General features: G+C 43.8%; 1 protein-coding gene across 1 annotated transcript; it reads left to right on the top strand.

Annotated features, from left to right (window-relative positions):
• The first annotated feature begins 31,997 nt into the window (after positions 1 to 31,997).
• ARRDC4 (arrestin domain containing 4) lies at positions 31,998 to 126,512 on the top strand. Its single transcript, XM_056571846.1, has 8 exons — positions 31,998 to 32,918; positions 59,336 to 59,399; positions 77,692 to 77,839; positions 89,510 to 89,612; positions 103,037 to 103,293; positions 103,782 to 103,944; positions 124,741 to 124,895; positions 125,338 to 126,512. Exons 1-8 carry the CDS (start codon positions 32,687 to 32,689, stop codon positions 125,401 to 125,403), a joined length of 1,188 nt encoding a protein of 395 aa, XP_056427821.1. The 5' UTR covers positions 31,998 to 32,686; the 3' UTR covers positions 125,404 to 126,512.
• Positions 126,513 to 144,179: the final 17,667 nt, after the last annotated feature.

The raw sequence follows: 144,179 nt of genomic DNA, 5'->3' as shown, positions 1-144,179 counted from the left end.
CTAGAGATCACCTGGGATGAAGTACGATATCAGGTAGACACATTTTTAAATATACAGTAGTGTGCCTTGTTGCAAGTAAAAAGGCCACAATATGCGCACAAGGTCAACAGCCCCTTCAATCAGCTAATTGGGCGAGGGGGTTGTGTGAGTCAGACCTCCCCCAATCTGATTTTCATGGCCTAACCTAAGAAAAAAAAAGTCTTTCACCAAGTATAAGCCAATGTTTTCCAACCAGTGTGCCTACAGCTGTGGCAAAACTACAACTCCTGGCATGCTGGGAGTTGTAGTTTCGCTACAGCTGGAGGCACACTGGTTGGGAAACAATGCTCTTATATTACATTTTTATTTAGTGTAAATGTTTCAGTACGTATCTCATACTTATGACTCCTTAATAGAGGACATAGCTTTAATTTTGAGATAGTGCAACAAAATCCAGCAGTGGGTGAAGTTAAACTACAAAATCTTCACCCAGGAGTAGGTAAAAACCAGAAGAGGCAAATTGCATGCGTTTTTTTGGGCAAACATGCCCTCCATAGCGTACTGTCAGATGGGTTCAGCACATCAAAGTGCATGGCCTGATGTCCTGTAATTTATTGAGCCTACATCGGGACATGTATGTCTCTACTAGTGACTACATGTTCTACAGACTGAGGCATGTCTTTTGACATCATTCTCCATAGTTATAAATAAGACTAGACTGAGTTCCCTGCACTAATGAAATATGTCAGGGGGACAGCTCACATTTTAAAAGCAGAAACTGCAGCGATGCTAATCTATTTGTTGATCCCATTACATTCCTGTATAGTAGAGTTTACACTGATGTAGAGAGTAAGGGTACATTCACACCACAATTTTGGGATGAGGCATCCAGATCAGGCTGCTGTCATATCCCCCCAGACCCTCATTGTACACCATTCATTTCAATGAACCGGACGGAATCAAAAACAGACTCCAGTCAGCTCCTTTTGTAAACATATCAGTTTTTGTTGTCGGCCTGAAAACAGTGGTCTGTTGTGGTAACAATTCGGCAACAAAAACTGATACGGTTCAAAAAAGAGCCAACTGAAATCACTATCTGATATGGTGCCATATCCCAAAATTGTGGTGTGAACGCACCTTAACAATAATGCCTGCTCACACTTGTGACTGCCACCCACTAATCTGGTATGGCATATTCTAATGTTTTATTGATAAGCAAGTGATATGTTCCCTTTATAGACATGGATTCTCTAGATATAGGGTATTGAGATAGAGGATAACACACTCTATAGAGGAAAAGGCCCTCTATAGTAGTGTACCTCACAACTGGGGTATAAAAGTAGCCGGACAATTCGTTCTTGTGGCACACATAGCAAAAATTACAGCAATTCCTTGATTAGACTCCTGTAATTTGTCTTATATCGGAACTACTTCTTGTTCAACAACAAGTTCTACAATAAGCTCAGTAAAATATGTGAAGAGAAAAAACACAGAAGTGGCGCCTTGATGGTGCCTTTACCTTTCTAGTTATAGGAGGTAAGGGGGGGGGGGGGGGGGGGATTTAGCGGGGAAGGATAGGGAGATTTTCTGCTCACCTTTCAGAGTTGTGCTGCATAACAGGCACAACTCTGCGATGCGTATAGGCTGGTATGCGGCAAGGTTCCGGGGCCGCTGACTGCTGGATCTGCTGGCTGATGTTCTTGCTTGTCTCCGGTGCTGCGGGGTGTCACCTGGTGCCGGTGATGTGGAGCGCTGCTTTTGTGGAGTAGACACCGTCCTCCGGTGTACCCCAGATGTTCAGATGTGATCCGCTTGGCAGAGTTAGACCTGAAGAAGAAAGGGATACCCTTTTGAAACGCGTTGTCCAATCCTGTTTGCTTTATGCTTTATATTTATTTTTTATTTTTTTCTATTTTTTACTTTTTATGTTCTTTATTTCTGTAAACCCAACCGTCAATAAATCCCCCCTTCTTATCCAAGAAGTTTACAGCAACCTTATTTTTTGCAACGGAGAAGCGCTTTCACACGCCGAGGTTTTTTCTGGGATAAATCCCCGTGTGGGATCTCCCGCAACCTGCTCCTGTACAATAAGCTCAGTGTCACAGCTATGGGGAGCTTATGTGCCCCCACGTATGCCAACTTTCTCCTGGGATGGTGGGAGGATAACATCGGCTTACATCCCAGATTTTAGGAATGTTTTTATCTTATGGAATGGGTCAGTTTGTAAGTTCCTTCAATGTAAACGATATTGGGCTCAAGTTTACCTATGAATACAATAAGAAATGTTTGCCGTTCCTGGATGTTCTAATCTAAAAGTATGGGAGGGGAACACACACTTTCCCACAATCTCCCTTGCTTATATATACTCAGTAGAGACCAACGGCAAATACTTATGGGACAGGGCGGGAGATTGCTGTTTTAATGAACATGCTAAACCAAATCAGTGGATACCCTAAGGCCGCATTCACGCAATGAAAATTCTGCATGTGTTTCCTGCGTGGAATTCCACATAAATTTACTGTCCATTAACATTAATGGGATTCCGTAATGTCCTTCACACAGCAGAATTTCTGCATGCGGAATTCTGCTGTTGAAGTTAATGGGGCTTGATTTCTGCAGAATTTGTGCGGAATTAGCGTAGAATGCACGCACAATGCATGCAGATTCTGTTTTTAGTGTTCTATTAAATAAAGTCTATGTGGCATCATAGGGAATTCATACACACGAATTCCGCACTATTTCCGCACCAATTCCGCAAATGATTAAAAAAGAATTGCGGAATTTTGCACAGAACCAATGTGGATGCAGAATTCACACGGATATGCGGAATTTCCATTCTGTCAACGCGGCCTAAGGCTATGTTCACATGCCAGTATTTCTGCACAGAATTCACTTCACTGGGATTCAGTTGCCCCACTCAAACAGCAGAATTTCTGCTACAGTTTCATTTCATATAGCAATTGAACTGGCTATAAATTATTGCAAAATTTTTATGCAGAATTCCAATCAGAATTCTGTGCAGAAATTCTGATGTGTGAACATAGCCTAAGACTGTTGTAACCAAGGAAAGAAGGGCAAAAGTAGGCACATGGGGGATTAGAAAGAGTATATATGCACATATCTCTCAAACAGTATATTTTCAGAAATGCTTGTACATTGGAAATATTTTATTTCACAAAATGCATCAGTTTAGACCTATTTATCTTTCCACGCAGGAAACACATTTGGAATTTTCATCGCGTGAACACGGCCTTAGAGTATCCACTGATTTGGTTTAGCATGTTCTTTAAAACAGCAATCTTCTGCCCTGTCCCATGAGTATTTGCCGTTGTTTTTTTCTTCCTCTTCTCCTAATAGCCATAACATTTTCAATATTCCAACTAGATACACATATGAGGGCTTTTGCATCACCAATTTTAAATTGTACCACCAAATCTATGGTGACAAAAAAAAATTTAAAAGTTTGTGGCCACAGGGCATTTTTGGTAAAAATAACACATTAGCTTATTTTATACAATTACAATGATACATAAGTTAGCCTGCCTTCACATAATGTTTTGTAGTTACGACAAAAAATATGTAATTCTGGACTTTTATATTTTTCTTTATGTTTACACCATTGACTGTGCGGTTTAACACCTTAAAGAAATCTTATCCCCCCCAGAAATCTTATCCCCTATCCAAAGGATAGGGGATAAGATGTCTGATTGCAGGGGTCCCACTGCTGGGGACCCCTGCAATTTCTACTGCAGCACCCACATGTCACCAGCTGCTTGGAGCGAAGATCGCTCTATGTCTGATGACTCATGATACAGGGGCCAGAGTATCATGGCGTCATGATCCCGCCCCCCGTGTGATGTCATGCCCCGCCCCCTTAATGCAACCCTATGGGAGGGGGCATGACGGCCGCCACGCCCCCTCCCATAGACTAGCATTGAGGGGGCAGGGTGTGATGTCACAAGGGGGTGGGGCCAGAACATCACGATACTCTGGCACCTTTATCATGAGTCATCAGACATGGAGCGATGAGTCGTGCAGCTGGTGGCAGGTGGGTGCTGCAGTAGAGATTGCAGGGGTCCCCAGCGGCAGGACCCCTGCAATCAGACATCTTATCCCTATGCTTTGGATAGGGAATAAGATGTCTTTAAGGACTCCTTTATGCGCTACCAATTTTACTTTGTAATGACATCAGCCATTTTACCAAAAAAAATCTACGGCAAAACCTCAAAAAATTATTTGTGGGACAACATTTAAAAAAAAAACATTTTAATTTTGGGGTCTTCCTTCTCCACTTTTTGGTAAAAATGAAACCTTATATTTATTCTGTAGGTCCATACAATTATATTGATACCCAACTTAAATAGGTTTGATTTTCTTTTTCTTCAGTTAAAAAATTATTACTTTTTGCATGAAAATTTGTATGTTTAAAAATGTCCTCTTCTGTCCCCTATAACTTTTTTGTTTTTCTGCCTATGAGGCGATATGGGGGGATCATTTTTGTTTTGTTGGGACTTTTTGATCTATATTAATAAATTTTTTTAGGATATACAAAGTGACCAAAAATATGCAATTGTGTATGCCATTGACCGTGTAGTTTAATTAACATTATATTTTTTGTTTATTACATTACATTTACACATGCAGCAATACCACATATGTTTATGTTTATTTTTGCTTACATTTTTTTTTTTATGGATAAAGGTGACTCAAACTTTTTTTCGAGAAAGGTTTAAATCACATTAACTTTTTTTCAGTATTTTTTTTTTACATTTATAGCCCCCATAGGGGACTATAACATGCAATCTTCTGATTGCATACACTGTTCAATGCGATGCCATGGCATAGCTTGGATCAGTGTTACCGGCGCTCTGCTGCTCCAGCCTGGATCTCAAGCATGGAGCAATAGAGCGACAATCCGACCCAGAGGAGGAAGGTAGGGACCCTCCTCACATCCTCTCAGCTGGTTTTACCGCAGTGGTCCCGATCAGCTCCGCTGAGCTGCCAGAAGGCTTTTTTTTTTCATTTTAGACGCTGCAAAGTTTGATAGCTGTGTCTAAAGGGTTAATACCAGACATCACCGTGATAGGTTATGTCCGATATTAACCACGGGTACCGGCCGTTGACCGCCACTGGGACCGACACGCTTTGATGTGGGGTCAGCTCGTGACGATTAAATTTAATCTTGCGTTTGCTAACACTGAACAATGCTATGCCATTAGTGGAGGCACAGACTAGCTCAAGCACCGATAGGATGGGACAGAGGCAGGTAGCAAGCTATTTTCTCCATTTAGTTGCCGTAATTAATCTAATACAACTAGATTATAGAGCAGGTGAACCAGAGTAAAATGATTACTTAAAACAGGTCCAGATTTTTTTTGTAATTGCCCCCATTGATAGTATGCAAATTAACTTTTGTGTGCACTGGAGGCAGAAGGCCAGCTTGCCCAGATTCTTTGCCTCCGTCCTGTTTGCTGAGCTATGCCCCATCTGCATTTTCATAATTATTTACTCTCACCTGAAAAAGGATGAATAACATAAAAGATTTCAGCCACAACTGCATAAAAATTCAGGATACAAAGAAACCCACAAGTAACCTTCGGAGAAATATTGTTTTTTCTGGAAAAAGACTTTGTGGTTACTTCATGAAGCACAATACACTGATACATGAACAAAATGGAGCTGCATGGTCGAATTGCAAGAAAGAATCCTTTACCATGCCAATGCCACAGAAAGCCCATTTACAATATACCCGACAACACCTTGACATGCCAGCTTCTGGCACACTAACTTGGAATAACAAAACCAAAATAGAGCTTTATGGTCTGGACCATAAGTGATATGTTTGAAGAGAGGTCAACAAGGCCTATAGGGAGAAGAATACTATTTCTTTGTGAAGCATGGTGGTGGCTCACTGATGTTGGGGGGGGGGGGGGGGTGAGTCCTAAAGGCACAGGGAATGTTGTGAAAAATGATGGGAAGATAAATGCAGCATGTTGTCAGGAAATATTGGTAAACAATATGTATCCTTCTTCACAAAAGCTGCACATAGGACACACTTGAACTTTCCAAGGTAACAATGTCCCTAAGCACAAGGCCAAGTTGAAGGTGGAAAAGGTGAAGGTTCTAGAATGGCCATCACAGTCTCTTGACCATAATATCATTTAGGCACTGGGGAGATCTCCCATGTTATGTTCATGCAGGAGGATCATGACCTGGAGGCCTTCTGCCAAGACAAGTGAGCAGTTATATCACATGCAAGAATTAATGGCCTCATAGACAACTATTACAAAAGACTGCACAATGTCAGTGATTGTAAAGGGGGAAATATATAGTATTAAAGTGGTATTTCAGATTTTTTTTTTTCATTTGTCTATGCAACAGGTGCTGTAAAGTTACTGTAGTTCATATTATAGTGTCTGTACCTGTGTATGACAGTGGTCTCGCAATTCTTCTGTGATTTTTGCCTCAATATTTATTTTTAACAGCATACAAAATTACTCAGGTCTCGGGTTTTCCCAGGTTGCAGTGCGTCGAGACGTGACATCACTAGTCAGGTGATCAGAGTGGGTGAGAAACAGATCATTTTGCAACAGCTGGAAGCACCCTGGTTAGAAAACACTGGTTTTGTAAGGAATGCAACTCATTTGTGCTTCATTGGGTGGTGTGGGGGTTGTGTGGGAGGGAGGAAAGTGACCTCACACTTACAAACTATGGAACTATGGTCTGTGTAGTTTGAGAATGAAATCCAACAGGAAATACCCAATTCACGAAAAGATAGCCACAGCATTATGGTAATCTCACAATATAGCCATTTAACCCAAAGACCAGCACAGATCCTTCCTAAGCATGTTTATTACTGTCTGGCAGGTACGTACTAAAATCACCTTATGGATAACTCCTTTACAAACTAAGTGGCTGCAGATTTTTGAATAGGGATTATTCAATGTTGTCATGTTGCATTTAATGATTCTGCCATTTTATTATAACCTTCATTAGAATATTAAATAAGAAAAGACATGTGTTTCTGCCTGCTTTCTAATGTTTTCTTTAAAAATGACACATATATATATATATATATATATATATATATATATATATACATATATATATATTTGACCTACACATATATATAAATATATATATATATATATATATATATATGCAGGAGAACACAACAGCACACTGCTAGCACAAAAACTAGCACAAAACACTGCTAGCACAAAAACATGAAATGCTATATTGCTACAATGAAAAATTGAGGTGCTTCGCTCACCATTTGGCAAAATAGTTTGGACCATCCCACCACGATAAGGTGACCTCATTGGAATGGACCCTACACTATGAATGTGCCTCAATGCAGTCAGTTATCAGGCTTGTAAGGTCTGAAACATTCAGCACCATATAAGATGGGTGGGGTGCAGGAACAAACATGGCGGTAGCTACACCCCCTTATGTATAACACAAAAAAGGATAAGTTGGCCAGCACATTCTGATACCAATACATATATATATATATATATATATATAGAGAGAGAGAGAGAGAGAGAGAGAGAGAGAGAGAGAGGGAGCGAGAGAGAGAGAGAGAGAGAGAGATAGAGAGAAAAGTAGAGCAGCACCTCAATAAAAATTTAGAAAAATAATAGGGGTGCGCGTCGGTCACTGGGACCCTGGTCCTGGGTCCAAATTCACAGCATAGAACAAAAGGGATGACCGCGGTACTCCCTAAGGTGAAAAGAAAAAGTGTCTTTATTCCATGAACAAAACTTGTTGCGACGTCTCGGTGTCCTCACAACACCATTCTCAAGCAAGTTGAGAATGGTGTTGTGAGGACACCGAAACGTCGCACCAAGTTTTGTTCATGGAATAAAGACACTTTTTCTTTTCACCTTATGGAGTGCTGCGGTCATCCCTTTTGTTCTACATATACATATATATATATATATATATATATATATATATATATATATTTAATGCCAATTCTCTTAGGGTCCGACTTTTGAACAAAACTCAATATATCCTGTATGTATATAGGTTAACAATTGTAAAACACGTCGCCATGTAATAAGTTAAGTAAAATAAGGGCATTTCCTATTAAAAAATGCTACAAACTTTTGACCTACTTTAGAGTTTCTCTTTGTCCCACAGTAACATTGAGTTATTGAAATGTTTTGAAAAGTGTTCTATGAATACAGTGCATGCACCTTGATCATGAGGCCAGGTGCTGTAGTCTGTCTTTCATCCTGTGAGCCTTCTGATTTTGTTCTTTGCTATAAACTTGTTCCCTATTGTTGGTATTTTCTATAGAATCATTCTATGCAGCCTGAGAAAGTCATTTAGAACAATATAACAGAGCCTAGACTGAACAATGCCTGAGCACACTGGGTTTTTTGCAAGCCATTTGGTGGCAGCACAGAGCAAGGACAGCTAACAATGTGTGAACGGTCTGTTGTGCTGAGCAGTTGCTACATTCTGGTAGGCATCACATAAAGGACAACATAGGAAAGTAGGTTGGTCTGACTTCTCTGACAGTAGCACAATAACTTGATAGAACAGAGTGATACCGGCTGTCACTAAAAAGAGAGCATAGTGTCCTCATGCTGAGAAGTCAACCTTTACTCCATATACATCGAAGAAGAATTCTATTCAGATCAATGTCTACAGACGATGATTGTTGTACTGTATCTCTTTAGAAACACCTCACAAAATGACTTGGTATCACATGAAATGACTAAATCCAGACTGTTCATCTCACATCTTCTGTACGTCTTCGAGCAAGGTGTCTTTCATTCTGCTTTTATTTTCTGTATTTCTTTGATCAAGTTAACAGATACTATAGGGTTATGTAAATAAAGGCTACAGAGAATAAACAGAACAATGACTTCCACAACTAAAAATGCATATGCCAATATATCTGCAAGTAATAAAAATATTCTAGAAGGTTTTTTTTTCTCACAATCACTAGATGTAAAAAGGTACTTAGTTACTACTCATAATGGTTTAGCTTTCGGTTAGCGTAGGTTGAGAAATCTGAATCCCCAGCCACTGCCATTAGATTGGGATTTCATTTAAAATAAAATAAAAATAAAATAAAACAAAAGGCCTGTTTTGGCTGCCAGTTATGAATTTTACGAAAGCACATCTTAGTGGCATTCCTTGTCCTGTCAGTCAATCTTGTAGCCGCCCGCAGGATTATGCCGGCAGCCATGAAAGACCAAATGTCTCTTACTTATGAGTGATATAGAACGGAGAAGGAAGAGAAGAGGTCATGTTGCGGACTGTGAAGGAGCAAGGAGGAGTGTGGGTTTATTGTTTTTTTTTTTTTTAATCTTGAAGGGGGGCTGCTATTTACAGAGGGCTACTAACTACAGTGGGCTACTTTTTACAGGGGGGCTGCAACTTATAGAGGGCTGTAACCTACTAGGACTGATACCTACAGGGGGTGCTACCTTTAGAGGGCTACTACTACAGTGTCATCTTTATGCATGAACTACTACCTAGGGCATCATTATGCATGAAAATATGTAAACACATATGGAAACTTTTAAATACATGAAGGGGATCAACACGGTAAAGGAGGATACTATATTTAAAAGATGAACAACTACCACAAGAGGACATCATTTTATATTAGAGTTTTATGCAATAATATCGGGAAGTATTACTTTACTGAGAAAGTAGTGGATGCGTGGAATAGCCTTCCTGCAGAAGTGGTAGCTGCAAATACAGTGAAAGGGTTCTAGCAGGCAAGGGATATGTATATCCTACAAGGACTGATACCCATAAACCCATCAGCACCCCGCAATACCCATCAACCCATCAGCACCCCGCAATTATATTGTGGGGAGGCGAGGGGGGGGCAATAAGACTACTAGATGCCAGGGATTATAAGCATTTAATGTTTAAATGCAGAGGGGAGGAGGAGCATGTTAGCAGACGCACACACGCACGCCGCTCACCTTCCACCTGACCACACTGTGAGAGGGATCGCTGATAGCCGGGATGCAGCACTGAGGCGTCGATGATACCCACGCACGCAGGCGAGCACGCCACCCACCTTCCTCCTGACTATACTGAGAGGAGGATTGCCAGCAGAGGAGATGCAGCACTGAGGTGCCAATGATTCCGGAGGGAGAAAGAGCCGTGGGCAGGAGACCAAGCTGCGGGCAGAGGATAGGGATGGCAAAGTGAGAGGAGGAAGAGAATTGCACTCAGTCACTGCAGATCAAGGACTATGGAAGAGTGCAGTTGAGAGAGCCACCAGTGTGGAGACATTGAAGATAAGATCGGAGCTACTGAATAGACTGGCAGAACTGCTGAATTGTAGTGTATAGACCTAGGGGACTGGCTGCAGTGTCATTGTATATCAGAGAAGATCTTTTTTGCTGTCGTTCCCTAGAAGTCCTGTTGGACACTTTGTTCTTTGTCCTGGATCTTCCTAGAATTTTGGGGTCCTCTCACCCTTCACTCGGCCCCTGACTTTATCTTCCCTTGTTATAGCAGTCCCAAGAGAGGAAGGGGATAACTTGTGTGTGGGGGAGGTGTGGACCATCCTCAGTTGTAGCTCATAGAAGTGCTGTGACTTTTAAGTATCTTGACCTTAAAATCGTTGGGGGTCACTAATATCAGGAACTTCTCCCTCAAAGCTCTTTGTGAAACCTTAAGGGCCGGTTTTAGGCTTAGCGTGGCCCTGGGCAAAATAAAAAATGGGGCTCCAAAAGTCGTAATAGTGCATTAACCAGATTTGCACACTTTTGGTTACTTCAAATACCATGAAAAAATATCTAAAAGCAATTGAAAAGTCCCATCAAAACAAAAACGGTACCCATAAAAACTACAAATCACAGCGCAAAAAATGTTATAGAGTTATAGGGATCAGAAAATTAAGAATAGTACAATTTTATATTTTTGTAAAGTTCCCCCACATTAGTTTGCAGTTCCCCCACATTAGGTTGGCAGTATAGTTTCCGCACATTAGGTTGGCAGTATAGTTTCCCCACATTAGGTTGGCAGTATAGTTTCCCCACATTAGGTGCAGTATAGTTTCCCCACATTAGGTGCAGTATAGTTCCCCTACATTAGCTGCAGTATAGTTCCCCTACATCAGGTGCAGTATAGTTCCCCCACATTAGGTTCAATATAGTTCTCAAAACATTAGGTGCAGTATAGTTCCCCCCACATTAGGTTGGCAATATAGTTTCCCCACATTAGGTTGGCAGTATAGTTTCCCCACATTAGGTTGGCAGTATAGTTTCCCCACATTAGGTGCAGTATAGTTTCCTCACATTAGGTGCAGTATAGTTCCCCTACATTAGGTGCAGTATAGTTCCCCTACATTAGGTGCAGTATAGTTCCCCACATTAGGTGCAGTATAGTTCCCCACATTAGGTGCATTATAGTTCCCCCAATTAGGTGCAGTATAGTTCCCCCACATTAGGTGCAGTATAGTTCCCCCACATTAGGTACAGTATAGTTCCCCACATTAGGTGCAGTATAGTTCCCCACATTAGGTGCAGTATAGTTCCCCACATTAGGTGCAGTATAGTTCCTCCCATCAGGTGCAGTATAGTTCTCTACATTAGGTGCAGTGTAGTTCCCCACATTAGGTGCAGTACAGTTCCCCCACATTAGGAGCAGTAAAATCCCCCACAAATTAGGTTGGCAGTATAATTTCCCCGCATTAGGTTGTAGTTCCCCCCACATTAGGTGCAGTATAGTTCCTCCACATTAGGTGCAGCATAGTTCCCCCCACATTAGGTTGGCAGTATAGTTTCCCCACTTTAGGTTGGCAGTATAGTTTCCCTACATCAGGTGCAGTATAGTTCCCCCACATTAGGTTCAGTATAGTTCCCAAAACATTAGGTGCAGTATAGTTCCCCCCACATTAGATTGGCAGTATAGTTTCCCCATATTAGGTTGGCAGTATAGTTTCCCCACATTAGGTGCAGTATAGTTCCCCTACATTAGGTGCAGTATAGTTCCCCTACATTAGGTGCAGTATAGTTCCCCACATTAGGTGTAGTATAGTACCCCACATTAGGTGCATTATAGTTCCCCCAATTAGGTGCAGTATAGTTCCACCACATTAGGTGCAGTATAGTTCCCCCACATTAGGTACAGTGCTGTAATGATAGCGGGGTGCTGCAGCCGAGATCCCGGGGGTCCCCAGCAGCGGGACCCCAGCGATCTGACATCTTATCCCCAGGGCCGTTTGAAGGCCCCCCCCTTGATGTTCACGCACGTCACGCTCTAGGGCCGGCGTCAGGACGTAGTATCGCCGGCCCTTGAATGCTGGGAGCGCGACGCGAGGGAACGTCGATACGAGGCCCGCACATTAGGTGCAGCACAGTTCCCCCCACGTTAGGTGCGGCACAGTTCCCCCCACGTTAGGTGCGGCACAGTTCCCCCCACGTTAGGTGCAGCACAGTTCCCCCCACATTAGGTGCAGCAGAGTTCTCCCCACATTAGGCTAGCAGTGTTCCCCCACATTAGGTGCAGTATAGTTCCCCCACATTAGGTGCTGTATAGTTCCCCACATTAGGTGCAGTGTAGTTCCCCACATTAGGTGCAGTATAGTTCCCCCACATTAGGTGCAGTATAGTTCCCCCCCCCCCATTAGGTGCAGTATAATTCCCCACATTAGGTGCAGTACAGTTCCCCCAACATTAGGTGCAGTATAGTTCCCCCCACATTAGGTTGGCAGTATAGTTTCCCCACATTAGGTTGTAGTTCCCCCCACATTAGGTGCAGTATAGTTCCCCCCACATTAGGTGCAGTATAGTTCCCCCACATTAGGTGCAGTATACAGTGGGGATCAAAAGGTTGGGCACCCCAGGTAAAAATTTGTATTAATGTGCATAAAGAAGCCAAGGAAAGATGGAAAAATCAAATTACAGATTAGACATTCTTATAATATGTCAACAAAAGTTAGATTTTATTTCCATCATTTACACTTTCAAAATAACAGAAAACAAAAAAATGGTGTCTGCAAAGGTTTGGGCACCCTGAAGAATTTATGGCATGCACTGCCACCTTTGCAAAGCTGAGACCTGCCAGTGTCATGGATTGTTCTCAATCATCATCTTGGAAGACCAGATGATGTCAATCTCAAAGGTTTTAAATGCCCTGACTCATCTGACCTTGCCCCAACAATCAGCACCATGGGTTCTTCTAAGCAGTTGTCTAGAAATTTGAAACTGAAAATAGTTGACGCTCACAAAGCTGGAGAAGGCTATAAGAAGATAGCAAAACATTTTCAGATGTCAATGTCCTCTGTTCGGAATGTAATTAAGAAATGGCAGTCATCAGGAACAGTGGAAGTTAAAGCAAGATCTGGAAGACCAAGAAAAATATCAGACAGAACAGCTCGCAGGATTGTGAGAAAAACAATTCAAAACCCAAGTTTGACTGCACAATCCCTCCAGAAAGATCTGGCAGACACTGGAGTTGTGGTACACTGTTCCACTATAAAGAGATACTTGTACAAACATGGTCTTCACGGAAGAATCATCAGAAGAAAACCTCTTCTACGTCCTCACCACAAAAATCAGCGTTTGAACTTTGCAAATGAACATATAGACAAGCCTGATGCATTTTGGAAACAAGTTATGTGGACTGACTGATGAGGTTAAAATGTAACTTTTTGGCCAGAATGAGCAAAAGTACGTTTGGAGAAGAAGGGGAACAGAAGTTAATGAAAAGAACCTCTGTCCAACTGTTAAGCATGGGGGTGGATCAATCATGCTTTGGGGTTATATTGCAGCCAGTGGCACAGTGAACATCTTACGAGTAGAAGGAAAAATTGATTCAATAAAATGTCTAGAAAATAATATAAGATAGGTCAGGTATCTAAAACCCAGATAAGCAGTGCTCCCAGTCTATATCAATATGGCAAATGATGGGGAGTGACATAAAATATAACTTTTACTAGTTAATCACTAAAAGACATATATTATTATGTGAGTGAATACATGGGCAATTGATAGGCCCATCCACGCTTGTCTCCTGCGCAAACCCGCTGTGGCGGGGAGCCGTGCAGTTGTGCCGGCTACTGTGCACACAGTAGCCGGCACAACTGCACAGCTCCCCGCCACAGCGGGTTTGCGCAGGAGACGAGCGTGGACGCAGCAACTCAAACAGGTCTTCAGACTGGACAATATGAGGCATTCCCTGCTCACTGTTTTATTGTGTACTGTATTTACTTATGCCAGGCACAACCCAAGTCGCTACTGTATCAGCGATGGGACATTATTTTGATTTCTTTTTGCTCTAATAACTGAGTATTGATCTCTATATGCTAAACCAAATCTGTTGAGTCACTGTCTCCTCTTATGCCCCTGAGGAAGACATTTGACTGTTGTCAGAAACGCGTCGGGCTACATTTTGGAGACGTGCAGACTGAGATAGTGACTATATATACTAGCATTTAGATATTGCAATTATTGACTTTAACAGGAGTCCATTTATTGCGTCTTTTTGGAGGGCCTATCAATTGCCCATGTATTCAATAAAATGTCAGCAAATTTTGGATGCTAACTTGATGCCATCTGTGAAAAAGCTGAAGTTAAAGAGAGGATGGCTTCTACAAATGGATAATGATCCTAAACACACCTCGAAATCCATGGGAATTACATCAAGAGGTGTAAACTGAATCTCCTGACCTCAACATAATTGAAAATCTATGGATAGACCTTAAAAGAGCAGTGCGTGACAGACAGACCAGAAATTCTAAAGAACTGGAAGACTTTTGTAAGGAAGAATGGGAAAAGATACCTCAAACCAGAATTGAAAGACTCTTGGCTGGTTACAAAAAGTGTTTAGAAGCTGTGATACTTGCCAAAGGGGGCAGTACAAGATATTAACTCTACAGGGTGCCCAAACTTTTGCAGACACCATTTTTTTGTTTTCTGTTATTTTGAAAGTGAAAATGATGGAAATAAATTCTAACTTTTGTTGACATATTATAAGAATGTCTAATCTGTAATTTGATGCCTTTTGGAGATTTTTCCATTTTTCCTTGGCTTCTTTATGCGCATTAACACAAATTTTTACCTGGGGTGCCCAAACTTTTGATCCCCAATGTATGTAAACTATCAAAAAATAAACAATATATATGTCCCAAATGCGGAGAGGTAGAAGCAGATTTTGTGCATATGTACTATAAATGCCCACAGGTTAAAAATGTTTGGCAACAGGGGATAAACGAAATTGAGAAAAGGTTGAAAATCAAATTGATGCAAAACCTCAAAATAAGGTTGTTAGGTATGTTGGCTAACAGACGGGAGCGAGCGCAGCTGAAGACGAGGGGGGCACCCCGGTCACTGATCAGCATGGTGTCACCCCATCAGGTTGGTGTCGCCCGGTTTGGTCTGCACCCCAGCCTCTACACCACTGGATTGGGGAGGGGGGGGCACCCGGGGCGGACTGTCCCCCCCTTGGTACGCCACTGAGATTGGTGGATGTATTAAAATAGTTTCTTTTTTTTTTTTTTCTTCTCCAGTACCATTGAGGAAAAGTGATGGGTGAGAGGGAAGGGGAGTGGAATTTGTAATGCTTGTGGCTCTTCCGGTGCATTCCTTTAGTTTTTTAGAGGGATGAAGGGGGGAGGGAGTGTGGTTGGGTGTAGGGGAAGGGAGAAAAAAAATGAAGAATTTTTTTCTCTTCTTCTCCCTGTTCTTGCGGCCCTGAGGGGCGGGGAACGTGGAGCAGGAGGGGGAGACATCCCATTCAGCAATATTAAAGAGGAGAAAGTGAAAGGGAAAGACATTTTTTTTTTTTTTGGTTGTATTGTGTTGGATACATATACTCTGATACAAAAAGATAAAGTGCTCATTGAATAGCCCGGAAATCCTCGCAACCTCAGCAGTCTTGGAGGGGTTAAAAACCATCCTGGGGTGTAGTCTGTCAAACTTTAAATAAGTGCAGTCTGAGACCGGCAAGTCGGGGAAGAAAAGGAGAGGGAAATGGAGCACAAACTATGAATGTAAAAATAATTAAATATATATATATATATATATTTTTTTTCCTTCTTTCTTTCTTTATCTCTCTCCCACTTGTTGTTTCAGGATAGCCACCTCCTGCTCTAATTGTGTCCCGTCCTTTATGGTCCTTATTGAGGGAGGGTGAAAGTAGGAAATATTGTATAAATATAATAGGGGAAAGAGGACTGTTGGACATGAGATGATGGGGGGGGGTGGCAGGGGAGGGGCTGCAAGCCTCAGGTAAGTAAAAAGTTATTTTTATACGTAAAAGGGGAAGGGGTTGGGGGGGAGTTCAAATATTGATCCTATGAAGGAATTTTATGATGTGAAATATGGTTTGGTTTTTCTTTTTTTTTTTTTTTTTCCTTCTTGAATTTTCTTCTTTTGTATTTTTTGTTGAAGATGAAATAAAGAAATATATCTATATATATAAAACTCAAAGTATGTGTGTGTGTGTGTATGTATGTTCCACAAAAACTTCCAAACGGCTAAAGATATTAACATGAAACTTGGCACACTTGTTATTTATATGTCAACAACAAACATAAGATAGGTGATTTAACCCTTACTCACCCCCATTTGCAAGGGGCGGGGTTTATGTTTAACCCCTTCCCGACCTATGACATACCTGTACGTCATGGGTGGCAAGGTGTTCCCGACCCATAACATACAGGTACGTCATGAACATTTTTGCCGCTACTCGCGGCATCCCGCAGCGCCTGGTAAGATGGTGGCTATCACTGATGGCCAGCCATCTTACCATGCGACCACGGGGGGTTTCATCCCCCCCCCCCCCCCCAGCGATCGCTGCTATCAGCTGGTCAAATCAGACTAGCTGATAGCAGCGTTTCGCTATCAGAATACTTAGCAGCGCGGTGTGTGAGTCCCGATCACGGGGATCGGGACACACACCGCTCTGCTAAGTGTCCCTGACCCGTCCCCCGGCGTCACTTACCCGTCCGAGCGGTTTCCCGAGCGGTCCCGGAGCGAGCGGCGTCCTCCAGGCGGTCCCGGAGTTTGCAACAGCTGGATGTTTGCCCCCTCCCCCCAATGTGAATGTACAGGGTACACTCACATGGGCGGAGGTTTACAGTGAGTGCAGCAAGTTTGAGATGGCGCTAATTTTGCGCTGCAGCTCAAACTTCCAGCGGCAAACTTGCTGTGAACCTCTGCCCATGTGACTGTACCCTAAAAACACTACATTACACTAACACTAACCTAAAATAAAAAGTAAAAAACACTACATATACACATACCCCTACACAGCCCCCCTCCCCAAAAAAATGAAAAACGTCTGGTACGCTACTGTTTCCAAAACGGAGCCTCCAGCTGTTGCTAAATAATAACTCCCAGTATTGCCGGACAGCCATTGACTGTCCAGGCATGCTGGGAGTTTTGCAACAGCTGGAGGCACCCTGTTTGGGAATCATTGACATAGAATACCCCTATGTCCACCCCTATGCAAATCCCTAATTCAGGCCTCAAATGCGCATGGCGCTCTCTCACTTTGGAGCCCTGTCGTATTTCAGGGCAACAGTTTTGGGACACATATGGGGTATCGCCGTACTCGGGAGAAATTGCCTTACAAATTTTGGGGGGCTTTTTCTTCTTTAACCCCTTATGAAAAGTTGAAGTTGGGGTCTACACCAGCATGTTAGTGTAAAAAAAAATTTTTTTACACTGACATGCTGGTGTTGCCCTATACGTTTCATTTTCACAAGAGGTAAAAGGGAAAAAAGACCCTCTAAATTTGTAATGCAATTTCTCCCGAGTACTGAGATACCCCATATGTGGGCGCAAAGTGCTCTGGGGGCGCACAACAAGGCCCAGAAGGGAGAGTGCACCATGTACATTTGAGGCGATTTGCACAGGGGTGGCTGATTGTTACAGCAGTTCTGACAAATGCAAAACAATAAATATCCATATGTGACCCCATTTTGGAAACTACACCCCTCACGGAATGTAATAAGGGGTGCAGTGAGCATTTACACCCCACTGGTGTATGACAGATTTTTGGAACAGTGGTCTGTGAAAATGAAAAATAAAATTTTTCATTTGCACAGTCCACTGTTTCAAATATCTGTCAAACGCCAGTGGGGTGTAAATGCTCACTGCACCCCTTATTAAATTCCATGAGGGGTATAGTTTCCAAAATGGGGTCACATGTGGGGGGGGGTCCACTGTTCTGGCACCATAGGGGCTTCCTAAATGGGACATGCCCCCCAAAAACCCTTTCAGAAAAACTCACTCTCCAAAATCCCATTGTCGCTCCTTCCCTTCTGAGCCCTCTACTGCGCCCGCCGAACACTTTACATAGGCATATGAGGTATTTCCTTACTCGAGAGAAATTGGGTTACAAATTTTAGGGTGATTTCTCTCCTTTTACCCCTTGTAAAAATTCAAAAATTGGGTCTACAAGAAAATGCGAGTGTAAAAAATGAAGATTTAGAATTTTCTCCTTCACTTTGCTGCTATTCCTGTGAAACACCTAAAGGGTTAAAACACTTACTGAATGTCATTTTGAATACTTTTGGGGGTGCAGTTTTTATAATGGGGTCATTTATGGGGTATTTCTAATATGAAGACCCTTAAAATCCACTTCCAACCTGAACTGGGCCCTGAAAAATTACGATTTTGAAAATCTTGAGAAAAATTGGAAAATTGCTGCGGAACTTTGAAGCCCTCTGGTGTCTTTCAAAAGTAAAAACTTGTCAATTTTTTATGCAAACAAAAAGTAGACATATTGTATATGTGAATCAATATGTAATTTATTTGGAATATCCATTTTCCTTTCAAGCAGAGACTTTCAAAGTTAGAAAAATGCTAAATTTTCAAAATTTTCATGAATTTTTTAGATTTTTTACCAAGAAAGGATGCAAATATCAGTGAAATTTTACCAATAACATAAAGTAGAATATGTCACGAAAAAACTATCTCGGAATCAGAATGATAATTAAAAGCATCCCAGAGTTATTAGTGCTTAAAGTGACAGTGGTCAGATTTTCAAAAAATGCCCAGGTCATGAAGGTGAAAATGGGCTGGGTCATGAAGGGGTTAAAGTCCCATACAAGTCAATGGGAAATATATGTTACTGCATAACTTCCAGACGGCTGGAGATATTTCGATAATACTTGGTCACATGTTACTTATATGTCCACTTAAAATATAGGATAGTTAATTTAACTCTTAACTACCCCCATTTGTGAGTGTCAATACCTGTTACGCATATTACGGATCAGGATAGGAGGTCGGGATAGGTGGTCAAGATAGGAGGACCGGGATAGGAGGTCTAGATAGGTGGACGGCATAGGAGGATGGGATAGGAGGTCGGAATAGGAGGTTGAGATAGGAGGTCGAGAAAGGAGGACGGGATAGGAGGACGGGATAGGAGGTCGGGATAAGAGGTCGGGATAGGAGGTTGGGATATGAGGACGGGATAGGAGGACGGGATAGGAAGTTGAGATAGGAGGTTGAGGTAGGAGGTTGAGATAGGAGGTCGGGAAAGGAGGACGGGATAGGAGGTCGGGAAAGGAGGTCGGGATAGGAGGACGGGATAGGAGGACGGGATAGGAGGTCGGGATATGAGGACAGGATAGGAGGACGGGATAGGAGGACGGGATAGGAGGTCGGGATAGGAGGTCGGGATAGGAGGTCAGTATAGGAGGTCAGGATAGGAGGATGGGATAGGAGGTCGGGATAGGAGGTCGAGATAGGAGGAGGGGATAGGAGGACGGGATAGGAGGTCGGGATAGGAGGAATGGATAGGAGGACTGGATAGGAGGTCGGGGTATGAGGACGGGATATGGGGTTGGGATATGAGGACGGGATATGAGGTTGAGATATGAGGACGGGATATGGGGACGAGATATGGGGTTGGGATATGACAACAATATATGAGGACGGGATATGAAGTCAAAAGCTTCCTCCTTTGTTGATTTTCATCCCCAACAAGGATGAGGAAGGAAAAACCGGGCAACGCCGGGTATTCAGTAGTGTTGCTCGCGAATATTCGCAATTCGAATATTATTCACGAATATCGCATATTCGCGAATTCGCGAATTTCGCGAATATAGCGCTGTATATTCGTAATTACGAATATTCGTTTTTTTTTTTTTTTTTTTTTCTTCACAGTACACATCACAGTGATCACCCCTCTCTGTTTCCAGCTTGTGTGGTGTAAAGAAGGCTGTAATACTACTGTGTGAGACTGGCGTGCGGAAATTCGCATATGCGAAAATTAGCATATGCTAATTTTCGCATATGCGGAAATACGCATATGTTAATTTTCGCATACGCGTATTTTCGCACACGCGAAAATAAAACGAGAATATAACGAATATGCGAATATTCGCGAATATATGACGAATATTCGTCCATATATTCGCGAATATTCGCGAATTCGAATATGGCCTATGCCGCTCAACACTAGTATTCAGCTAGTAATATATATATATATATATATATATATATATATATATATATATATATATAAAATAAAATAAATGCAGTGATCAGTATTGATCATGACATTTAACCATCTGAATGATGGACACCAGAGCAATCTCATCGTTATAACATGGACCCGATTCACACCACATTGCATTTACTTAACCGATGACGTACAGGTATGTCAAGGGTCAGGAAGGGGCTAAATCATGACTTAGCCCATTTGCCCAGACCTCTGAAGACGCTCACCTGAGCGAAACATGTCAGGGGGACTAGGTGTGTTAATATTTTAAATTAAGGTGTCACCAGAGTACATTAAGCAGGCTGGTAGACTGCAGCTACCAATTTGCTAAGACAACAGAAGAGGCCGATAGGGTTGAGAAATACAGTGTATAGTTATAAGCACAATTTAGATATACACTTTTCAGCCCTGTGGCACACATCAATATTTATACTTTGGCGATATAGGTATTTTAAAGCACTTTTGTGCAAAACATTTTTTTTTTATAAATATCTAAAGTTAGGTTGAAGGTGGGGTAAACAAGAGGTTAGAGTGATCCCATTTTACTGGAATCTTGAGTAATTCGGAGTTGTTAACTCACCTGTGACCCCACCGATCTACGTTTTGTATTTTGTAAAACAGACCTACCTATAGGGTATCTACAAGGGACAACAATCTACTAAATATAGGGAGCACTTATCTACAGGGGGACCTTTCTACTAGGGGAACCTACGTAATAGGGGACCCTGCATGAAGGGACCTGTCTACCCACTCTACTGTGTGGGATACCATGTAGGGCATTATTACTGTTTGGGGCACTATAGGTGCTGGAAAACAGTGGAAGATTCTGCAGAGACGAGTCATGGCTGGAATGGAAGAAATCATCATGGTGATCTGGGCTGGATGGGAAAGAAAAAGGTGAACAACTCTAATTACAGAAGACATTACCTATGAGTCACCTCATGTAACTGCACAGTAATCACTTACATGATCTGCAGTACCTGTGTAGAGCTGATATTTACTACTATATGGTCACTGTAAGAAAGTAGGGAATATTTCCTTCTTTAACTGTATTTCATTGGTCTCTAACTTAACTCTAAGCCACTTTTGTGTAATCTTGGCTGTGTGCTTAGAGTCATTGGGGGAGGTTTATCAAAACCTGTCTAGAGGAAGAGTGGTGCAGTTGCCCAATAATATTGCTTCTGTCATTTTTCACAAGCCTCGTTAAAAGTGAAAGTAGCAATCTGATTGTTTTTTATGGGCAACTGCCCCATTCTCCCTGTATGCAGGTTTTGATAAATCTCCCCCATTGTCTTGAAAGGGGAATCTTCAGCCCATTGTGAGGACCAGATCCCTCTGGTGGCCCATTACCTCTGACCACCCCACCCCTTCTGATGTTATCGTGGGGAGCTAATGGGTTGCCAGGAAAGCCTAAGGTCTCGGCTAGGCCTCGGTTTTTGCCATGGTTCAGCTAGTGATACAGTCTTTCTATGGCTGTAGAGATAGAACGCTGGTCACATAGATCACATGCATGACATTGATCTATATAAACAAATAATATGTAAGAAAAGGAGCCGTTCCGGAGGTCACACAGAAAAAAAAGTCCAAAATAAATTCTGTGCAAAAGTGATGCTGTATAAAAAATGACAGCTCACCAGGCAATAGGTACAGCCCACACAGCTTCATAGGTAAAAAATTTTTAAAAGTTATAGTAGCCAGAACATGGTAATGCACAGGTTTTTATTCTTTTTCAAGTTTTGTTGTCTCTTTTTTTTAAATCATGAAATAAAACAAAACTATCTAAATTGAGTATAATTGAAATCATCCTAGCCTGTAGAATAAGACTAGCTTGTCTGTTTTACCTTATGGTGAACACTGAAAAATTTACTGCCCCACAAAAATGTGCAATCAAATTTATTTATAAATATTTTTTTTGCTTCATAATACTTTACAGTGGTCCCGAAAAGGTACATTATGAATTGGTTCCAGGATTCCAGGATGACCTTTGTATCTTGAAACCATTATATGTTGAAACCATAAGGGACTATTCACAAGGCAGAATTTCCACTTATCCACCCCAATCCTGCTTCTGCTTGTGAGGATTTTGTGCTGAATTTGTGCGGAATTGGTGCGGTATCCAAGCAGAAATTCTACAGGATGGTGAATGGGAGTGTGGACTTCCATAGAAGTGTATTGGGCTTTCATTTGAGGAGGAATTCCTCAAGCGGTATTTTGCTTGAGGAAATTCTGCCATGTAAATAGACCCTAAGGCTAGGTTCACACTTCGAAATCTCTGGGCAAAATTTCTGCCAGAGATCGAACCGGCGGCACTAGGACCGCGTGGACTACATTGCCATCCCCATAGATGGCAATGCATTTCTGAGCAGATCTCCCAAATGATCCACCCAGAAATGCACGCAGGGTACGCGTGCCGGGGCTGCGAGAACAGGAAGAACAAGGAGGTGAGTGACGGGCTGGGATTCAAGACTTTATGTCTGAGTTTAACAGGCACAGAAAATATCACAGGAGGAACATTATGCCTTGGAGTCCAATCCTGCGACATCGGAGGATCTGGAAAGAGTGTTGGCTCTGAAGCTTTTATTAGCAGGCCTAAGAGGAGGCACAAGACAATTATCTTGGCAATAATGTCCCCGACAAGTGATTTCACCAGATTTCCAGTCAAGTTATAGAGAATGACGTTGAAGCCTTGGAAGACCAAGAAGAAGCTCCGAAGACAATGTGATACACATAAAACTAAATGTTTTCCTTATGCAAATCTCCTACTTGCATAACTCACTAACGGGTTTAGTGAGGAATTGCACCGTACAGTTCAGATTTTGTCCTTTAACAGAAGAAATGAAGAAGGGCTTGACAAGATGCGTGTCACGATTCGGCTGGCAGGAGGTGGATCCTCTGTGCCAGAGAGGGATTGGCGTGGACCGTGCTGGTGGACCGGTTCTAAGTTGCTACTGGTATTCACCAGAGCCCGCCGCAAAGCGGGATGGTCTTGCAGCGGCGGTAGCAACCAGGTCGTATCCACTAGCAACGGCTCAACCTCTCTGACTGCTGAAGATAGGCGCGGTACAAGGGAGTAGACAAGAGCAAGGTCGGACGTAGCAGAAGGTCGGGGCAGGCAGCAAGGATCGTAGTCAGGGGCAACGGCAGGAGGTCTGGAACACAGGCTAGGAACACACAAGGAAACGCTTTCACTGGCACAATGGCAACAAGATCCGGCGAGGGAGTGCAGGGGAAGTGAGGTATAAATAGGGAGTGCACAGGTGAACACACTAATTAAGCCAACTGGGCCAATCAGCGGCGCAGTGGCCCTTTAAATCGCAGAGACCCGGCGCGCGCGCGCCCTAAGGAGCGGGGCCGCGCGCGCCGGGACAGGACCGACGGAGAGCGAGTCAGGTACGGGAGCCGGGGTGCGCATCGCGAGCGGGCGCCACCCGCATCTCGAATCGCATCCCGGCTGGGAGAGGTATCGCAGCGCACCCGGTCAGCAGGTCTGACCGGGGCGCTGCAATTGCGAGGATGTTGCGAGCGCTCCGGGGAGGAGCGGGGACCCGGAGCGCTCGGCGTAACAATGCGTCACTGGAAGACAGTGTTTATGGACCTGGGAGGCATCAATGAAGTTGCCAATGGAACCGGAGTCCAAAAAAGCAGAAGCGATGAAAGAAGTCTTGGCAGAGGTAAATACTTGAACCGGGGTGGTCAAGCGAGGAGAGGTAATATTCATTTGTAGGGATGCCACTCCTACTTGTCCAAGATGAGAGCATTCTCCCTGACACGGAGGATGTATAGAACAGTCTTTGAGAAAGTGCTCCGGACTGGCACAAATTCTAATTGCGTCGACAGGATTTTTCCTGCTGCGTTAAGTGAAAACGGTCCACCTCCATAGCCTCTTCGGCAGGAGGCAAAGAAGACAGTAGAGGTGGATGTTGGAACACGGGTGCCAGGCGAGGTAATCGCTGTGTTCAGGCAGGCAAAACGCACATTAATTTGAGTGGCTAAATGGATAAGTTTGCTCAGGTTAGTCGGAGAATCTCATGCAGCGAGAGCATCCTTGATTCTAGAGGAAAGTCCTTTTTTAAAGGTAGCACACAAGGCCTCCTCGTTCCAAGCAAGTTCAGAGGCAAGAGTGCGGAACTGGACCGCGTAGTGGCCAACGGTGGAGTTCCCTTGGCAGAGGTTCAGAAGAGCCGTCTCGGCAGAGGAGGCTTACGCGGGTTCTTCATATGCATTGCGGAACTCTGCAAGGAAGGCGACAAGTTCAAAGAGATCGGATCTCTACCATTCCAGAGAGGAGTAACCCAGGCTAGAGCTTTTCCAGACAGTAGACTGACCACAAACGCCACTTTAGCATGCTCTGTCGGGAACAGATCTGCCATGAGTTCTAGATGGATAGAACACTGTCACAAAGTTTCTACACAGCTTGGGATCTCCGTCATACTTAGAAGGCAAGAACAAACGAAGCTTGGTCTCAGGAGAAGCTGCAGACACAGGAGGAGGTTCAGGAACAGGTGGCTGCTGCTGTTGCTGTTGTTGCTGCTGAGCGGCAAGAAGCTGTTGCACCATGGCTGAGAGTTGAATCAGTTGTTGCGTCTGATGGGCTAACTGCTGCTACTATTCAGCCACGATGGTGGAAAGATTCGAGACATTGTGCCAAGGCACCACAGTGGGATCCATGGCCGGATCTTACTGTTAGGGTCACGGCAGGTGGTGGATCATCTGTTCAATTCAAGACTTTACATCTGAGTTTAACAGGCACAGAAGATATCACAGGAGGAACATTATGCCTTTGCGTGGTGTCCAATCCTGCGACAAGATACTGGCCCTTTACATGAAAGAGCTCTGGCGCTCGTGTGCCTCCTAGGGCAAGTGTGCGAAAACAGGAAGACCAGAGAGGTAAGTGACGGGCTGGGATTCGCATGCTGGCACGACCCACGATGAGAATCCCAGCCCTCCCGGCAGCAGGGACATGAAAAGAGAGAGCTCACTGCCAGCGTGTCTGGTCGGAGCACAGATGTTACAGCAAAAAAATTAATTTGGGGGTCAAAGTGGCGTTAAAAATGTCAAGTAAAAGTAGGCTGCATGATCCTATGTTAAATGTCAAGTTAAAGTTTGCTATAGCTAGGAAACTGAGATCCATGAAGCACTTAAACAGCTCTGCTATATTTGGGTGCAGGCTCATTTTCTGCTTGCTGATTGTTGACGTGTTTGACATTGCCACCTGTTTATGTAGGATGTTTTTCTACAGTGAAGACATGTCACTAACACCAGTCACCGACCACTTAATATAAGAATAACCGATAATACATATACACATTCATAGCAGCAATGGCATCCTCATGAGGTAAACATATACTTCTGAGTGGCGAGTAAAAAAAAAAACTGTATGTAGAATGAATATGATCTGCAATCAGTCTATCATTGTGTGGTTTATACTTCCTGAGATGATTTCATTGATTTTGTGCCACACTTTGGGGGGGGGGGGGTAAAAACTGAACATAGGGGTCATAAGATATGAAGAGCAAGATGTAGGGGAGAAGAGGGGGATATAGGGATAGGGATAAAAGTAAAAAAAAAAAGTGAAAGATTAAAAAGAATAGGGCAGACTAATGAAAAAGGACTAATGTCATAAGGTGTATAAAGGATTGTCCGTAGTGTTGAGCGGCATAGGCCATATTCGAATTCGCGATATTTCACAAATATATGGACGAATATTCGTCATATATTAGTAAAATTCGCATATTCGTAATATTCGCATTTTATTTTCGCATATGCAAGAATTTGCGTATGCGAAAACTTATCATATGCGAAAATTAGCATATGCAAAAATAAGCATATGAGAAAATTCGAGCACCAGTTTCACACAGTAGTATTAGAGCCGTCTTTACACCACACAAGCTGGAAGCAGCTGTGTACTGTGATGTGTACTGTGAAAAAAAATATTCGTAATTACGAATATATAGTGCTATATTCACGAATATTCGCAAATTCGCGAATATGCGATATTCGCGAATAAAATTTGCATTGCGAATATTCGCGAGCAACACTAATTGTCTGTCTACTATCCAATAAATACTGTAGCAGTTCATAATACAAAAGCAAAAATAACCTCTGGCCTTTAGGTATGCATTAGTTCTTAGATAGTCCTGAATGATATTGTCCATGTCATAAACTTCTGACTCATGTTAAACAATGTTATTAATCAGGTGTAGGAGGGTAACCAATGGATGCTTCCACTGGTTTAGTCTGGCTTGGGAACCAAGCAGCAGTTCTCACTCTGGCAATCTATGCTTGGTGTCACTGCTACATTAATTCACAATAGCTATCCCCTGGGTCTGTGCCTGGGCCGCAACAGCTGATCTGCCTTCTTCCTGTGCACGGATCATCACACAGCGCTCAGCCTGTTACAGGCTGCATCGATGTCTGGCTGCCAGCGATAGGCTGAGCACCGTGTGAAGAAGGAAGAAGACCGGACCGGAGGACCGATCAGCTGTAGCGGGGCTCCGGGGGAATGCAGGAAGGTATGTGAAAGTTTGCTTTCATCTTTTTTTCAGCCCGGGCACAACAGCATTGGAATAGTCTCCACTAGACTACTCCTTTAAAGGGATTCTGTCACTAGTTTCATGCTGCCCAAACCACAGGCAGCATAAAACACAGGCAGGCACCCTTATCGCAGTGAAGATATTTTAGCACACGGCAATACCACATATGTTTATGTTTATTTTTGTTTATATTATTTTAAAGGGTTAAATGTGGACCTCAAACTGATTGGTGATACATCATATTAGCCATGGTCCATGCTGCTGATAGCGGGGACCCATACAGGAGCCATTTGGGCCACTCAGCTATCACAGTGCTGAGGAATGACACTCTGAGTCATTGGGGCAGTCGATTGTTTATGATTCTCAGATCTGACCCTACTCGCATATAGGGAGAGATCTGTTAGTCAGGGCTAGGGGACCCCAACCCCCCCCATTGACTTTAATTTCCATTTCGGGCTGAAGTTGCAACTATAATGTTGGATAACTCCTGGTGACCTCCTACTGTTGATCCCTGATAAGGTTACCTTGAAATAACAAAACATGTTGGGTTTTTCAAGAACATACACATTTTTTGACTGGCTTTTTTAAACATAAACGTTTTGGTACTCGCCCAGGTTATGATGCACTTTTATATACTGTTTATTTTGGGGCTCTGGGATTGCATGAATTACTTTATGAATCATTGTCGTCTACATCACACTTTCTTAAATGTATGAAACTGCAGTGTTTCAGAGTCAGTCATATACCGGCGTGATAAGGTTGTCTGTCAAAGTTTCATGCTGCCAATGTAGCATCAGTTCAGGTAGCATGAAACTATTGACAGGTTCCGTTTAATAGCCATTTAGTAGTCCATTTTAATGGACGAATGCAATGCTAGATTTCTGCAGACGTGGCTACTGCAGGAAATTGAGCAGCCAACAGCAGTTAAAGGGGTACTCCGGTGGAAAACAATTTATTTTAAATTAACTGGTGCCAGAAAGTTAAACAGATTTGTAAATTACTTTTATTAAAAAAATCTTAATCCTTCCAGTACTTATCAGCTGTTGTTTACTACAGAGAAAGTTATTTTCTTTTTGAATTTTCTATTAACCCCTTAACGACGCAGGACGTATATTTACGTCCTGCGCCGACTCCCGCGATAAGAAGCGGGATTGCGCCGCGATCCTGCATCCTATCGCGTCGGTCCCGGCGCTCATCAACGGCCGGGACCCGCGGCTAATACCACACATCGCCGATCGCGGCGATGTGCGGTATTAACCTAAAGTGAAACTGAAAGTGACCCGGCTGCTCAGTCGGGCTGTTCGGGACCGCCGCGGTGAAATCACGGCGTCCCGAACAGCTGACCGGACACCGGGAGGGCCCTTACCTGCCTCCTCGGTGTCCGATCGACGAATGAATGCTCCGTGCCTGAGATCCAGGCAGGAGCAGTCAAGCGCCGATAATGCTGATGACAGGCGTGTTAATACACGCCAGTGATCAGCATAGGAGATCAGTGTGTGCAGTGCAAAAAAATTAAAAAAAAAAGTGTTAATAAAGGTCATTTAACCCCTTCCCTAATAAAAGTTTGAATCACCCCCCTTTTCCCATAAAAAAAATAAAACAGTGTAAAAAAATTAATAAATAAACATATGTGGTATCGCCGCGTGCGTAAATGTCCGAACTATAAAAATATATCATTAATTAAACCACACGGTCAATGGCGTACGCGCAAAAAAATTCCAAAGTCCAAAAAAGCGTATTTTGGTCACTTTTTATACCATTAAAAAAATGAATAAAAAGTGATCAAAAAAATCTGATCAAAACAAAAATCATACCGATAAAAACTTAAGATCACGATGCAAAAAATGAGCCCTCATACCGCCCTGTATGTGGAAAAATAAAAAAGTTATAGGGGTCAGAAGATGACATTTTTAAACGTATAAATTTTCCTGCATGTAGTTATGATTTTTTCCAGAAGTGCGACAAAATCAAACCTGTATAAGTAAGGTATCAATTCAACCGTATGGACCTACCGAATAATGATAAGGTGTAATTTTTACCGAAATATGCACTGCGTAGAAACGGAAGCACCCAAAATCTACAAAATGGCGTTTTTTTCGATTTTGTCGCACAATGATTTTTTTTTCCGTTTCGCCGTGCATTTTTGGGTAAAATGACTAATGTCACTACAAATTAGAATTGGCGACGCAAAAAATAAGCCATAATATGAATTTTTAGGTGGAAAATTGAAAGGGTTATGATTTTTAAAGGGTAAGGAGGAAAAAACGAAAGTGCAAAAACGGAAAAACCCTGAGTCCTTCAGGGGTTTAAAATCTTAAGCCTTCCATTACTTATCAGCTTCTGTATACTAAAGAGAAAGTTCCTTTCTTTTTGAATTTATTTTCTGTCTGACCACAGTGCTCTCTGCTGACACCTCTGTCCATGTCAGGAACTGTCCAGAGCAGGAGAGGTTTGCTATGGTCCGCACTGGACAGTTCCTGACATGGGCAGGGGTGTCAGCATAGAGCGCTGTGGACAGACAGAAAAGAAATTAAAAAAGAAAGGAACTTTCTCTGTAGTATACAGCAGCAGCTGATAAGTACTGGAAGGATTAAGATTTTTAATAGAAGTAATTTACAAATCGGTATAACTTTCCGGCACCAGTTTGTTTAAAATAAATTGTTTTCCACCAGAGTACCCCTTTAAGGCAGGGTTCAGCGTTATATGCTTCTGTGCATCAGCATCCCATCCAATGTTGTGTTAGGCTCATTTAACACAGCATATACTGTGTATGTATACGCTAGGCATCCCGTCAGGCCCATTCGCTTAAAGGCCTTCCCATATTATTTTCAAATGTAGTCAGGCCATTAAAGTAAATGGGTCTGCTGCAGTGGACTCTGGTATATGTCAGCATCTCTTTTTTGATGGGATGCTGACGTATACCTAGGGTAGAAGTAAACGCTGTGTAAAAACCAGCTTTACATAGCAAAATCCGCTCTTTGCTGAAGTAGTCTTAGAAGCCAGACTCATAGCGATCATCTGGTAGCTGCATCAACTCTGATACTAAAGTATTTGCCTATAATGTAGCTGAAAAGATGCATTCAGACCCCATAAGACTATAAATAGTTGTACCAGAGACTTCTTTGTACCTTACAGACAGAACAGACATCTCCTATTGTATTGCAAAATCTGACCCAACAAAGAGAAAAATTAGACATCGGATCCACCATTTCCCTGAACAATATACTGTATGTACATGATTTTAATTGTTATTGTATTCATTATTTTCATACATTTATTCAGGATGAACTAAAGTAATATTAAACAGACGCAAAGGTTTGTTTTCCCTGGGCCAACAACTTCATATATACAGTATTTTTGTAGTCAGAATGGACATCATTAAACTGTATACATGGACATTGTCAACTGTACAAGTCATCGGAAAAAAAACAATGCAAATGTTTGTTAGTTTCTTCATTGGACTTGAATAACAAATTATGGTAGTTTCTATAGACAAGTTTATTATTATCTTTACTAGTATAATTTTTTTCAAGTAAAAAGTAATTATAAAAAAAAAGAAAAGAATCCAGGAAACCATGGTGTTTTCTTATTTGATAACTGTATGTCTATTATATAGAGGTACACAATCCACTTTGCGCTTACTGTTTTATACTGCACACTTTTTAAGCTGAAAGGCTAGAAGTGGCATTGACCTCTGGTACCACAACTACAGCAGCACATCTCCTGCACTATTCATCATATTCCATGCTGTATTGCTTTCTTTAAAGGGTACTCCGCTGGAAAACAATTATTATTTTATTTCTTTTTTTATTTATTATTTTTTTTAAATCAACTGTTCCACAGGAAGTTGTCTTTCTTTATGGAGTTCTTTTCAGTCTGACCACAATGCTCTCTGCTGACACCTCTGTCCGTATCAGGAACTGACCAGAGCAAGAAAGGTTTGCTCTGGGGATTTGATTGTACTCTGCACAGTTCCTGACATGGACAGAGGTGTCAGCAGAGAGCATTGTGGTCAGGCTGAAAAGATCTCTAGATAGAAATGCAACTTCCTGTGGTGCATACAGCAGCTGATAAATACTGTAAGGATCAAGATTTTTAAATAGAAGTAATTAACAAATCTGTTTAACTTTCTGGCACCAGCTGAAAAAAAAATGTTTTCCACCGGAGTACCCCTTTAACAAATTGTATACGGCCTAAACATGCGTTACTAGTTGGCGCCATTCAGTAAATTGAAATGTTTCTGTTGCTGTTCTCCACCACAGTATACCGATTCCCATGACAGAAGCATTAAATTCAGTATGTCACTACTAGCCATAAAGAGGTTGTGCGCTGCCCTTCAGTTCGGAGCTCCGCTCACAGCGTCCGGAAGTTAATTACTCCAAACGCTGTGTGCGGGCTTCCGTGTTCGCAGCCACCGGGCGTGACGTCACGCCCGGCCCCTTCGTGACGTCTCGCCCGCCTCCTCATGACGTCACGCCCGCCCTCTCTACCAAAGTCTATGGGAAGGGGGCGTGACAGCGGTCGCGCCCCCTTCCCATAGACTTTCGTTGAGGGGGCAGGCGTGACGTCATGAGGGGCCGGGCGAGACGTCATGAAAGGGCCGGGCGTGACCCCACCGGAGAACCCTTTTAAAATGTAAGGCAGTGGTCTCAAACTGTGGCCCTCCAGATGTTGCAAAACTTCAACTCTCAGCATGCCCTGACAGCCAACGGCTGTCCCGGCATGCTGGAAGTTGAAGTTTTGCAACATCTGGAGGGCCACAGTTTGAGACCACTGATATAAGGACACCTATATCATTTCATTCTGATACTAATATGTGTTCTCAGCCTTTCTTTTCGTGTCACCTATGCTCTTCCAATACCTGCGACACTGGCAAGAAACTTGTACTAGAAACTTTTCTGTACGCTCTGCAGTCAGCCACTCGGCTCCAGTGTCTCATGTTCAGCAGTGCTATGTGAGACTGTGAAGGAGCCTGTGGTTGGAGAACATATCCAGGCTATCAATTGGCTGTGAGTAGGGAGTGAGGCAGGGCTGCTTATAACAGGGAAGTGTTTAGACTGTCAGCTCTCGCTGCTCCCTCAACTCCAGCCAAGGACTCCAAACAACAGTGAATTGACAGAAGGCTGATAAGTGGGCACTATTGAAGAGCATTGATCTCCAGCGCACACACTCGGGGTGGGGGATCTTGTCCTTCTTTTCCAAGCAGCAGCTGGTCTCCGCATACCAGGAAGTGTCCCAGATTTCCCTTGTTTTGAGCATGTATCTGCATCACATGACCCGATGACTGTATAACCCAGTGACAAGATAGTATTCAGCTTTGTGCTTCCACTGGTGGTCACAAGTTTTCCCTTTATAATCTAAATACGACCCATTGTGTGCCCTTCTTGTTTCGATGACAGACAGCGGTGACTTATTTCAAGCAGCTGGCCAAGTCTTTTGGAAGCCACAAGATCGTCTTGTCCCCTATTTAGCAAGTATCACATTTTTGCAACTAAGGCATATCTGCGCCAAACCCAACGCAGACCTATCTGAGGTCTTTTTGCCACCTTAAACCTTCCCTTTATATCTTTATCTAAAACCTATTATAAATATTTTTGCTTGTGTTTTTTTTTTTTTTAAGCAAACTTTTGCAAGCAGCACAGTATCTGTTTACTCGAATGGCATGCAAGACCTCATTCTGAGCATGGGTCGTGTTGTAGCTTAGGTGTACCGTTTTTTCGGGGTAAAAAATGGTTGGGGGAGTTCTTATGAGCATTGTACTGGAAAACGAAAGGATAAATGGCTACGCCGCAGGGGAATCCGTAACTGGACAGGTGGTTTTGCAGCTGCTGGAAGATGTTCAAGTGTTAGGGCTTCACCTTCATGCAGGTGGCGGAGCATTCGTATCCTTGACGGTGAAGAGAGAAGAAGAATGGTTTGAATGTCTCAACGAGGAGATGGCCTTAATGGCAACATCCACAGGTGAGAACCCCCAATTGTATTAGTTGACATTGGAATATACTGGCTCAAGACTTTCTAGGATTAGAAAAACAGAGCTGATTTCTTCCAAGAACAACAACATTTCTGTCCTCAGGTTGTGTGTGGTATTTCAGTTCAGTTCCATTGAAGTGAATGGAAGAAAGTTGTAATATCGAACACAACCTGAGGACAGGTGTGGTGCTGTTTTTGAAAGAAATTTGCAATGCTTTTCTGTTCCTGGATAACCCACTAACCCCTTAAGGACCAAGCCCATTTTCACCTTATGGACCAGAGTGTGTTTTGCAAATCTGATCACTGTCAATTTAAGCATTAATAACTCTGGAATGCTTTTACTTTTCATTCTGATTCCGAGATTGTTTTTTCGTGACATATTCTACATTAACATAGTGGTAAATTTTGGACATTACTTAAAATTTGAAAAATGTTGCTTTTTTTTTAACTTTGAAACTCTCTGCTTATAAGCAAATTAGACATATCAAATACATTATATATTGATTCACATATACAATATGTCTACTTTATGTTTGCATCATAATGTTGACATGTCTTTACTTTTGAAAGACATCAGAGGACTTCAAAGTTCAGCAGCAATTTTCAAATTTTTCACAATATTTTCAAAATCAGAATTTTTCAGGGACCAGTTCAGTTTTGAAGTGGATTTGAAGGTCCTTAATATTAAAAATACCCCATAAATGAACCAATTATAAAAACGCCCCCCCCCCCCACAAGTATTCAAAATGACATTCAGAAAGTGTGTTAACTCTTGATTCAAAATCTTCATTGTTTACACTCGCATGTTCTTGTAGACGCAGTTTTTGACATTTTGCAAGGGGTAAAAGGAGAAAAAGCCGCCAAAATTTGTAACCCAATTTCTCTCGAGTAAGGAAATACCTCATATGTAGATGTCAAGTGCTCTGCGTGTGCACTAGAGGGCTCAGAAGGGAAGAAGCGACAATGGGATGTTGGAGAGTGAGTTTTTCTGAAATGGTTTTTGGGGGGCATGTCACAATTTAGGAAGCCCCTATGGTGCTAAAACAGCAAAAAAAAACATGGCATACTATTTTGGAAAGTACACCCCTCAAGGAACGTAACAATGGGTCCAGTGAGCCTTAACACCCCACAGGTGTTTGACGACTTTTCGTTAAAATCGGATGTGTGAAGGAAATTTTTTTTTCACTAAAATGCTGGTTTTCGCCCAAATTTTAAATTTTTACAAGGGATAATAGGAGAAAATGCCCCCCAAAATGTGTAACCCATCTCTTCTGAGTATGGAAATACCCCATGTGGGGATGTCAAGTGCTCTGCTGGCGCATTACAATGCTCAGAAGAGAGGGAGTCACATTTGGCTTTTGGAAAGCAAATTTAGCTGAAATGGTTTTTGGGGGGCATGTTGCATTTAGGAAGCCCCAATGGTGCAAGAACAGCAAAAAAAAAAAAACACATTGCATACTATTTTGCAAACTACACCCCTCAAGGAACGTAACAAGGGGTGCAGTGAGCCTTAACACCCCACAGGTGTTTGACAAATTTCCGCAAAATTTGGACGTGAAAATGAAAAATTAGATTTTTTTTTCATTAAAATGCTGGTGTTACCCCAAATTTTATATTTTCACAAGGGGTAATAGGAGAAAAAGTCTCCTAAAATTTGTAACCCCATTTCTTGTGAGTATTGAAATACCCCATAAGTGGATGTAAAGTGCTCTGTGTGAGAACTACAATGCTCAGAAGAGAAGGAGTGCTATTGAACTTTTGGAGAGAGAATTTGGTTGGAATGAAAGTCGAGAGCCATGTGTGTTTACAAAGCCCCTGTGGTTCCAGAACAGTGGACCCCTCCCATATGTGACCCCATTTTGGAAACTACACCCCTCACAGAATTTATTAAGGGGTGCAGTGAGTATTTACACCCCACTGGCGTTTGAAAGATCTTTAGAACACTGGGCTGTGCAAATGAAAAATAAAATTTTTCATTTTCACGAACAACTGCTCCAAAAATTTGTCAGACACCTGTGGGGTGTAAATGCTCACTTTACCCCTTATTACATTACGTGAGGGGTGTAGTTTCCTAAATGGGGTCACATGTGTGGGGGTGGTCCACTGTTCTGGCACCATGGGGGCTTTGTAAACACATGGCCTTCAATTTTGGACACATTCTCTCTTTAAGGGGGTACTCTGCCCCTAGACATTTTATCCACTATCCAAAGGATAGGGGATAAGATGTCAGTTCGTGGGGGTCCTGCCGCTGGGGAAACCCGGGATCTCGGCTGCAGCACCCACCGGTTTGGCTTCCGGCAGCGCTGGAGGGTCTCATCCTAATGTCTCACAACCACGGTGACGGGAGATCGTGACGTCACAACCCCACCCCCATTTGACTTCATGCCCCGCCCCCTCAATGCAAGTCTTTGGGAGGGGGCGTGACGGCTCTCACGTCACCATGGTCGGGAGCTGAAGCCTCCAGCGTTTCCGGAAGCCGCAACAGGTGGGTGCAGCAGTCGAGATCCCGGGGGTCCCCAGCGGTGGGACCCCTGCAATTTGACATCTTATCCTCTATCCTTTGGATAGGGGATAAGATGTCTAGGGGCGGAGTACCCCTTTAACCCCTTAGGAACAAGCCCATTTTGGCCTTAAGGACCAGAGCGTTTTTTGCACATCTGACCACTGTCACTTTAAACATTAATAGCTCTAGAATGCTTTTAGTTATCATTCTGATTCTGAGATTGTTTTTGCGTGACATATTCTACTTTAACATAGTGGTAAATTTTTGTGGTAACTTGCATCCTTTCTTGGTGAAAAATCCCCAAATTTGATGAAATTTGAAAATTTTGCCTTTTTCTAACGTTGAAGCTTTCTGCTTGTAAGGAAAATGTATATTCCAAAAATGTATATTCATTGCATCATAAAATTGATGAGTTTTTACTTTTGGAAGACACCAGCGGGCTTCAAAGTTCAGCAGCAATTTTCCAATTTTTCACAAAATTTTCAAACTCGATATTTTTCAGGGACCAGTTCAGTTTGAAGTGGATTTGAATGGTCTTCATATTAGAAATACCCCATAAATGACCCCATTATAAAAGCTACAGCCCCCAAAGTATTCAAAATGACATTCAGTCAGTGTTTTAACCCTTTAGGTGTTTTGCAGGAATAGCAGCAAAGTGGAGGAGAAAATTCAAAATCTTCATTTTTTACAATCGCATGTTCTTGTAGACCCAATTTTTTAATTTTTGGAAGTGGTAAAATTAGAAAATTTTTACTTGAATTTGTAGCCCAATTTCTCTCGAGTAAGTACATACCTCATATGTCCATGTAAAGTGTTCGGCGGGCTCAGAGATTTTGGAGAGAACATTTTTCTGAAATGGTTTTTGGGGGGCATGTCACCTTTAGGAAACCCCTAGGGTGTCAAAACAGCAAAAAAAAAACACATGGCATACCATTTTGGAAACTAGACCCCTCGGGGAATGTAATATGGGATAAAGTGAGCCTTAATACCCCACAGGAGTTTCATGACTTTTGCAAATGTAAAAAAAAAAAATTATCTAAAATGCTTGTTTTCCCAAAAATTTTACATTTTTAAAAAGGGTAATAGCAGAAAATACCCCCCAAAATTTGAAGCCCAATTTCTTCCGATTCAGAAAACACGCCATATGCGGGTGAAAAGTGCTCTGCTGGCGCACTACAAGTCTCAGAAAAGGAGTAGTCACATTTGGCTTTTTGGAAGCAAATTTTGCTCTGGGGACATGCCGCATTTAGGAAGCCCCTATGGTGCCAGGACAGCAAAAAAAAAAAAAACCATGGCATACTATTTTGGAAACTAGACCCCCTCGGGGAACGTAACAAGGGGTTAAGTGAACCTTTAATGCTTGTTTTCCCTAAAATTTTACATTTTTAAAAAGGGTAAAAGCAGAAAATAGCCCCCAAAATTTGTAACACAATTTCTCCCAAGTACGGCGATACCCCATATGGGACCCTAAACTGTTGCCTTGAAATATGACAAGGCTCCAAAGTGAGAGCGGCATGCATATTTGAGGCCTAAATTAGGGACTTGCATAGGGGTGGACATAGGACAATTCTACGCCAGTGATTCCCAAACAGGGTGCCTCCAGCTGTTGTAAAACTCCCAGCATGCCTGGACAGTCAGTGGCTATCTGGCAATACTGGGAGTAGTTGTTTTTCAACAGCTGGAGGCTCTGTTTTGGAAACAGTGGCGTACCAGACGTTTTTCATTTTTATTGGGGAGGGGAGGGGGGCTGTGTAGGGGTATGTGTATATGTAGTGTTTTTTACTTTTTATTTTGTTTTGTGATAGTGTAGTGTTTTTAGGGTACAGTCACATGGGCGGGGGTTCACAGTAGCTTCTCGCTGGCAGTTTGAGCTGCGGCATAAAATTTGCTGCAGCTCAAACTTGTAGCCGGATACTTACTGTAAACCTCCGCCCATGTGAGTGTACCCTGTACGTTCACATTGGGGAGGGGGGAACATCCAGCTGTTGCAAAACTACAACTCCCAGCATGCGCTGACAGACTGTACATGCTGAGAGTTTTAGTTTTGCAACAGCTGTAGGCACACTGGTTATGTATCACTGAGTTTGTGACCTAACTCAGTGTTTCACAACCAGTGTGCCTCCAGCTGTTGCAAAACTACAGCTCCCAGCATGTACAGTGCATGCTGGGAGTTGTAGTTTGCAACAGCTGGAGGCACACTGGTCGTGAAACATTGAGTTAGGTAAAAAAAAAACTGAGTTTCACAACCAGTGTGCCTTCAGCTGTTTCAAAACTACAACTCTCAGCAGTCACCGACAGCCAACGGGCATGCATGGGAGATGTAGTTATGCAAACAGCAGATGCACCACTACAACTCCCAGCGTGTACTTTAGCTGTTTGTGCAAGCTGGGGGTTGTAGTTATACAACAGCTGAAGGTACACCAGTGCCACCTCACCCCTGATGGCTATGGCTCTTCGGGGCCGTTAGAGACGGCCCCGAACAGCCTGTAATTCCGGGTCACCGGGTCACTAGAGACCCGATTGACCCGGAATCGCTGCAGATCGCTCGGCTGAATTGTCCAGCAATCTGCGGCCATCACCGACATGGGGGGACAGAATGATCCCCCCTGGGCGATATGCCGCGATGCCTGCTGAACGATTTCAGCAGGCATCCGGCTTCGGTCCACAACCGGCTAGCGGTGGGGACCGGATTTCCCACAGGCGTATGGATACGTCCTCAGTCCTTACGCCCTGTGTCCTGAAGAGGTTAAGAGCCCAATGGTGCTCCTTCTCTTCTGAGCATTGCAGTGCTCCAGCAGAGCACTTTAAATCCACATAGCACTTTACATCCACATATGGGGTATGTTCTTACTCAGAAGAAATGGGGCTACACATTTTGGGGGGATTTTTCCTGTTCTCCCTTGTGAAAATGAAAAATGTAGGGTAACACCAGCATTTTACTGAAAAAAATGTTTTGTTTTTTTCATTTTCACATCCAACTTTAACAAAAATTTGTCAAAAATCTGTGGAGTGTTAAGGCTCACTATACCCCTTGTCACATTCCGTGAGGGGTGTAGTTTCCAAAATGGGGTCACATGTTGGTATTTATTGTCTTGCGTTTATGTCAGAACCGCTGTAAAATCTGTCACCTCTATGCAAATCACCAATTTAGACCTCAAATGTACATAGTGCGCTCTCACTTCTGAGCCTTGTTGTGCGCCCGCAGATCACTTTACACACATGGGGTATTTCCATACTCAGGAGAAATTGCGTTACAAATTTTGGGGGTCATTTTTTCCTGTTACCGCTTGTGAACATAAAAAGTATGGGGCAACACCAGCATGTTAGTGTAAAAAAAACTATTCTTATACACTAACATGCTGGTGTAGAACCCAACTTTACCTGTTCTTAAGGGGTAAAAGGAGAAAAATCCCCCCAAAATTTGTAACGCAATTTCTCCTGAGTATGGAAATACCCCATATGTGGCTCTAAACTGTTGCCTTGAAATACGACAGGGCTCCAAAGCGAGAGAGCGGCATGCACATTTAAGGCCTAAATTGGGGATTTGCATTGCCACAAAAATACCCTACGGCAGTGTTTCCCAAACAGGGTGTTTCCAGCTGTTGAAAAACTTCCAGCATACCTTGACAGTCAGGGGTTGCCCGGCAATATTGGGAGTTGTTGCTTTTCAACAGCTGGAGGCTCCGTTTTGGAAACAGTGCCATGCAAGAGGTTTTATTTTATTTTAATTGGGGGGACTGTATATGTAGTGTTTGTTTTTAGGGTACATTCACAAGGGCGGGGGTTTACAGTAAGTTTCTCGCTGGGAGTTTGAACTGCGGCGGAAAATTTGCCACATCTCAAACTTGCAGCAGAAAACTTGCTGTAAACCCGCCCGTGCGAATGTACCCTGTACATTCACATGGGGGGGGGCAAACCTCCAGCTGCACTGACAGACCAAACTCCCAGCATGCACTGACAGACCATACATTCTGGGAGTTGTAGTTATGCAACAGCTGGAGGCACATTGGTTGCAAAACAATGAGTGTTTGTTACTTAACTCAGTGTTTCACAACCAGTATGCCTCCAGCTGCTGCAAAACTAGAACTATCAGCATGTACAGCCTCTCTGTGCATGCTGCGAGTTGTATTTTTGCAACAGCTGGAGGCACACTGGTTGCAAAACACTGAGTTAGGACACAATCTCTGTTTCACAACCAATGTGTCTCCAGCTGTTGCAAAACTGCAACACTTAGCATGCATTAACAATCAAAGGACATGTTGAGCGTTTTAGTTTTGCAACAGCTGGAGGCACACTGCTACAACTCCCAGTATGCCCTTTAGTAGTCTGTGCATGCTGGGAGTTGTAGTTATGCAACAGCTGGATGCATCGCTGCCATGATCGCCGCCCCGATTGGTCACCCCGATGGATCGTGATTGGTCGGTCGTTCCGACCGATCAATCACGTGATCGTGAGGTGGCACCTCACTCCTGCTGGGTAAGGGTGAATGGAGTTGTCCGCGTGGCAGAAACCGAAATTCCCATGGGCGTACAGGTACGCCCTGTGTCCTTAACCCCTTGGGGACGGAGCCCATTATGACCCTAAGGACGGGAGCATTTTTTGCAAATCTGACCACTGTCACTTTAAGCATTAATAACTCTGGGATCCTTTTACTTATAAATTTGATTCCGAGACAGTTTTTTCGTGACACATTCTACTTTATGGTAGTAGTAAATTTTAATCAATACTTGCATCATTTCTTGGTGAAAAAATAAAAAATTTGATGAAAAAATAAAAAATTTGCATTTTTCTAACTTTGAAGCTCTCTGCTTGTAAAGAAAATAGACATTCAAAATAAATTATATATTGATTCTCATATACAATATGTCTACTTTATATTTGCATCATAAAGTTGACATGTTTTTACTTTTGGAAGACATCAGAGGGCTTCAAAGTTCAGTAGCAATTTTTCACAAAATTTTCAAAATCGGAATTTTTCAGGGACCAGTTCAGTTTTGAAGTGGATTTGAAGAGCCTTAATATTAGAAAAACCCCACAAATGACTGAATTATAAAAACTGCACCCCTCAAAGTATCCAAAATGACATTCAGTAAGTGTGTTTATCCTTTAGGTGTTTCACAGGAATAGCAGCAAAGTGAAGGAGAAAATTCAAAATCTTCATTTTTTACACTTGCATGTTCTTGTAGACCTCAGTTTTTGAATTTTTACAAGTGGTAATAGGAAAAAAAGCCCCCCAAAATTTGTAACGCAATTTCTCTTGAGTAAGGAAATACCTCATATGTGTATGTCAAGTGTTCGGCGGGTGCAGTAGAGGGCTCAGAAGGGAAGGAGCGACAATGGGATTTTGGAAAGTGAATTTTGCTGAAATGGTTTTTGGGGGGCATGTCACATTTAGAAAGCCCCTATGGTGCCAGAACAGCAGAAAACCCCACATGGCATACCATTTTGGAAACTACACCCCTCAAGGCACGTAAAAAGGGGTCCAGTTAGCCTTGACACCCCACAGGTGTTTGACGACTTTTCGTTAAAATCAGATGTGTAAATGAAAAAAAAATTTCACTAAAGTGCAGTTTTTTCCCCACATTTACTATTTTTACAAAGGCTAATGGGAGAAAATACACTCCATAATTTGTAACCCCATCTCTTCTGAGTATGGAAATACCCCATGTTAGGACGTAAAATGCTCTGCGGGCGAACTACAATGCTCAGAAGAGAAGAAGCGCCATTGAGCTTTTGGAAAGAGAATTCGTTTGTAATGGTAGTCAGGGGCCATGTGCGTTTACATAGCCCCCCGTGGTGCCAGAACAGTGGACCCCCCACATGACCCCATTTTGGAAACTACACCCCTCACATAATTGAATAAGGGGTGCAGTGAGTATTTACACCCCACTGACGTTTGACAGATCTTTGGAACAGTGGGTTGTGCAAATGAAAAATTAAATTTTTCATTTTCACGGACCACTGTTCCAAAAATCTGTCAGACACCTGTGGGGTGTAAATGCTCACTGCACCCCTTAATACATTACATGAGGGGTGTAGTTTCCAAAATGGGGTCACGTGTGGGGGGGTCCATTGTTCTGACACTATGGGGGCCTTGTAAACACACATGGCCTTCAATTCCGGACAAATTTTCTCTTCAAAATCCCAATGGTGCTCCTTCTCTTCTGAGCATTGTAGTGCACCCATAGAGCACTTTACATCCACATATGGGATATGTTCTTACTCATAAGAAATGGGGTTACAAATTTAGGGGGGGGCTTTTTTTATTTTCCCTTGTGAAAATGAAAAATTTAGGGTGACACCAGCATTTTAGTGAAAATTTTTTTTTTTTCATTTTCCCATCCAACTTTAATGAAAAATTTTCAAACACCTGTTCAGGCTCACTATGCCCCTTGTTACGTTCCGTGAGGGGTGTCGTTTCCAAAATGGGGTCACATGTGGGTATTTATTTTTTTGCGTTTATGTCAGAACCGCTGTAAAATCAGCCACCCCTGTGCAAATCACCAATTTAGGCCTCAAATGTACATGGCGCACTCTCACTCCTGAGACTTGTTGTGCATCCGCAGAACATTTTACGCCCACATATGGGGTATTTCCGTACTCAGGAGAAATTGCGTTACAAATTTCTGGTTTTAGTTTTTTTTTTTTCTTTTGCCTCTCGTGAAAATAAAAAGTAAAGGACAACACCAGCATGTTAGTGTAAAAAAAAAATTTTTTTTACACTAACAGGCTGGTGTAGACCCCAACTTTTCTTTTTCATAAGGGGTAAAAGGGGAAAAAAAGCCCGCAAAATTAGTAGTGCAATTTCTCCCGAGTACGGAAAAACCCCATATGTGGCCCTAAACTGTTTCCTTGAAATACGACAGGGCTCCGAAGTGAGAGAGCTCCATGCGCATTTGAGGACTAAATTAGGGATTGCACAGGGGTGGACATAGGGGTATTCTATGCCAGTGATTCCCAAACAGGGTGCCTCCAGCTGTTGCTAAACTCCCAGCATGCCTGGACAGTCAGTGGCTGTCCGGAAATGCTGTGAGATGTTGTTTTGCAACAGCTGGAGGCTCTGTTTTGGAAACACTGCCGTACAATACATTTTTTTTTTTTTTTTATTGGGGGGACAGTGTAAGGGGGTGTAAATGTAGTGTTTTACCCTTTATTATGTGTTAGTGTAGTGTTTTTAGGGTACATTCACACTGGCAGAGGTGATCGTCGCTGATCGTCGCCAGCTGCCGTCGCCGATGGGGAAGTGGATCTTCGGCGCCGGTCCCTGTCGGTTTCCCCGTCCTGCCCCGCCTATTGTGGGTGGGCAGAACGGGGAAACCGAAAGTAAACCCCTCCGCCCCCGATCTGCTATTGGTGGTCGCGTCTAGACCACCAATAGAAGAGATAGGAGGGCTGGCACCTCTGCCACCTCACTCCTATTGCTTCTGTTGCTGTTTGCTGTTTGGGCATGCTGGGAGTTGTAGTTTTGCAACATCTGGAGGGCTACAGTTTATAGACCCCTGCACAGTGATCTCCAAACTGTGACCCTCCAGATGTTGAAAACTACAAATCCCAGCTCGGACCGTGCGGACACTGCAGTCTCCTATAGACTGCTATGTGTTCCGCTAGGATTTCCGCCTGAAGAAAGAGCAACCCCTTTCTTCAGGCGGAAATTTTCTAGCGGATTTTTCATCTGGATTTTCCGCTTCACAAATTCTGAAGTGTGAATTTGTGAACGGAAAACCATTCACCACACTATACATTATAGTAAGCGGAATTTCTGCCGGTAATTTCAAAGCGAAAATTCCGGCGGAAATTCCGTAGTATGAACCTAGCCTTAGAGACCACTGTATAATGGACTCAAACTGTAGCCCTCCCGCTTTTTCAAAACTACATATTCCAGCACGCCCAAACAGCTGTCTGGGCATGCTGGGAGTTGTAGTTTTGCAACATCTGGAGGGCTACAGGTTAGAGACCACTGTATAATGGTCTCAGACTGTAGCCCTCCAGATGTTGCCAGGCAACTTACCGCTTCCGTAGGATCCAGGAAGCCGCCCTCTTCTGCCGCACGTCATCGCCACCTGCCGATCACCGTCGCCCGCACCCTCCGGATCAGTAAGTGGATCTTCGGCGCCGGTCCCCGCCGGATTCCCCATCCTGCCCCGCCTATTGTGGGTGGGCAGGACGGGGAAAATGAAAGTTAACACCCCCGCCCCGATCTGCTATTGGTGGTCACGTCTAGACCACCAATAGCAGGGATAGGAGGGGTGGCTCCCCTGCCACCTCACTCCTATCCCTTCAGGGGGTGTCTTAGACAACCGCGATCCCCCTTATATTCCGGGACACCATAGACCCGTATGACTCGGAATCAGCGCACATTGCAAGTGTGAATTCACTTGCGATTTGCGTCGATCGCCGACATGGGGGGGTCTAATGACCCTCCTGGGAATTTGCACGGGGTGCCTGCTGATTGAAATTCCCACAGGCGTATGGATACGCCCTTCGTCCCCAACAGGTTAAAGGGGTACTCCCGGGAAAATTTTTTTTTTTTTTATTAATCAACTGCTGCCAGAAAGTTAAACAGATTTGTAAATGACTTCTATTAAAAATCTTAAGCCTTCCAATACATTTTATGGGCTGTATACTACAGAGGAAATGCTTTTCTTTTTTGATTTCTCTGATTTCACGACCATAGTGCTCTCTGCTGACCTCTGCTGTCCATTTTAGGAACTGTCCAGAGCAGCATATGTTTGCTATGGGGATCTTCTCCTGCTCTGGACAGTTCCAAAAATGGACAGCAGAGGTAAACAGTGAGCACTGTGGTCATGACATCAGAGAAATCCCCCCCCCCCCCCCCCCCCCAAAAAAAAAAAGCATTTCTTTTGTAGTATATAGCTCCCAAAACCGGAAGGAATATGATTTTTTTAATAGAAGTAATTTACAAATCTGCTTTAACTTTCTGGCACCAGTTGATTTTTAAAAGTTTTCCACGGGAGTACCCCTTTAAGTACCAGAACGTCACGGCATACCTGTACACCCTATGTCCTTAAGGGGCTAAAGGAGGGGTGATATTCTGTAAGCTTTCCATTCATGTCTGGTACATATTTGATTTGTAAACTGTGTTTGTATATATAGATAAGGCTGTTCACATTATAATTTCACAATTGATGTTTATGTTTGAATACATCAGATATGTATAGAAACCTTTTTATTCAATGCAGCTATAGACTTTTATTACTAAAATATAGTGCATACTTCTGAGTTTGTATTTGCCTTCTTTATGTCTGTATAATTTTTTTTGGGATGGTAAACACACTCCGTACATCCAATGTGTACATGCCCCCGTGTGATGTCATGTACCGCCCCCTCAATGCAAGTCAATGGGAGGGGGCGCGACGGCCGTCATGCCCCCTCCCATAGACTTGCATTGAGGTGACGGGACATGATGTCACATGGGGGCAGAGTCGTGACGTAACGATACTCCAGCCCTGTGGTCGTCATGTTTCACACTCGGAGCCTCTAGCGCTGCAGAGAGCTCACAAAGGTGGGTACAGAGTGACAAATTGGATAGGGGAAAAGATGTATGATCGCGGGGGTCCTGCCGTTGGGGGGCCCCCCGTCATCATACATCTTTTCCCCTATCCTTTGGATAGGGGATAAGATGTACTAGGGCCGTAGTACCCCTTTAACCCCTTAACGACGCAGGACGTAAATGTACGTCCTGGTGATGTGGTACTTAACGCACCAGGATGTACATTTACGTCTTGAGCATAACCGCGGGCATCGGAGCGATGCCGGCATCATGCATGCCAGGTCCCGGCTGTGGATCGCAGCCAGGGACCCGCCGGTAATGGCGGACACCCACGATCCCGCTGATGTCCGCCATTAACCCCTCAGATGCTGTGAGTGATTAATACAGATCACGGCATGTGCAGCATCGCGGTCACTTAACAGGATGATCGGATCGCCCGCAGCGCTGCCGTGGCGATCCGATCATCCTGCACAGCAGACGGAGGTCCCCTCACCTGCCTCCGCTGCCTTCCGGGAGTCTTCTGCTCTGATCTGCCTTCCCGCAGACCAGAGCAGAAGATGACCGATAACCCTGATCAGTGCTGTGTCCTATACATAGCACTGAACAGCATTAGCAATCGAATGGTTGCTATAAATAGTCGCCTATGGGGACTATAAGAGTGTAAAAATAAAAGTAAAAAAATAAAGTAAAACAAATGTGAAAAACCCCCTCCCCCAATAAAAACGTAAATTGTCCCATTTTCCCTATTTTACCCCCAAAAAGTGTAAAAAAAAAAAAAGATTTTATGTACATATTTGGTATCGCCGCATGCGTAAATATCCGAACTATTAAAATAAAATGTAAATGATCCCGTACGGTGAACGGCGTGAACGTAAAAAAAAAAATTCCAAAATAGGTGCTTTTTTTTTTATAACATTTTATTCCCAAAAAAATTTATAAAAAATGTAATAAAAGTTTTGTATAAGCAACTATGGTATTAATAAAAAGTACAGATCACGGCGCAAAAAATGAGCCCTCAATACACCGCTTATACGGAAAAATTAAAAAGTTATAGGTCTTCAATAGAGGGATTTTAAACGTACTAATTTGGTTAAAAAGTTTGCGATTTTTTTTTAAGCGCAACAGTAATAGAAAAGTGTATAATCATGGGTATCTTTTTAATCCTATTGACCCAGAGAATAAAAAACACATGTCATTTTTACCATAAATTGTACGGCGTGAAAACAAAACCTTCCAAAATTAGCAAAATTGCGGTCTTCTTTTTAATTTCCCCACACAAATAGTATTTTTTTGATTGCACCATACATTTTATGGTAAAGTGAGTGATGTCATTACAACTGACAACTGGTCGCGCAAAAAACAAGCCCTTATACTAGTTTGTGGATGAAAATATAAAAGAGTTATGATTTTTTGAAGGGGAGGAGAAAAAAACAAAAAAGTAAAAATAAAATTGTCTTAGTCTTTAAGGTCCAAATGGGCTGAGTCCTTAATGGGTTAATAGGATTCCTCTGCACAGTGCACACTGCAGAATGTCCACAGATCATTCTTTTTGAAGAATCTGCCTGAAATACCTTGCCGTCCATGGGGACGGTGATGTACGTGTGGTCCTACCTATGACTGATTCTGTCGCACTGGCCGCACTCAGAATCTCAGGCCGGAAAAAGTTTTTTTATCTGCTCATTTTTTTTTATAGAGCATTTCACATTGTTTTCTATATTATGGTGGTTGGTGGATAGTTTTTTGCAGTGGATAGCAAGTTATCATTTGTGCCTTTTCATAAGTTGAGCACTAATTTTGAACACTGCAGCACTAATTTTGAACACTGCAGCATTATTTTGCAATAACTTACACCATCACTCAGAAATGTGTCAGATGATCGACTACTTCGAGGTACTGTGTGAGGTTTTCCGCCGTGCGCACGTATGTTAAATTGTAAATATATTTACTAAGGTTTCCACAGAAAACGTGGTGGATTTGAGCTGAGGAAAACCAGACAGATCAGAGCAGTTGGGGGGGAAAAAAAAGCAAAATGTAGGAAAAAGTGCAAAATGTAGGGAAATGTTATAAATACTTGTAGGGAATTAAAACCCACAAAGAAAACTACACTCCACTCTTAGTAAATCAGGCCCATTGTGTTCCTATTGTGTTTATCAGAAGAAGGAAAAAAAAACCTTATGAGGCTGATGCCTATTGACCCATATTGGGGGGGGAAAAATTCCTTCCCGACAATCATAATAAATCCCTGGGTCAACGTTCTGTCCCTATACATCCATTCTCCATAAGCTGTAATGTTATTACTCTCCAGAAACACAACCAGACCTCTTTCTAATTCTTATTGAGTTCACTATGACCACTTCCCCTGCCAAAGAGTTCCACAGTCTCACTGCTTTTACAGTAAAGAACGCCTCTCTTTGCTGGTGTAGAAACCTTCTTTCTTTTAGACTTAGAGGATGCCCTCTTGTTATAGATATAGATGGACATTTATCAACGGGTTTAGTCAGGTTTTCTTTACTATATTTGTCGCAACTGCGACTACGTGTGTTTTCGTGAAGAACAAGAAAAGCAAGAAAATTCAAACTTGCTTACGTAGTAAATTTTTCAAAATGGATTTGCTTTAGTCGGGTATTTATCAACTGCGACAGTCGCAACTGCGCAAAAAAAGTCTCAACAAGGTTAAAAATTTACTAAATTTACTCCAGCTCAAACATGGAGCAGAAAAAGCTACTAACAAAGTAAAAAAAGGAAAAATTGCTTACGTGAAAGAAAATTATCAACAGGCTGAAACCAGTTGATAAATAAGTCACACATAAGCAAAAAAAAAAAAGTAAGGAAAAAGTTACTAAAAAAAAGAATACATAAGCAAACATTGATAAATGTCCCTCATAGTCCTGGGTGCAAATAGATCATAGGAGAGATCTCTGTATTGTCTCCTAATATATTTATACATAGTTATTAGGTCACCCCTAAGCTTTTCTAAACTAAACTATCATTCCACGTATTACTCTGGTTGCCCTTCTCTGAACCCTCTCTAGCTCCACTATATATTTTTTGGAAACTGGTGCCCAGTACTGTACACAGTATTCTATGTATTTTCTGACTAGTGATTGTTTTATATCCTATCTCTATTTACTATGAACTAAAAAAAATAAATAACTAAAAGCAGGGCGACCATCCTCTAAGTGGGGTGATCCTATAAATTTTGCCAGGTGATTTACTAAGAGACATGGGTGATCATGAACTTGGTAACTGACAATATGCCCCATAGGACATATGGTAAGATTGTTGAACCACCATTTATGTAATTTCCTTATTGGGAAATCAACCCTTCTAAAAAAAAAAAAAAAAAAAATAATTAGTATGGCCCAATCTCACAGAAAATCTACAATTGCACAAATAGCTGAAAAGGTATGTCAGAACACACAAAGTTTGTCACAGTACATATCTATGCTAACCCTGAAAGTGCCTACAATGGGCACATGAGCATCAGAACTGAACCATTCTTCCTTCTGATGAATCGCATTTTCTTTTAGAATATTAGATAGCTTGGTGTGTGTAACTTACCTGGGAAACAGGTGGCACTAGGATGCGTTCTAGTAAGAAGTCAAGTCAGTGTGATGCTCTCCTCAGCTTGTGGCATTCATGAGTTTGTTACTTTGACACATATCACCTACCGAGACATTTTTGCACACTAAGTACACCTCTTCATAGCAACATTTTTCCCTAATAGAAGGGGTGTCTTTGAACTATTTGTCTTTATTCTTCAAACCGTTCCTGAACTATATTTGCACATTATTTTGCTAAAATTGTTGACTCTTTCAACAAATTCCCCAGATATGTGGGATGTGCTGGAAAAGCAAGTCCAGCCCATGGAGATCGTCTCTCACAACTTACAGGATTTAAAGGGGTACTCCACTGGCCAGCATTCAGAAATAAATGTTCCAAAAGCTGTTTTCGTGACAGTCACGCCCCCTCCCATAGACTTACATTGAAGGGCATGGCCATGATATCACAAGGGGCATGGCCAACCTCCGCAGCACGAAAACAGCATTCGGAACTGGCCAGTGGAGTACCCCTTTAAAAGGTCCACTGCTAAAGTCCTTGTTCCAAACATCACAGGACACCTTTAGAGAACTTGCAGAGACCTCAATGGTTCCTGTTTTGGCAGGAAAAAGGGTACTTGCACAGTATTAGGCAGTTGTTTTTAATGTTACGACCAGTGGCTGTATAAAAGCTTTTGGCAGTAGCCATAGAATTAGATCTTAAACAAAACTTTCTTATCGCAGATTTTCTGTTTTATATTTACAACATTGTAGTTCTAGTCTTCAGAGGTTGTTAAATTAGCAAATAATCAACAAAAGCTGATCTTAGATAAGCAATGAAAAACAGAAAAGGTGCTATTAATAACTTTATTTGTTTATTGTTCAGTACATAGAGTAGATGAGGACAATAAGTTAGAAAATACAAAGCTTTGAAGGGGTTGCCCAGTGAAACAAAACTTATTCCCTATCCACTGGAGATCATGAGGGAAGGGTAGGGGGGCCCACAGGATAGGGGATAAGTTGTGTTTCACTGGACAACCCCTTTAAAGCTATGTTCTCTCCATCAAATTTACTGCATAGTGATTTTGGCGACTTGATTACTTCCCAAAATCATAGGGTTCAGAAGCCTATGTTTGCAATATCAAACAATATTGTGGAGAGCAAAAGTATTGTAGTATACATCCTGTTCCAAATTATTATGCAAATTCTATTTGTGTCACAAAGATTAAATATTTAGTTTTTTAGTTTAACTCATGGATGGCCTTGTGTCTCAGGGCTCTTTTGATCACTGAAAACTATTTTGGATACCTGTGATAATTAGATTGCCAGGTGAGCTCAAGTTAAGGAAAAACTACTAAGAGTTGGTGTTCCACATTCTTAAGCAGAACACATTTTCAAGCAATATGTGGAAGAAAAATGGTCTGTCTGCTGCCGAAAAGAGTGCCTTGGACGAGGTATGAAAAAAAACATTGGATATTTCACAAAAACGTAAGCGTGATCATCGCACTATTAGGAGATTTGTGGCTGATTCAGAGCACAGACAGGTTTGTGCAGATAAAGTCACACTGAGGAAGATTTAAGCCAGATCCAGGCATTGGATCAAGAGAGCAGCTGCTAAAATACCATTACATAGCAGCAAACAGATATTTGAAGCTGCTGGTGCCTCTGGAGTCCCACGGACATTAAGGAGTAGAGTCCTCCAGAGTCTTACACTGTCACGATCCCGGCTGGTAGGAGGTGGATCCTCTGTGCCAGAGAGGGATTGGCGAGGGCCGTGCTAGTGGACCGGTTCTAAGTCACTACAGGTTTTCACCAGAGCCCGCCGCAAAGCGGGATGGTCTTGCTGCGGCGGTAGTGACCAGGTCGTATCCACTAGCAACGGCTCAACCTCTCTGACTGCTGAAGATAGGCGCGGTACAAGGGAGTAGACAGAAGCAAGGTCGGACGTAGCAGAAGGTCGGGGCAGGCAGCAAGGATCGTAGTCAGGGGCAACGGCAGGAGGTCTGGAACACGGGCTAGGAACAAACAAGGCAATGCTTTCACTAGGCACAAGGGCAACAAGATCCGGCAAGGGAGTGCAGGGGAAGTGAGGTATAAGTAGGGAGTGCACAAGTGGAACTAATCAAGGTAATTGGGAAGATTGGACCAGGCACCATCATTGGTGCACTGGCCCTTTAAATCGCAGAGACCCGGCGCGCGCGCGCCCTAGGGAGCGGGGCCGCGCGCGCCGGGACAGGACCGACGGAGAGCGAGTCAGGTACGGGGTGCGCATCGCGAGCGGGCGCCACCCGCATAGCGAATCGCATCCCGGCTGGAGGCGGTACCGCAGCGCACCCGGTCAGTGGATCTGACCGGGGCGCTGCAGCAACGAGGATGAGGCGAGCGCTCCGGGGAGGAACGGGGACCCGGAGCGCTCGGCGTAACAGTACCCCCCCCCTTGGGTCTCCCCCTCTTCTTGGGGCCAAAGAACCTGAGGACAAAAAACTCAATTTTTCCGTGATGAGGTCCGAGGCACATTAGGAGGGGTTCCGTGCGGTAACGCACGGCACAGTCCAATCTTTCATTGTTAACACAATTGATGTAGAGGGGTCTGGCGAGACTGGTCACAGGGACGTTGAATCTGTTGATAAGAGAGGCCAAAAAAAAATTTCCTGCAGATCCGGAATCCAAGAAGGCCATAGTAGAGAAGGAGAAGGTAGAGGCAGATATCCGCACAGGCACAGTAAGGCGTGGAGAAGCAGAGTTGACATCAAGAACTGTGTCACCTTTGTGCGAAGTCAGCGTACGTCTTTCCAGGCGGGGAGGACGGATAGGACAATCCTTCAGGAAGTGTTCGGTACCGGCATAGTACAGGAAAAGATTCTCCATGCGGCGTCGTGTCCTCTCTTGAGGTGTCAAGCGAGACCGGTCAACTTGCATAGCCTCCACGGCGGGAGGCACAGGAACGGTTTGCAGAGGACCAGAGGAGAGAGGAGCCGGGGAGAAAAAACGCCTCGTGCGAACAAAGTCCATATCCAGGCGGAGCTCCAGACGCCATCCGGAAAAACGCATGTCAATGCGAGTGGCAAGATGAATGAGTTCATGTAGGTTAGCAGGAGTTTCTCGTGCGGCCAGAACATCTTTAATGTTGCTGGATAGGCCTTTTTTAAAGGTCGCGCAGAGAGCCTCACTATTCCAGGACAACTCGGAAGCAAGAGCACGGAACTGAATGGCGTACTCGCCAACGGAAGAAACACCCTGGGCCAGGTTCAGCAGGGCAGTCTCGGCAGAAGAAGCTCGGGCAGGCTCCTCGAAGACACCACGGACCTCAGCGAAGAAGGACTGGACTGTGGCTGTGGCAGGATCATTGCGGTCCCAGAGTGGTGTGGCCCCAGACAAGGCCTTTCCAGAAAGGAGACCACGGCAGAGTCTAGAGTCCTCATCAAATTTGTCCGGCAGGGACAAGCAGGGGTTAGGAGCGGCCGGTTGCTGCGGAGGAGTTGCAGGAGCCGGCGGAGGAGATGGTTGTTGCAGCTGCTGTGTCGGTGACTGAAGTTGCTGTATCTGCGGCAGCAGCTGCTGTATCTGTGACTGAAGTTGCAGTGTCACGGTGGTCAAGTATGCCAGCTGGTGATTTCGTTGGGCAATCTGTCGGGCTTGCTGGGCGACCAGTCGGGCTTGCTGGGCGACCAGTGTGGGGAGGTCGGCGACAACTGGCAGAGGAACTTCAGCGGAATCCATGGCCGGATCTACTGTCACGATCCCGGCTGGTAGGAGGTGGATCCTCTGTGCCAGAGAGGGATTGGCGAGGACCGTGCTAGTGGACCGGTTCTAAGTCACTACAGGTTTTCACCAGAGCCCGCCGCAAAGCGGGATGGTCTTGCTGCGGCGGTAGTGACCAGGTCGTATCCACTAGCAACGGCTCAACCTCTCTGACTGCTGAAGATAGGCGCGGTACAAGGGAGTAGACAGAAGCAAGGTCGGACGTAGCAGAAGGTCGGGGCAGGCAGCAAGGATCGTAGTCAGGGGCAACGGCAGGAGGTCTGGAACACGGGCTAGGAACAAACAAGGGAATGCTTTCACTAGGCACAAGGGCAACAAAATCCGGCAAGGGAGTGCAGGGGAAGTGAGGTATAAGTAGGGAGTGCACAAGTGGAACTAATCAAGGTAATTGGGAAGATTGGACCAGGCACCATCATTGGTGCACTGGCCCTTTAAATCGCAGAGACTCGGCGTGCGCGCGCCCTAGGGAGCGGGGCCGCGCGCGCCGGGACAGGACCGACGGAGAGCGAGTCAGGTACGGGGGCCGGGGTGCGCATCGCGAGCGGGCGCCACCCGCATAGCGAATCGCATCCCGGCTGGAGGCGGTACCGCAGCGCACCCGGTCAGTGGATCTGACCGGGGCGCTGCAGCAACGAGGATGAGGCGAGCGCTCCGGGGAGGAACGGGGACCCGGAGCGCTCGGCGTAACATACACCTGTGCATAAACCTTCTATTCGGCCACCACTTACCAATGCTCACAAGCAAAAACTGCTGCATTGGGCAGAAAATACATGAAGACTAATTTTCAAGCAGTCCTGTTCCCTGATGAGTTCCGAGCAACCCTGGAGAGTCCAGATGGATGGAGTAGTGGATGGTTGGTGGACGGCCACCCTGTTCCAACAAGGCTGCAACGTCAGCAAAGCGGTGGTGGAGTCATGTTTTGGGCTGGAATCATGGGAAGAGAGCTGGTCGGCCCCTTTAGGGTCCCCGAAGGTGTAAAGATGACCTCTGCAAAGTATATTGATTTTCTGACTGAACACTTTCTTCCCTGGTACAGTTGGAAGAACTATGCTTTCCGTAATAAAATCATTTTAATGCATGACAATGCACCATTTTATGCAGCAAAGAATACCTCTGCATCAATGGCTGCTATGAGGTTGAAAGGAGAGAGAGTCATGATGTGGCCTCCATCCTCCCCTGACCTCAATCCTATTGAGAACCTTTGGAGCTTCCTCAAGCAAAAGATCTGAGCGTGGGAGGCAGTTTACATCCAAACAGCAGCTCTGGGAGGCTATTCTGACATCTTGCAAACAAATTCAAGAACTCACAAGTTCAATGGATGCAAGACTTGTGAAGCTGCTATCAAATAAGGGGTCCTATGTTAAAATGTAATGTGACCTGTTAAAATGTTGTTAAAAGTTTGATTGAAATAGCTTTTGATTTCAGTAAATATGATGCAAAAACAACAAATGACAATTTTCAGTTCTTTACAACCTATAAAGTGTTTTGAAATTTACTGTGCGTAATAATTTGGAACAGTGCATTGTAAGTTTTTTTATGTTTAAAAAAAATACTGTTACCATTAGGAGGTTTGTTCAATAAAATATGAATTGTACTCTTAATAGTTGATAACATGAGAATTATGCTGACTTATTTACATCAATTATTTAGGTAAATTAATTATTTGGAACAGGGTGTAAATGTTGATTACCTAGATAATAGTGACCACTGAAAAAGAGGATCATACTCATACCTCTGTTGGGGAAAGATAAGATACCACCCCCTTTGCTCCATAAATTGATCATTCCATGCATAGATTTTGCAGGAAAACAAGTTGTTTTGAATGCGCTTCTTCTGTTGATCTCACAGAATTATCAGCTGCTTGGACTGGTTTTACACATGTTTGAATTATGTAGAGACACAACCTTTCATGTTATGTGTGACACAGTAACAACAACTGAGTTCCAGGCTCCTAGCATAGTGAGCTGCCTACTGGAACAACATGTGCTTCTGCTAATAATAGCCCAAGTATAAGCAGGGAACCAGCATCCCATTACTTTATTGAAAGTACAGCGATAATGTCATACCTACATGTTCTACTACTGTAAAACGCCATATGAATGACCACATAATATTTGTATTAGAATTTTCACAATAAAATAACATTAGTGCCCTCTGTGCATCATAGACTGGTGACTCTTAAAATGGCATTCCAGGCTTAGACATCTTATCCTGCCGCTGGGACCCCCACACGATTTCTGTGCCATGTGCTTCCCCTGAGACGGAGACATGACGTAAAGCCACGCCCCCTCTATTCATGTCTATGGGAGGGGGTGTGACTGCCGTCACCTCTCAATCTCTGGAGCAGCGCACGGCTGTCACGGTGCCGGCTGGCAGGTAGTGGACCCTCTGTGCCAGAGAGGGATTGGCGTGGACCGTGCTAGTGGACCGGTTCTAAGCCACTACTGGTTTTCACCAGAGCCCGCCGCAAAGCGGGATGGTCTTGCTGCGGCGGTAGTGACCAGGTCGTATCCACTAGCAACGGCTCACCTCTCTGGCTGCTGAAGATAGGCGAGGTACAAGGGAGTAGGCAGAAGCAAAGTCGGACGTAGCAGAAGGTCGGGGGCAGGCGGCAAGGTTCGTAGTCAGGGGAGATAACAGAAGGTCTGGTACACAGGGTATAAACACACAAAAACGCTTTCACTAGGCTCAAGGCAACAAGATCCGGCAAGGGAGTGCAAGGGAGGAGACTAGATATAAGCAGGGAACAGGTGGGAACCAATAAGCTAATTGGGCCAGGCACCAATCATTGGTGCACTGGCCCTTTAAGTCTCAGGGAGCTGGCGCGCGCGCGCCCTAGAGAGCGGAGCCGCGCGCGCCAGCACATGACCGCAGGAGACGGGAACGGGTAAGTGACCTGGGATGCGATTCGCGAGCGGGCGCGTCCCGCTGTGCGAATCGCATCCCCAACGGCCATGAGAGAGCAGCGCTCCCGGTCAGCGGGACTGACCGGGGAGCTGCAGGGAAAGAGACGCCGTGAGCGCTCCGGGGAGGAGCGGGGACCCGGAGCGCTAGGCGTAACAGTACCCCCCCCCTTAGGTCTCCCCTTCTCTTTATCGGGTAACTGCCTCCCCTGGGATGAGGACACCGGGAAAGGATGGAGGGATTCCTCAACGGCAGGCAGAACCGCAGGAGTAGGAATGGGGAGAGAGGGCAGAGGGCGGGACCTGGCACGGGGCAGTGTGACACCAGGACGAGGGCCATGAGGGGACACAGAAGCTTGCCTGATGGAACTGGGAGGGGGGGAGGGGCATTTCCTGTGGCAGGCAGAGTCCTTAATGACCTTAGGGGGACCAGATACAGGAGGAACCACAGAGTTACGGCAAGGGTTACTGGGAACCGGTTTTAGACAGTTCTTGGAACAAGAGGACCCCCAACTCTTGATCTCCCCAGTGGACCAATCCAGGGTTGGGGAATGAAGTTGAAGCCAGGGAAGTCCAAGGAGAATTTCCGAGGTGCAATTGGGGAGGACCAAAAGTTCAATCCTCTCGTGATGAGATCCGATGCTCATAAGAAGGGGCTCCGTGCGGAAACGTATGGTACAGTCCAACCTGGCTCCGTTGACCGCGGAGATGCGGAGTGGCTTGACAAGACGGGTCACCGGAATATGGAATTTATTCACAAAGGACTCCCGAATAAAATTCCCAGAAGCTCCAGAGTCCAGGCAGGCCACGGCTGAGAGGGGAGAGCTGGCTGAAGTGGAAATCCGAACAGGTACCGTGAGACGTGGAGAAGCCGACTTGGCATCAAGAGACGCCACACCCACGAGAGCTGAGTGCGAGCGTGCGTTTCCCAGACGTGGAGGACGGATTGGGCAATCCACCAGAAAATGTTCAGTACTGGCACAGTACAAACAAAGATTCTCTTCCTTACGGCGATTCCTCTCTTCCAGGGTCAGGCGAGACCGATCCACTTGCATGGCCTCCTCGGCGGGAGGCCTAGGCGCAGATTGCAGTGGAGACTGTGGGAGAGGTGGCCAGAGATCTAAGTCTTTTTCCTGGCGGAGCTCTTGATGCCTCTCAGAAAAACGCATGTCAATGCGAGTGGCTAGATGAATGAGTTCATGCAGGCTAGCAGGAGTCTCTCGTGCGGCCAGAACATCTTTAATGTTGCTGGATAGGCCTTTTTTAAAGGTCGCGCAGAGAGCCTCATTATTCCAGGAAAGTTCAGAAGCAAGAGTACGGAATTGGATGGCGTACTCGCCAACAGAGGAATTACCCTGGACCAGGTTCAGCAGGGCAGTCTCAGCAGAAGAGGCTCGGGCAGGTTCCTCAAAGACACTTCGAATTTCCGAGAAGAAGGAGTGTACAGAGGCAGTGACGGGGTCATCGCGGTCCCAGAGCGGTGTGGCCCATGACAGGGCTTTTCCAGACAGAAGGCTGACTACGAAAGCCACCTTAGACCTTTCAGTAGGAAACTGATCCGACATCATCTCTAAGTGCAAGGAACATTGCGAAAGAAAGCCACGGCAAAACTTAGAGTCCCCATTAAATTTGTCCGGCAAGGACAGGCGGAGGCTAGGAGCGGCCACTCGCCGCGGAAGGGGTGCTGGAGCTGGCGGAGGAGATGATTGTTGCTGCTGTAGCTGCGACTGTACTTGCTGTAGTTGTGACTGGAGTTGCTGTGTCATGGTAGTCAAGTACGACAGCTGGTGATCTTGTTGCGCTATCTGTTGCGACTGCTGGGCGATCTGACGAGCTTGCTGGGCGACCAGCGTAGGGAGGTCAGCGACCCCTGGCAGAGGAACTTCAGCGGGATCCATGGCCGGATCTACTGTCACGGTGCCGGCTGGCAGGTAGTGGACCCTCTGTGCCAGAGAGGGATTGGCGTGGACCGTGCTAGTGGACCGGTTCTAAGCCACTACTGGTTTTCACCAGAGCCCGCCGCAAAGCGGGATGGTCTTGCTGCGGCGGTAGTGACCAGGTCGTATCCACTAGCAACGGCTCACCTCTCTGGCTGCTGAAGATAGGCGAGGTACAAGGGAGTAGGCAGAAGCAAAGTCGGACGTAGCAGAAGGTCGGGGGCAGGCGGCAAGGTTCGTAGTCAGGGGAGATAACAGAAGGTCTGGTACACAGGGTATAAACACACAAAAACGCTTTCACTAGGCTCAAGGCAACAAGATCCGGCAAGGGAGTGCAAGGGAGGAGACTAGATATAAGCAGGGAACAGGTGGGAACCAATAAGCTAATTGGGCCAGGCACCAATCATTGGTGCACTGGCCCTTTAAGTCACAGGGAGCTGGCGCGCGCGCGCCCTAGAGAGCGGAGCCGCGCGCGCCAGCACATGACCGCAGGAGACGGGAACGGGTAAGTGACCTGGGATGCGATTCGCGAGCGGGCGCGTCCCGCTGTGCGAATCGCATCCCCAACGGCCATGAGAGAGCAGCGCTCCCGGTCAGCGGGACTGACCGGGGAGCTGCAGGGAAAGAGACGCCGTGAGAGCTCCGGGGAGGAGCGGGGACCCGGAGCGCTAGGCGTAACAACGGCACAGTATTCTGGGAACTGCAGAGAGATCACTGGGGTCCCAGTGGCGGGACCTCTGCAATCAGACATCTTTTCCCCATCCTATGGATAGGGGATAAGATGTCTAAGACCAGAATACCATTTTTAAGGTGGTGATGGGAAATGTTTTATTTATCTTATGTTCATGTGACCTTTTTCCTCAATTGTTTTGTTATTGACCTGTATATACCCTAATTGTACGATTTGGCCCCAGGATAGCCAGGTGTACCTTCTATTACTGTCGTATGTATTCCACTATTGGCATTGTATTCTGTACACATGGCAATTTCTGGCCTACAGAGAGCTTCAATAGGGGCATAGAACACTTCCCCTTGCTGTAACACGCATAGGGTGTGTGCTGGGTTAGTAAAATAATACTGTCAGGGTACGTTCACACGTGCAGATCCCCAGCGTATTTTATGCTGCAGATCCACTGCTGACGTACCGCTGTATGGTGCTTTTACAAGTGCCTGCTCGGAGCTGCAAAACGCAGCTTCGAGCAGACATACTGCGATGTGCGAGTCGCAGTGTGCATGCCCAGTATACTCGCACATCACAGTAGCTCTCGGCCTAGCTCATAGAGCAGGGGGAGCGGCCGCGATGTGTGCGAGTACACCGAGCATCCACTGGGACCCCCGCAATCTCCTGAACGGGGCCCTGGCAGTCTGTCGGAAGCAGCTGTCGACAGGAGCCGCTGCCGACAAGCCCCCTTCATGTATCTCTATGGGATACATGGAGTGGGCGTATCGGGGGTCTGCATGCTCCCTTCCAGCAGACTGTCGGAGCCCCGTTCAGGAGATTGCAAGCTGTCCCAGTGGTCGGACCCCCAGTGATCTATAACTTATCCCCTACTGCTTGTCCTCAGTGCACAGAGCCCTGCTTGCTTGTCCTTGGTGCACAGAGCCCTGCTTGCTTTTCCTCGGTGCACAGAGCCCTGCTTGCTTGTCCTCGGTGCACAGAGCCCTGCTTGCTTGTCCTCGGTGCACAGAGCCCTGCTTGTCCCCCACACTTGCTGTTTTTGATCTCCTCACAGAGACACACAGGCAATAGCTGTAGGGACAAAAATAAACACATTTTTTAACCAATGTATATTACAAATATTCATATATTGGTATTATCTACTCTACATAAAAAGTTTTCGTTAACAATAGGTACACAATAAAGTAATTGTCCAACTCAGGCCATTTGGTGGTCAGGAAAGCCAAAAGCAGCCAAAGCAAGATATTTACACAATTTTGTAATTCCACCCAGCGGGAATTTCACAAATTGCATAACTTCCCTGCTTCTGCTGCTTTTGGCTTTCTTGAACACTACCGTTGGTCACAGACAGGCCGGAGGTGGCAGGGTTAACTGTGGTTACAGGTTTGGAGTGCCATTTGGATTCACATTTAGGGAGACATGACTTACTTGCTGCAAAAATATTATTTTCAGGAGTTCCACTAGTGTTTCCGGACTCAAAAACGAATTCTGTATTTAATTTTATTTTATTTTCATTTGATATATGATAAAATAAAATAAAAAAAATGTTAATCCTCCTCCATTGTTTCTTGTAGGAGAAACCCAATTGTTTACAGCTGGGAGCCACAATCTTCCCTTTCATTTTCGGCTTCCTGATGGGTAAGTGTAACATCGGGTTCTATGTTGTGTCCACTTTGTTTTGATGTCATTTTACCTTTTTGAAATACTGGATGCAATAAACCTCTCCATGCTGCAGTCATAATGTATTTTTTGTATATTTATTTTCCATCTGTATATGCTGCTCATGGTGTTCACTGGGGAAACACTAGATCACCCCATAAGTCATCATGGGCTCACCTGGCTTCTGTGAGCAGGAATAACAAATCTGCAGAAGACAAACACATCAGATTTTCTGCAGCTTATGCTTGCCCGTTTTTCAGGAATTTAAATAAAAATTGGGCAAAAAACAGCTGACGATGCAAGAAAGTAAAAACATTGTTGGAATCAGGACACCCAAGTGAAGTTCAAAAAAAGTACTTATTTTAATATCTGATTACAACAGTGTTCCTGAAATATAGGGGTTGTACTATTTTGTTGACATCTGCATTTTTCACTAAATTGTCAGATGGGCGGCAACTTTATTGCAAAATAGAGTGGGAATGCTAGGTTCAGGGGGTGTTATTAGGAGCTTTATAATTCCCAACATGATTCACATCCCCTCACCCTCAGAGTCACAAATTCTGAGCCAAGCAGTCACGCTCACATCTATATATATATATATATATATAAAACTCAACGTACGTGTGTATGTATGTGTGTATGTATGTGTGTATGTTCCAGCATCACGTCCAAACGGCTAAAGATATTAACATGAAACTTGGCACACATGTTACTTATATGTCAACAACAAACATAGGATAGGTGATTTAACCCTTACTCACCCCCATTTGCCAGGGGCGGGGTTTATGTTTAAAGTCTTATACAAGTCAATGGGAAATATATATTACTGCATAACTTCCAAACGGCTGGAGATATTTCGATAATACTTGATCACATGTTACTGATATGTCCACTTAAAATATATGATAGTTAATTTAACCCTTAACTACCCCCATTTGTGAGGGTTGGTGGTTTTGTTTAAAGTCCCATGCAAATCAATGGGAAATGTATGTTCCCACATAACTTCCGTATGGCTGGAGATATTTCAATACCTGGTCACATATTAAAGGTCGGAATATGAGGACGGGATGAGAGGTCAAGATAGGAGGTTGGGATAGGAGGACGAGTTAGGAGGTTGGGATATGAGGACGGGATAGGAGGTCGGGATATGAGGACCGGGAAAGGAGGACCGGGATAGGAGGACGGGATAGGAGGTCGAGATAGGAGGACTGGATAGGAGGTCGAGATAGGAGGACTGGATAGGAGGTCGAGATAGGAGGACTGGATAGGAGGTCGAGATAGGAGGACTGGATAGGAGGTCGAGATAGGAGGAAGGGAAAGGAGGACGGATAGAAGGACGGGAAAGGAGGTCGAGATAGGAGGTCGAGATAGGAGATCGGGATATGAAGTCAAAAGCTTCCTCCTTTGTTTATTTTCCGACCCAACAAGGATTAGGAAGGAAAAACCGGGCAACGCCAGGTACTCAGCTAGTTTTACAATAAAGTTTCTGCCACCTGACAATTCTCGGGAACCAGGGAATACAGCAATAAAATAAAAACACATTTGGAATAAGGGCGACCACTACTACAAAACTCAGTTTTTGGACTGACAACAGGTCCCCTTCAAGCGCAAACTCTAACTCCCCTTGTCACCAGATTCCAAGCTGCAAGTGGCAACTATAGTGATCCCTCAACTTACAATGGCCTCAACATACAATAGTTTCAACATACAATGGTCTTTTTTGGACCATCGTAAGTTGAAACCAAACTCAACATACAATGCTACGGACAGTCCAGATCTGAGAAACGTGTCAATAGCTGGAAGAACCGACCAATCAAAATGGACATCCACTGGTAAAACCCCTGTATTACTGAAGCGTATGCACTGACTGGTGTCTGCTAGCGCCCCCTACAGTACAGGGAGGTATTACATGTTCTGTACTCTTTACCTGTACCAGGGTTAGCTGCTCCTTTGGACACCAGGTGAGGGCAGCTCCATTACTTTTTTAGGACACTGTGTTCTGTACAGGACCCTGAAGAAGCCAGGGGCGGATCCAGAGTGGAGTCTCGGGAGGGGCACTATTAGAGTATTTTGTGTTGGCAGACAGAAAATAAGATGTTGCTTACGGAACTTACAATATTATTAAATGTATTATACAGTCCTAACCTTGTTTAAGACTCTTAGGCCATGTTCACATGTCAGAATAATTATCAAATATACCAATTGCCACAGAATGGGAAAGTGCTAAAGAAGTTTTTACCATTTAAAACTACAGCTTCCAGTATGACCTAAGTAGTGGTAAGGGGATGCTGGGAGTTGTTGTTTCACCCATCATTACTGCAGAACTTCTTCAGTGACTACAGCTCTGATGGGACACACACAGGAGGATACAGAATGACATCAGTGACTACAGGTGACGTCTTCTCTATAGTCTTTCCTTATCTAATTCAGATGTACATACCACCGGGACTTGTTTCAGCTAAATGTTCTCCCTGCAGAACTTGATGCCCAGACGTCCCCTCACTATGTCAGCGGATTCTGATCCTCTATATGAAAACAATAATTATTATAATACTGCCAAACACTGTATTCTTCGAATATAATACTGGCACATACCTTCTGAATATCATTCTGACACACTGTACCTCCTGAATATACAACACACTGCACCCTCTGAATTTAATACCGCCACACACCGTACCCTCTGAATATAATACTATCACACACCGTACCCTCTGAATATAATACTACCACACACTGCACCATCTAAATATAATACTACCACACACTGTGCCCTCTAAATTTAATACTAACAAACACTGCACTCTCTGAATATAATACTACCACACACTGCACTCTCTGAATATAATACTACCACACTGTGCCCTCTAAATTTAATACTACCACACACTGCACTCTCTGAATAGAATACTACCACACACTGTACCCTCTGTATATAATACTACCAAACACTGCACTCTCTGAATATAATACTACCACACACTGCACTCTCTGAATATACTACCACACACTGTGCCCTCTAAATTTAATACTACCACACACTGCACTGTCTGAATAGAATACTACCACACACTGTACCCTCTGTATATAATACTACCACACACTGCACTCTCTGAATATAATACTACCACACACTTTACCCTCTAAATTTAATACTACCACACACTGCACTCTCTGAATATAACTTGCTGTGCAGTGCACCCTCTGAATAAAATACCCAAATGTATTGTGGCCCATAAAAAAATGTACCACCCCAGAAATTCCTCATAATCTACAATATACTTCTGAAATGCAAAAGACTCTGTGCCTTCACATATAGTAATAATGCCCCATCTTGTGCCCCTACATATAATAATTATGACCCGTCCTGTTCCCCCCACATAATAATGCCCTGTGCCCCTAACATATATTGCCCCCTGTGCTGTGCCCTTCACATATAATTCCCCGTTCTTTGCCCCTCACATATAATGCCCCCATCATGCATCCCTCACATATAATGCCCCCTGTGCTGTGCCCCTCACATATAATATACAAACACAAAGATTGCAGCGACACATCATATCAAAAAAAGGGGAAAAAAAATGTAAGTTTTTTTTTTTAACTCAGAATTTTTATCAGAATTTTTTTATGGCTCTCAGCGCACTTTTTGATCAAAACGTGTCCCCCTCACATATAATGCCCCCCGTGCTGTGCCCCTCACATATAATGTCCCCTGTGCTGTTCCCTTCACATATAATGCCCCCTGTGCCGTGCCCCTCACATATAATGCCTCCCCATGCTGTGCCCCTCACATATAATGCTCCTGTCATATACCCCACACATATAATGCCCCCTGTGCTGTGCCCTTCACATATAATGCCCCCGTTCTTTGCCCCTCACATATAATGCCCCCATCATGCACCCCTCCCATATAATGCCCCGTGATGTGCCCTTCACATATAATGCCCCGTTCTTTGCCCCTCACATATAATGCCCTCATCATGCACCCCTCACATATAATTCCCCCTGTCCTGTCCAGTCAGGGGGCATTATATGTGAGGGGCACAGCACAGGGGGCATTATATGTTTGGGGAACATGACAGAAGCATTATATGTGAGGGGCACAGGACAGGGGGCATTATATGTGAGGGGCGCATGATGGCGCATTATATATGAGGGGCGCATGATGGGGCATTATTTGTGAGGGGCATAGCACAGGGGGCATTATATGTGTGGGGCACAGCACAGGGGACATTATATGTGATGGGCACAGAACAAGGGGCATTATATGTATGGGGCACAGCACAGGCATTATATGTGAGGGGAACAGCACAGGGGACATTATGTGTGGGGCACAGCACAGGGGGCATTATATGTGTGGGGCACAGCACAGGGGGCATTATGTGTGGGGCACAGCACAGGGGGCATTATATGATATAATGCCCCCTGTGCTGTGCCCCACACATATAATGCCCCCTGTGCTGTGCCCCACACATATAATGCCCCCTGTGCTGTGCCCCTCACATATAATGCCCCCTGTGCTGTGCCCACACATATAAATTATATGTGTGGGGGGCACAGCACAGGGGGCATTATATGTGTGGGGCACAGCACAGGGGGTATTATATGTGTGGGGCACAGCACAGGGGGCAATATATCATATAATGCCCCCTGTGCTGTGCCCCACACATATAATACCCCCTGTGCTGTGCCCCACACATATAATGCCCCCTGTGCTGTGCCCCCCACACATATAATTTATATGTGTGTGCACAGCGCAGGGGGCATTATATGTGAGGGGCACAGGGGGTTTGCCCTGCAGCACCTCACATTAAAAATTCCCCTTTCTCTCCCCCCCCCCCACAGTTTTTAAATCCCCCTCCCCCTCCGATACAGTGCCCTTAACAGTGGCACATAGTCCAAATCCCAAATCCCCTGGGCCCTGAGCATACTCTTCTTACTTACTGTATGCTGGCCGCGGGGACGGGATTTCCGGGCGCCGGCGCGATGATGTGACGTCATCGCGCCGGCCTGCAGAGGATCGCGTCCCCGCAGCTCACACGCTGTGTACTCACAGCGTGTGAGACTGCCTAGGTTAGTGAATGGTGGAGCGGAAGCTTACAGCTTCGGCTCCACCATTCTAGGGGGCGGGGGACAGCAATCTCGGGGGGGGGGGGGGGGGGGGGGGGGGCAATTGCCCCGTTGCCCCCCCCCCCCCTGGATCCGCAACTGGAAGAAGCTCCTGTCCTCTACATAGACCAGTGTTTTTCAAGCAGGGTGGCCCCAGCTGTTGCAAAACTACAACTCCCAGCATGCCCGGACAGCCTTTGGCTGTCCGGGCATGCTGGGAGTTGTAGTTTTGCAACAGCTGGAGGCTCCCTGCTTGGGAAACACTGACATAGACAGTGATTTACAGCTCCCAGCAGATCTTTCCTACTTTTATATGGAAGGATTTGCTTTATCTATATTAGTTATCTACTTATTTTTCTTTAATTCTCACTTTTTCCTATTTTTGGATGACATTTAGGTGCCTTTAGAACCAATTACCAGGTTTCCATAGAGTTAATAGTAACTATTAAGAGGATTGTTTTAGTCCATCACTTTTTATATGAATTAGTTTAGTTACTTAATAAATATATAATTTTTTTTACTCTTATTCATAATTTTATTTTGTAAACAATACAATAAATTTATTTTAATAGGAGACCTACCAGAAAAAAAATTGAAAAAAGACTGTAAAAGTGTGGAAACTTTTTTATTTTCAATCTCATGTATGTTCTATGTAGTCATGTGATCATTTGAAGTTAAAGGGGTACTCCACTGGAAATTTTTAATAAAAAAAAATGTTTTAATTAACTGGTGCCAGAAAGTTAAACAGATTTGTAAATTACATATATATATATAAATCTTAATCCTTCCAGTACTTATCAGCCGCTGTTATGATCCACAGGAAGTTATTTTATTTTTGGATTTCCTTTCTATCTGATCTCTGCTGACACCTCTGCCCATTTTAGGAACTGTTCAGAACAAGATAAGTGTTCAATGGGGATTTGCTCCTACTCTGGATAGTTCCTAAAATGGACAGAAGTGTCAGCAGAGAGCAATGTGGTCAGACAGAAAGGAAATCCAAAAATAAAATAACTTCCTGTGGATCATAACAGCAGCTGATAAGTACTGGAAGGATTAAGATATATATATATATATATATATATATATATATATATATATATATATATATAGAAGTAATTTACACACCTGTTTAACTTTCTGGCAACATAGAGACACATCCATCCACAGCAATTTTAACTACCAAGGTGCCACCTTGAATTTCGGGGCCCTAATGTGCTTCAGGAGACTCTTAAAACATACGCCATGAAACACGAAGAGAAGAAAACATCGTGAAAAAACATTTTATAACTGTCTGGCTTTAAGCACTACTACAACAGTGGTATTGAGTAAACAGGATGAAGTCAATTTTAGTTTGACTAGGCAAAATTCTTGCCAAAAATTTAAAGAAAGCACAATGGAAGGAGACATTATAAGCACAGTTTAAGACTATCTAGGTTATGCAAATTTCTCCACTAGGCAATCCTAACTAAAAAAAATAATATTTTTGTGGTACTTGCATTTATGTCTACTAACATTTGTGTCTACTAACAAGGAAGGCATAAGGATATGTAGTAAAGTTCACAACATAAGTCGGGCACATGTAAGCATTTTGGTTACTTCTTGGCCCAAGGCCAGGCACAGTTCTTAAACGTTGCAGGAACTTAAACTAAACGTGTTGCAGTCCTGGGGCATTGATGCCAAATGTCCTACACAGGCTGGTATAGGGTATGTATTAGTCCTGGAGTATTGATGTTGAATGTCCTACACAGGCTGGTATAGGGTATGTATTAGTCCTGGAGCATTGATGTTGAATGTCCTACACAGGCTGGTAGAGAGTAATAACAACAGGAACTGACAATATAGGCTTTGTCTCCAAAAGGGTAGTAAACAAAACAAATGAAGCAAATAAGGCACATGAAGGGGTAAGTCTGTCTCACTTTCTTTCACCATAGCAGGTTTCTTTAATAAGTAGAATACTTGCCATCCCAGTTTTGGCGGTCACCACCACTCCTTGGCTGGGACAGGAATCTTGCAGCTCTTCCTGTAGAACACTCTGGTGGGTTAATTGTGCTGGTTCTGGACACTTCAGACAAACTGGAGTAGAAACAGTTGGACTTATAGTAACCACCATCTGTATAGAGGCAGCTGGCACTGTTGAGGCAAGAGGTTCTGCAGCAGCTGCTTCCTCAGCTTTATTTTCTTCTTCTGAGGGGAAATAAACAAATGGTAACTGTGTTGCATTTTTGGGTCTGGTTATCACAGCTGCCTAGTCTCCTCTGGAACTCTGCACTGGGGTATACTCAACAATTTCCCCACTTTCAAGATTGTGTAAGGGCAGGGTAAGTCATCTCTTTTCACAGCCCTCCTTTTTACAAGAATAGTGCCACCGTGGTGACAGTCCATCCCTCGAGTGACACTTGTAGGATGACCAGTAGTAAACTGATGTAGGCCTCAGGACACATGACTCAGCACACCTGAGCTGGGCTATTGCTCAGGAGCACACTCTAGGTGAACTAGCTTGAACTAGACACTAGAGTGAACTAGCTCCTCCCCTATACCTCACTATACAGAGGGGTCTCATTGGCTCACATGGTCACATGGGGTTTGCTGCTTTTAAAGGCACAGTACAGTGACCCCCCGACCTACAATTGCCCCGACATACGATAATTTCAACATGCGATGGCCTCTCAGAGGCCATCGCATGTTGAAGGCAGCATCAACATACGATGCTTTTGTATGTCGGGGCCATCGCATAAAGGCTATCTGGCAGCGCTGACTGCTTCAGCTGCCGCCAGATAGCCGTTTACGGTGCCCTGTGTGCTCCGGTGATGGTCCTGTGTGCTCTGGTGATGGTGTCCTCAGGGCTCCGGCGCGTCCTCTTCATGATCCCCTCCATCGCCGGCGCTCTCCATCGTCGTCATCACGTCGCGCGCACGCCGGCCCATCATCCAATAGGAGTGGCGTGTGTGCGTAGTGACGTGATGACGGAGAGCGGAAAGCGAGGATCCTGTGGAAGCAGAGATGTCCGGAGCGTCAGGGACACCACAGGGATGCGGCGACAACGATGGAGGGCAATATACAGGCAGCGGTGACGGGTCCGGAGCGGTGGGGACAGGTGAATACAGCTTCCTATACTTTACATTGCACGGATCCCTCAACATACTGAAGGACCACTGTAATACATTAAACATGCACACATGGAATCACAACCAAATTCACTTTAAGAAAAATATAATATTTTATATTATATTATGCCCTTAAGGACCAAGCCCATTTTGACCTTAAGGACCAGGCCAATTTTATTTTTGCGTTTTTCATTTTTTCCTCCATAACACTTTTATATTTCCATCTACAGACCCATATAAGGTACGGCGAACCCCCCAAAAAAATTTTTAGGAAGGAAATTTTAATGAAAACCACCATTTTGCACATTTTGGAGGATTTCGTTTTCTGACTGTACAATTTACGGTAAAAAATACATGTTTTCTTTATTCTGTGGGTCAATACGATTAAAATGATACCCATGGCTAGATATTTGTATATTTTTGTACCGCTTAAAAAAAAATCTAAATCTTTTTGTACAAAATCAGTAATCTAAAATCTCCCTATTTTGACCACCTATAACTTTTTCCTTTTTCTGTATATTGGGTGGTATGAGGGCTCATTTTTTGCGCCATCATCTGTACTTTTTATCGATACTGCATTTGCATATATAAACCTTTTTTATAAAAAAAAATTGTAATAAAATGCGACAAAAAGCTGCATTTTTGGACTTTTTTAATTTTTTTTACGTTAACGCCGTTCACAGTACGGGATCATTAACATTATATTTTGATAGCTCAGACATTTTACAAACGCGGCAATAACAAATATGTTTATAAAAAAATTGTATGCTTTTTTGCGGTAAAATGGGAAAAACTGACAATTTTCATTTTATTGGGGGAGGGGATTTTTCACTTTTTTATTTTTTATTTTTTTTTTACCTTTTTTAATTTGACAGTTTTCTACTTTTTAAAAAAAATACTTTTTATGTTCCCATAGGGGACTATCTATAGCAATCATTTGATTGCTAATACTGTTCAGTGCTATGCATAGGACATAGCACTGATCAGTATTATCGGCTATCTTCTGCTCTGGTCTGCTCGATCACAGACCAGAGCAGGAGACGCCAGGAGACGGACTGAGGCAGGTGAGGGGACCTCCGTCTGCCATTACAGATGATCGGATCACCACGGCAGCGCTGTGGGCGATCCGATCATCTATTTCAACATGCACATTTCCGCAGATGCTGGGATCTGTACTGATCACGGCATCTGAGGGGTTATTGGCGGACATCAGCACGATCGCGGCTGTCGGCCATTACCGGCGGGCCCCCGGTTGCTGCTAGTTGCCGGAACCTGCCATGTATGACGCGAGCACCGCTCCGATGCTCGCGGTCATACACAGGGCGTGAATGTACATCCTTGTGTGCGAAGTACCGCCAAACCAGGATGTACATTTACGTCCGTGGTCATTAAGGGGCTATACACATAATTTACATTACAAAGGAATGCCAGTGGGCCGAACACTCTGTGCTGCCAGGCTGCCCGAGTCAGTCCTCAACCACGGGACAGCCACTTGTGGGTCACTAGAAATCTGCCTCCAGCTGTTGCAAAACTACAACTCTCAGGATGCCGTTATCTGTCTAAGCATGTTGGAAGTTGTAGTTTTGCAACAGCTGAAGGCACACTGGAAAACACTGTTCCATGCCCTCACCCTTCTTAGCCTCCATATCCTTTTTCTCCTCAGCCTCCATACCCTCATCCCATAAGCCTCTGTCTTCTTTCCCCATAGCCTCCCTTGTCCTCAGCCTCCATATACACTACTCAAAAAAATAAAGGGAACACTTAAACAACACAATGTGACTCCAAGTCAATGACACTTCTGTGAAATCACACTGTCCACTCAGGAAGAAACACTGATTGATAATCAATTTATCATGCTGTTGTGCAAATGGAACAGACAACAGGTAGAAATTATAGGCAATTACCAAGACACCTCCAGTAAAGGAGTGGTTATGCAGGTGGTGGCTACAGACCACTTCTCAGTTACTATGCTTCCTGGCTGATGTTTTGGTCACTTTTGAATGCTGGCGCTGCTTTCACTTTAGTGGTAGCATGAGATGGAGTCTACAACCCACACAAGTGGCTCAGGTAGTGCAGCTCATCCAGGATGGCACATCAATGCGAGCTGTGGCAAGAAGGTTTGCTGTGTCTGTCAGCGTAGTGTCCAGAGCATAGAGGTGCTACCAGGAGACGTGGAGGAGGCCGTAGGAGGGCAACAACCCAGCAACAGGAAAGCTACCTCCGCCTTTGTCAAGGAGGAGCAGGAGGAGCACTGCCAGAGCCCTGCAAAATCCCCTCCAGCAGGCCACAAATGTGCATGTGTCCACTCAAACGGTCAAACAGACTCCATGAGGGTGGTATGAGGGCCCGACTTCCACAGGTGGGGGTTGTGCTTAAAGCCCAACACTGTGCAGGATGTTTGGCATTTGCCAGAGAACACCAAGATTATCAGATTCGCCACTGGTGTCCTGTGCTCTTCACAGGTTCACACTGAGCACATGTGACAGAGTCTGGAGACGCCGTGGAGAATGTTCTACTGCCTGCAACATCCTCCAGCATGACCGGTTTGGCGGTGGGTCAGTAATGGTGTGGGGTGGCATTTCTTTGGGGGGCCGCACAGCTCTCCACGTGCTTGCCAGAGGTAGCCTGACTGCCATTAGGTACCGAGATGAGATCCTCAGACCCCTTGTGAGACCATATGCTGATGCGGTTGGCCCTGGGTTCCTCCTAATGCAAGACAATGCTAGACCTCATGTGGTTGGAGTGTGTCAGCCGTTCCTGCAAGAGGAAGTCATTTATGCTATGGACTGGCCCGCCCGTTCCCCAGACCTGAATCCGATTGAGCACATCTGGGACATCATGTCTCACTCCATCCACCAACGCCACGTTGCACCACAGACTGTCCAGGAGTTGGCGGATGCTTTAGTCCAGGTCTGGGAGGACATCCCTCAGGAGACCATTCACCACCTCATCAGGAGCATGCCCAGGCGTTGTAGGGAGGTCATACGGGCATGTGGAGGCCACACACACTACTGAGCCTCATTTTGACTTGTTTTAAGGACATTACATCAAAGTTGGATTAGCCTGTAGTGTGGTTTTCCTCTTTTGATTTTGGGTGTGACTCCATATCCAGACCTCCATGGGTTGATAAATTTGATTTCCATTGATAATTTTTGTGTGATTTTGTTGTCAACACATTCAACTATGTAAAGACGAAAATATTTCATATGATTAATTCATTCAGATCTAGGATGTGTTATCTTAGTGTTCCCTTAATTTTTTTGAGCAGTGTACTTTTCCTCAGCCTCCATGCTCCCACCCACTTAGCTTTCATATTCTTCTTTTCCTCAGCCTCGATATCCTCCATGCTAGTGTTTCCTAACGAGGGTGCCTCCAGCTGTTGCAAAACTACAACTCCCAGCATGCCTTTGTCTAAGCATGAAGGAAGTTGGTTTTGCAACATCTGCAAGCACCCTGGTTGGGAAACACTGCTCTATGCCCCCCACCTCTCTAAGCCTATGTTTACATGACGGAATATCCACCAGAATATGCTGCACGTTCCGCTGTTGCACAGTCCTATTGGGGGGTGATTTATTAAAACCTGTTCAGAGGAAAGTTGCTGAGTTGCCCATAGCAACAAATCAGATCGCTTCTTTCATTTTTTAAATGGCCTGTTATGGGCAACTCAGCAACTTATCTGTACAGGTTTTGATAAATCTCCCCCATTGAGTTCAAATTGGATTGTGCTGCACCGTGCATATGTCAGAACTTCCGGCACAGTTGTTTATTAAAAAATTCCATCAAAACAGAAATGGTACAGATAAAAACTACAGATCACAGCCCAAAGAAATGATTCTTCATACAGCCTTATATACGGTAAAAAAAAAAATTTTATAGGGGTCAGAAAAGGACAATTTTAACCACTTAGGGACCCAAGGCATACAAGTACGCCCTGGCTCCTTGGTACTTGGTACCTGTACGCCTGTGGGAATTCCGGTTCCCGATGCTCACCGAGCGGGGCCCGGACCGGGATGCCTGCTGAAATCATTCAGCAGGCACCCCCTGCAAACCCCTGTCAATTCAGACCGGTGATCTGTGGCGATTACGGGTCTCCGGTGATCGGGAAAATAAGGGGGATCAGGGCTGTCCAAGACATTCCCGATCCCCCTGAAGGGATAGGAGTGAGGTGGCAGGGGTGACACCCCTCCTATCCCTGCTATTGGTCGGTCAGAAGGGACTGACCAATAGCAAATCGGGGACAGGGGGTTAAAGTTCAGTTCCCGTGCTCTGCCCACCTACAGTAGTCCGGGCAGAACGGGGGAACTGTCCTCGATTATCGGCGGCGATGAGGTGCGGCTCCCTATTGCAGACTACGGAAGCCAGTGAGTTGTTGCCTAGCAACATCTGGGGGGGGGGCAACAGTTTGGATACCACTATACAGTGGTCTCTAAACTGTAGCCCTCCAGATGTTGCAAAACTACAATTCCCATCATGCCCAGACAGCTGGTTGCTGTTTGTGCATGCTGGGATTTGTAGTTTTGCAATATTTGGAGGGCTACCATTTGGAGATCATTGTGCAGTGGTCTCTAAACTGCGGCCCTCTAGATCTTGCAAAACTACAACTCCCAGCATGCATGAACAGCAAACGGCTGTCACGCCATGCTGGGAGTTGTAGTTGTGGGAGTTGTGCAACCTCCAGCTGTTGAATAACTAAATCTCCCAGCATGCCCCACGGCGATCAGTACATGCTGTGAGTTGTAGTTTTGCAACAGCTGGAGGCACACTGGTTGGAAAATACAAGAGTTAGGTAACAACCAGTGTGCCTCCAGCTGTTGAAAAAGTACAACTCTCAGAATGTGCGATCTGTCAGTGCATGCTGGGAGTGTAGATTGGCAACAGTTGGAGGTTTGCCCCCTCCCCCCAAGGGGTAAAGGGTACATTCAAAAAAGCTGGTTCACAGTGAGTTTACTGCTTCAAGTTTGAGCTGCGGCAAACTCCTAGCGGGAAACTCTCCATAAACCCCCTTCCTTGTGAATGTACCCTAAAAACACTACACTACACTAACTCATAATAAAGGGTAAAACCCTACATATACACCGCCTTACACCCCCCCCCCCCCCAATAAAAATGAAAAACATATTTTACGGCAGTGTTTCTAAAAAGGAGCCTCCAGCGGTTGCATAACAATAACTCCCAGTATTTATGGACAGCCATTGACTGTTCTGGCATGCTGGGAGTTTAGCAACAGCTGGAGGTACCCTGTTTGGGCATCACTGGCGTAGAATGTCCACCCCTATGCAATCCTTAATTTAGTTCTCAAATGCGCATGGCGCTCTCTCGCTTCGGAGCCCTGTCGTATTTCAAGGAAGCAGTTTAAGGCCACATATGGGGTATTTCCATACTCGGGATAAACTGCGTTACAAATTTTGGGGGGCTTTTTCTCCTTTTACCCCTTATGAAAAGGAAAAGTTGGGGTCTACACCAGCCTGTTAGTGTAAGAAAATAAAACATTTTACACTAACATGCTGGTGTTGCCCCATACTGTTTATTTTCGCAAGAGGTAAAAGGGAAGAAAAAAACGACCCTTAAATTTGTAATACAATTTCTCCTGAGTATGGAAATACCCCATATGTGGGAGTAAAATGCTCTTCGGACGCACAACAGGGCTAAGGAGTGAGCGCGCACTATGTACATTTGAGGCCTAAATTGGTGATTTGCACAGGGGTGGCTCATTTTACAGCGGTTCTGACATAAACGCAAAAAAATACCCATGTGTGACCCAATTTTGGAAACTACACCCCTCACGGAAAGTAACAAGGGTATAATGAGCCTTAACACTCCACAGGTGTTTGACGAATTTTTGTTAAAATTGGATGGGAAAATAAAATAAAAAAATGTTTAAGTAAAATGCTGGTTACCCTAAATTTTTAATTTTCACAAGGGAAAATAGGAAAAAAAGCCCCCCAAAATTTTGAACCACATTTCTTCTGAGTAAGAACATACCCTACATGTGGATGTAAAGTGCTCTGCGGGCAAACTACAATGCTCAGAACAGAAGGAGCGCCATTGGGCTTTTGGAGAGAAAATTTGTCCAGAATTGAAGGCCATGTGCATTTTCAAAGCTCCCATAGTGCAAGAACAGTGGACCACCCCCCCCCCCCCCCCACCCCCCCCACATGTGATCCTGACTTCTATTCCAACCAGATTCTCTCTCCAAAAGCTCTCTTCTGAGCATTGTAGTGTGCCAGCAGTGCACTTGACGTCCACACCTGGGGTATTTCAATGGGGTTACAAATTTTGGGGGGCGTTTTCTCCTACTATCTGTTGTAAAAATTTAAAATTTGGGGGGGAAAACAGCAATTTTAGTGCAATTTTTTAAATTTATTTACACATCCGACTTTAATGAAACATTGTCAAACACCTGTGGGGTGTTAAGGCCCAATGTACACCTTGTTATGTTCCTTGAGGGGTGTAGTTTCCAAAATATTATGCCATGTGTGTTTTTTTTTTTTTTTTTTTGCTATTCTGGCACCATAGGGGCTTCCTAAATGTGACATTCCCCCCGAAGACCATTTCAGCAAAATTCACTCTCCAAAATCCCATTGTCGCTCCTTCCTTCTGAGCCCTCTAGTGCACCCACAGAGCACTTTACATCCACATATGAGGTATTTCCTTACTCAAAAAAAATGGGATACAATTTTTGGGGGACTTTTTCTCCTATTACCCCTTGCAAAAATTCAAAAACTGGGTCTACAAGAACATGCGAGTGTAAAAAAACAATGAAGATTCTGAATTTTCTCCTTCACTTTGCTGCTAAAGAGTTAAACTTTCTGAATGTCATTTTTAATACTTTGAGGGGTGCAGTTTTTATAGTGGGGTAATTTATGTGGTATTTCTAATATAAAGGCCCTTCAAGTCCACTTTAAAACTGAACTGGTCCCTTAAAAAGTCGGATTTTGAAAATTTCGTGAAAAATTTGAAAATTGCTGCTGAACTTTGAAGCCCTCTGATGTCTTCCAAAAGTTAAAACATGTCAACTTTATGATGCCAACATAAAGTAGACATATTGTATATGTGAATCAATATAAAATGTATTTGGAATGTCTATTTTCCTTACAAGTAGAGAGCTTCAAAGTTAGAAAAATGCTACAATTGTCAAATTTTTCATGGCATTTTGGAATTTTTCACCAAGAATGATGCAATTATCAACGAAAATGTACCACTATGATAAAGTAGAATATGTAAAAGCATCCCAAAGTTATTAATGCTTAAAGTGACAGTGGTCAGATGTGCAAAAAATGCTCGGGTCCTTAAAGGGGTACTCCGGTGAAAACCTTTTTTCTTTTAAATCAACTGGTGGCAGTTAAACATATTTTGTAAATTACTTCTATTAATTACTTCCATTAATCTTAATCCTTCCCGTACTTATTAGCTGCTGAATACTACAGAGGAAATTCTTTTCTTTTTGGAATCCTCTCTGATGACATCACGAGCACATTTCTCTCTGCTGACGTTATTATAATAATAATAATAATGCTTTATTTATTGTTGTCCATAGTGGGATTTGAACCCAAGTCCCGAGCACTGCAATGCAGCAGTGCTAACCACTGAGCCACCATGCTGACCTTAGCATACATCTGCTGTGCATGGTTGCTAAAATGGACAGAGATGTCAACAGAGAGCACTGTGCTCGTGATGTCATCAGTGTTCCAAAAAGAAAGGAATTTCCTCTGTAGCATTCAGCAGCTAATAAGTACTGGAAGGATTAAGATTTTTTAATAGAAGTAATTTACAAAATCAACCACAAGTTGATTTAAAAGAAAAAAGGTTTTCACCGGAGTACCCCTTTAAAGCGGTAGTCCTGTGTTGAAAAACGTATCCCATATCCTAAGGATAGGGGATAAGTTTCAGATCGAGGGGGGGTCCGACCTTTGGGGGCCCCCGCGATCACCTGTATGGGGCCCAGCTCCCTGGCCAGATAACGGGTGTCGACCACCACACAAAGTGGCGGCCGACACGTCCCCTCAATACAGCGCTATGGCAGAGCCGGAGATAGCCTAACGCAGCGCTCAGGCTCTGCCATAGAGTTGTATTGAGTGCCGCTTCATGCGGTGGTCAGCATGCCCCCTTCCCGCGGGCTGCCAGGGCCCCGTACAGGAGATCGCGGGGGACCCCAGTTGTCGGACCCCCCGCAATCTGAAACTTATCCCCTACCCTTAGGTTTTCAGCACTGGATATCTTCTTTAAGGTGAAAATGGTCTGGGTCCTTAAGGGGTTACGCATATTCATGTTAGTACAAAAAAAAATATATGAATTTTAAAAGTAAAAGAAAACAAAACCAAATCTAAATTGGGTATTGTTGTAATTGTATGGACCTACAGTATAAAGATAAGGTAACATTTTTACCAGGAATTGCACTGCGTAGAAACAAAAGCTCCCAAAAGTTGCAAAATGACGTTTGTTTGTTTTTAATTTTTTTTTATTTTGCCTAAACATTTTTTTTTTTTGTGTGTTACCATAGATTTTGTGGTAAAATGAGTGATGTCCTTAAAAAGTACAATTGGTGGTGCAAAAAACAACAACCCTTCTGTGGGTCTGAAGGTGGAAAGTCGAAAAATGTATGGCTATTATCTCTTAAGAGTTAAAATGGTGTTTTCTCGGTCATGCAAAGCAAACCACTAACCTTCTGCGGTTATTTAGGGCTGTCAGCAGTTTATCTACCTCAAAACTGCTGACAGATTTGCTTTTAATGTTTTTTTAACAAACATTTTTAAATAATCACTGAGTAGTGCCTTTTATATTTTCCCCCAAAATGTCTGTCTGTGCTCATCCCTGATAAAAAGGCTTATATCTTAGCACAGGAAAGTAAATTGGAGATTAAAAAAATATTCATGTTCATAATCCTGATAACAAGCTCTAGTTTGTGATGTGCTTAAAGGAGAAATCTGGGATACAAACATTTTTTTTTTTCAAACTTTCACAGACTGCTGGCATTAAAAAAAAAAAAAAATACTAACAGGACTTACCTGTCACCACTCTTAGTGCATCCGGTATCCCGCTCAGGCCTCTGCAGAGATCCTCTTCCTGGTTGCCGGTGGTCACACTGGGGCTCAGCTAATCGCCAGTCCCAGCCTGCCTCGGAAAGGTGATGGGTTAAGCAGCAGTGTGATGTATGCAGCCACGGTCTTCTTTCAGGTGCTGGGGCCGAATACATCATACTGCTTCTCAGCCAATCACCACCGAGGTAATTGCTGCAAAGGCAGGGAGTGGGATAGAAGAGACACAAGGGGAGTGAGAGCAGGTAAGTCCTGTTTGTTTTGTAAAATGCTGGCAGCCTGGAGAAGTTTGAAACAGCCATGCAGAGTTAAAGGGGTACTCCACTGGCCAGCGTTCAGAACTAAATGTTCTGAACATTGTTTTCGCCCTGTAGGGGTTGACCACACCCCTTGTGCCCTGATGGCCACACACCCCTCAATGCAAGTCAATGGAAGGGGGCGTGTTGGCCATCACGCCCCCTCCCATATACTTGCATTGAGGGGCGTGGCCAATCCCGCAGCATGAAAACAGCATTTGGAACATTAAGTTCTGAATGCTGGCCAGTGGAGTACCCCTTTAATTGCCCATCAGCAAAATCTACTGGCAGTCAGTAAGTGGTTAAAATTTTACCTGTCTCTTAAAAAAAAAATAAAAAAAAAAACTTTTCACACGTCATAGTGACAGGTAATAAGTTTAGATCACAAGAATGTGTTGGGGAGAAGCGCAGCAGGGTGTCTGTCTCGGTCACATTGCACAGAGCTGGGAGAGTACGCGCTTGGTTACTACAGATACTACAACATGTTAAAAGTTTTTTGCTTGACCACGCCAAATGAAATCTAAAGTTAGCTACTGAAAAATGATAAGTGCACAGTACAATATGTAAAAATCACAGTATTTAAAGGTTCACAGATAGAAAAGTAGTGAACATTGGTGATTTTTCTAAACTACCTGCCAATCATTGACTCAGTCAGCCTAAAACAACTGTATGTAATTTAAGTGTATTGTTCCTTTTAATAACCTGTTCCTGTTTTTGTTACTTCTAGGCCACTGGTTACCTCTTTTTCTGGCAGATATGGCAGGGTACATTATGAACTCACGGCAGTTTTGGAAAGACCACTATTGCCTGCTTACAGTGTCCACCGGGAGCTGCGGATCACCAATCGTATAGATGTCAACTCCCCACCGCTGCTGGTAAGAATCCTGTTAACAATAATTTATTTTTTCTTCTACGTAACATACTTCTCTCCAGATGACTCCATGTTATTTGTGTGTTTACTTTATCATAGCAAGTCCTTCTATCTGTCTGCAGTTGGTATCTGCGCTGGTAATGTATGCAGGTGTGCCAATTTGTTTTATTAGCTCTACATCACGCAGTCCCATTTACTGCAGAGCCTACATTTGTGAGGCTCGCTGTCCTAAACGTGAATAATGACAGCTGCAGAAGACATAATTATGGGAGACTTATTATTAATCATTGCTGGTCTGCTATCTAACGCAGACCATTATATGTCACGTATCCATCCATTTTTCATGCCATTTTCTACCACTAAGTAAGTGTATGCAGCTGCTGGCGGAATCCTTTCAGCTATCATGCCCTAATGGCAAATTGGATCACATTAAAGCATTGAACTCCATAATGACTGCAAATACATAGTATGGCAGGGAGGATCAGAGCTTGAGTAACAACACAGTGGCGAGATGTGGAGCTAATGAGCTTTATTCTTTTATCTGCACCAATTTTATCAAAATAATATACAATTATACCTTGCACTTTCATGACAGCTATACAGGAGCCTAATGGTTCGGTATTTAAATATGAATGATATCATCACAGAAAAATACTCTGGCAGTTGAAGCCAATTTTAAACAACACCAATTTGACATAAAATCTCACAGAATCTTTTTTCTTTCTTTTTTTTTTCTTTAATATAAAAGAAACTTTACAAACTCTATGACTTGTAGGCATTGCACAGTGTCAATAAAAGGTATTCACCCCTTAGCCTTTTTTATTTTGCATTACCTATTTTTATTTGGAGGCAAGCTGAGGGTAGTCGTTTTTTTTATATGTTTCTGGGCATGATGGGAAATTAACAAACAAGCAATACTTACCTATCCCGTTCCCCCGCAGCTCATATTCCCCAGGTTTCCTGGGATTCAATGGGATTTTGCACTCCCATTCACACTTCTGAATTTCCGATTGCGGAATCCCGCTAATGGAAGTGCGGAATCCCATAGAGGTCTATGGGTTTTAATTTGAGGCAGAATTCCGCAAGCAGAAATTCTGCCGTGTGAATAGACCCTTAGGGAGTCACAGTAGAACAATCGCTGATAAAGAAAGGACACTGCTGCAGCCAGATAAAAAGAAAGTTTTCCAAAAAACATACTCGCACCATGGCTTTTTTATTTTATTTATTTATTTTTTTTGCTTAAAACTCTGCAGCCAGATGTTAGCTGGGAATCAATCAATAGGTAAATAAAGATAAAAAATAAAAAAAAACACCTTAGCCCACATGGTATCTGTTTGTTTTGATGTTTTTCACCCTTTATTTTTATTTTCAGGCTAAGTTTTTAAAAAACACAGCATGTTCTGGTTATTGCTATAAGAAATTGTGGCATTTTTCTTTACATAGACTTCTGTGGGTGGGGGTAGGGGCAGAAAATGTCACATAACTTGTAATAAGAAAAATGCAGAACATAAACAGCCATAATAATTCACACTATTCCTAACTGTTAGTGCTTAGTGTTATGAGCCATTATGGCTCTTGTTTACTTTCTCTTATGTGGCCTCGCATTCATGTTGCCATTTTACAAATGTGTTTATATTTGTATATTTTTTTGTATTTTTTTTAAACTTAATAAAACCTTTACTTTGGAAAAAAAAAATAATAATACACACTATTAACCCCTTCCCGCTGTAGGAAGTATGCATATGTCCAAGCATCCGACACGTTCGCGCAACTGGACGTATGCATATGTCCTAGCGATCTCCGGCACTGCCGCCGGCAGCGCAGGAGATCGGGGACAGGACCAGGCTGTTAATCACAGCCTGAGTCCCGCCACAGCTGCCAGAGCCTTGATCACGCCGGTCCTGGCAGCATCAACCCCCTAGATGCCGTGATCAATCCTGATCACGGCATCTATGGTATCGACAGGGTGAGCGCTCTCCCCCTGTTCACCAATGCCGGCACCACAATACGATCGCGGGTCGCCGTTGTTTGCTATGGCAGCAGGAGGTCAGATCATGACCTCCTGTCTGACTGCTATGGAAGCCTGTGAGATCCAGCCAGAGGCTGGATCGCACAGGCTGTAGTGTGTGCAGCTCATCAGGTCATACTGTGCTGCAGTACAAATGTTTGGCAGCATAGTATAACCTGTAAAAATTTTCATAAAAAGTTCTACCATTAAAAATATGAAGTGTTAAAAAAAATTAAAAAAATGCCCCTTTCCCAATAAAAGCCCTGTATTATCACCAAAAAAGATCAAAAACACAAATCATATACATGATAGTTATTGCAACGTCCGTAATGACATATACTATAAAACTATAATGTAAATTGTCCCGCATGGTGAACGCCGTAAAAAAATATAGAAAAAAGGGCAAAATTCGCCAATTTTGGTACAAATAGCGGAATAAAAAAGATCAAAAGGTAGCACATAGCACAAAAATGATGCAGCTCATCCTGCAAAAAATAAGCCCTTACTCAATGGCGTCAGACGAAAAATAAAAAAGTTACGGCTGTTGGAAAATGGATGGCAGAAAAAGAATTTTGCTCAGAAAAGGAAAAAGAACATAGAAAGCTATATAAAATGGGTATTGCCATAATCGTACTGACCCACAGAATAAATATAACATCACTTTCATGGCACAGTGTACACCATTAAAAAAAAAAATTTTAATGCCAGAAATTTTCCAATTTTTCACATTATTTTGAAGTTTTTCACAAAAAATGCTTCATGTGTCAACAAAAATGCACCCCTTATATAAAGTACAGTATGACACGAAAAAACAATCGCTCTGCTCAGAAAAAGCGTTATGAAGTTATTACCATTTAAAGAGATACATGTCAAAAAAAAAAAAGAGCCTGGTCATTGAGGTAAAAATGGGTTCGTCCTTCAGGGGTTAAAAAACGAACCCCACACAAAAAATTGTGGCACTTTTCAGCCCCCAAAAAAGCCATTTAAAAGTTGTTTGTTCGTAGTCTAAATGGGTAATCCAGATTTGTATTGTTAAAGGGCAATAAAATTAGATCGGCTATGGCCAGAGTCAAAGCCCCCCAAGAGCAGCTGTATAATGGGGCTGTGGGACTCGAGTGAGCTTCACTGCCACTTAAATGAGTATCACTGTATCGCCATACATGAATAGGACAGTCCAGTGCCTTGCACTGCCGTTACTTAAAGAGTACCTGTCCCCAAACTAAACTTTTAATATGCTGTTCCTTATGTAATTATAAGAAACTTTGCTATTTCTTTGCTGTTGAAATTCCCAACCTTCAATGTTTTTAATGGAATTGAAAAAACAGCCACTAGGTGGCTCTGTTCTGTTCCCTGCTGCAAGTCAAACAGATAGTTTGGTCTCCTCCAAGCCAGGCAGGAGACCAAATTCAGGAAGTGATTGCGGGCATGGGGAAGCACAGCTCTCACAGGCTTCAGTGACCTCACATCACTTTCTCTTGCCAGGAGCTCACACAATGTGAGCAACGGAAAGGTATGATACACAGATTTTTAAAGTTTGGATAAAAAATGTAAGGGCAGGAGTGGTGTTAGGAGTAGTTATGGAATCTAATCTAAGTTAGTTTAGAAAATATATAATTCGATGACAGGTACTCTTTAACGTATGACAATGCAGGCACAAACACCAGTACATACTCAAGAGATTGCAGGGGGATCGATATGTTTAGGTAAACAGAGGCGTTTTTAATGGTTGAGTTAAGAGTGTGTGGACTGACAGTGCTTTTGATGACTAAGCACTTTGAACAGCTGCTTGGGTCACATTCAGCTAAGGGACACGCTTTTCTTCTTCACTACACCAGCCAGAAGATAAGTTCCAGAGAGATTGAAATGTTGGTCCTTCTAAAACACCTTACCCTTTTTGTTCTTTGAGGGATAAGCCATAGCTGCGGCTTACCCTTTCCCATAGACATCACGTGAACATTTTCCGTGCCCAACATTCTTGTTTATGGGAAGTTTGGAGAGTTGTGTAACTGCCATTAGTTATTGGAAATGTATGATGACCTTAAAGGGGTACTTCGCCCCTAGACATCTTATCTCCTATCCAAAGAATAGGGGATAAGATGTCTGATTGGGGGGGTCCTGCCACTGGTGACCCCTGCGATCTCTGCTGTGGCACCCCAGACATCCGTTGCACGGAGCAAACTTCGGTCCGTGCCAGATGACTGGCAATTCAGGATGGAGGTTTGTGGCGTCACGTCCACACCCCGCTCGTGACGTCACAGCCATCAGTTGGATAGGGGATAAGATGTCTAGGGGCGGAGTACCCCTTTTAAGACCTTCATCTTCCTCCAATCAGCCACATTTTTGCTGGGAAACCTTGAGTCCTGGCATTTATGAGATGTTACTTTGACATGCGCTATCTACCTAAACATTGCCATGGAGGGGTTGACTTGGTCTGGAATAGAGATGAGCAAAGTTTTGGAAAATTCAATTTGGCCGATTCGAATCTTCTGAAAAAATGTGTTCCGATTTGAATTTATTTGTGGTGAAAATGGCTTTTTTTCTGGGCTACAGAGAGCCTCAATAGGGGTATAGAAAACTTTGCCATGTCATAACAAGCATAAGGAGTGTGCTGTGTTAGTGAAATAATACTGTTATTCAGTATGACATGCATATCAGAGGCGTCGCTATTAGAATCACTGCCGCACAATGACAGAGCCTGGTAATTGGTATGAGCAAACTTTAAATCTTTTTTTGAGGACCTGGCATGTCAAGTGCCAGCAGCCGCAGTAATTCCAGCTCCAATAGTGTATAATTGCTGCAGTGTAAACTATATAGAAAAGCTCCTAGTTGTATCTTAAAATCGAGCTGGTGGTCACCCACGTGGCCAGCTACCGCATGACCCAGCCCCTTCCTCTCAGTGCACCCTCCATGCTCATGACATGACATGAGTGTCCACTTGAAAAGGGAGGGACTGCAGTACCAGCAACTTGGAATGGAGCACATTCAGCTTCTGCGCCGTTGGATGAGTGGATGCATATTGTTATAAGTTGCAGCAGTGAAAAAGCGCATACTTGTATCTTAAAATCTACCTGGTTGTCTGTTGCGAGGCCAGCTACCACTTGTACCAGCCCCCGCCTCTCAGCCCCCCCATGCTTTTGACTGAGTGTCCCGGGTGCCCGAAGCGGCTTCTTTGAAAAAAACCTGGCAAACTACAAGATCAATATAACAAAGAGCCTAGAGGTGGCAGCAGCATGACAAGACCATAGGGCGGAACTATAATAGAGCCTGGATGTGACAGCAGTGTGAGGAGACCATATGGCAACACAATCTGGTGGTGGCAGCAGCCTATGTAGGCTGCAAAGCTGCACAATTTTAGAGTAGTGTGTCAGTTTGTACTCACTCTCAGTGGTGCAGGCCTGACCCGGGAGGGCTATTGGGTAGATCCTGCTGGTATAAAATGCTTGTTGAAACTATCAAGCCATGCACATGTAAGTAAGCATGGTGGGTACTGCAAAACTGAGTATCAAACTGAATGTTTCCTTTAATCAGTTTAATTTTCTCGCTCCAACCTGTTTCTTTGGATTCTTGTGGTAATTCCAGATATAACATATGAGGACTAGCGATGATTGAATTTTATTAGAAATTTAATTTGTTCTATTAGCAGATTTTTCTGAAAAAATTTTAGTTTTATATGAATTTATTTTGATCAAAAAGCTAAAAAAACAGACATGAGCCAGTGGAGACCAAATGGCAGCAGAATGACACAGCCTGGAGGTGGCAGCAGCATGAGAAGACTATATAGTGGCTGAAGGACACAGCCTGGAGGTGACGATAGCATATAGTGACTGAATGACATAGCGTGGAGTTGGCCACATCATGAGGAGACCATATAGTGGCTGAATGACAGTGTGGAGGTGGCATCAGCATGATGAGACCGTATGGTGGCATAATGACACAGCCTGGATGTGGCATCAGCAAATGGAGAACATATGGCGGCAAAATTACACACCTTGGAGGTGTCAACAGCATGAGAACATGTGGTGGCAGAATTACACAGCCTGGAGGTGGCATCAGCTTGTGGTCTGATGAGGAGGAATTTCTGTAACTGGGGAGCAGCACCTTTAAATATGTTTTGCACTATCCATATTTGTGAAGTGTTGGTGTGGCACCATGGTCAATCTACTCTGATGAACCAGGCATGGATCAGCCAGGATTTCCACTCACCAATGCCTGATGCATCTTGATAAAAGTCAGTCTCTCCACATTTTTGGTGGACAGACGAGTTCTCCTTGGGGTTACTATGGCCCCTGCCACACTAAACACCCGCTCCAATAGCACACTACTGGCCAGGCAGGACAGCTTTTAGTGGGCAAAATCTGCTAGTTGCAGCCATAAATCAAGTTTGGCTGCCCAGAAGTCCAGCGGATCTTCAGGGTATGTTGGCAGGGTCATGTCAAGCTATGCCACCACCTGCTGGTTCAGGTCCTGCTCTAGGTCCGTCTAGTCAGTCCAACATATGGAGGGTGGAATTCCAACGGGTGGAAATGTTGCATATCAGACAATATTAGGGGATGCCGTTCTAACCCTGCAGCTCAAGGAGGGTATGTTTTGCGGTGTACAAGTGGCTAAAGTGCATGCAAAGTTTCCTTCCCATTGTAAGAATGTCTTGCAGTGGGGGGGAACCCTTCAGAAACCAGACTTGACAACCAGATTAAACACGTATGCTATGCAGGGAGCATGTCTCACGCTTCCTTGTCGCAGCGCAGACAAGATGTTCTTCCTGGTGTCGGTCACAATGGTTCCCATTTCTAGTTTTTGTTGAGTAAGCAAGGTTTCGATTTCCTGATGAAGCACTTTTAGCAGTTCCTCCCCTGGCTGACTCAGTTCGCCAAGACAAACCAATTGAAGAACAGCGTGACACCGCCGTGCCCTGCACACATGATATGCTGGAGGGGCACTGAGACTTGTCCATGCAGTGGAGGCTGGGACTGTGGAGGCGGAAGTGGCGAGATCTGTCCAAGTTGTTGTTGTGGCTTTACAGGAACCACATTCACCCACTGGGCTGTAAAGGACCTGTATTGTCCCTTAACATATTTACAGCTCCACACGTCAGTGCTACCGTGCACTTTGGTACACACCGACAGGATCAAGGACTGGCCCACCTTCTGTTCCACATAATTGTGCAGGGCTGGTACTGCCTTTTTCACAAATAAATGGCTTGGGACTCTCCACCTTGGCTCGGCACAAGCAATCAGTTCTCTGAAATGTGCAGAGTCCACCACTTGAGAAAGGAGAGACTGCAGCACCAACAACTTGAACAGGAGCACATTCAGCTTCTGAACCGTTGGATGAGTGGTTGCATTCTGTTGTCTCTCGGACATGGCTTCGGTAATGGATTGCTGGCGGAATGACTGACTCAAAGTAGGACGAGCAGAAGCATCTGGACAGACATAAAATGGGTATGACACACAGCTCCCTTCGGCTGAGATGGTGGAGCCTTGGCTGGCTGAAACAGGGAGTGGCTTGCCACTGGGTGATGCAGCAGGCTGGACCACCGCATCAGAGCCACGGTTCTCCCAGGCAGCTTCATGGTGATGCTGCATATGTTGACGCAGGGCCATGTTGCCAACATTGGGATCCTGGCCACGCTTCACCTTCTGCCGACACATCTTGCATGTGGCCATGTTAACCTCCTCCAGATGCTTTATGAAAAACTGCCACACCGCCGAGTAGCAGATTTTCCCTCCAACAGTCTGACTGACTGCTACTGCCGCCGACTCCAGTTACCCCTGTTCCACTACCTCCCGGGAAGGTAGGCTGCCGCAAAGCAGGTGGCCTACCCCAGGCACATTTGGCTCCAGACTTCCCACTTCTGCCACCATGCTGACTGTCAACCATGCTACCACCTTGCTGACTCAGCTGCTGCCTCACGGGCAACCTGCAACCCTTTTCTCCTGATGATGATGAAGCCCCTTCTGCACCCGGTTCCCAAGTGCGATCGGCTTCATCATTATCGAATTGTGTCTGCACGTCACTAATGTCCTCCTCAGGTTCTTCAACAGTGTCATCTGCTGGAGCCTGAACGCTGACAACACCACCTTTTACGCCACTCTCCTCATCATTACTTGCCTGCCTAGCGGAGGAAGCGGTGGATGTCTCCTCCGATTCTTGGCTGGTCAGTAGTTGCTGACTGTCCTCTTGCTGCGACTGCTGCTGCCACTCGCCGCTAGTCTGCTGCGACCTCTGCCTGCACCTGATGCATTTAGGCCTCTGCCATTCCTCTGTGCACATCCAGACATTTCTCTGCCTTGACATACTTATACTCCAGCTGAGAGCGTATATGTTACACTTATGAGAGGAGGACTATACGCTCCACTACGCTTAAAACTGTATTTGGCTACAAAAGCAGGTGTGTAGTTTTGGCTGGCCTTTCACAGTAACTAGGCCCTTATGACTTTAACAGGAACAAAATCATACACCACGTAGGTGTACATACATTATACACTAATGAGAGAAGGACAACACGCTCCGCTGCAAACCGTATTAGGCTATAAAAACAAGTGTGTAGCTTTGGCTTGCCTTTCACAGTAACTAGGCCAAAAATAAATTTAACAGGGAAAAAAATGTACACCACGTAGGTGTACGTACAGTTTACATTTATGAGAGGAGGACAATTCGCTCTGCTTAAAATTGTATTAGGCTGCAAAAACAAGTGTGTACATTTTGGCCTGCCTTTAACAGTAACTAGGCCAAAAGTAGTTTGACAGGAAAAAAAATCATCCACCACGAGTGTACACAAAGGTACACTCCACTACGCAACCTATATTAGACACAAAAAGCAGATGACTATGGCTTTTAGTGCACTGCTCACCCCAACTAGCCCCTTTTAGCTTTATAGTTGTTGTACACCCCAGTGCAGCAGTTGGGCTGCATATGATTCAGGGTGATCCCAACTACCCACCGTTCCACCTTCCCAGAGTTCCTTGCCCCATGTCCTCACATGTGGATGCCCTGGAGCCTGGAACGCACTAATTGGAGTTTAATGAAGCAATTCGTTTTATCGAATCGCAACGATATTCGGATACATTGCAAATCAAATTTTTTCATGAAATTCGTATTTAATTTGAATTCGTCAGATTCGATTCACTCATCCCTAGTCTGGGACAAAGGTAGTCCCCAAAATAAGTGGTTTCTTTCAGCAAAATAATGCACCTTGCACAAAAAAAACAGACCAGGAACAGCTTGAGGAACATGACAGAGTTCAAGATGTTGACTCTGCCTCCAAATAGTCTGGATTTCAATCTGATTGAGCATCTGTAGGATGAGCTGTAAAAACAACTCTGATCTAGCACTTCACCTCTAACATCTTGGTGCCAGACACCACAGGACAACTTGCAAGATTGGTGTCCCGGTACCGTATCCTATACGTTACCTGTATAGAGGTCCCCATAGTCAGAGTCCCTAGGACATCGGGGTCCCTCTTGTCTAGTTTTCCCCTTGTCACCTCTCACTTAGTCAGTACGTATATAGTACTTCTATTTGATATTTATATAACTATAGGTATAGAAATTTATATATTTAGTTATGTACCTGTTCGCAGCATAGCAGGACCTGCAGGTAATGTGATCAGGTAGAAACTCTATGGTTTTTGCTTTAGGACCTTTGGAGGTTCCCATGACGTCTGCACCCACCATGCATTGTGTGGTAGCCCTTGGTAGGGATGGTATGATGTTAATATATGAGGGGTTAATATTAACCCTGTCACTCGTGACGCCAGGGTGAGGGCTGGTATGCTGAATCTGTGTTCTGGCCTATCACCGCCCTTCCCAGAAGCGATAGGTACAATGAAATGACTGAAGGTCCACAAGCAGATTTAACTTGAACTTGAATAACTTTACTGCAGTGCTTGCAATATCCAATGCGTAGTAACAGTCTCATATAACAGTTCTTAGGTTGCTTAGCGACTGGCAGAAGTTGCAGACCTTGCATTAAACTTGTAGTCTCTGAATTTAGGGAGTGATGTGCAGATCCGTCCGGATTTAGGGGAAATATTGGGTCCGGTGATACTGCAGAGTGCTTAGGGGATGACACACTCTATAATTTAGATCATTCAGCCGTTGCCGCAAGGCTCAGGCCTAACTCACTGGGATTACTGTGATATAGGTCTTCTCTCATCAAGAGCCAGGAGAAAGAGCGAGAAGATGGCCGCCTCTCCCTTATAAGGGCAGGGGGCGTGGCAATTCTGATTGGTCCGAACGTCTGCCATTCACCAGTACATGGTGTGATGGGATTACTGATGTAAGAGGGCCTCCAAAGGTCCTTAAGCCAAAACCATAGAGTTCACCTTGTCACATGACCCGCAGGTCCTGCAACGCCAACAGAAACAGGTAATTAACCATTTATATACAGAAATAATACTATATACATTATTCTATGGACAAATTAGAAATATATATACTATAATAGAGGCGACTAGGGGCGGACTGACTAACAGAGATTACTAAGTCCTAGGGACTCTGGCTACGGGGACACATAGATAAATAAGTACCGTATGAAATGCGGCACTGGGATACCACAATTGTAACGGTGAGTGACACCTGACACTGACCAATCCAAAATGGCCCTGCCCATATAAGGGAGCGGCGGCTATTACTCACTCTCTTTCCTCGTGGGCTGCTGATGGAAGATCTGTGCAGCTGTCCTCAGCAGTGACTAGGCCCAAGCCTTGCGGCCACGGCCATCTTACAAAACTGTGAGTTATCTCAATCCCTGTTAACTCTGCAAGATCACTGGACCTAAACAGACCCCTAAATCCGGACAGATCTCTGCATCAATCCTAATTCTATTAATCCTTGGATAAGTCAATGGTCCGCAGCATCTGTCAATCACTGCCGTGCTGCATAGAGCACTGTATTGCTACGACTGTTGCTGTTAATTGGATGTACCGCAAGTACCTCAGTAAAGTTTATGCAAGTTCAAGTTCACCTCTATTGTGGACCTTCATTCATTTAAGCACGCACCTATCGTTTCTGGGTAGGGTGGCGATAGGCCGAAGATTTACCTCAGTGTATTAACCCGCACCCTGGCGTCACGAAGGACAGGGGTTAAATTAACCCCTCATATACCGAAGCAGCACCCCAACTACACTACACCCCAAGGCAGTTACCAAACAAGTACTTGTGAAATCCATGTCTCAATGCACAGAAGAGGTGTATACAATATGAGGCAGGTGGTTTTAATGTTCTGTATGATCAGTATGTCTGCATGCAGAACATCTGTTAGTATATTTGGTCTAGCTGCTTAATGTTTGGATTGTTCTTTTCAGAGGAAGAGAACTACATTTTGATAACGTCTTTTTTTTTTCTGATGTTTTATTGTGTTTTTACCTAAGCATGTTCTTCAGAATAATGTTATCCTGTTGAACACAAAAGGTTAAGCCATTAGCACTGCAGGTGATGCTGTATAAACACTGCAAATTGTGGCCATGTGATAGACATAATCTTGTGTTTGCCTTTTTATATGATATACCTGCTATGTTCCTATCTGGATAACCTATTTGCTATCTGGTAATTGCACCTTTTAATCACAGGAGATTTCCCCTAATGCGAGTCTGTTTTCAACATCACCATGCTTGTGTTGTGTGTATTTGTGTTTTATCAAAGCATGAGAACAATTTTTATTTCCTAGGCATCGGTACAACGATATAAAGAGAAAATGGTTGGCTGCTGGCTGTGCACCTCGGGACCAATTTCTCTAAGTGCCAAAATTGGGAGAAAAGGTTATTGTAATGGTAAGTTTAATTTCTTATGCCACTTAATCTGTTTAAGACAGACAGTAAAAATAATGTTTTCTCACATTGCTTCTGGTCCCTCCTCCAACCCACAACTAACCTCAGATTGTGCCCCCTTGTTATTCTCTTTAATTCCTTTTTAAAAACCTTTACCCCTGTTAACCTTATTTGACCCGTTAAGAACCACAGTTTTTTTTTTATTTTTGCATTAGTTTTTTTCCTCCTCAAAAAGCATAACGTTTTGTATTTTCCACCTACCGACCCATATGAGGTCTTGTTTTTTGCACTACTAATTTAACTTTGTAATGACCTCAATAACGTCGCCATAAAATCTACGGCGAAAGTAGAAAAAAAGATTCTACGCAGGGTACTTTTTGGTAAATCACCTTATCTTTATTCTGTAGGTCCATATCATTAAAATGATACCCAACTTATATAGGTTTGATTTTGTTTTTCTTATATTAAAAAAAATATATAAATTTTTATACGAAAATTTGTACATTTAACCCCTTAAGGACCGGGGGTTTTTCCGTTTTTGCATTTTCGTTTTTTGCTCCTTGCCTTTAAAAAATCATAACTCTTTCAATTTTGCACCTAAAAATCCATATGATGGCTTATTTTTTGCACCACCAATTCTACTTTGTAATGACGTCAGTCATTGTGCCCAAAAATCTACGGTGAAACGGGAAAAAAAATCATTGTGAGACAAAATTGAAAAAAAAAACGCCATTTTGTAACTTTTGGGGGCTTCCGTTTCTACATAGTACATTTTTCGGTAAAAATGACACCTTACCTTTATTCTGTAGGTCCATATGATTAAAATGATACCCTACTTATACAGGTTTGAATTTGTCGCACTTCTGGAAAAAATCATAACTTCATGCAGAAAAATTTATACGTTTAAAATTGTCATCTTCTGACCCCTATAACTTTTTTATTTTTCCGTGTATGGGGCGGTATGAGGGCTCATTTTTTGCGCCGTGATCTGAAGTTTTTAACGCTATCATTTATGCAGTGATAGGACTTATTGATCGCTTTTTATTCATTTTTTCATGATATAGAAAGTGACCAAAAATGCACTATTTTGGACTTTGGAATTTTTTTGCGCGCACGCCATTGACCGTGCGGTTTAATTAACGATATATTTTTATAATTCGGACATTTCCGCACGCGGCGATACCATTTATGTTTATTTTTATTTTTATTTACACTGTGTTTTTTCTTTTATGGGAAAAGGGGGGTGATTCAAACTTTTAATAGGGAAGGGGTTAAATGATGTTTATTCACTTTTTTTTTGCACTTTTTTTTTGCAGTGTTATAGGTCCCATAGGGACCTATAACACTGCACACACTGATCTTTTACATTGATCACTGGTTTCTCATAAGAAACCAGTGATCGATTATTCTGCCGCATGACTGCTCATGTCTGGATCTCAGGCACTGAGCAGTCATTCGGCGATCGGACAGCGAGGAGGCAGGTAGGGGCCCTCCCGCTGTCCTGTCAGCTGTTCGGGATGCCGCGATTTCACCGCGGCTATCCCGAACAGCCCACTGAGCTAGCCGGCATGCTTTCGGTTTCACTTTAGACGCGGCGTTCAACTTTGAACGCCGCGTCTAAAGGGTTAATAGCGCGCGGCACAGCGATCAATGCCGCGCGCTATTAGCCACGGGTCCCGGCCGTTGTTAGAGGCCGGGCCCGAACCGCTATGACGCGGGGCCACGCCGTGGCCCCGCGTTATAGATCGGGAGTGGACACATGACGTTCCAGTACGTCATGTGTCCTTAAGGGGTTAAAGGAAAACTGTCAGATATTTTCTCCCGCACTATCCACAGTACTGGTGGATAGTGCGGGAGACGCTGATTAAAACGAGCCCTACCTTACCCGGATCCGCCCTGCCGTTTGCCCGCAATTGTAGTTTTATTCTATGTGTATATCTTGCTGTAACTGTCACGGGCGGAGCTTCTGCGCTGACATCAGTGCCACATATGAATATTTATCCCTCCAGTCAGGAGCGGCGAAGAGCGAGAGAACTGGAGGAAGGGGGATGAATATTCATAAGCAGCTCTGACTTCAGTGCAGAAGCCCCGTCCGTGCCAGTTACAGCAAGATATACACATAGAATTAAACCACAATTGCGGGCGAACGGCCGGGCGAATCCGAGTAAGGTAAGGCTCGTTTTAATCAGAGTCTCCCGCACTATCCATCTGTACTGTGGATAGTGCAGGAGAAAATATCTGACAGTTTTCCTTTAAAAATGTCCTCTTCTGACCCTTTTAACTTTTTAACTTTTCCTTTTACGGGGATGTGTGATGGCTCATTTTTTTTCCGCCTAGATCTGTACTTTTTATTGGTACCATTTTTGTTTTATTGTGATTTTTTGATCGCTTTTTTTCCTATTTTTTTTTTAGGGTATATGAAGTGACCAAAGATAAGCAATTTTTCTATTTTTGGGGTATTTTCTTATGTATACACCTCAGACCATTATTAGTCCATAGAACTGCATTGATCCATGTGTTCTGCACTCATTTGATAAAGCCTGGCCCAGCCAGGCTCTATCAATCACAGGGTCGGAACCAGGAAGAAAGGAGAGGTAAGTACTATGGCTACCTCCATAGTGAATCATCGCTCTACGGAGGGGCGATCCACCCCCACTGGACTGACAGGGACTGTTTAAAGGTCCCTTTAAAGAGGTTGTCCAGGAAAAAACTTTTTTTTATACATCAACTGGCTCCAGAAAGTTAAACAGGTTTGTAAATTAATTCTATTAAAAAATCTTAATCCTTTCAGTACTTATGAGCTTCTGAAGTTAAGGTTGTTCTTTTCTGTCTAAGTGCTCTCTGATGACGCGTGTCTCGGGAACCGCCCAGTTTAGAAGAGGTTTGCTATGGGGATTTGCTTCTAAACTGGGCGGTTCCCGAAACAGGTGTCATCAGAGAGCACTTAGACAGAAAAGAACCTCAACTTCAGAAGCTCATAAGTACTAAAAGGATTAAGATTTTTTAATAGAAGTAATTTACAAATCTGTTTAACTTTCTGGTGCCAGTTGATATATATATATAAAAAAAAATGTTTTTCCTGGATAACTCCTTTTAACCTCTTCAGGACCCATGACGTATGCATACGTCTTCACACCCTGGGTCTTAAGGACCCATGACGTATGCATACGTCATGTCTTTTCCTGGTCTCCACCGCTCACCCGGCGGAGATCGGAAGCGGATCCCTGCTGAAATCCTTCAGCAGGGATCCAGGGCAAACGCCGAGGGGGGGCCATGTATGCCCCCCATGTCGGCGATCGCCGCAAATCGCAAGGGAAATCGCCCTTGCGATCTCCGGCGATACCGGGCTGATCGGGTCTCTGGGACCCGACCACCCTGTAATTTCGCATGATCCCCGCTGTCACAGACAGCCAGGACCATGCTGAAGACTAGGAGCGAGGTGGCAAACCTGCCACCTCCTCCTATTCCCTGCGATCTGTCGGTTAGTTAACCGACCAATCGCAGGAGGGGGGGCGGTTACTTCCTCCCGTCCTGCCCGGCCCATGAAAGTCCGGAGAGGACGGGAGGAAGACCGAAGGACGCGGCGGGGGACGGGGGAGTGCTGGGGACCGGCCCCGGTACTTACCTCGTCCCTGAAGACCCGGATCCCGGCGAGGAAGATGGCGGCGGCGGCGACAGGTGAGTAGATCTTCAGCCGCGGTCGGGCCCTTTACAGCAATGCACGTCGCCGTAAAGCGACATGCATTGCTGTATTGGGACCCTATATACTACAACTCCCAGCATGCCCAGACAGCCCTTGGCGTCGGAAGCTACATTTCGGAAGCTACACCCCTTATGGAATGTAATGAAGGGTGCAGTGAGAATTTACACCCTACTGGTGTCTGACAGATCTTTGGAACAGTGGGCTGCGCAAATTAAAAATTTTGTACAGCCCACTGTTCCAAAGATCTGACAGACACCAGTGGGGGGTAAATGCTCACTGTACCCCTTGTTACATTCCTCAAGGGGTCTAGTTTCCAAAATGGTATGCCATGTGGGTGTTATTTTGCTGTCCTGGCACCATAGGGGCTTCCTAAATGCGACATGCCCCCCGAGCAAAATTTGCTCTCAAAAAGCCAAATATGACTCCTTCTCTTCTGAGCATTGTAGTTCACCCGTAGTGCGCTTCAGGTCAACTTATGGGGTACCTCCATACTCGGAAGAGATGGGGTTACAAATTTTGGGGGGGTATTTTCTGCTATTAACCCTTGCAAAAATGTGAAATTTGGGGGGGAAACACACATTTTAGTGAAAATGTTTTATTTTTTTTACGTATGCAAAAGTCGTGAAACCCCTGTGGGGTATTAAGGCTCACTTTATTCCTTGTTACGTTCCTCAAGGGGTCTGGTTTCCAAAATGGTATGTCATGTGGGTATTTTTTGTTGTCCTGGCACCATAGGGGCTTCCTAAATGCGACATGCCCACGAGCAAAATTTGCTCTCAAAAAGCCAAATATGACTCCTTCTCTTCTGAGCATTGTAGTTCGCCCATAGTGCACTTCATCTCAACTTATGGGGTACCTCCATACTCAGAAGAGATGGGGTTACAAATTTTGGGGGCTATTTTCTGCTATTAACCCTTGCAAAAATGTGAAATTTGGGGGGAAGCACACATTTTATTGAAATTTTTTAAAAAAATTTTTACATATGCAAAAGTCGTGAAACACCTGTGGGGTATTAAGGCTCACTTCATTCCTTGTTACGTTCCTCAAGGGGTCTAGTTTCCAAAATGGTGTGCCATGTGTTTTTTTTTTTTTTTTTTTTTTGCTGTTCTGGCACCGTAGGGGCTTCCTAAATGCAACATGCCCCCCAAAAACCATTTCAGAAAAACGTACGCTCCAAAATCCCCTTGTCGCTCCTTCCCTTCTGAGCCCTCTACTGCGCCCGCCGAACACTTTACATAGACATATGAGGTATGTGCTTAGTCGAGAGAAATTGGGCTACAAATAGAAGTATACATTTTCTCCTTTTACCCCTTGTAAAAATTCGAAAATATGGTCTACAAGAACATGCGAGTGTAAAAAATGGAAATTGTGAATTTTCTCCTTCACTTTGCTGCTATTCCTGTGAAACATCTAAAGGGTTAAAATGTTGTCTGAATGTCATTTTGAATATTTTGCGGGGTGCAGTTTTTATAATGGGGTCATTTGTGGGGTATTTCTAAGATGAAGACCCTTCAAATCCACTTCAAACCTGAACTGGTCCCTGAAAAATTGTGATTTTGGAAATTTTGTGAAAAATTGGAAAATTGCTGCTGAACTTTGAAGCCCTCTGATGTCTTCCAAAAGTAAAAACTCCTCAATTTTATGATGAAAATATAAAGTAGACATATTGTATATGTGAATAAAATAAAATAATATTTGGAATATCAATTTTCATTACAAGCAGAGAGCTTCAAAGTTAGAAAAATGCAAAATTTTCAAATTTTTCATCAAATTTTGAGATTTTTCACCAAGAAAGGATGCAAGTTACCAAAAAATTTTACCACTAAGTTAAAGTAGAATATGTTACGAAAAAACAATCTCGGAGTCAGAATGATAACTAAAAGCATTCCAGAGTTATTAATGTTTAAAGTGACAGTGGTCAGATGTGCAAAAAATGGCCGGGTCCTAAGGTGGAAAATGGCTGGGTCCTTAAGGTGTTAAATGCCACTGTCAGCTTTTTACAGCAGCGATCTAAAGGGTTAATAGCTGCCTGCGGTGATTGCTGCATGTCGGCTATGAACAGCTGCCCTCAGCTCCAACAATCAGCCGCGAGGTATGGCGCGGGCTCGGGCCAGGAGCCCGCCCCATACACTATTAACAGTACAAGGACAAGTATACACGCCCTTGGTCATTAACAGGTTAACCCTTTAACCTATATGTGTAATGATGTCCATCTTGCCCAATTGCCTTTTTTCCCTCTAGACTACACAGTTATTTAAAGGGGTTTTTCAGTTACATGTATCAATGGCATATCCTCAGGATAGGCAAGCAATATGCAATTAACAGGGTGCCAACAACTGGCGCCCCCACTATTTAGCTGTTCAGCAGAGCCGCTGCTGCAGGATCTACACTGTGAATGGGGTCAAAAGCAAATGGTTCCACTTACCATGTAGTGTCCATGCCATTTTATGCAACACAGCTCCCATTCATTTCTTTAAAGGGAACCACTGATCACTTTTATGCTGGCTGAACCAGGAGTCATCCAGAAGATACTCATCCTGAACCCAGCAGCCTTGATTGATTGATAACTTTCTGCTTGCATATAAGGAATAAATTATCAACCAGGGAAGCCGGAGATTCCAACTTGGTGACTTGTAGTTCAGGCAGCATTATGACATGGTCCCTCTAAGAACTCAGGGAGGGTGGAGGGGTAGCCTCCTTCCAAAAATACTTAACAGAAGGAACTATTCAGCAGGTCAGCTACAGCCTTCTTACCATAGTTACATAGTTACATAGTTGGTACGGTCGAAAAAAGACATATGTCCATCAAGTTCAACCAGGGAATTAAGGGGTAGGGGTGTGGCGCGATATTGGGGAAGGGATGGGATTTTATATTTCTTCATAAGCATTAATGTTATTTTGTTCCATGAATTTATCTAATCCTGTTTTAAAGCTGTTAATTGTTCCTGCTGTGACCAGTTCCTGAGGTAGACCGTTCCATAAATTCACAGTCCTCATGGTAAAGAAGGCGTGTCGCTCCTTGAGACTAAACTTTTTCTTCTCCAGACGGAGGGAGTGCCCCCTCGTCCTTTAGGGGGGTTTAACCTGGAACAGTTTTTCTCCATATTTTTTGTATGGGCCATTAATATACTTATATACGTTTATCATATCCCCCCTTAAACGTCTCTTCTCAAGACTAAACAATTGTAACTCCTTTAATCTCTTCTCATAGCTAAGATGTTCCATGCCCCATATTAGTTTAGTCGCGCGTCTCTGCACCCTTTCCAACTCCGCAGTGTCCCTTTTATGGACAGGCGACCAAAACTGAACAGCATATTCCAGGTGAGGCCGTACCAATGCTTTATAAAGGGGGAGTATTATGTCCCTGTCCCTTGAGTCCATGCCTCTTTTGATACATGACAATATCCTGCCGGCTTTGGAAGCAGCAGCCTGACATTGCATGCTATTCTGTAGTCTGTGATCTACAAGTACACCCAGATCCTTCTCTACCAGTGACTCTGACAGTTTAATCCCCCCTAAGACATACGATGCATGCAGGTTATTAGTACCCAGATGCATAACTTTACATTTATCCACATTGAACCTCATTTGCCAAGTGGATGCCCAGACACTTAGTCTATCCAAGTCATCTTGTAACTTATGCACATCCTCTATAGACTGTACTGTGCTACAAAGCTTGGTGTCATCTGCAAAGATAGAAACAGAGCTGTTAATACCATCCTCTATATCATTGATAAATAAATTAAACAACAGCGGGCCCAGTACTGAACCTTGGGGTACACCACTAATAACCGGGGACCAATCAGAGTACGAATCATTGACCACCACTCTCTGGGTACGATCCATGAGCCAGTGTTCAATCCAGTTACAAACTAACATTTCCAAACCCAAAGACCTTAACTTACCTGTCAGACGTCTATGAGGGACAGTATCAAACGCTTTAGCAAAATCCAGAAACACTATATCCACAGCCATTCCTCTGTCAAGGCTTCTACTCACCTCTTCATAAAAGCAAATTAGATTGGTTTGACAACTCCTATCCTTAGTAAACCCATGCTGGCTATCACTTATAATACAATTATCCCCTATGTATTCCTGTATGTAATCCCTTATAAGTCCGTCAAACAATTTACCCACAATGCACGTTAAACTTACCGGTCTATAGTTTCCTGGGGAAGACCTAGAGCCCTTTTTGAAGATTGGCACCACATTCGCCTTGCGCCAGTCCCTTGGCACAATACCAGACACCAGAGAATCTCTAAATATCATGAACAGGGGTACAGATATTACTGAACTTACCTCTCTAAGAACTCTTGGGTGTAGTCCATCCGGCCCTGGGGATTTGCTTACATTTATATCACTTAACTTACCTTGTACCATCTCTACATTAAGCCAGTTCAGTACATTACATGATGTGTTACCAGCACTGACCTGGCCAATGTCAGCTCCTTCTTCCATAGTGTATACAGAACTAAAGAACCCATTCAGTAGCTCCGCCTTCTCTTGATCGCCTGTGACAACCTCCCCATTATCATTATTAAGGGGTCCTACATGCTCTGTCCTTGGTTTTTTTGCAGTTATATATCTAAAAAAATATTTAGGATTAGTTTTGCTTTCTTTGGCCACCTGTCTCTCATTTAGAATTTTTGCTGTTTTTATTACATTTTTACAGATTTTATTAAGCTCTTTGTACTGTTTAAATGTTATAGCTGACCCATTAGATTTGTATTTTTTGAAGGCTATTTTTTTGTTGTTTATTGCTCTTTTAACAGTGTCAGCCATGTAGGATTTAGTTTTAATCGTTTATATTTGTTCCCCTTTGGTATATATTTAGATGTATAGTTATTTAGAGTTGATTTAAAGATGTCCCATTTACCTTCTGTATCAGTATTTGAGAACACCTCCCCCCAGTCTATGTCCTGTAATGCAGCCCTCAGCCCAGGGAAATTTGCCTTTTTAAAGTTATATGTTTTTGCCTTCCCCATCTGTCTTTGTTTTCTACATTTTAAATCAAAAGTAACTATATTGTGGTCGCTATTACCAAGGTTTTCCCGCACAGTTACATTACCAACCAGCTCTGCTTTGTTGGAAATGATCAGATCCAACAAGGCATCACTTCTTGTTGGGTCCTCCACAAACTGGCCCATAAAATTATCCTGCAATAAATTTAGGAATTGTCGCCCCTTTGTAGTTTTAGCCAACCCCGGACCCCAATCTATATCTGGATAGTTAAAATCTCCCATTATTACCACTGTACCTGCCCGGGCGGCCCTCTCTATTTGTTTATGAAGCCGAACTTCAATCTCTTCAGTGATATTAGGGGGTCTGTAGATTACCCCAAATATTATTTTTTCAGTATTTCCCTCCTTTTGTAATTCTACCCACAGTGATTCCACCTCATCAATAGCTAGGTAGTTGTGTCATTTCAGTTTTTTGCATTTCCAGTTTTTCTTTTGCCAATACACCTGAAAAATCTGTTTTCTTCCTCTTTAACAGGTTTGGGCATTTCTTTCTCCTTTTGTGCTTTAAAGGGGTACTCCAGTGGAATTTTTTTTTAAAACAACTGCTGCCAGAAAGTTAAACAGATGTATAAATTACTTCTATAAAAAAAATCCTAATCCTTCCAGTACTTATCAGCTGCTGTATACTACAGAGGAAGTTGAGTTGTTCTTTTCAGTCTGACCACAGTGCGCTCTTCTGACACCTCTGCCATGTCAGAAACTGTCCAGAGTAGAAGAAAATCCCCATAGCAAGCCTCTCCTGACATGGACAGTGGTGTCAGCAGAGAGCACTGTGGACAGACTGAAGAGAACAACTACAAAGAATTAATCTTCCTGTGGAGCATACAGCAGCTAAGTACTGAAAGGATTAATATTGTTAATTAATTTACAAATCTTTTTAACGTTCTGTAAACAGTTGATTAAAAAAAAAATGTTTTCCACCAGAGTACCATTTTAACAGGATTAATGTTTTACCTGCTTCCAATTTTATACAGCAGTTTGCTTGACATATACAGTATTGACAGTAAGATGCAGTTTTTTTGGTGGGGTGATGGTGACAATTGGTTGCCAGAGCAAGCAGAGTCCTCTTCTAGGCATCAGTGCCCACCATGACTGATCTGTTTATACAGCCCTCCCTTGGAGAAAAAAAAAACTGTTTAAAAAAATGATTTTAATAAACTTAAATCATCTCCTTTTTCCAATGAAAAATTTATGTTTGATATTGCAGCATACAAAATAGTGATCACATTCCTGCTCACTAGAGATGAGCGAACTTACAGTAAATTCGATTCGTCACAAACTTCTCGGCTCGGCAGTTGATGACTTATCCTGCATAAATTAGTTCAGCTTTCAGGTGCTCCCGTGGGCTGGAAAAGATGGATACAGTCCTAGTAGATGCTTTCCTAGGACTGTATCCACCTTTTCCAGCCCACGGGAGCACCTGAAAGCTGAACTAATTTATGCAGGATAAGTTATCAACTGCCAAGCCGAGAAGTTCGTGACAAATCAAATTTACTGTAAATTCACTCATCTCTACTGCTCACACACGGTCAATAGTGTAAGCGCAAAAAAAAAGTCCAAAAATGCTGATTTTGGTCAATAAAAAGTAATAAAAAAATCTAAACAAATGTGGGTACCGATAAAAACTACAGATCACAGTGCTAAAAAAATAGCCCCACATAGCTCAGTAGATGGGGAAAAAAAAGTTTTGTCTTTTTTACTAGTAAAACAAAGCAAGAACTAGACAAATTTGGTATAATTGGAATCATGTCAGTTACATAGAATTATTACTTCACAAAATTGTACATGGAATACTGTAATAAAATGTACGTACCCAGTGACCCCACCAGCAGAATAATGAGTACAGCCCTTGGGTATAATACATGATATAACTCAGGATCAGTACAGGATAAATAATGTAATGTATGTACACAGTGGTCTCACCAGCAGAATAGTGAGTACAGCTCTGGAGTAGAATACAAGGTATAACTCAGGATTAGTACAGGTTAAGTAATGTAATGTAAGTGCACAGAAACCTCACCAGCCGAATAGTGAGTACAGCTCTGAAGGATAAGACTCGGATGAGTGCTGGATAAGTAATGTAATGTAAGTGCACAGTGATCCTACCAGCAGAAAAGGAAGTGCCGCTCTGGGGTATAAAAGAAACACTCTACTACCCAGATTAGTATAGTACAATGGCAAAGCTGTGCCCTTGTAACTAACCTTATGAATGACATGAAGTTTATCACCCCACTCAACCCATAACTTAATGAGCACAATCCGGCCAGAGAAGCCGCTGCTGCCAAACGATTGAGCCGGATAACAATTTAGCGGACCTCAGTGGTTTCCCCAGGACTCGGCCTGCCTCTCATGCCACCCGCTCGCATGCCCACTCACGTGACACATTAGTTCACGTGACCTGCCGGCCTGGCATCATGGCACAGCACGGCAAAATCCTGCAGCATGAGCCGTCCGGTAACAGTAAGCCTCTGCCAAACCTAGCCCTCAGAGGGTAGAAAAAAAGGGGGGAGAGCAGAGCTTCCTCTAAGGGTAGTTTGTTTGTACTAGGTATTTCAGCATATGGCAGACACAACCACCATGCAGCGCTTGTTAAAGTAGAACAGCGGAGCAGCCTCCCGGGAATCAAGCTAGGATTCCCCTAGTCGATCGGGAACTTCAGAGAGGAGTGAGGAAAATACCGGGTTGTTCCAGGCGCATACCGTAATGATGTGATGTAGTCAGGATGAGGTAAAATTTGGATGATCATTGATGTTGGCTCCAAATAAAGAAAATTTTACCTCATCCTGAATACATCACATCACTACGGTATGCGCCTGGAACAACCCGGTATTTTCCTCACTCCTCTCTGAAACCTAGCCCTCAGAAAGCCCATGCCCGAGAAAGACAGCCGCCGACTATTAGAGCTGAATATGGCCACATAATGAAGCCCCGCTGTGGGCTGCAAAGCACGGCTCTATTGATGTGAACCCCTGTTTAGGCGAGGGGTAGCTAGCAAGAAATTTGTGAGGAAGCCTACCAGCCTTTTGCACAGATGACTGTGCACATACGCCTTACTGTGATGACTGCAAGCACTAGGAGCCACCGGAAGTGACCAACCCGGCTGACCGGACGTCTTGTATGCTGCCAACAGCACTTGTGTGGATCAGGTGGGTATATAAAGACCAGACTCCTCCCAAAAATTAGGTTACCGTATATACTCGAGTATAAGCCGAGTTTTTCAGCACGATTTTTCGTGCTGAAAACACCCCCCTCGGCTTATACTCGAGTGAACTCTCCACCCTCAGTGGTCTTCAACCTGCGGACCTCCAGAGGTTTCAAAACTACAACTCCCAGCAAGCCCGGGCAGCCATCGGCTGTCCGGGCTTGCTGGGAGTTGTAGTTTTGAAACCTCCGGAGGTCCGCAGGTTGAAGACCACTGCGGCCTTCGACATCATCCAGCCCCCTCTCACCCCCCTTTAGTTCTTTACAGTACTCACCTCCGCTCGGCGCTGGTCCGGTGCTGCAGGACTGTCCGGAGAGGATGTGGTCCAGTGGGATAGTGGTTCCGGGCTGCTATCTTCACCGGGGAGGCCTCTTCTAAGCGCTTCGGGCCCGGCCCCAGAATAGTCACGTTGCCTTGACAACGACGCAGAGGTACGTTCATTGCCAACGTACTTCTGCATCATTGTCAAGGCAACGCCTCTATTCCGGGCCGGAAGCGTGGAGAAGAGGCGCCCCCAGTGAAGATAGCAGCCCGGAACCACTATCCCACCGGACCACCTCCTCTCCGGACAGCCCTGCAGCACCGGACCAGCGCCGAGCGGAGGTGAGTACTGTACAGAACTAAAGGGGGTGAGAGGGGGCTGGATGATGTCGAATGCCGCAGTGGTCTTCAACCTGCGGACCTCCGGAGGTTTCAAAACTACAACTCCCAGCAAGCCCGGACAGCCGATGGCTGCCCGGGCTTGCTGGGAGTTGTAGTTTTGAAACCTCTGGAGGTCCGCAGGTTGAAGACCACTGAGGGCGGATGATGAGAAGAGGATGATGAAGGGGGGGTGTGGGATGATGACAAGAGAATGATGAAGGGGGGGTGTGGGATGATGAAGGGGGTGGGGATGATGACAAGGGGATGATGAAGGGGGGTGTGTGGGATGATTACAAGGGGATGATGAAGGGGGGTGTGGATGATGACAAGGGGATGATGAAGGGGGGTGGGGATGATGACAAGGAGATGATGAAGGGGGTGGGGATGATGACAAGGGGATGATGAAGGGGGGTGGGGATGATGACAAGGTGATGATGAAGGGGGATGTGTGGGATGATGACAAGGGGATGATGACAGGTGATGATGATGAGGGTCTGGATGATGACAGGCGGTGATGATGATGAGGATGTTAATGACGGGTCTGGATGATGACAGGGGGGGATGATATATTTCCCACCCTAGGCTTATACTCGAGTCAATAACTTTTCCTGGGATTTTGGGGTGAAATTAGGGGTCTCGGCTTATACTCGGGTCGGCTTATACTCGAGTATATACGGTAACTGTTTCCGCTAACCTCCACTTATTATCATGTCTGGCTCTCATTGCACAGGGACGAGAGTCGAGGGCCCCACTATTAAAAAAATCTTTCCATATGTTTTGTCAATGTTGAAATATTTGTAAAAATGATCTTTCTGAAAAGCTATTAGCACTTTTATATATTTATATTTTTTTTTTCAAGGGGAGGCTATACCGATCTATGCAGAAATTGAAAATGGGTCATCGCGATTAGTGGTTCCAAAAGCTGCTATTTTCCAAATTCAAAGTTTTATAGTCGATGGAAAGATGAAACAACATAGACAAATGCTAGCCAGAGTGCGTGGGAATCATATAGCATCTGGAAGCACTGAAACCTGGAATGGAAAAACTCTGAAAATACCTCCAGTGACACCCACAATTGTAGGCTGTCCTATCATCCATGTGGAGTATGTCCTCGCAGTACGTATATATATGGCACTTTAGACACCTTACGTTGGGGGTTCTACTGTCCTTGTGTCATATTGTGTGACTGGGGGTGTAAGCAGCAGGACGTATTGTATTGATGGTCGAAAATTCTAATGACCAAGTATTGTCAAAGACAAACTAATCATTTTGATTTCATAATGATTGAAAAATGTCTCCCAGTCTTCTTCTCTTTAGCACATTTTGTATGTCAGTGGCTGATTAAAAACTTCTTGAATATTGAAGGAAAGGAGTACTGTGCACCTAATGCATGGCCTTAGAGCAATGCATGAATCAGAGACTGAAAGAACAATAGTTAGTCTTGCACCATTCTTTATTATGCATTAAACAGTATATTGGTTTTTCTTGGAGCGTCCCTCTATAGTTTAAACCATAAGCTTTTGTTCATCCTTATCTTGTTTCTTTTCTTGTTTACCAGCAGCGTTTTTATTTGCCATCGTCCGATGACATATTCTGTCTTGCAGGTCTACATACACATTCCTGGTGCAAAAAAGTTAATGGTGGAACTACCTCTAGTTATCGGTACTGTCCCATTTAATGGATTCTTGTACAGGAATTCAAGTGCTGCCAATCAGTTTACTGTAGACATGAGCTGGCTTGCCTTAACACTGCCAGAGCAACCAGAAGGTAAGAAGTTTTACAAATTAGTATTATATTGGCCCTGATTTAGTATTGTAAACCCAACATGTTGCGTCGTGTTGTGCGCCAGAAATTCTGTCTGCACCAGAATTTGCGCTACATTAAAAAAATAAAAAATAAAACAGACTAACTCTCCATTTTAGTGAGAAAACCCGAAAAGGGGCATGACTGTTGGGAAAACTGGGCGTGGTCGCTGAAAAGGGGGCATATTCCCGACATTTTCACAAAAACCTAACATATTTACTAAGGTTTCCACAGAAAGGTTTGTGAATTTGAGCTGAGGAAAACCCCACAAATCAGAGCATGTGTATAAAAAACAAAAAAAAATGTAGGGAAAAGTAAAAAATGTAGGGAAACTACCGCTTTTTCTTCTCCCCACTCCTCCCCCCTCCCTATAGTTCCCCCCCTCCTCCTTGTTTTTTTTTTTTTTTTATATTTTATTTCCTTCCTCCTCCTTCCCTCCTCGTTTTACCCTTACCTTCTGTGTGTACCTCCTGTTTCAGTTTAACCCCTGGGTTTTTGTATTTTTTTTTTGTTTTAGTTCTTAATGGGTTCCTTCATAATCATTGCTGGTTTATGGGATTGAATCCTGTCTTTTTTGCCCCGCTGTGTAATTTCTCCTGATAGTTCTGCACCTATACTAATGCAGTAGACTGTATAAGATTTCTTTCATTACCATTGTTATATGATCTCGCCAGTGATTGTCAACTCTGCGAGTGCTGTAGTTGGAGATTTATTACCACCCTACTTGTGGTGGATGCTGTTTGTTCTCCCATATTTGTTTAATAAAAACTTTTTGAATACAAAAAAAAAAAAATTAGGGAAACACTCTTAGTAAATCAGGGCCATTACATTGTGTTGTATTGCGTGAGAATTACATGTTGAATGATGGGAGGTGCCCATATACACATGCAACAGCTGTAGGCCAAGTGTTGGTTTGGCTAACCGATATCTCTTCCATCTTTCTTATTCGGGCAGTTGGCTTGGTGCATGGGCGGCGCTCCATAAGCACGCTGACATCACCGCTGCTGTTTCTTCAAGCCTGCTCGCAGGAAGTGGCAGCCATGACCTCAGCGTGCACCTGGAGCTCCACCCATGCACCAAGCCCGCCAACCCAAATAAGGAATATAATGGGAAAATGGGGCCATGGATCAGAAATAGAGAAGTATCATTAGCATCAGTGTCACCCATGCTACCTGCCCATAGCAACAGGTAAATGCAGGTGAAACTGGTGACAGATTCCCTTTTAACCCCTTGACAACCACGGATGTAAATGTACGTCCTGGCGTGGAGGTACTTTGCGCACCAGGATGTACATTCACATCCTGTACATGACCGTGAGGTCCTCGCGTCATGCACTGCAGGTCCCCGCTGCAGAGACCCGCTGTTAATGGTGCTGATGTCCGCCATTAACCCCTCAGATGCTGTGATCAATACAGATCACGGCATCTGCAGCAATGCGCATGTTTAAATAGATGATCAGATCGCCCGCGGCGCTACCACTGGGATCTGATCATCTAAAATGGTGCCCGGAGGTCCCCTCACTAATGAAGTGATTGCTATAGATAGTCCTCTATGGGGACATAAGTGTAAAACAAAAGTTAAAGAATGTAAAAATAAAAAGTAAAAAAAAATGTTAAAAATCCCCTCCCCCAAATAAATATGAAAATTGTCTCTTTTTCCCATTTTACCCCCAAAAGCATAAAAAAAAAATGTATAAACCTATAGGGTATCGCTGTGTGTGTAAATGTCCGAACTATCAAAATATAATGTTAATGATTCCATATGGTGAACGGCGTAAACGCAAAAAATCTAAAAAACCTACAAAAAATAGCCCAAAAATATTCAAAATTTCATCTTTATTATTGTATACAAACAGGTAGAAAAACACTCATAAAATAACCCACCCTTAAAAAACTCCCCAACAAAAAGCTGAGCAGGATACCACTGGGATATATACAAAGATCACAATACTACCAATAATACAGTCCTGCAGTATCAGTTTAGTCAGCACACAGTAGAACAATATCTCAAGTCAAAACTTTACTTAATTGTGACATGCTGACGGCTCCTCGGTGGTTATCCTGCAACCTCGACACATGTTTCGGATGATTCCTTTTTTTTGTTGGGGAGTTTTTTAAGGGTGGGTTATTTTATGGGTGTTTTTCTACCTGTTTGTATACAATAATAAAGATGAAATTTTGAATATTTTTGGGATAATTTTTGTAGGTTTTGTTGATTAGTATTAGCCTTTTGGGTTTGTAGGTAATATATGTAAAAAATCTAAAGTCCAAAATTGCTACTTTTTTGTCACATTTTATTCCAAAAAAAAAAATTAATAAAAAGGGATTTAACCCCTTCCCACAAAATGCTGTATATATACGGCAGAGGACACAATACTTTGGCGCATTCCGCCGTATACATACGGCATTCATTAATCTGCCACTGCGTAGGTTAATCGGCTGGACTCCCGGTGTGTCCGGTGGGAGACCACTTCCGCCTGACACCCTGAGACCCAATCTGATTAACCCGCGCAGCGATCAGGTGTGCGTGATCAGTGGCGGGATCGGGTGCACGGAGGTCCAGGCAGGTGCGTGGAAGTCCTGGCGGCAGCAGCGACAGAGCAGGTGAGTCCTCACCCTCTTGTAGTAGCAAAACTACAACTCCCAGCATACCCTGACAGTCTGGGCATGCTGGGAGTTGTAGTTTAGCAACATCTGGAGGTCCACAGTTCGGAGACCACTGTGCAGTGGTCTCTAAACTGTGGCCATACACATGTTGGGAAACAACAACTCCCAGCATGCCCAGACAGCCAACAGCTGTCGGGGCATGCTGGGAGTTGTAGTTTTGCAACATCTGGAGGGCCACACTTTGGCGACCACCGACCTGTTGCCTTCCCCTAGCTTTTTATGGGGTGCAGTTTTTTTGCACTTTTTTGGGAGGAGCGTATACGGTCTGTGCCACCAGCAACTATTCTGCGCTGTGTGGCCGGCCCATACTCAGTGTGCAGACTGGGCTGATTGCTGATCAGTGCCTGAAGAAGCTGCGCAATCGCAGTGAAACACATTTCATCTTGGGAATAAGTTTTTATCTCACCTTTGGCTGTTCTATGAAGTTGTTCCTGCACCTAGCCGAGCCGGCGTTTATTTTTGAAGCTATGTTGACTTATACGTTCCACGGAGTCGGTGGGCAGTGGACTACCTGTTTTAAACATTTTACCATTGTTGTTTATGGGGCTGCACAACATGTCAGGGTGAGCGGTTTTATTATTTTCCTTTCACCGTTATGTCCCTATCCCTATTTTAATTGAACCATGGAGCGCTCTCAATTCATTTTATAGACTGGCACCATTGGGGCTTCCTAAATGGGACATGAGCCCAAAAGCTATTTCAGCAAAATTCTCTCTCGAAAATCCCAAAGTTGCTTCTTCCCTTCTGAGCCCTGTAGTGCACCCACAGAGCGTTTTACATCCACACATGAGGTATTTCCATACTCAAGAGAAATTGGGTTACAATTTTTTGGGGGCTTTTTCTCCTCATATTCCTTGTAAAAATAAAAAAAAATGGGGCTACAAAAACATGTTACTGCAAAAAATTTTGATTTTGAGTTTTCTCTTCCACTTTGCTGCTATTTCTGTGAAACCCCTAAAGGGTAAACACACTTTCTGAATGTCATTTTAATACTTTGAGGGGTGCAGTTTTTATAATGTTGTAATTTATGGGGGATTTCTCACAGAAAGACTCCTCAAATCCACTTCAAACTGAACTGGTCCCTAAAAAAAATTAAGATTTTGAATTTTTAAATTGCTGTTAAACTTTGAATCCCTCTAATATCTTCAAAAACTAAAAACATGTCAACTTTATGATGCCAACATAAAGTAGACATATTGTATTTGTGAATCAATATATAATTTATTTGGAATGTCCATTTTCCTTACAAGCAAAAACGAAAATTTACCACTATATTAAAGTAGAATATGTCATGAAAAAACAATCTCATTTTTATGGAAAAATGAGAAGTGTCATTAAAAAGTACAATTGGTCATGCAAAAAACAAACCCTTATATGGGTCTGTAGATGGAAATATAAAAGAGTTATGGATTTTAGAAGCCGAGGAGGAAAAACATGAAAACACAAACATAAAATTATTTTTGTAGGCAAAGCCTTGCATTTTATCCTCACAAATAACACCTTTTACGTTTTGACAATAACTGGTATTCACAGGTCGAAGAAGTAGCTATGGGGACACCAGTGGCTTGTACGCTGGCACACTTTTATGTAGCCGCCTTTGAAAAAAGATACATTTTTACAGAAAATAATCACTTTCTAAAATACATAGCATGTTATAGACACTTTGTAGTCTATAACAAAGCCCTCTTTTGGTGACTTGATCTCCACACTCAATGGTTCTAATGACCTGAATCTTAAATTTACTTTCCAAGCTGCTGTCAATGAACTTGAATTCCTGGATACAAAATTGAAATTAATAGATGGGGATTTGGTAACTACTGGTTACCGCAAGCCAACCGCCTGTAACTCCATGCTTCACTTCCAGAGTTCCCACCCGGAACACGTGAAGAAAGTGGTGCTGTACAGGCCGTTTTCGAGATTAAGAATCAACAGTACCGACACCAATTTTCTTTTGTAAGCAGGCGATTTACGGGAGCGTCTAGTTAGAAGAGGATATCCGGAACTCCTCTTGGATGCAGCCCTTAATAAAGCCTTTATGCACAAACGGGTTGATCTGCTTTGAAAAAGAAAACATCACAGAAATAGCAGCACAGCCTCGCAGAATCCAAGTAATATCCAGGGGAAACGCTTCTGTCTCTCTCTTCAGTTTAGCCCTATGGCCTCTCAAATAAAAATAAAAAAGCCATTCATGGGCTATCCTGAAGAGTGATCCAGAACTGGCAGAATATACAAGAAACAAACTCTTCAAAAGATGTAAGTAACATTAATGACAAGCTAGTATATAGTAAATTTACATCCTCTGTTCCAGGCAGTAGATGGCTAAAAAATGCAGCACCAATAGGAAACTTCCATTGTGGAAATTGCTCTTGGTGCCCATTTATTCTTACTGATAAATCTGCAACCCTGGGAGGTGTCACCATGAAGTTATTTGTTGTAGGACTAACTTTGTAGTGTATGCGATCCGCTGTACCTGCTCAAGGTTCTACATCGAGTCCACGATACGTGCACTCAATGTCAGATTCCGAGAGCACGTACATTCGGTGAAAACACAAAAAGGCTCACCAAGATTGATCCAACACTTTCTGGACAAACAGGGGGGAGACACTAGGGTTCTCACCTTCTTCGGACTAGAACGTGTTCACAACACAGAAGGTGTGGATCGACTGAAAGCCCTGCTTCAAGGTGAAGCTAAAAGGATTCTGAAAACCAACGCTCATGCAAGCTTGGACTCAATGATCACTTGGATCTGAGTCCATTCATTTAATGCCGTCTTTTTAATTCTGATATTTTTATAATATACTCATACTTTCCCATTAAGCTGCTAGAATCATGTATGTTTTTCACCAGGTATTTGTTTTTAATTCACTGTGGTGTAATCCCTGTTTTTATGTAATCTATGTAAATGTCTTTTTGCTCTGACGTAATTCAGGTAGGTGGATATAACCACCTGGACGTGAGAGCAAAGGCATGCTCTGAAGGAGTGCCTGGAGGAGGTGTGAAATAGCTGTTACCTTTGCCTGGTGTGCTGCGTCCATATCTGTCTGATTTTATTCCTGCACTATGCAATAAAGAATTTGAATTTTGCACAGTTCCTGGTGGCGAGTGCCTCCTGTATCCACTGTATCCATATCTCTACATGAATCAATGAATCAATGAATCTTGCTCTTTGGGATTGAGCACCCGGAATGGGACTTTACGCATATGTTGTAAACCCGATACTCTCGGCTATAACATGCCATGATAGTTACTGTGGAAGTGCTAAATCTGTGCTAAGCTGTGTCGGCTTATTCCTTCTTGTGTGACAAAAATAAAATTGGCCTAGTCCTTAAAGGGTTAAGTAGCTTTAGTTATCTCATGCATATCATGCATCAACCCAGGTGGAGTGCAACGTGATAGGAAAAATAATAGATCATAATTAGAGATGAGCAAATCAAATTTAACAAATCCGAATTTATGAATTTCAGGAAAAATTTGATTCGCAATGAATGCGAATATCGCAGCAATTCTATTGCGCGAATCACTTCATTAAACTCCATTTAGTGTGGTCCAGGCTCCAGGGCATCTAAAATGGGGGATCCACATGTGAGGACATGGGGCAAGGAATCCTGGGAAGGTGGGAACAAAGGTAGGCAGGATGACACTGAATGACATGCAGGATGCAGCTTATCAGCAGGCAGACACTTCATCCTTTCACTGCAGAAAAATATATGGGGACAGACAGCGCTGTGTGTTACACAGAAAAGCTTTTTCCTGCAGTGCTTCACCTCCTAGTCAAGTCAGTGTTCTGTTGCACAGAGGGACAGAGAGCAGTGTGTCTTTCACAGAAAAACATTCTTACTGCAGCGATTCACCTCCCAGTCACTGTCTACAGCATTCTATTACAGAGAGGGACAGATAGCTGAGTGTAGCACAGAAGAACAGCAGTGATTCAGCTCAAGCACCAATCCTGCCTAGAAGCACTGATAGGGAAGGGAGTGAGATTGAGAGAGAGAGTGAAATTTTGGGTGTAGTACACAGCGACTGTGTACTGCAGCACTGGGCTCTACTGCTGGTGTTGTGCACAAATACTTTTTTACGCGTACTGTGGTGCATTTTTCTGCCCTAATAAGTGCATACCACATACCAAAAATCTAAGTGTTGTACTATTTTGTACCTGTTAAACTCTACAAGGGCCTGGGTACTGTGAAAGGCCAGGCAAAAGTACTCACGGGCTGGTGTTGTACTCAAATACTTTTTTTAAGCGTACTGTAGCGCATAGTTCTCCCCTCTTAGGTGCATACCACATACCTACCGTACATCTAAGTGGTGTACTATTTTGTACCTGTTAAACTCTCAAGGGCCTAGATCAGTGTTTCCCAACCTTTTTTGGGCTCGGGGCACCCCTTCAAAGAAAAAAAATTTGCTGGGCACCCCTATCAAGGTTGACAAGCAAAAAAAAAAAAAAGGAAAAGCGCCACAATACACAAAATGCACAATATCTATTTATCTGTGGGTATGTAGATTAGATTAAAGTGCTGCTTTAGACAGCAACTCACAAATGACGTTTTGTCTAATCAGCGTCGTTCCCTTTTCTTCTCCATCTGGTCTGGGCCATCATGACAATTTCTTCCAGCCACAATTCTAAACCATTAAACCTGCAAAACAAAACTATTAGGCTACGCACTTTTTTCCATGGGTAACAGAGGGGTGTAGAAGAGTGTACATGGGTGATAGGGGTTTAGAAGAGTGTACATGGATGACAGGGGTGTAGAAGAGTGTACATGAGTGACAGAGGAGTGTAGAGGAGTGTACATGAGTAACAGAGGGGTGTAGAGGGGTGTAAATGTGTGACAGAGGGGCTTAGGGGGTGACACCCATCTGGGTACATGGCTGACAGATGGGTGTAGAATAGTGTACATGGGTGACATAGGGGTGTACATGGGTGACAGATGGGTGTAGGGGGTGACAGAGGGGTGTACATGGGTGACAGATGGGTGTAGAAGAGTGTACATGGGTGGCAGAGGGGTGTAGAGGAGCATACATGGGTGGCAGAGGGGTGTACATGGGTGACAGAGGGGCTTAGGGGGTGACACCCATCTGGGTACATGGGTGACAGATGGGTGTAGAAGAGTGTACATGGGTGACATAGGGGTGTACATGGGTGACAGATGGGTGTAGGGGGTGACAGAGGGGTGTACATGGGTGACAGATGGGTGTAGAAGAGTGTACATGGGTGGCAGAGGGGTGTAGAGGGGCATACATGGGTGGCAGATGGGTGTACATGGGTGACAGAGGGGTGTAGAAGAGTACATGGGTGACAGAGGGGAGTAGGGGGTGACAAAGGGGTGTACATGTGTGACAGATGGGTGTAGAAGAGTGTGCATGGGTGACAGAGGGGTGTAGGGGGTGACAGAGGGTTGTAGAGGAGTGTGCATGGGTGACAGAGGGGTGTAGGGGGTGACAGAGGGTTGTAGAGGAGTGTACATGGGTGAAAGGGGTGTAGGGGGTGACAGAGGGGTGTTCATGGGTGACAGAGGGGTGTACATGGGTGACAGAGGGGTGTAGAGGAGTGTACATGGGTGGCCGAGGGGTGTAGAGGAGTGAACATGGGTTGCAGGGGGGTGTACATGGGTGACAGATGGGTGTAGGGGGTGACAGAGGGGTGTACATGGGTGACAGATGGGTATAGAAGAGTGTACATGGATGACATAGGGGTGTACATGGGTGACAGATGGGTGTAGGGGTGATAGAGGGGTGTACATGGGTGACAAATGGGTGTAGAAGAGTGTACATGGGTGGCAGAGGGGTGTAGAGGAGTATACATGGGTGACAGAGGGGTGTAGAAGAGTACATGAGTGACAGAGGGGAGTAGGGGCTGACAAAGGGGTGTACATGTGTGACAGATTAGTGTAGAACAGTGTGCATGGGTGACAGAGGGGTGTAGGGGGTGACAGAGGGCTGTAGAGGAGTGTAAATGGGTGACAGAGGGGTGTAGGGGGTGACAGAGGGGTGTACATGGGTGACAAAGGGTTGTAGAGGACTGTTCATGGGTGACAGAGGGGTATAGAGGAGTGTACATGGGTGGCAGGGGGGTGTAGGGGGTAACAAGAGTGTAGAGGAGTGTACATGGGTGGCAGAGGGGTGTAGAGGAGTGTACATGGGTGGCAGAGGGGTGTACATGGGTGACAGAGGGTTGTAGAAGAGTGTACATGGGTGGCAGAGGGATGTAGAGGAGTATACATGGGTGACAGAGGGATGTACATAAGTGTAGAAGAGTGTACATGGGTGACAGGGGGCATAGGGGGTGACAGAGGGCTATAGAGGAGTGAACATGGGTGGCAGAGGGGTGTAGAGGAGCGTACATTGGTGACAGGGGGTGTAGGGGGTGACAGTGCGGTGTACATGGGTGACAGAGGGGTGTAGAGGAGTGTACATGGGTGACAGGGGGGTGTAGATGGGTGTAGAAGAGTGAACATGGGTGACGGGGCGCATAGGGGGTGACAGAAGGGTGGACAGGCGTGACAAGGTGGTAACAGATGAGTGGACAGGGGTGACAAAGGGACAGGGGGGTGAATAGGGGATGGACATGGGTGACCAGGATGTGGTCAGGGATGGACAGGCTGTGTGCGCAGTACGCCATGAGTCACAGGCGCGCAGGCTGGGGCTGGAAATTTTTTACAAATATTTCAAATTAAAAATTCACTGCAAAATCTCGGGCCACCCCAGTTGGGAATCACTGGCCTAGATACTGTGAAAGGACAGCCAAAAGTACACACCTGCTGCTGTTCTAGACAAATACTTTTTTAAGCGTAGTGAAGTGTATTGTACTCCCCTCATATACACACTAAGTATGTCTGGCAGAGAAGTGCCAGGACGTGCACAAAGGAGTGGCAGAGGCCTAAATTCATTAGGTGCAGGCAGAGGTCGCAGCAGACTAGGTGCGAGTGGCAGCAGGAGTTGCAGCGAGAGGCCTGAACTCCCGAAATCAGCTAGCGGTCGTGTCTCGACCAGCAACCCATCTGCCATCATCGATTGGTTAACACGGTCATCCACTTCATCACAAGTGACCTCTGATACCCCCAGTCAACAGTTGGTGGGTTCCTCAGACACAACACTCAGTTGGCTTGGTCCGGGAGCAGTCCCTGTTCTCCCATTGTCTCTGTCCTATGCTGTTCCCTCCCCTACAGAAGTGTCCTATGTTGTGGGTTCAGCTCCACTATTCAGTGAGGCCAATTTAATAGAGGGCAGTCAGCAGCTACTTCCCAGCCAAGAAGTGGAGGAAACATCCGCAGCTTCCTATGCTAGCCGGGCAAGTAGTGATGAGGAAAGTGACGTGGGAGGTGGTGTCGCCAGCATTGAGGGTCCTAAAGTAGACATGATGATGAAGCCGATCACAATTGGAAGGTGGGTGCAGAGGGGGCTTCATCATCATCAGGAGAAGAGGGTTGCAGGTTGCACGTGAGGCAGCAGCTGAGCTAGCAAGGTGGTAGTATGGTTGGCAGTCAGCATGGTGGCAGAAGTGGAAAGTCTGGAGCCAAACATGATCAGGGAAGACCACCTGTTTCGCGACAGCCTACCTTCCCAGGTTCCTGGGGACGGCGGCAGTAGCAGTCAATTAGTGTAGATTGTTGGTGGGAAAGTCAGCTACTCAGCGGTGTAGCAGTTTTTCATCAAGCATCCGGAGGTGGTTCACATAGCCACATGCAAGATGTGTCGGCAGAAGGTGAAGCATGGCCAGGGTCCCAATGTTGGCACCATGTCCCTGTGTCAACCTATGCTGTGCCACCATAAATCGGCCTGGGAGAACCATGGCTACAATGTGGTGCTGCATCCCCCAGTGGCCATCCGCTCCCTGTTTCAGCCAGCCAAGGCTCCACCATCTCAGCCGAAGGGAGCTGTGTGTCATACCCTTGTTCTGTTGCTCCAGAAACTCCTGCTCCTCCTACTTTGAGTCAGTCATTACGCCAGCAATCCATCAGTGAAGCCTTGTCCAACAGACAACAGTATGCGCCCACTCATCAACAGCGCAGATGCTGAATGTTCTCCTGTCCAAGTTGCTGGTGCTGCAGTCCCTCCCTTTTCAAGTGGTGGACTTTGCACCTTTCAGAGAACTGATGGCTTGTGCTGAACCGAGGTGGAGAGTCCCAAGCCATCATTTCTTTGTGAAGAAGGCAGTACCAGCCCTGCACAATTTTGTGGAAGAGAAGGTGGGCCAGTCCTTGAGCCTGTTGGTGTGTACCAAAGGGCAGGCAGCCCCAACTTCTGGAGCTGTAGCTACAGTCAGGGACAATACATGTCCTTTACGGCCCACTGGGTGAATGTGGTTGTTACGCCTAGCGCTCCGGGTCCCCGCTCCTCCCCGGAGCGCTCACGGCGTCTTTCTCCCTGCAGCTCCCCGGTCAGTCCCGCTGACCGGGAGCGCTGCTCTGTCATGGCCGTTGGGGATGCGATTCGCACAGCGGGACGCGCCCGCTCGCGAATCGCATCCCAGGTCACTTACCCGTTCCCGTCCCCTGCTGTCATGTGCTGGCGCGCGCGGCTCCGCTCTCTAGGGCGCGCGCGCGCCAGCTCCCTGAGACTTAAAGGGCCAGTGCACCAATGATTGGTGCCTGGCCCAATTAGCTTAATTAGCTTCCACCTGGTCCCTGACTATATCTATCCTCCTCCCATGCACTTCCTTGCCGGATCTTGTTGCCCTTGTGCCTAGTGAAAGCGTTTTGTGTGTTTAAAGCCTGTGTACCAGAACTTCTGCTATCTCCCCTGACTACGAACCTTGCCGCCTGCCCCCGACCTTCTGCTACGTCCGACTTTGCTTCTGCCTACTCCCTTGTACCTCGCCTATCTTCAGCAGCCAGAGAGGTGAGCCGTTGCTAGTGGATACGACCTGGTCACTACCGCCGCAGCAAGACCATCCCGCTTTGCGGCGGGCTCTGGTGAAAACCAGTAGTGTCTTAGAACCGGTCCACTAGCACGGTCCTCGCTATCCCTCTCTGGCACAGAGGATCCACCTCCTGCCAGCCGGCATCGTGACAGTAGATCCGGCCATGGATCCTGCTGAAGTTCCTCTGCCAGTTGTCGCTGACCTCCCTACGCTGGTCGCCCAGCAAGCTCGTCAGATCGCCCAACAAGATCACCAGCTGTCGTACTTGACCACCATGACACAGCAACTCCAGTCACAACTACAGCAAGTACAGTCACAGCTACAGCAGCAACAACCATCTCCTCCGCCAGCTCCTGCACCCCTTCCGCAGCGAATGGCCACTCCTAGCCTCCGCCTGTCCTTGCCGGACAAATTTAATGGGGACTCTAAGTTTTGCCGTGGCTTTCTTTCGCAATGTTCCCTGCACATGGAGATGATGTCGGACCAGTTTCCTACTGAAAGGTCTAAGGTGGCTTTCGTAGTCAGCCTTCTGTCTGGAAAAGCTCTGTCATGGGCCACACCGCTCTGGGACCGCAATGACCCCGTCACTGCCTCTGTACACTCCTTCTTCTCGGAAATTCGAAGTGTCTTTGAGGAACCTGCCCGAGCCTCTTCTGCTGAGACTGCCCTGCTGAACCTGGTCCAGGGTAATTCCTCCGTTGGCGAGTACGCCATACAATTCCGTACTCTTGCCTCTGAACTATCCTGGAATAATGAGGCTCTCTGCGCGACCTTTAAAAAAGGCCTATCCAGCAACATTAAAGATGTTCTGGCCGCACGAGAGACTCCTGCTAACCTGCATGAACTCATTCATTAGCCACTCGCATTGACATGCGTTTTTCTGAGAGGCATCAAGAGCTCCGCCAGGAAAAAGACTTAGATCTCTGGACACCTCTCCCACAGTCTCCACTGCAATCTGCGCCTAGGCCTCCCGCCGAGGAGGCCATGCAAGTGGATCGGTCTCGCCTGACCCTGGAAGAGAGGAATCGCCGTAAGGAAGAGAATCTTTGTCTGTACTGTGCCAGTACTGAACATTTTTTGGTGGATTGCCCAATCCGTCCTCCACGTCTGGGAAACGCACGCTCGCACCCAGCTCTCGTGGGTGTGGCGTCTCTTGATGCTAAGTCGGCTTCTCCACGTCTCACGGTGCCTGTTCGGATTTCTACTTCAGCCAGCTCTTCCCTCTCAGCCGTGGCCTGCCTGGACTCTGGAGCTTCTGGGAATTTTATTCGGGAGTCCTTAGTGAATAAATTCCGCATTCCGGTGACCCGTCTTGTCAAGCCACTCCACGTTTCCGCGGTCAATGGAGCCAGGTTGGATTGCACCGTGCGTTTCCGCACGGAGCCCCTCCTAATGTGCATCGGACCTCATCACGAGGAAATTGTATTTTTGGTCCCCCTAAGGTCATTAAGGACTCTGCCTGCCACAGGAAATGCCTCTCCCCCCCTCCCAGTCCCATTAGGCAAGCCCCTGTGTCCCCGCATGGCCCTCGTCCTGGTGTCACACTGCCCCGTGCCAGGTCTCGCCCTCTGCCCTCTCTCCCCATTCCTACTCCTGCTGTTCTGCCTGCCGTTGAGGAATCCCTCCATCCTTTCCCGGTGTCCTCATCCCAGGGGAGGCAGTTACCGGATAAAGAGAAGGGGAGACCTAAGGGGGGGGGTACTGTTACGCCTAGCGCTCCGGGTCCCCGCTCCTCCCCGGAGCGCTCACGGCGTCTTTCTCCCTGCCGCTCCCCGGTCAGTCCCGCTGACCGGGAGCGCTGCTCTGTCATGGCCGTTGGGGATGCGATTCGCACAGCGGGACGCGCCCGCTCGCGAATCGCATCCCAGGTCACTTACCCGTTCCCGTCCCCTGCTGTCATGTGCTGGCGCGCGCGGCTCCGCTCTCTAGGGCGTGCGCGCGCCAGCTCCCTGAGACTTAAAGGGCCAGTGCACCAATGATTGGTGCCTGGCCCAATTAGCTTAATTAGCTTCCACCTGGTCCCTGACTATATCTATCCTCCTCCCATGCACTTCCTTGCCGGATCTTGTTGCCCTTGTGCCTAGTGAAAGCGTTTTGTGTGTTTAAAGCCTGTGTACCAGAACTTCTGCTATCTCCCCTGACTACGAACCTTGCCGCCTGCCCCCGACCTTCTGCTACGTCCGACTTTGCTTCTGCCTACTCCCTTGTACCTCGCCTATCTTCAGCAGCCAGAGAGGTGAGCCGTTGCTAGTGGATACGACCTGGTCACTACCGCCGCAGCAAGACCATCCCGCTTTGCGGCGGGCTCTGGTGAAAACCAGTAGTGTCTTAGAACCGGTCCACTAGCACGGTCCTCGCTATCCCTCTCTGGCACAGAGGATCCACCTCCTGCCAGCCGGCATCGTGACAGTGGTTCCTGCACAGCTACAACACCAACTTGGACAGGTCACACCGCTTCCTCCTCCATGCTTCCAGGCCATTGGTCCTGTGACAGTGTGCGACTCCGCCTCCTCATCCTCCACCGTGTCCTCAGCCTCCACTGAACGGACAAGTCTCAGTGCCCCTCCAGCATACCATGTGTGCAGGGCACGGCGGTTTCACACTGTTCTTCACATGGTTTGCTTTGGCGAACGTAGTCACATAGGGGTGGAATTGCTAAAAGTCATTCATAAAGAAATCGGAGCATGGCTTGCATAACGAAAACTGGAAATGGGTACCATGGTGACTGACAATGGGAAGAACATCTTGTCTGCGCTGCAGAAGCCTGAGACATGTGCCCTGGATGGCACACTTGTTCAATCTGGTTGTCAAGTGGTTCCTGAAGTGTTCCCCCCATTTGAAAGACATCCTAACAATGGGAAGGAAACTTTACATGCACTTTAGCCACTCGTACACCGCAAAGCATACCCTCCTTGAGCTGCAGCGTCAGAACGGTATCCCCCAACATAGTCTGATTTGCGACATTGCCGCACATTGGAATTCCACCCTCCATATGTTGGACCGATTATACAAACAGAGAAAAGCCATCACAGATTTCTTGATGATCCAAGTCGATCGGGGGACTCCCCTGTGTAACTTCAGTGTCAACCAGTGGCAGCTCATACGTGACACCTGCTGTTTGCTCAGAGCCTTTGAGGAAGCCCCATTATTAGTAAGTCGCCAGGATTACGGGATGAACGACATCATTCCACTGCTTCATTTCCTCTCTGCTCACCTTCCACTGCCATGGCTGCTGGGGAGGGGTGGCAGGAGCAGTACCAGCTCCATCAGCAGAAACCTGAGTCTACAGTCGCTGATGAGTAGCTTTCCTCACCTGCATAGTGAAGTAACTCATCAGCAGCAGGTAGACCTGGAGCAGTACCTGAACCAGCAGGTGGTGGCATACCTTGACATGCCAATGCCAACACACCTTGAAGATCCGATGGACTTCTGGGCAGCCAAACTTGATTTGTGGCAGCAACTAGCAGAGTTTGCCCTGGAAAAGCTGTCCTGCCTAACCAGTAGTGTGCCATCAGAGAGGGTGTTTAGTGGGGCGGCCATAGTCACCCCAAGGAGAACTAGTCTGTCCACAAAAAATGTGGAGAAACTGACCTTTGTGAAGATGAATCCGGCTTGGATCAGCCAGGATTTCCACCCACCAATGCCTGATGCATCAGAGTAAATTGGCCGTGGTGCCACACCAACACTTCACAAATATGGATAGTGCAAAACAGATTTAAGGCGCTGCTCCCCAGTTACAAACATTCCTCCACATCAGACCTTTTTTCACCCACATTCATTACCAGGTACTGGTATTGCCAGCCACTGCACCCCTCTGTCACCGGGTCACTTTCAGGACTCCTGATGCTGCTGCCACCTCCAGGCTGTCTCTTTCTGCCACCATATGGTCTCCTTATGCTGCCGCCAACTCCAGGTTGTGCCATTCAGCCACTATATGGTCTCCTCATACTGCAACCACCTCCATGCTGTGTCATTCAGTCACTATGTGGTCTCCTCTTGCTGCCGCCAACTCCAGGCTGTGCCATTCAGCCAATATGGGGTCTCCTCATGCCGCTGCCAGCTCCAGGCTGTGTCATTTAGCCATTATATGGTCTCCTCTTGCGGCCTCCAACTCCAGGTTGTGCCATTTAGCCACTAAATTGTCTCCTCATACTGCCGCCACCTCCATGATGTGTCATTCAGCCACTATGTGGTCTCCTCATGCTGCAGCCAGCTCCAGGCTGTGTCTGTCAGGATCCGGATACTGTGAGGATACTGGTGGTGGATCCTCTGTGTCAGTGGGGTGATGACGTGGGCCGTACCAGAGGAACGGAGTCTAAGGGGTTACTGGTTTTCACCAGAGCCCGCCGCAAAGCAGGATGGACTTGCAGCGGCAGGTAACCCCCAGGTCGTTCCACCCGATAGGCAAGAGCAAGGTCAGACGTAGCAGAAGGTCAGGGCAGGCAGCAAGGATTGTAGTCAGGGGCAACGGCAGAGGGTCTGGAACACTGGCTTGGGACATACAAGGAACGTTTTCACTTGCACAAGGGCAACAAGATCCGGCAATGGTGGGAAGGGGAAGTGAGGTTTTATACAGAGGGCACAGGTGTGAGCACTGATTGAGCCAGGCGCCAATCAGTGGCGCACTGGCCCTTTAAATCGCAGAGAGCCGGAGCGCGCGCGCCCTAGGGAGCGCCGGGACTGAGCCGACGGGGGACAGGACAGGTGAGGTGACTGGGACGCGAGCCGCGAGCGGGCGTGTCCCGCTACGCGGGTCGCGTCCCCGCCGGTGACATTAATGCAGCGCTCTCGGTCAGCGGGTCTGACCGGGGCGCTGCGAGAAGGTGAACGCCGCGAGCGCTCCGGGGAGGAGCGGGGATCCGGAGCGCTTTGCGTAACGGTGTCATTCAGCCACTATATGGTCTCTTGACGCCGTCACCTCCACGTTGTGTCAGTCAGCCACTATATGGTCTCCTCATGCTTCTGCCACCTCCAGGCTGTGTTATTCAGCCACTAAATGTTCTCCTCATGCTGCCGCCAACTCCAGGCTGTGCCATTCAGCCACTATATGTTCTCCTCATGCTGTTGCCACCTCCAAGCTGTGACATTCAGCCACTATATGTTCTCCTCATACTGCCGCCACCTCCACGCTGTGTAATTCAGCCAATATGTGGTCACCTCATGCTGCCGCCAGCTTCAGGCTGTGTCATTCAGCCATTATATGGTCTCCTCATGCTGCTGGGACATTACCTAAAAAATTTTATGGTAGTACTGGCTACCATAAATCTTCCATTTAAATTTGAAAATTCATCTTTTTATCTTAGGGATTGTGAGGCCCTATGGTCTATTCATGCTGCTGGGACATTACCTAAACATTTTTATGGTAGCACTAGCTACCATAAATCTTCAATTTAAATTTAGAAAATTCATCTGTTAGGATACGTTCACACGTACGCAGATTTGATGCGCAGGATTTGCTGCACAGGATTTTCTGTTGCAGATTTTAATGTAAACTGAATGATTGACTGAGCACAGCTTCTAATCGGTAGTTACAAATCCTGCACATCAAATCTGCGCAGAATCCTGTATGTGTGAATGTACCCTTAAGCTTAGGGATTGTGAGGCCCTATGGTCTCCTCATGCTGCTGGGACATTACCTAAACATTTTTATAGCATTAGCTACCGTAAATCTTCAATTCAAATTTCAAAATTCATCTTTTAATCTTAGGGATTGTGAGGCCCTTTGGTTTCCTCATGCTGCCATCAACTCCAGGCTGTGTCATTCAGCCACGACATAGTCTCCTCTTGCTGACGTTAATTCCAGGCTGTGTCATTCTGCCAGATTATGGTCTCCTCGTGCTGCTGCCACCTCTAGGCTCTGTCATTGTGCCGCCATGTGACTCCTTGTTAGATTGGGTTTTTGTGATCATACAGTATTAGTTCAAAGTAAACGCCAGGACATTAAACTTTGGAATCTAATATAAATTTTAAATTTTAAAAAGATCGATGTAATCTTCTCAAGACTGAGGCCCTATGGTCATCAACGTCATATTACCTGTGCAATTATCACAAGAATCCAATGAAACATCTTGGAGCGATAACAATGAACCATGACTGATTTAATGAAACATTCGCACTTTCACAGTCAGGGGTGTGCTGAGAAGCAGGGGCTGGAACAGGTGGTATCTCGCCTGGTGGAGGACCGCCAGCGCGATGCTCACCAGAATGGATAATCAAAAAATTTAAATAAATTCAAATTAAATAAAAATTACTTAAAAAATCTGCCACATCCAGACGCTCTGCGGCAGTGATTCTAATAGCGATGCCTGTAATCTGCATGTCATACTGAGTAACAGTATTATTTCACTAACACTGCACACTCCCTGTGTGTGCTAGGACAAGGAAAAGTGTTCTACACCCCTTCTGAGCCTCTATGTAGATCAGAAATAGACGTTTTTAATAGCAATTTGCTGCAAATAAATTTGGACCGAACCAAATTTTTTGGGAAAATTTGGCGAATCGGCCGAATCAAATTTTTCAAAAATTCACTCATCTCTAATCATAACAATATAATATGAAAAATGAAAATGAGAAAAATTAGATTTTTCTTGGTGCTGTCTTGATTATTTATTAATCATAGAATAAACTTCATGATTAAACATGAGCATATAATAAACAAACACTAGCTCTTAGTCGTACAAAACTGGGGTCATATGACCTTTAGAGACAATAAATGGTGAGAAATAAAGAGTGAGTAAAGATATTACTCATATTCATAAGCGCCGGTCACCTGAGTGCTCATTAGGCATGAGCGCTCACGTGAACAGTGCTTATGAATATTTAAATCCAACCGGCGGGCTCGCCTCAAACCGCAAGGCAGCGCTGGAAGAGGGGGACCCTCGGGGGATCGGGGCTTTGGACAGCAGGTAGGTATAGCAGTCCAAGACCCCGCATCGGTCTCCTGTTCACCGGCACTATAACCCGGTGTATCATGTTATCGTGCTGGTAAACGGGTGACCGTTTTTCTTTAAGGGCTTAAGGAATTTCTGTTTTTGCATTTTAGTTTTTTCTTCCTCCCCTTCAAATAATCATAACGCTTTCAATTGTGCACCTACAGACCCATTTAAGGTCATTTTTTTTGCGTCACCAAGTGTACTTTGTAACAACATCACTAATTTTATAACATAATCTGCAGTGAAACTAAAATAAATTTATTTCACTGTTTCTACGCAGTGCACTTTTCGGTAAAATTGACAACTTATCTTTATTCCTTAGGTCCATATGATTAATATAGGTTTTATTTTATTTTACTACTTAAATAAAATTATAACTACATGCATTAAAATAATTATGTTTAAAATTGTCATCTTCTGACCCCTATAACTTTTTATTTTTCCACATATGCGGCTATATGAAGGCTCATTGCGCCGTGGTCTGTAGTTTTTATCAGTACCATTTTTGTTTTGATGAGACATTTTGATCGCTTTATCTTTTTTTTTTCTTTTATAGTATATGACCGTGCAGTTTAGCTAACCTTATTTTTTAATAGTTTGGACATTTACACAGGTTTACACACGCAGAGGTACCACATATGATTGTTTTTTTTACATTAATTTGTTTAAAAAATAGGAAAAGAGGGAGGATTCAAACTTTTATTATGAAGTGGTTAATACTTTATTTATTTTTTAGCCTCCATAGGGGCTATACCATGCAATCTTTTGATTGCATATACTGTTCTCCTCGTCCTCTCAGATGATGGGGACACCGCGATGGACCAGATCAGCTCCACTGAGCTGCCGGGATAATTTTTTACTTTAGTTTTAGATGCCGTGATTGGTCCTGGCTGCTGATAGTTGCTGCAGTTGGGACCCATGGGGTTTGAAACGTGCTCAGCTTGTGAGCATACTTCAAACCCCGTTAACAGGACCAGGGGGTAAAGGTATTAGGACCAAGGGCGTACCCATATGCCCTGCGTCCTGAACAAGTTGTTACTGTTCACTTAGCGTTACACTACAAGATGATTGGTTGATTTATAAGCATTATATATGTAGTAAGCCTATGGGTTCCACTAGGATGATTGTGAGTCCCTGTGGGTACTCCCTATGTATATGGATCTACTGACTAAAATAGGTTATTGGGGAAATGATAGAAGTGTGCAATATGAGTGAGTATAAGGGGTAACTGCAAAATATGAACAGTTCTCTTACTAGAGAAAACAAGGTACAGTAAGGCCAGGTTCACATAGCTGAAAATATGCTGGATGTCCGCCCGTGTTTTCATTCACATTCCACACATTTAAATAATCTGGTGGGAGCTAGGACCGCTCAGAAAAGCGCTGTCTCATAGACAGCAGTGCATTTTCGAGCAGAATCAGGAGAAAGAATAGACACTTCTATTTTTTCTTCAGGAAGCGGGAATTTGGATTTCCGCTGCAGAAACCTCTCTGCTCTGCTGACCTCTGTTGTCCATTTTAGGAACTGTCCAGAGCAGCATTAGTCACTATGGGGATTTTCTCCTGCTCTGGACAGTTCCTAAAATGGACAGGAGAGGTCAGCAGAGAGCACTGTGGTCATGACATCAGAGAAATCTAAAAAGTAATGCATTTCCTCTGTAGTATATAGCCCCTAAAAAGTACTGGAAGGATTAAGATTTTTTTATAGAATTAATTTACCAATCTGTTTAACTTTATGGCACCAGTTGATTTAAAAAAAAGTTTTCCACAGGAGTACCCATTTTAACTTGATTCTTTTTATTACTGAAATTCCTAGCTGTGGGGTACAGATCTGCAATACTTGTGATGTGATAGCCACGATGCTCCAAGCTTGGCTCGAAGCCTACTTATGTCCTAGTTTAGGAGTTGTGAGACTCTTCCTTAACTTCTCTTCATAGATTAATACTTCTTTTTACTCCTCTCCCTACTGCAACTTACATCTACTCTGAAAAATGTCCTAAGTTACAATCCTCTGACTTTCTCTCTATAGTCAGGTTGTGCGAGAGAAAATTCGACTTTCCTTTCAGAAGGTCCTTACAGTGTTGTTTGTGAATTAAATAAAAATTACATCTCCACCTTCCGTAACTCCCAAGTGATACTCTATTAATACTCTAGTGATAAGTGATACTCTATTGATGGATTTGTTGTTAGCACTACCAATTCTACTACCATTGGCTCATTTATGGCACAAATGAAATATAAGCTAATTAAAGATCATGTCATTATAACAAATATACATTTTACTATGATTATGTTTTTAATAGCACCACCAAATTATGCCGATATCGTGTCAGAAGAAGAGCTTTCTTGGACAGCCCCTATAGCCACTGACCAAAGTGATTTAATTGAAGGACTTAACTTTCCACCATTTACTGTAATCCAGGAGTTCAGGTTCCAACCTCCACCACTGTATTCTGAGGTAAAATTGACTATGCTAAAGAAAAAAGTTAATGTGAAAATATGGAAATCGCCAGTTAGTTTCTTAAAGTGAATAACTAAAATAAAGTGTACCTATAATAACTTTCTCCTTCCCGATCTTTAGATCTGGCATGGAAAAATGCAAATCCACGCTGCACAGCTCAGTTCTGAAAACTGTAAAACACCCAGTGGGTTTCATAAATGGGCCCATTTCAAAATATTGAGAATTATTTTTTTCTGGGGGTCATACATTACCTTGGCAACCTGACTTGTATCTCTCCATAAACTGATCCAAAGATCATACAAGCACAGTATATTGCAATGTGTAACATTAGACTATATTTAAGCTATTTTATCAGATATAACACATTGTATAGTGAATAGTTTCTCAATAGTATGCATAAAAATATATCAAGTACTTCTTTCATATTTTGCTTACACAGGTAGATCCCCATCCCAACAACGACTCAACAGAACAGAGAACTGCCTCATTCATCCTGGAGGAATGAAACCATACTTCTAAATCCTGTAATATCAATAAAGAGTTTACATTTAATGTGATGCATCATCCCAAGAACAAGGAACATGCTTTTTATACAACATGTATTAGATGTTCCCTCCAAAATTGTCAAAGTTCCTTGTTCCACAAGTGCTTGATCATCTTAATTAGGTCTATAAAAAAAAAAAAAAATCAATGCAAGTTGGTTACATAAGTGCGACAGAATGGGTAGCCACTCCAGAAATCCTATTCATAGACCTCTAACTATGTTAAAGTTGATTTACAGGTAGCAGTAGAAAAGGTGCTGTATTGGGTAGTAGCAGATGCTGTGCCTATCAGGGAAAGTATAGCATACAGCATCTGACCTGCTATAAGGGAAAAAGTGTAACATGTCTACAGTCTTTTGGGATTTATTGCATTGTTTTTTGTTTCGTTTTGGTACTTTTTTTTGTTTCTGTACATTTTTACCTGTTGTCACTGTTGTTAATGAGTTAAAGTGAAGTGCCATCTTTAGCCAAGTATTGGCAAAATAGTCAACAAAATGTATAACTGGATTTAGAAAATGTTCTTTAAGCAGCCAGTGTAAATGTAAATGCTGTAGACCAGGCTTTTACTGGCCTTGCACTAGAGTTTGACAAGTGTATGTAAATCAGTAAGAGTGTGCACAAACTATTATATAATCCTGCTACAAGCCACACAGGCCTCATTTGTCCATATGAAAATATGGCTGTGTCCATTGCCTTTTTTGTTTTTACATTTAAGTTTTAGAAAATTCAGTATTTTGAAGTTGATTCAAACTTGGCACCATTACTTACTAATTGTTTTGCAAATACTGGACAGGTTGCCATCTAGAGACCTCCTTTCTCATCAGCTACAGAGTCTCTTGCATACTCTGCTGTGCATGGTGCCGCTCAACCAGCTGCCTCTAAGCTTCTTCTACATAGGCAGAGAAAAGGATTTATTAGACTGGTTTGGTTCGTCCATGTAGGCAGAGGGAACTGGATAATGATGGCTGCTGGTGGCCCCCTGAAGATGCATAAACTAGTGTAAATCTCAGGGGGTCACTGCTGTGTCATGTGACAGAGGGACACCAGCTGAAGGCATGGATTTTCAAGTATAAAGAGACAATATAATGAGGTTAATTTTGCACTATATATATATATATATATATATATATATATATATATTTGTATAACATGCATATAAAAAATATCACTGGAGTGCTTCTTTAATTTTAGCCATAGATTGTAAAGAAAAAAAACACTCAGACTGAGTTAATAGCCCCTGCAGCTGGGTTCACTAATACATGTATACCTAATTAAAGTATTAAAGAGCAAAAATATCTGGATGTATTAAAGTTGATGTGTTAAAGGCATCAGATATTTGAGTTAGTATAAACTGGCCTCTCCAGGGTGTTCAAACAAGCCATGGTGAAAAATAATGCCAAAAAATGGAAACGTGGAAAAAAAACCTATAAAAGTAAAATCCAAAGATGATTATGGACTGAAGAGCCATTGCTACCTATAGTAAGGAGAACTTTGCTTTACTTTACCTATGTAAATTGTCATGGAATCAAAGATATTATTTTTCTTTGTAAAGGTACAACACACTGAGATGTTTTAGATTTTCAGTTACAGATATCTGATCAGTGCCAATGGCTTATGATATACAGTATATATATATATATATATATATATATATATATATATATATTACAGAAAATCAGCAGTTTCTAGTTTTCAAAATTTACCAATATATTTTACTTTGCTTAATGAAATTGGTCTATGTTTTTGTTTTTTGTAACCAAAACGTTGGTCAGAGCCTTCAGTTTCTTACATACTACTGATTTAGTCAATGGTCTAGGTTCCTAAAAAGATTATTAAAGGGAATCGGACCGCTCTTTATCATGCTCACACCTCCTACATGCTGTTGACTCTTTGCAAAGGTATAAAAGTATATATGATTTCTAAGCTCGGGCATGGTAGATGCCTGACTGAGCTGCAGCATGCACACCTCCTCCCTCCACCACCCCTTCCTGCTCTGCACGACTGACGTACAGGGTTTGCCTTACAACATTAACCCTTATTCATGAGACCTGCAGAAGCAGAGAGGGGTGGGGAGGGAGGAGATATGCATGCTGCAGCTCAGCACAGCCTCTACGAATCTTGAGCTGAAAAAGAAAACCTAATTTATAACTTTGCAAACCTACTAAGAGCCAAGTATATTTTTTGTCTCCTTATCAGCTACCTACCCATGTCTACAGCTCTAAACATGATATCAAGCTTCCAGATTCCCTTTTTTAAGTGTTGATGAGGATGTGTACATATATTATTACTTATTGCTGCTTTGGTGGACATTTGAGTCCATACACATGACTAGCCAAACTGGAGGTGGTTTGTACTTTCATGTCTGCGACGTTTCTGTCAAGAATCCACTATAATGTGTCTGTCAGATATGTCATCAAGCTTTGTGTCTTATTATAGTCTGTGCTAAATATGAGTGTTTTTGTCTTCTATATTTATGAAATATCACAGTCAGTAGATCTATAGTAATTCATATACTGACAGCCCATTTCATATAAGAATGTAGGCCTGTCTATGGAAATTGAATGGTTGTTAAAGAAGGTGGAATGTTGAAATATGGAAAAATATTGGTGTCTAAGTTTTAACCACAAGTTTAATATAAGTCATTGGTATGTTACTGAATGTAGAGAAAGTTGTCTGGTACAGTGTTTATTGAGCACCACCTAGTTGCTGAAATACATGAAGCTATTATACTAGTAGTGGTGCAATTGGATATGGCATACATTTGTGAAGCTAACTTATGCTATGTATGATAGGCTGTAGACTGTTCACTCATAACCCTGTGACATTTTTGTAGATGTAATTAAACTTTTCATACTATTGGCCAATACATGCCTGTATATTCAGTAATATGTCCCAGTGCGGTTGAGATAGGATGCTATATTGGTTGTTTGAACAAGCTGGAATAGTATGTGAAGAGACCATTTATGGGTTCATTTTGGGTAGAAAACACAAGCTAGTGTCTAATATGTGGATGAACAGGGGATCATTTTTAAAGGGTACCCCTCATCAAATAAACTTTTGATATATTTTAGATTAATGAATGTTGGATAACTTTCCAATAGCATGTTAATGAAAAATATGCTTCTTTCTATTGTATTTTTCCCGATCAGTCCTGTCAGCAAGCATTTCTGACTCATGCTGGAGTTCTAAACACTCAGAGCTGCCAGCCTGCTTTGTTCACAGCCAAACAGGCTGTGAACAAAGCAGGCTGGCAGCTCTGAGTGTTCTCCTTTGTGAACAAAGCAGACTGGCAGCTCGTAGTGCTTGCTGCCAGGACTGGTAGGGAGACCCCTAGTGGTCATTTCTTCAAAGTGGAAAATGAAATAGAAAGAAGCATATTTTTTAATAACATGCAATTGTAAAGTTATTCTACATACATTAATCTATAATATATCAAAAGTTTTTTTGATGAGAGGTACCCTTTAATTCAACTAGACTGAAAAAATGTTTTATAAAATAGGAAACACAAGTGATAGCTGTGAACCTAGAGTAAGTCAAGAACTGGATGTTCTATTTACATAACTGTGAAGGATTGTAACCAGGCCTGACCAAATATGACATTTTATGTGGCTTTATATCTTCACATATGTAAAGAGCCATGTAAAATCATGCTCCTATACCATGTGAATAATTTAAATGTCACTGAAATATACTGTTTTGTTAGATAAACATATTTTTAGTTGATTTTTGAACTGTGTTAACATAATAAGTATCAGTTTTTTTCTCTTTTTTTTTTTGTTTTGCAGTATGTTTTTTCATTCTCAGACTGCCTTCACACATGCAATTTTCGATGTAGGTTGTTTTTTGTTTTTGTTTTTTAGCCAAAGCCATTAGTGGGTCCAAAAGGTTAAAAATGCATAAAGAAAAATATATTTATCTGTTCTATTGTTTATCCACTGTTTGACTAAAAAATTGCATCAAATACTTCATGTGAATCCATAGTAAAACGAATTATAAAGTGAATGAACTGACAGCAGTTTGAAACAAGGAAAAAAAATCTTGAATAAACTGAGGACCATTGTACTTTGTCCTATGAATATAAATAGAGCCATAGATTTGATTTACATTTTTTTTTTTTGGTAACTTTTTTTTAAAGAAAAAACATACTGCAAAATATTGCAATACTTTTGTTTACTATTCTAAAGCTATTTACTAGTAATGGTATAAAATAAGCCTCATGGTGCTTAAATTACTACTGCCTTGAAATGTTGTGAATGATCTCAAGACTAAACTTAACCAAATGTTAGCACTTTAATTATTTGTTTGCTCTCTCAGGATAATATCTGGATGCTTAAAGGGCAATGATATTTGAGGTACATTTGCATTATTGTGCCAAACTTAAAGGGGTATTCCAGGCCAAAACTTTTTTAAAGTTAAACAGATTTGCAAATTACTTCTATTAAAAAACCTTAATCCTTCCATTAGTTATTAGCTTCTGAAGTTGAGTTGCTGTTTTCTGTCTAACTGCATTCTGATGACTCACATCCCGGGAGCTGTCCAGCTCCCAGGATGTGACATCATCATTGAGAAGTTAGACAGAAAACTTCAGAAGCTAATAACTATTGGAAGGATTAAGAATTTTTAATAGAAGTAATTTACAAATCTGTTTAACTTTCCGGAGCCAGTTGATATATAAAAAAAAAGTTTTTGCCTGGAATACCCCTTTAATGTAAACAAAAAATGTAATGTATTGTTTTCATTTGTAATCACACTTGACTCCTATAGAGATTAAAGGGGTTGTGCTATTAACCCTTTTAAAGGGGTTATGCAGGAATAGAAAAACAGAGCTAATTTATTTCAAAACAGCTCCACATCTGTCCCCAGGTCGTGTGTGTGGTATCACAACTTGGCTCCATTCACTTCAATGGAACAAAGTTTCAGAACCACACCTAACCTGGAGACAATCAGGAAGCGGTTTTTGAAAGAAATTTGCTCTGTTTTCCTATTTCTGGAAAACCCCTTTAAGGATATAAATTTGATCAGTGGGAGTCCAGTAGCTGGGACCCCGAATGATCAAAAGAACAGGTGTCCAGTGGGTCCCCTGTTTTGAAAGTTCAGCGGTCAACTATATGCCCTGCTGCTCTATTCAAACTCTATAGGACTGTCAAAGATAGTGGAGCACTGTGCTGGCTGGACATACATTTTCCCTGAAGCAGCTCTGATAATGTAATCTTTAACCATTTTTATAGATGTTTTCTTGTTGGATTTTTGTGTGCCAGATATTACATTTACAGCTATAGTGCAATATTATAAGTATACAATGTGTTTTGTTTGGTAGCGTCTTTAGGGTGAACAGTATTTTTCTTTTTCAAAATGCAGTATGCTCCAGGTATGGAGTTTTTGTTCTTGATTTTTTTTCTCATAGACTTTTCAGTGCGATCTGAAAATGGCAGACAAAAATTGATGCTATAAAATAAAATAAAAAACAAAAAACAACCTATAAATAATGCTTGTTTTACAAGAGAAAAAAGACAGATAAAAGTGTGTGTGTTTGATTCCTTAAAGAGTACCTGTGGCCAACCCCCCCAATGACATTGTATTCACCCTTTCATTCATGAGAAATGAGGCTTCCGCATGTGTAAATGTCCGAACCATAAAATGTAATGTTAATTTAACCACACGGTAAATGGCGTATATGTAAAAAAAATATATACCAAAGTCCAGAATTGGGTATTTTTGGTCATTCTATATACCCTAAAAAATTTATAAAAAGTGATCAAAAAGTCCCATCAAAACAAAAATGGTACAAATAAAAACTACAGATCACGACGCAAAAAATGGACAAGAAAAATAAAAAAGTTATAGGGGTTGGAAGAGGACATTTTTAAACATGCAAATTTTTGTACAAAATGCACTACATGGAATTGATGCCCCCAAAAGGGTGTTTTGTGTTTTTTTTTAATTTACTTATTTATTTTAATTTTTTCAATTTTGCCCACAATTTTTTATTTATTTTTTTGCCATAGATTTTGTGGTGAAAGGATTGATGTCATTACAAAGTAAAATTGGTGGGGTAAAAAACAAGTCCTCATATGGAACTGTAGGTGGAAAATTGAAAGGGTTATGATTTTTTAGAAGGGGAGGAAGAATGAAAAATGGCCCAGTCCTCAAAGGGTTAAATACACAATGGCTCACTGGTTGAAGTGCTTTTGCTCTTTCTACAAACCACATCACGCATCAATGAAGAAGCACAAGCCACCAAGTTGAGTTTTTACAAGACTTTAGAAAGAACCTGTTCTTCAACTTCTTTTGTAAATAATTCACTAAATATACAACTTAAATTTGTACAAAGTATATTTACATGTGATAATCCCATTTATATATACAGTGGAAATGTTCTACTTTTGGATTGGCTTAATATAAATCATCCAACCATTCATATATTGCAGAAGATTCCGTTTACTGTGACTTCTTAATTGTTTTTTAAGTGCAATTACTTTGACTTGCATATACATATGGCATCTTCTGATGTGAGTCAAAGCTGCTTGAAATTGTTTGCCATTTTGGGTCTATACGTTTTACTAACTAAGGCTTCAGTCAAGTTTGTTAATGTAAACATGCAAGCTGATCTATGTTGTCATATCTGTGTGCAGGGTATGATCAAGTAATAAAGCTGAGCTCTGATATATATATATAGGTGATTTTGAAGAAGATTTCTAAGTAAAAAGCAAAGAACATCCTGACAGGACTCCTAGGAGAGACACAGAGGAAGCTGTGAGTCATTGGCCCTGATTTACTAATGTCAGCAGCATGCTCCACTCCTCATGTGGCGGCATGCTCCACTCCTCATCAATGTACAGTGTACTTTTGCTTTCATTTTTAAATTCCCCGCTGGTGCTGAGGAGCCATTCAGGGCTCCTGGTGGGGATTTCAAATAGAAGCACTGCGGCGGGAAAAGCTATATAGAATCGCTGGGAGGGGATATATGTCTGGCCCCCCACAGCACTGCTATATATCTTGCCACCTGCTTCGCTATATAAGTCTTGCTTCCCGCAGCGCATTTATATGCCCCCCCGCAGCGCATGTGTATATATATTGTCCCCCCACAGCGCTATCATAAGCGCTATGAATGAAAAGTATTCTAACAGCAGCGCATCTGGCCAGGAAGCCGGCCCGATGTGCTGCTGATAGAATACTTGTCATTCATAGCGCTGTGGCGGCATCTGTATATAGATGTGATGCAGGTGTCAGACATATATCCATATGTCTAAGCCCCACAGCGCTTCTAAAATCATATTCCTCGACAGCGCTATGAATGAAAAGTATTCTATAAGCAGCACAACAGGACGGCCGGCTTCCCTAATAGAATACTTTTCATTCAGCTGATGGGGGCTTATGATAGCGCTGATGGGGGCTTATGATAGCGCTGTGGTGGAAAATATATACACGTTATGCGGGGGACAATACCTATATAAATGCACTGCGGGGGGCATATGATTGCACTGCAGGGACAATACCTATATACATGCACTGCGTGGTTCAAGACTTCTATGTATCTTGCCCCCTGCTGCACTATATAAGCGCTGCTGGGGCCAGACATATACCTCCCAGCTATTCTATATATCTTTCACCACCACAGCGCTTCTATTTGAAAACCCCGCCGGGAGCCCTGAATGACTCCTCAGTACCGGCCATTCAGGGCTCCTGGCGGGGAATTTAAAAATGAAAGTAAAAGTACATTGTACATCGCTGGGTAGGAGCATGCTGCCCACTCCCCTGCTTAATAACTTCTGATCGGATCGTGTCTCAGAAGTAAGACCCGGTACGATCAATCCCTTAACCCCTGTACTACTGCTCCCAACATGGAACAGACCCTGTTCCGCGATGGGGGTAGTAGTACAAGCACTAATGTAGTCTGAATTTACAGAGACAGACGGCTGTGTGAATGCAGCAACATTCAACATGTTACATTGTACAACTTTTAAAAATCATTTTTTACCTATATATCTTAATCTGTTCTGTGTGTTTGCTTCTCACTTTCTTTATTTGGATGTTTCTGTAATCATCTTGGCAATACTGCCTGTCAGGGCAGAATACATTTTGTGAGACAGATTTAAACCTGTGCGACACCAAAAAAAAAAACAGAGACTGGCAACAGACTAGTAAATCAGGGGGAAAAAAACTGTAAAAAGAAAAAACACTCCACATTACACACTCGGGTTTTAGTAAATCAGGGCCATTGTGTGCAAGGGGTAAGGACCTTCACTGTCTCTGCAAGGAGTCCTGTTAGGATTTATTCTGCTAGTTTCTATGAAATTCCGCTCTAAATCATATAAACTTTGAGCATCACTTTTCTACCTCTATCATAGTCTGCTCTTAAGGCAGGAAAAAAAAAAAATACAAATATATATAATGAAACAAGTATAAGTACAAAGACAATAAATGCATTGTTTCCTGTATCCTATTCATATAGGCAACACAGAGAAGCGGGAATATGCTTTAAGCTCTTGAAGACCTAATCATACCTTATGAGATTTGTCAATTATGTTGTTTCTGCTCAGTTATCTAAACTCCTTTTAATGACCTAAAAGAAAATGACCTAAAATATTTTACAAGTGGTACTAATATGACCGCACGCACCTGTGCTTTTTCTATTTGTGTGTTCATAATATTTTGTAGAAAACCATGGCCTTAAAGTTGCTCATAATTTGTTTTTGTATGTCTTAAAATAAACCTGTTTTATATACCAGATTGCTGTTCTGAGCTATGAGTTATACAATTTGTTTTCTGTGGTCCAGGATTAGCCACTGGAATGGTTTATATCTAGGGCCATCTATACGCCTAGTAGTAAGAAGACTAGTATCACACCACATAAGGAGGGTGGGCAACGTAAGTATAACATTTTTTTTTACTTTTTTATAAGCCATTGGCACCCCCCCTGCTCCATATCATTATAGGATGGACAACCCCCTTTAAAGGGAATCTGTCATCAGTGTCACTCGCACTAACCTGTTGGTACAGGCTTGTAGTGCTAGTGACACTGATGATTATGATACTTGCCTATCCCCGATCCTTGGCCCTGTTCACCTGTTATCCTCCAGGGCAGGCTTGGTATCATTTATCATCAGTGTCACCTGCACTACCAGCCTGTACCAGCAGGTAAGTGAGGGTAATACTGATGACAGATTCCCTTTATGTTGCACAATATATGTAACGGTGGAGATGTCTATAAGGCTAGTTTTACACTACTGAATTTCATTCCAGAATTCTGCTTAGAAATTTTGGTCGGAAATAGGGGATAAGAGGGGATAAGATGTCTCATGGCCGAGTACCCCTTTCAATTTTGAGGCTGCTTCTGATCCTTGCTTTGCTCTGAGACTACCAAGATCTGGAGAAGGATTAGCTGGAAGTCCCATGAGCACTTGTATGGGGCTTCTGGCAAAAGCGCCACCAGATCCCAATAGTCTCGGAACAAGACACGGGATCTGAAGCTGCTTCGAAATGTAAGCACATTTTCTGCCGCCAAGACCATGATTAAAGGTGTGCTTTAAACCAGCATTTCATCCTGCCCTTAGACACAAGAACAGAACTGTGCTGAAACACACAACATCTTGAGTTTCCTGTGAAATTAAGCTTTATTTACTCCTTTAAAGCCCCGTGGCTTATCTTTATGCTTTTTGTATTTGTATTTCTACCTGTCACCTCTTCTACTATTGACTTGGTAAGAGTTTCACTATAGAGACAAGAGGCACCAGTGATGTCACCCGATGCACGGGATAGGCCTCTGTTTTAGTTTGGAGTACTTGTTTTAATAGTGTCTGAGTCTTTCTTGGTAAAGCTAATTACCCTGCAGTCTCCTGGACCCATCGCTGCGCCTAATTCTCATTAAGTGCAGTGACACTGTACCGTCTGCCCCTCTCTGCTTCAGACACCGGCTGGGTTATTAATCAGAAAGAACAAAGTGCTATCCTCAGGAAATCTCATTATGACTATTTACAGACTGGAATGAAAGACCGAAATAAATTGTGCAGAGATTATTTCTGTTCTTATGAAATCAATTCAAAACGTACACTTGACTACTGCAGAGGAACATGTGGAGTTTATATAAAAGGATTTGACACTTTATTAGAGGAGTTGGTAAAATCAAGAAGTGGAAAATCTTATTTTCTATGAAGGGTATTTTGGCAAAACTTAAGATCATCTCTGATGAGATGGGAAGTGAATCCAGAGTGTCTTATTTACTTATTTAGGGTTCCAAGTCATTGGAAAAATTGCTAAGTTGAAGGGGGAAAAAAAGTGTTACTCCAGATTAATCTAGATTCTAATCTGGTCAACCCCACCAGGCTTACCTGGCTGGAGCAATAAAGCTCTGAATGACCACTCCAGCCAATCATTGACCTTGACGATAAAAGGTCTAATGTATGTGTCCTGACTGATAGTGTTTTGGAGTAACACAGGCATAATGTGAAACTCTATTTATTGGAGACTCAAAGAATACTTTTGTTACATACTGTTGGTTTAGTCTTGTTTTCAGTAGGGTTTCTAAAAGGGTGTGTCTTCTCCTAGGATTTATGGAGCTGGTCCTTCTCTACTGTAGCCCTTGCTCACTAGTCCTGTTGCTTTCTCCCTGATACAGGCTGGTTCTGTAATAACTACTTGGTCACGGCAAAGGGCAGAAGTAGGGACATACATCAACTTGACTCACTGGTACTGCAATTGTCATCAGGGGCGGGATGCCACATAAATGAGACCCTTTTTTCCCCAAACTCCCACCCTCTCACTGCTAATTGGTAAAAAAAAAAAAAGGGCCCCCCTTTTTTTAAACCAATTAGCGGTGACTGGGTGGGAGTTTTGGGGGAAAAAAGGCCTGGTATCAGTTCTTTTGGAAAAATTGGTGCAGATCTAAAGATTTGTGACCTGGAAGCCAAGCTGCACTAGCCCTTGCCAGAAACTCACTTTAGTCCTAGTATATAGCTATTGGTCCTTGATTAAAGGGGTACTCCAGTGGAAAACTTTTTTTTAAATCAACAGGGGCCAGAAAGTTAAACAGGTTTGTAAATTACTTCTGTTTAAAAATCTAAATCCTTCCAGTACTTATCAGCTGCTGTATGATCCAGAGGAAGTTCCTTCATTTTGAATTCCTTTTCTATCCATGCCAGCAACTGTGCAGAGTAAAATAGGTTTGCTATGGGGATTTGCTCTGGACAGTTCCTGCCATGGACAGAAGTGTCAGCAGAGAGCACTGTGGACAGAAAAGAAATTCGAAAAGAAAAGCACTTCCTATGGAGCATACAGCAGCTTATAAGTATGTGATAGCCTGGGGGATGTAGGGTATGTGGAGTGTAGCTGTGCAGTTATTAAAGGGTGCTTGTTAACCCTTGCTATTCGTGATGCCAGGGTGAGGGCTCCTCAGTAATACTTGTCCTACTGCCACCCTTCTCAAGAGCAATAGGGAGGTAGATAATAATACAATGTCCACAACCAGGGAGTTTTCTGAAACAGGCATAACTTTTTACTGAAGATTTTCTGCAAGCTTCAATTACGGAACAGTCTCTTATGCATACAACTGCTTTCTTTGGAGATGGACAAAGGTTGGGACTTTAGCAAGTTAGTCTTTAAGTATTATGCACTGTTCCACTTGATTTAGGGGATTAGTTGCGGTCCAGTAGTCACGCTACCCTTAGCGGGGATAGTTTAGAACTCATGGTTTTAGTTCTGCTGAGGCCGGTAGGTTTTTCAGGCCTAGCGTGTCTTTGAAAGTTGCGCAAATACGTTCTGCTAGTCCGGCATCCATGAGAGCAGCAATCCAAGAGAGCGATAATTGGCTACAACTCCTTTATATGGGCAGGGGCTGGACTAGTGCAAATTGGTCCATTACTGATGTCAATCACCATTACAAAGACTTGTGGGTAACATGTGACCCAAGGACCTCCTAAGGTCCTCCAACATACCATAGAGGAGATTAACATGGTCACATGACCGAAGGTCCTGCGACGCTAAACAAGGTAAGTACTATACATTATCCTAGATATACACTATTATTAAATATATACATATATTAACATTAGACAATTAGACGTAAGAAGAGGCGACTAGGGGTTGTCCCACCTGAGGGACCCTACCTGAGCGTAGTTACTCTGACTTTGGGGACCTCTACACTAGGTACGGTATGTAATACGGTACCGGGCCACCACAAGTACTAGAAGGAATAAGATTTTTAAATAGAAGTAATTTACAAATCTGTTTAACTTTTTGGCACCAGTTGATTCTAGAAAAACACATTTCCACCAGAGTACCCCTTTAATTTCTCCTTTCTTTTCCAGACCTGCACTCAGATTAGGACTAGCTTTTGGGTGCCTTCCTCCCTGTATACTTCCTGTGCAAGCAGCCCACCCTGCATGCTTTCCCAACTCTCTAAACTTCAAACTGCAGTGTACATCCTCCTCTCCATGAAAGAAGCGAGGGGGAGAGCAAAAGGCCCATCAGATGGATTTTTTTCCTCACACACACTCCGCAGAAGCTAAATGGTAGGACATATTAGTTAAGTCAATATAGAAAATTGTTTAGTTTTGTATTCAGGAAACAAATACACATTAAAAAAATCAGTACAAAGGTACCCATAGACTTTCAATAACCTAAAGGCTATCTGAGCTGGTGAGTAACCCCCTTCTCTTATTTCTATCACTGAGAGAGCAATGATGGTCTTTTCTATCTGAGTAGCTGCTAAATAGGATATTTAAATTGCTTAATACATTTAAAAATATCTGTTCTCCCTCACATGGTTGCAGTGCTGTGATGAATAGAAGACCTCATGAATAGAAGCTCTGTGCATCTTCACTGAGGATGTATGCAGCTTTCAGTGAGGCTTTATGCAGCTTTCAGTGAGGCTCTGTGCATCTGTCAATCAAACAAAGACTCTTAAAGCAGGTGACGGCAATCAGGCACTGCAGAAGTATGTGTGGACAGCTATCATGAATGAATCAAGGTCCCGATAGATATTGTGGGGGTGCTAGCTAGACTCTATTGGTACGCTCCCCGCACCTGAGAGCTCCGGCTCTCGCTCCCCGCACATTCAGCTATCTTCCTGCCTGCACTGTACGGACACTGGAAATAAAGATATCGTTTGGCAAATTCGTGGGTGAGTGCAGCTTTATTTTTCAGTCTTACAGATTTTATTAGAGCAGCTGTCAATCAAGCTCAGTGCAGAGAAACACTTTCTGAGTTTGGTCTTCTGCCAGGCCGAGAGGAGACCAAACTTACTGTATTTATTGTTACAGGGAACGGAACAGAGCCACCTAGTGGAGGTTTTTTCTTTTACATTTTAAACATATTTATGTTGATCACTTTAAAAGCAAGTGAATAGGAAAGTGGCTGCTAATTACACAAGGAACACTATATTAACTCCTATATATTAACTCCTTATTGTCCTGCGCTGGCTCCCGCGATATAACGCGGGGTCGTGCGGTGATCCTGCCTCATACTGGGTCGGTCTCGGTGGCTATTAATAGCCGGGACCCGCGGCTGGTCCGGACATCACCGATTGCGGTGATGCCCGGTAATAACCCTTCTGACGCAGCGATCACAGTTGATTGCCGCGTCTAAAGTGAAAATAAAACCTTCCTGGCAGCTCAGTCGGGCTGATCGGGAACACCGTAGGGAAACCGCAGTGTCCTGATCAGCTGTACGGACACAATGAGGGTCCCTACCTTCCTCCTCCTTTTCCGACCGCCGATTCACTGGTCCGTAGCTGAGATCCAGAAAGGAGCAGTGGAGCGCCAATAACACTGATCAATGCAATGCTATGGCATAGCATTGATCAGTGTAAGCAATCAATGTACTGCATGTTATAGTCCCCTATGGTGGCTATAACATTGCAAAAAAAAAAAAAGTGCAACATTTTTTTTATAAAATTGAATTAAAGGGGTACTCCACCCCTAGATATCTTATCCCCTATCCTGTTTGCACTACAATGCAAGAATGTGCAATAGGTTACAAAGAAAAGTAAGTTAGGCTCAAAAGCTGTCTGGGCATGCTGGGTGAGTGTTGCAACAGATGGAGGCACACTGGTTGGTAAACACTGCTTTAGAGTCACAGTATGTTTACACATGTGTTGCAGAAATGTCTGTCATTTTTTCACGCATCAGAATGACATTTGCAGGAATCCAGGTACATGCTCCAGAAACAACCCCAGTTAGATGTATGAAATCAGTTTTTCTGCTGTGTTTAAACTTTTACTGGATCTATAAAAGATATGACTGACTGTTGTTTTTTATGGCGGGGGTCACATCACAATTTGAGCCTCCGGTGCACAGATACAATTTCTGAAACTCAGGACGGTTGAAATCATATCTATGCACAGACAGGCAGTGGACAGGTATGGACCCATTAACTTCTATGGGGCAGCAGACCCAATCGCAGTCACCTAGTAACTACAATCAGGTCATTTTCTGAGCACATCTGATTTTTGACACAGACTGAAAATCCCCTTAAGGCTAGGTTTCCACTTGTTTTTATTTATTTATTTTTTTTTGACAAAAACTCCAATAAAAACGCCCATTCTGCCACATGGCGTTTTTTTTTTTGTGAAAAAACACTGCGGCCAGGTGTTGGCTGCAAGTCAATAGTAAACTGCAAAATGCCAAATCCACTTGGCGTTTTTCAGTTTGGTCGTGTTTTTTTAATCCTTTTGGTGTTTTTGGGCTCCTTGGCAGTTTTTAAAAAACAACCTCTTGTCGAGACTTTGGCATTTTTTCGGGAAAATCTTGGCGTTTTTCTCCCATAGAGGTCTATGGAAGTGAAAAAATGCCAAGAAAAACGCCATGTGGATTTTAACTTTGATGTTTTTTCAGGCGGTTTTTATTCTTTTTTGGACTTCAAAAATAGCGATCCAAAATAGTGATGGAGATACTTTTTTTCTTAAAATTTCTTAGGGTATCATTAAAAAAAAAAAAAAAAGATACATTAGTGATGAAAAAAATTGTATTTAACAAAATGTATCTTTTTTAGAACAAAATATTTATAAATTTTTAAACAGGGATCAATTTATGTGGGCGGGTGGGGACCTAAAAATGCAGCCGACAATAATAAAAATGTAGTGTGTGTGTGTTTTTAACTATTTTGTTTACATTTTTTTAGGTAGTACTACAACTCACAGCATGGAACACACTGTTCCATGATGGGAGTAGTAGTACCTGTATTAATTGACAGATCGCCCCTGTGTGATCGTCCTGTATAATGTATAGCTGCCGCGGCCGCTCTTCTATGGTCTCTGCACTGCCGTATATATACAAATATTCCTATTTCCCGCAGAGAGCTGTGATTGGTCAGATGGTTCCAGCCAATCACAACTCTGTGGGATATATGAATAGGTGGGTATATATACGGCACTGCAGGGGACCATAGAAGAGGGGCTGCATCTATACATTATACAGGAGGATCACAGCGGGTGTCAGGAGTTACACTCACTGCGATCTGTCTATTAATGCAGGTACTACAGCTCCCAGCATGGAGCAGTGTGCGCTCCATGTTGGGAGCAGTAGTACCTGCAGTAAGGAACAGACCACAGCGGATGTCACTTCTCCTGACACCCGCTGCGATCCTCCTGAAGTGACTGTCGGGATCAGCTGTTCACAAGGCTACAGAGCCAGGTGAACAGCTGATGCTGAGCAGTATATATGCATCGTATATCTACTGCCCTGCAAGAACTTACAGTGAGCCTGCAATGTGTATACAGTATACACATTGCTGGCTCACTTAACCCCTTGCTGAGCTGTGCGCTATGCGCAAGCCGGGCAAGGAAAGAGTTAACTTATACTGCTGGACAGTGTAGGTTAACCCTTTGGGTGGTATACAGTACATATAGCTATCTATTTAGATAGCTGTATAAAGTGTATACAGAAGATTAAGTACCCTTTCCTCCCTCCATGTCCGTGTAGCTCCGCCCCTAGTGATGACATCATTAGGGGGCGGAGCTACAGACGGGATGCAGGGTATTAAGTCTGAAGCTCTGTTCACATTGTCCGTTTTGTATAGTGGGAACAGACCCTTCTGGCAGTGTCTACCCAGACAGGGAGACTCCAGCTGTTGCTAACCTACAACTGTCTGGGCATGCTGGGAGTTGTAGTTTTGCACCAATTGTAGGCTCCCTGTTTGGGAAGACATTGCATTATGGGCGCTCTCCCCTGCGGAGAGCGCAAAAAATGTCCTAACCCATTTTTTTGTGTTTTTTTTTTCTCATTTCAGATGTGTATGCAGAGGATTACAGCGGATTCAATGCATTACAACGGATGAACTGGATTTTTTTTTATTTCAATAAAATGGTTAACGAAGGCTGTGGGGGAGTGTTTTTTTAAATAAAATAATTTTTCCAATGTGTTGTTTTTTTTTTTTTTTTTTTTAATTTTCAGGCTTAGTAGTGGAAGCCGGTCTTATTGACGGAATCCATTACTAAGCCGGGGCTTAGCGTTAGCCCCAAAAACAGCGCTAACCCCCAATTATTACCCCGGTACCCACCGCCACAGATGTGCCGGGAAGAGCCGGTACCAACAGGCCCGTAGCGTCAAAAATGGTGCTCCTGGGCCTAGGCGGTAACAGGCTGGCGTTAGTTAGGCTGGGGAGGGCCAGTAACAATGGTCCTCGCCCACCCTTGTAACGTCAGGTTGTTGCTGTTTGGTTGGTATTGTGCTGAGAATGAAAATACAGGGAACCCTATGCGTTTTTTTTTTATAAATAAATAAATAAAATAAAAAACGCCCTCGTTAACCATTTTATTAAAATAAAAAAAATACAGTTCATCTGTTGTAATCCATCAAATCTGCCATAATCCTCTGCATACACGGATCTGAAACGAGAAAAAAAACAAAAAAAATGGGTTAGGACATTTTTTGCGCTCTCTGCAGGGGAGAGCGCCCATAATGCAATGTCTTCCCAAACAGGGAGCCTACAGTTGGTGCAAAACTACAACTCCCAGCATGCCCAAACAGCCTTTGGCTGTCTGGGCATGCTGGGAGTTGTAGTTTAGCAACAGCTGGAGTCTCCCTGTCTGGGTAGACACTGCCAGAAGGGTCTGTTCACATTATACAAAACCGACAATGTGAACAGAGCTTCAGACTTACTAGCCTGGTCCCGTCTGTAGCTCAGCCCCCTAATGACATCACTATTGGCGGAGCTACACGGACCGTGGGGACAGAACCGAGGGAGGTAAGGGGACCTCCTGTTCTGTATATACTATATACAGCTATCTATAGATAGCTGTATATTCTGTATACCGCGCAAAGGTGGTATAGGATCAGGGAGTCCTATCAGTATAGTGACACTATGCACCCCTGTATACTATATGGCCGCAGAGGTGAGTAGTGATGCTGTACATCACTCCTCACCTCCTTACACTCTGTGGACCGGGCGGTCAGCATCCGACCCACAGAGTGGTACCTGAAGACAGTGAAAAAACTGCCACAGGGAAACTGCCAAGTAGAAACCTACTTGGCGTCCCTTGAGAAAGTCGGGTGACGAAACGTACGTTGGGACGGTGGTTACAGGCTTCCATTATGGGTAAGTGAGGTTCATTTTACTATTCATTATTGATATGCTTTGGGCCCATTCTCTATACTAATCATGTGATATAGCAGTTAGCTTTTCATTACTACTGGGGCCCTTTCTGGACCCCTGGTTACTTCTTATTGAATAGGAGCCATATTACATCATTTCCTGACCTCACTATATATACATCCATTGTGATTATTACTTTTACTGTACCTGATCCACCTACGTGTTTACCGGTTGTATCTGAGACATCTCATTTTGTATTGCTTTATACATACACACCTGGTATTTTATCCTTATTGAAATTAGTCACATATGTGTGAAGTTTTTTAACATTTTGGATATAACATTAAAATTTTGCATATTTATCAGTAGCAATTGCTCTCTGTTTGAGTTTTTTCTCTTCTTTTGCAACAAGTAGAAACCTAGCCTAAAAGAGTCCCCTTTAAAGTTAATAGTATGTAATAGAGATTCACTAACATCTGTCTAATAAATAAATATAAGTATATACACCAGAAACAGATATATTTAAATAATCAAAATCTTTATTAGGTTTTTTTTCTGGCATTTTTTGGAAAACTGCCAGTGCAGTTTTTGAGCCAAAGTCAGAAAAGGATTCTACAGGAAGGAAAAGTATAGGTCCTTTTATATTCCCCTTTCCTTTTAAATACACTTGTGGCTTTGGCTCAAAAACTGCAATGGCAGTTTTCCCCCAAAAAAAGCTCCAGAAAAATCCTATGTGAAAACCTAGGTTTTAGGGAATCACAAAACAAAGTTTTAGGGAATCACGTTAAAAACAGTAAGGAATAGCAACAGTGAGACTACACCTGGCTGATACGTGCAGAAAAAAAATGCTGGTTCAGCTGTACAGGGGCCCAGCGTGTGAGGGGGCCAGCTGCCCTTTGAAAGGTCCTACCATGGAACCCGGTGCACATATGACGGGGCAACCAGTCTTGCCCCTTACCTAAACTGCTACTATGTAACTGCTACTTACTCTGCCTGCGTGGACTTCCTGGCTGAGGTGCATGCGGTGAGAGATGTCATTGCAAGCGCTGCGCCGGGACGCCGGCATCCTACACGGAATGTGCGGTGACATCACTTATAGCGCATACCTCCTCCAGGAAGTCCCTGCAGTCAGATGTAAGTAGCGCAGGCCAGGTAAGAGTGTGTGTGGGTGTGTGTTGGGGGGCTATGCTACCTAATATGAGGAATCTATGCT

This window comes from Hyla sarda, chromosome 4 (assembly GCF_029499605.1).
Source record: "Hyla sarda isolate aHylSar1 chromosome 4, aHylSar1.hap1, whole genome shotgun sequence".
In the NCBI taxonomy this organism is placed as follows: domain Eukaryota; kingdom Metazoa; phylum Chordata; class Amphibia; order Anura; family Hylidae; genus Hyla; species Hyla sarda.
This window is presented reverse-complemented; position numbering and strand designations above follow the sequence as displayed.

Bases quoted from the DNA above. Each gene is read 5' to 3' on its own strand.
- ARRDC4 (XM_056571846.1), top strand. From the start codon at position 32,687: ATGGTTGGGGGAGTTCTTATGAGCATTGTACTGGAAAACGAAAGGATA. The intron at 89,613-103,036 runs GTAAGTTTAATT...TTTTTTTTCAAG, and splicing joins GAGAAAAGGTTATTGTAATG to GGGAGGCTATACCGATCTAT. The intron at 103,945-124,740 runs GTAAGAAGTTTT...TGTTTTTAATAG, and splicing joins ACTGCCAGAGCAACCAGAAG to CACCACCAAATTATGCCGAT.